We start from the raw sequence: 144,179 nt of genomic DNA, 5'->3' as shown, positions 1-144,179 counted from the left end.
TCAACATTTTGCACATATTGACAGACCTTCTTTCACTGCACAGTTAGCATAATTGGTTTTTAGAATCATAGAATCATAGAAGATTTTCATACCTGGCTCCATCGCTGGTCAAACATGGCTCAAGCGTCCTTAAAAGGGGGAGGAAGCATGCGTGTCTGGAAGCCAGGCGTGCTTCCTCAATTGTCAGGGAATGGTTGCTCTCTCTTAGCATCCCTGAATCATTGCAAGGGGAGTGGATTTCCTATGAATGCAAAATTTGCATTCAAAGGAAATCTGCTCCCCAGGAATGATCCAGGAATGCTAAGGAGGGAGCGACGATTGCCTGATGATTGAGGAAGCGTGTTTGGCTTCCAGACACATGTGCTTCTTTCACCTTTTAAGGACGTTTGAGCCAAGTTTGACCAGCGATGGAGCCAGGTATAGGGCCATCCAGTCCAACCCTGTTCTACCATGTAGGAACTTACCATTAAAGCACCCTCAAGAGATGGCCATCCAGCCTCTGTTTAAAGACCTCCAAAGAAGGAGTGTTCCATTATCATTAGCATTCTCCTAAAACATCACACAATACATGTGATAACTTAAGAAATTTATCTGTGTCTCAAATTTCTTTACTGTTTCCTCTTGGATGCTGCCATTTTTCTGGAAATCTCTTTATCAGGTGTCCAAAAATGAATATCCTTATTGGTTTGCATCCCAGGTGTGCTATTTTAAGAACATTGTTTTTGACATCATGTTATTAACCTGTGAGCATGAGGTTGTGCCATGAGTGGGATTTCTCATTATTGGTTTTATGTCTGATGTTGACAATGACGCACTGTCTGACACAAATGCCCTGGTTTTGTTTTCTGTTGTTAAATGCTTTATTTGGAGTATTTTGCTTATGATTATGAAGTTTTGTCCAAACCACAAACAAAAGAGCATGCAGTCATGTTTCCAAATGAAATATAAGAGAAATTGGTCTGTCTATTAGTTTCATCTTCTTTTTTTGCTATCAAAATATTGAAACATTTTTATACACCTAGGAAATTTATTAACTGGAAATATTTACATCTTGCCTTGCAGTTCAAATGGTTGAGGTGGTTTGCAATGTAAATTAAAAGCAAAATAAAACCACCAACATTAAAATGACAGAGACCAGTTAGATATAAGTTATAAGATACCCAGTGCAATCTTATATAGGCCTACTGAGAAGTAACTCTTGTTTAATTCAGTGGAATTTACCAGTGACATGAAAATATGGAAGGAAATCCAGAACGCATCAGTGAGAAAAAAAACCTGTTATTTCTTTTTTCACAAGTGGGGTGATGCCTAAGAGGGGGAAAAAGATATTCTCCTCCCTCACTTTTCCTTCTGTCACTTATTGTTTTTTAAACCGCCTCTTGGACTTTACCACACTGGGATTACCTTCCATGAAAGCACATGGGCAATTCAGTCTAAATATTCTGGTAATCAGACACCTGATGTCTAAAAATCATTTGTTTCCAGTCATGTTGCTGGTATTGACCTTTTGAAGAAAGAGTTCTTCAACTGAAGCACTACCATTAGAGACAAGATGAGTGTTTACTCTTGGCAAATACTCACCTTGCTTCCAAAGGTGTCTACATTTAGAGAGAGAGAATAATCTTGGCAGGTTTGAGAGGAAGCTGATCATCAGATATGCTAGTTCTTCACACAGGCCAAATATGGATCTATAAGATGTATAGTTCACACATTCTGAGCAAGCTGGGATCCTAATTAGCCTTCTTTAAACAGAAGAACTGTAGAAGCTCCCAAGAAAGGCTTTTGATCTGACACAGTGGTCCCCCAAATTTTTGGGCTGCTGCCCCTTTTCCTCTTGGGTGACATCCTAGCACCTCCCAATGCCAATTTGTTGATACAGTCAGCCCTCCACATTCACAGATTGTTTTATCCACTGATTCAAGCATCCACAGTTTGAAAATATTTTTAAAATATAGAAATTCTCGAAAGCAAACCTTGATTTTGCCATTTTATGCAAGGGAAACAATCTCATTAAATAAATGGTATTGATGGGGGGCCCTGGAACCAAACCCTAGCAGATACCAAGGGCCCACTGTATTAGGTCTACTGCTTAACATTTAAAACAACCAATCTTTGCTGCTGCTCCCTTTGTATCCTATCACCTTAGGAACAGCTGAGCAGTTGGCTGAGCAGCGACCAAGATGCTTCCTGTCCATACCAGCCTTGTGGTAAAGGCCAGTGCAGGCAGGAAGCTTCTCGTTGCTACTTGGTCACTGATCCCTTTGCACCCAATCATCCTCAGAGCAGCAACTGAGCAGCTGGTTGAGCAATGACTGAGAAGCCTGTCATCCATTCTGGCCTTGTGGCAAAGGCCAATGTGAGCAAGAAGCTTCTTGGTCAGTGCTCAGCCAGCTGCTTAGTTGCTGCTCCCAAGGTGATGTGCAAAGGGAGAAGCTTATCCCCAGCAAGGGAGAATTCATAATTCTTCTTTGTTGGGATAGGTAGGAGCATGGCTGGTGTGTGTGTAGTGGGTTTCTCTGGACTGGAAACTGGTGTGGTCAGGGAAAGGGAGATATTTTAACTACAGGAGCTGCTCCAAGGCAATAGACTCCCTCCTTCCCCAGAGACATGCAAACATGTATGTCTTCCCCACATAGAATCATAGAATCGTAGAATTGGAAGAGACCACAAGGGCCATCTAGTCCAACCCCTTGCCATGCAGGAAATCTCAATCAAAGCATACCCGACAGATCCAGCCTCTGCTTAAAGACCTCCAAAGAAGGAGACTCCACTACACTCTGAGGGAGTGTGTTCCACTGTTATTATTATTATTATTAACCTTTATTTATGAAGTGCTGTAAATTTACACAGCGCTGTACATACAATCTTTTTAGTTAGACGGTTCCCTGCCCTTGGGCTTACAATCTAAAAAGACATGACACAGAAGGAGAAGGGAGTGGTGGAGGGAAAGGGTAAGAGGTCCAGCAGTTCCTCTCTACCTCCAAGGCCTGGACCAAGGCAGATGGACTGGAGGGAGGGCTTGGCTTCATAATGGATGGTTAATCATTTTCCAGGGAAAATACATACTCTCAAGTAGGATAATGCATATACAGTACATAGCAATACAGGAAATGGTTTGATAAACAGACAACAAAAGAACACCAAATAGCAAGCGACAATTATGCAATGCCTGGGAAGGCTACTCTGAACAGGATGGTTTTCAACTCAGTTTTGAAGCTGGTTAAAGAAGTGATGGCTCTTGCTTGTGGGGGAAGAAGGTTCCAGGAGTGGGGGGCAGCAAGTGAAAAGGGGCGAATCCAGGATGGGGCAGAGGAAATCCTGGGCTGGGACAGCAGACCTTGACTACCAGAACAGTTGAACAGCCCTTAATGTCAGGAAGTTCCTCCTAATGTTGAGGTGGAATCTCTTTTCCTGGAGCTTGCATCTATTGTTCTGGGTCCTGTTCTTTGGAGCAGCAGAAAACAAGCTTGCTCCCTCCTCAATAACATTACTTCTTTTGCTACCTCTTCTCTCAGCCTTTCTGATAAAAGCCAGCCAGATTCCTAGAGAAATGTTTGCTTGCATAAAAATAAATAAATAGCGGGTCTATATTTTACAGTTTTTCCACTTTGGGGTGGTGATGGTGGTGGCTTCATCTTTAACACCTGCAAATGTGCGGGGCCAACTGTATGAGTTAGTAATAAAAAAAGGGAGGAATTAAATCACATTAATTTGAATTTTATACTGCAAACTCCGTGGAAAAAGAGATCAGAAAAGAACCAGATTGCTTCTTCTGAGTTTTTAAAAAGACATGTGTTAACTTTTATGCAACAGACAGCCTGTATGCAATTTGCCTATGAATGCTCAGTACAAAAAAAATTGCAAGGTTTGGCAGAACAAAACTTGGATTCAAAAGAGCAATTCCTTGGCTGCACCCTGCTGGTAATCTGCAGACTTGTGCATAGATGACACTTTGGTCTGATGAATTTTGTACTGGATTGGAAAATGGGAGGTAATCGTGGTTTGGGTCCCTGCTTATGTAGATGGATGGTCTTAAAGAAGCCATCTTATCTCCTTGCAGCATTGTCCATATTTCACTTTGACAAAATTCTCAGTATGAAGTATTATTATGTGCTACATTATACTGACATGCTGTTAACACCCTTGAAATACTTTTTTTCCAACAAGGTTGGGAATGATGAATCTAACCAGAACTTGAGATGACTAAGTGTGAAAAATATAATATGTGGTTCCTTTTTATCCATGATCCATGTCTTATAATTGACCACATATTTCTTCTATATCATCTAGCAAGTTTACTAAGCCTCTTTTTTTTTAACAGTGAGTCTGACAAACCACATCATAATTTTTCCATGTGTCCACTTTCTCTTTCTTTGTAAAAATAATTTTCTATTAGAAGATAATGCATTTCAAAGCTTCTTATTGTTCTCTTTCTCTGTCTCCTGCTTCTTCCTTCCTTCTCATTTTAGTATCCCTTAAATGTTTTGTTTTCTTGGTTCATATTAGCCAATAGGAAGAGGAATGATGAAACAAGAGACATAGTGGACATGGTAAGATCAAAGAACTTACACAAGCATGCTTGGTGTCCTCTACGTAGAAGGTAACATATCACACACTGAAAAAAGCATAGTAGTATACTTAAATTTATAACAGAGATGGGCAACTTCCAGGTATTGGATCCATCTGACCCTTTCCTGGTGCCACCACTGTAACTACAATAGCCCTCATTATAAGCAATGCCCCTTATATGATGGCCAGGAAACTTGTTCCTTATGATACTGACAGGTGTTTCTTATTATAAGGTATGTCTCCATTTGGGGGTTGGAAAGGTTTTCCTTTTATATAAACTGAACAAGATGCCAATACAAAAATCCCCAATCCCAAACCAAATCAAACATGTGAAATCGAAGTCCAAAAAACCTACGACAAACCAAACATCTTTTTGTTTGTAGACCCTTCATAAAGAGACAAATCTGTGCCTTGTGTAATTTATGAATGTGGACAACTTGCTAATTTTACAGAGAAACACATGACTAAGGTAACTGAAGTCTATACTTTCATTTGATAGTTAGGGCACAAACTTGTTAATAGTTATTTTCTGAGTGTCATAAAGTGTGATTGTCCCTCAGCACCTCCTTCTTGCTTCAGTCCACCAGGAAGGACTAAGGCCACTGGAGAACGATCTCCCCAAGTCTCATCTGAGAAAGGCAGCTCAGAAGGATACTATGGTCAACAGTGTCCAGCGTTACTGAGCAGAACCAGCAGGGACATTGTTACCTAAAAAGGTGGGGGACCTGGGATCCCCACCAATAATGTCAGTGTCTCTTTAATTGTTAAGAGAATTGCTTAGCTTGAGGAAGCATGCAAGACTTTAGATCACCTAACAATAACCATTTTCAGCTATATACACCAGAAGTAACTGGGTGGACCCCAAGTTTAATGAATAAAGATGTTTTTTATTTGGAAATTTGTAAGTTTGCAACCAAACACAAAATAGCAATTCAAGCAGAAACAACATACAAGGATGACTGAAGTAGAGGTTATGAAAATTCGATTGTAGAGCCTTAGGGGTGTAGAGGGGATGGTATTACCAGTGCTAAAGAGTAAAGCAGGGTATGGCTGAGATGGTGCCTGAGGATGACACAAAGAGTGAAAGAGGCTCTCTGTGCACTCACGAGGCTAGAGTTGGGGCTAATATTTATATCTCATATCCTAGTCTCAAGGGGTATTTTACATGCTCACATGAAGTACAAAGAAACTGAGTGCTTTCTTATGGAATTGACAAAAATGATAATTTTGGTTGATGGTGTTAACTCTGGATTAACAGTGATTGGATCAAGAACAACCCCAAAATAGATGGATAGGGAACTTGTCTAGGATCACAGCAGGGGTAGGTAGGAGGCATGGCCTTACATGCCTTCACCTTTGTATCCTGTATGAGAGCATATGCAGAAAGGCTGAGGGGGCAGAGGATGGAATGATTATCAAGCCCATTTCTTCAGGTCAATATGCTGTTCCCATGGAAAAACTTCCTGGTGTTCTAAAGGTCATTGTGACCTCTAAAGAACATGTCTGGCTCCAGATATGAAAATATAAAGACCCCATATACAGCATGGGGAGTGTACTAATAACATAGGACCAATACAGATGGGCAAAAAGTGCCATCTTGGGGCCGATTTAAGGGCTCCATAGGGCTGGGCATCCATATGCACCCAGCCTTAATAGCAGCGCCCGTGCACCATCTTGCTGTGGCCCCGCCCAATGGGACATGCATTGATGACTCACTGGCATCTGCGTGCTCAAACGGCACTTGCCAGAAGTGGCGGCATAGGGGCACGTGAGCACCATTATAGCACTTGTAATAAGTAGCCGCTCTAGGCGGCTTCTTTTTAGGGAGCGCATTGGTGCTGTGCGGTGTGGTTGGCATAGCACTGACGAGGGGTAAAGACGGGCGGCATGGAGCCACCCGTCTATATCCCCCCCATAGTCCTCCTTCCATTTTCCAGTGTAGTTTATCCACCAAGGTAACCAATGCCATTTCCATTCCACAGCCAGGCTGAAATGGATCTAGAAAATCCATTTCATTCACAGAAGCCAAGACACAAGTCATGTCTCTCTCCAAGAAGCCTGTCCATCTCCTCAAGCTCAAACAGTGGAAAGATGTGTGTGTGTGTGCGTGTGCGTGCGTGCGTGTGCGTGCGTGCGTACATACGTATGTACGTACATACATACATGGGGCAAGCAGGATCCACAGTTACATCCCTTGTGCCTGTATCAACTGCAGAATCCAGGTCAGAGAGGATCTGAACAATGTTCCCTGCAAAATGTTGTGCAAATTCTTCACAGCAGGCTGCCAAGTGGTCTGCGTGCTGCTCTTACCAAGTAGAATGTAAACACCCCTCTGCCATTAGTTCCTCCCCTCCAGAATGATGTGTTTCAGATCTGTTTTTCCCACTTGTTGAACATGCTTCAGAATCTATTTTTTTCAAAAAGAACCGCCAAAGAACTAGTGTCAGGAAAGAGTGGTTTTTTTGCATTTGCCTCGCTTCATTGCGATTGAAACTGATCACAGTAGGATCAAAACTGGTTTGAAATGGGAATGACAGTCATATACCCCAATCAGCAATTTGGTTTAAATCATAGTGGGAATGTGGCCATAGAAAACCCTGGCCATTTGAGACAGTTTTGTTGGATATAGTGGTCACAGAGGAATAAGATTCCTTTGTTTCTACCATCACCATGGAGAAGGCTTTCCAATAAGTTCTTAGGCTGCATCTGCACTGCAGAAATAATGTTGTTTGATACCACTTTAACCACCATGGTTCAATGCTATGGAATTCTGTGACCTGTAGTTCTGTGAGATATTTAGCCTTCTCTGTCAGATTGCTCTGGTTCCACAACAAACCACAAATTCCAGGATTCCATGGCATTGAGCCATGGCAGTTAAAGTGGTGTTAAACTGCTTTTTTTTTCCTGCAGTGCAGATGCAGCCTTAGCCATGATCCAGTGAACCCACATCAATTTGCCATCAGTCCTTGTTCTGGTCCTGGGGGGCATGGTGGAGGAACAGGTAGAAGTCCTCTGGGAGAGAGAGAGAGAAGACAGACCTTCTCTCTTACCTGGATGCTGATGGCAGAACTGCCCCTTCTTGCACTCCTCTAGTGTGCCAATTCTTCCTAATCACAGATTTTCTTTCTGTGAGGCTTCATTACAATACCTAGCTTTTGTAGTTTGGCCTTTATCAATTTCAGAGGAAATCTCCCTCTTATGAGCAGCATGTTATAAATTGAATAAATAAATATGTAAATAATAAATTGTTATCTGAGGGTCCCAAAGAGTAACAGATACTTGATGCCATGGGTTCTTTTGGATTTTAGGTATTATCTTCTCTTCTTCTTAATGTGGCCAACATTGTGACAACAGCTTCCTACTCATATTAATAGCAACAACAACAAAAACCTCTTGCATATTAGAGATCTGTTAGGGCATTGAAATCTAAGCAAAACTCAAATATGCTTATCCGGATAACCTGTGTATTATATCCTGACTTCAGGATGTGGCGATTGCATGGTTTTTTTTAAAGTCTTATTTGAACTGAGAGTGTTTTTCAACTAGCACCTAGTGCAAACTGGAAGGAAACTTGATACAATGTATCAGTCCGTTAGGGGAAGCTGGTTCACATAAGGGCTTAGAGAACAGACAGAATGACACTTCAGAGACTTCCTTATCCGGAAGCTGACTGGGATAGTTTGTGGTTCATTTTCATTTCACTTTGTTAGAGAAGAAACTAACTCTTTCACATTCTTTCAGTGGCTAGATCTTTTTATTCATTAATACAGACTTTTTTTTTATGAGGGGAGGAAGTGTCTGAATTCTGCTGATAAAGCTCAGCACAAAATACGATGTTGTAAAATGTAAAAACAGAAATGAAAGGAAACAGAAATGTAGAGGACACAGAGCTTGGCCACAGGCACTGGGAGGCCTTTCCTAGCACTAGCTCCCCTTCAGGTCCTAGAGTGCACCTACACCGTAGAAATAATGCAGTTTGACACCACTTTAAGTAGTGTTGTTCCATCCTATGGAATCTTGGGATCTGTAGCTTTACAAGGCCTTTAGCCTTCTCTGGCAGAGGGCTGGTCCTCACAAAACTACAAATACCAGGATTCTGTAGGATAGAGCCATGGCAAATTTATGTTAAACACCATTATTTCTACAATTTAGATGCATCCCTATGATGACACATCCCTATGAACGGTTAAGGATTCATCCATCACTCTGCTGTGCATCTATCTACATTTGAGGTAGAAGGAAGAAGGCTAAATGTTCCTCCCTCCATCTTCCTGTGTAAGTGGGAAGGAAAAAACCCTTGTTTCACCTTAATGTGGGAACAACCTCTTTAGCTAAGACTTCTATTTCAATTTCCAAAAAGAAAAATAAACCAAAAAGCCTGGGACTGAACTGGGAACAGTAATCTCGTGTGTTTAAAACTTACTTTTTTGTGTTTTAAAAATCCTAATTTTTAAAAATGTGCATGCTGATTTAGTGTAAAAGAGGTAGAAGTCTAAGTGGAACAATGTTTTATTTAAATAGTTTTGTTCTATTGAAAGAACTTCCATTGATAAATCACCCCATGATTAATGTTTAGAACTGTAGGTCACATATTTCAGCCTGAGATCATATTGTGGCAAAAACAATGGTCTCCACCTTTACTTCTGTTCTCTGATGTTCTTTTCAGAATTTAATTTTAGCCCAAAGCAATAATTATCACGGGATAATGGGCTTCTTTTTGTACCGTCTGTTGTTTTCCTGGAAAACATTGTTTGCTTTTTAAAATGTTACAGAATATTCTGTGTGCATGTGCTTAATAACAATGGATGCTCAGTGCCTCATTTATATTTCAAGTTCACTGGGAATTGAATGAACTTTGGTCTCATTCACTGAAGAGTATTGGGCAGGTTGTTTTCATCCTGTTAATTGAAAAATAATTGTTGATTCTGTTTTATAATAACTTGTAATATATCTGGGAATCAATGAAAATCTATCCATAGCTGTTTGCTTGGGCACCTCTTTTCTTACTCTACTAGTGTTGTTCTTTTTCTTCCCCTTACATCCTACAATAGATGCTTATGACTATGACTAGGGTGAAACAACATGTGGATCAAGTTTTGCCGCAGTTAATCGAAATCCCATGATCTCATGTATTTTTACGGAGTTCTATATGAAACTATTCAATTATTTTATTACTTAAGAAGTTAATAAATCACTATTCCCAATGATTCGTGGCAGGGAACAAAAAGAAATGAAAATCATTGTACTGAGCATGCATCATATCGATGTGCTAGTGATCTGCAGCTTCAACTGCCACAGATAGCTATGCCCCATATTATTCTGTGACTGCCTTGCATGTGGCTACTTGCACATTGCTGACTTTTAAATGATATGGAGCTTGAGCATGCATAATTTTTTCCATCTGCAGGCGGTCCCGGAATGAAATGCCTGCTGATTGGAAGGGTCCACTGCAGAAAAGCAAGACAAGATACCATTTAGTTTAAGGAATACCAATGAAGGCTAATCATTAAACATAGCAAACTACTAAATTTGTGGTTGTTTTTAACTGCTGTCAGGTAGCCTTTGACTTATGGTGACTCTATGAATGAGAGACTGCCAAGTCACTCTCTCATCAAAAGCCCTACTCAGATCCTGCAAACTCAGGGCTCTGGTTTCCTTCACTGAGTCTATCCATCTGCAATGTCGTATTCTTAGTTCCTCATTACCAAGCATCATTGGAGTTTATCGCATGCAATTTTAACGCTGACCCGGGCTCGGGACAGGATCGGGATGGAATGGGTTAAAACTGATTTTACCACATGCAAAATTGCTGCTGTGCTGCTGCCTGACCATCACCTGTCCTCCAGCAGTGGTCTGGTGGCCAATTTTGGTACAGCAGCAGTTTTGCATGCGTTAAAATCAGCTTTAACCCATTCCAGCCCGATCCTGTCCTGTGCCCAGGTCGGGGTTGAAATTGCATGTGATAAACTCCATTATCTTTGGCGGGATACAGACCGCCCCTTTGGGGCGGCCTACACCCGCCTCTTTCCCCGATGGATCGGGGCCTCAGCTGCCACAGCAGCAGCCCTGAGGCCCTGAGGCTCCGCTTTTCCAGGCCGCGGGGAAGCGGCAAAAGGCTGCTTCCCCATGGCCTGGAAAGGTGTGTCCTTGGGGCTTCAAGCCCCAAGAACGCCCCGACAGCGGTGGGGAAAGGGATAAAGGGGCCGCTTGGCCCCTTTCTCTTTGTATCCCTGGTGCAGCCGTTTAAAGGCCATGCCAGCAATACGTGCAGCCAAAGGAGCTCCAAAACAAAGCGCCTTCTGGTGCTGCTGAAAGGGCACCACAAGTGCCCTTCAGCAGCGCTAAGACATTACGTCCATGCTGCCCATTTGGAGGCAGCGCGGCCATGACGTCGTAATGGTGGTGCCCATGTAGAAAGGGTGCCGCCATTACAATGCCGCGGCAACGTATTAGGGTTGCAGGGCATCTGGAAAGGACACCCCGAGGCAACCCTAGTATGTGTGCAGGCGGGCGCTTGGCGCCGGTCTGTACAGCAACTTTGTTAGTGAGTCATGTCTTTTCATGGTATGGCCAAAGTATGACAGTTTCAGTTTAGTTAACCTGGCTTGTAGGCCTGATTTGTTAAGGCCTGATTTGTTCTAGGGCACTTTTATTTTTATTTTTAGAAATCCATGGTATGCAGATACCTCTTTCCCAGTACTACATCTCAGATGCGTTGATTTGTATCCTATCAGATTTCTTCACTGTCCAGTTTTTACAATCATTCATAGAAATTGGAAATAAGATGACATGAACAATCCTAACTTTAGTAATTTGTCCTAACAGTGGCCCCTTGCCCCGAGGACAGGTTATGCATTAGGCTAACCAAATGTTGTGGCACACACATTTCTTTAAGAGTGCTCCATAGTTTTTTTGATCTAGACAATCAAAGGCATTGCTATAATCTAGAAAACACAGGCTGATTTTCTTCTGAAATTCTTTGGTGTGCTCCATTATCCAATGTATGTTGGATAATGCTTCTTCCTCTTCTGGCATTTTTTGCGCCATATATGGTAAAATCTTTGTTGTAGAATTCTGAGTGTAATTTTGCTTGTGTATTAGATGAATGTAATGGTCTAGTTGTTACTGTAATTCCCGGTGTTCCCTTTCTTGGGGATTGGAATGTATATTGAGTGTTACCAAACTGTGGGCCATTCTTTTGTTTTCCTTATTTGCGTTTACTAGGAATCTGAGTGGATTCTGTCTCTGTTACTTAAATCAGCTCTATTGGTATACTACCTGTTCCTGGTGATTTATTTCTCCCAAGTGGTTTGAGTGCAGCTTCCACTACATTTTCTAAAATGTTTACTAAAACTTTCTAACTAACCCATTAATTATTGTAGTAAAAGGAAGGAGAGGATGGGATGAATGGGAAAAAGGAATCTCGTGGCACCTGTAAGACTGATTTTTTAAAGTTAAAAATGCATTCTTAGCAGTAAGAAAGTTACACAAACTTTGTGAAGATTGTAGCACTATGGGAAAGTCACCGTTTTGGGTTGCATTTCCTAGAATCCTCTAACCAGTAAAGAATCTCAATCTTTCCGTTGTCTAACTATACAGGAACAGTCTCTGTTCTAAGGAAAGCCCTATGTTGTATCCTGGCAGTCTAACCATTCAGAATCTTTCCTGAGATTGCTTTTATGCTCTTCTAATTGGCTCAAGAAAATTTTATTATATGTGACTATATAGGTTCTTTACATTTGTCCAGGCATGATCTGTAGTATCCTAATTTTCCTTCATAGTAATGGGGATTAGAGCCTAAGCCAAGCATGTTAGAATTTATGGATTTTTCTGGAACACTGAGCCCAGGTAGAATGTACCTTTTCCCCACATTATGTGGGGCCATTATCAGGGATGATGAAGACTGTAATCTAATAAAACCTAAGAGCCACAGGTTGTCTACCCCACTGGACAATTCAGTAAGTAAAAACCCTTCTTAATCAGGCCTTGTTGAGTTTAGAAAAAGAATAATAAATCCTTGTATCTCTGGTGAGTAATGGCAAGCTGGAACATCTCCAGGGAAGAGTGACCAAGATGACAAATGGCCTGTAAACCAAGCCTTATTAGTTGGATATGATTTAGGGAGTTGAGCTTAGTTAGCTTGAAGAGAAGACTGGGAGGTGGCATGATAGTAATATCTGAAGGGACATCATATAGAAAATGAAGCAGCCTTGTTTTTAGCTGTTTCAGAGAACAAAGAACCAGTGTATTCAAATTACAAAGAGAGAGAGAGAGAGTGAGATATTCCACATGGACATTAGGAAGAACCTATTTCCTGTAAGAACTGTTCAACAGTGGAATAGATTGCCTCAGAGGGTAGTAGATTCTCAGCTTTGGAGATCTTTAAACTGATATTAAATTGGTATCTTTTAGGAGAGCTTTGTTGTGTATACCTGAATGCCAGGGGGTTGGACTGGATGGCCCCTGCGGTCTACTATAAGGTTCTATGAGTCTGTGACCTAAAGAATCCCTCAGGCAGCAAAATGGAGCAAGAAAATCTTGAAAATGAACCATATCTTCATAAGGACTATACATAGAAAGAAATAAGCTCATATGAATTTGCTCAGACCATGGTTTTCTTGGCACATGCATTTAGACAAGCTGACTTACAGCATCAATATCACCAATATATTGGGACAAAAAACGCATTTCAAGGATTGAGCAGAATAATTGGACCACCACACTGTAAGTGGCAAATTCTTGGATCATGAAAACATTGTGGAAAAGGTTAATGAGAACTCCACATCTCTCTTGCCTCTTTGCAGAAGGTTCTGGAGAAATACCGTCCTTCCAATGATTTTTTTCCTGCTAATATATCTGAAAAAAGTCACATATTAACATTTCCATTTAATCCCCCCCCCCCCCAAAAAAAAAAAGCTCCTAATAGATCAAACAGCAATAAATCACTAGGACTGCATGGCAATCACCCCAAAGTACTGAAAGAATTTAACTATGAACCTGGTAAACTGCTGACTCTAACTTGTAGCTTCTTTTTGACATAAGCTTCCCTACAAGTTTCACTACAAAACAGGTCTGGAAAATTGTTAATATACAGTTACTCTTTTATTTCTATTTTTAAAAAAAGCATTACAGATATCCATGGAAACTAGGAGGTCAAGCAGACGGGGCAAAAGGCTGCTCCTGCTGCAATTGCTCCTCATTTGGGGCAGGACCATGGTAACCAGATTTTGTGCTCCTGAGGCTGCCCGCTGCCATGGTCCTCAACAGACCTCTGGCAAGGAACTTTTTTTTTTGTGCTCCTTTTGTGACCAGGTTTGGGCCGCCCGAGGTAGCCACAGTGCAGCTTCGGCCTGATGCCACACCCTGGATTGGTCCAAAGGCAGCACTTTTGGCTCCTCTGTTCAGGGCTTAGGTGTCAGGGTTGGGCAAACAGGTAGATATTATCATTTGAAATTCAGACTAGCTAAACACAAATATTATGTTTCTGTAATCAATCAATTAATCAATCAAATGGTTGCTCCTACTCTCTGGAATTTGCTTCCACAAAAGACTAGGCTGACTCAGCCCTGCAATCCTTCTGCTGATAGGCAGACCTTTTTGTTCAAGCAAGCTTTTAATTGCAAAGAGGCTTCTTACAGGAAGGATGTGAGCTTAATTTTTTTTTAACTTTTGTATGTTTTTGGTGATTTTATATATTTTTAAATCTAACATTTTAATGGGATGATTTTAATTGTATTTTAAAATGTATTGTTTTTAGCCGTTTCCTTTCAAGAATCACCTTGCATTCCACTGAGGGAGAAAGCTGGTGTATAAACAAACAAAGGCATTGGTCCACTTCAGATGGGCCAAATTTGACCACGGGTTCACACATGTAGCCCCAAGCCTGTTTCTGTGACCTTTGAACCCTTCAGCTTCCCTGGACTGCTTTTTATTTTATTTTGGACAAAAAGGGTGATGTGCCTCTCCTAAAATCCTCCAGAAAAAGTGATTCAGACATGTGTGTGGGAAGCCATAGGAGAGTCCCAAGGGCAAAAAGTTAATGACCATACCTTCTATAAGTACATGCCGCTCATGTACTCTAAACCACAAATTTTGCAGGAGCAGAATCCAGAGTATTCTGTAATTAACACCCAGAGCCAGATGAGATGGAATTCTTGCTTTGAGTAGCTGTCAAATTTATTTGCTAAAAATTAATCAACACAATCTTAAAATATTACTTCTACTATTTCAAAGTCAAAATGACATTTTAGACTATGGGGCTCTACAGACCGCCCCAAAAGGGTGGGCTGGAGGTGCCCATTTTTGCCCCTGAGGCCAAACTGTGCGGCCTTCCTCCGCACCAAAAAGAACCTGCTAAAAGCAGGTTCTTTTTGGTTCTCACAGTGGACGCCATGAGTGTGCCATTGGCGCACTGTGGTGTGTTGATAACCCAAGCATGGTGCCGCAACGTGTGGATGCTGCACCGTGCTTACATCATCATGGTGACCCCCGTGTGTATGGGGCTAAGCCATGATGGTGCTGCTGCCGCACACTAGAGTTCAGGAATGTGTGGTTGCTTCGTTCTCTCAAACCCTAATTTCGGTTCTAGGCTTCTGCAAGGCAGCAGTCTGTTCCGGACCATAATTAGGAAAAAAAGTGTACATTGTAGGTGGCTGATACCTAGGACCATTGTTCAGGGGATAATAAAAAAAAATTCCTAGGCCTGGATCTTGGTGGATTGTGCAACAAAATGTGAATGGGGAATTTAAATGCCCCGTCTCACTCATTGAGGGTTAAATAGACATTCAATATTCTTATGAATCTCTCACCCTTGATGACAAAAAAGACGATGTACAGTGGGCCCACCGTATCAGCGGGCTTTTGACCACCTGAAAATGGCCTTTCCCCTTATTATTCAATGGCCGTGATGTGAACCAACATACACTGAAGCATGCACATTCATATCACTACCATTGAATATTATGAAGCATGATTGTCCACAGTTTTTCATGTCTGTGGGTCCTCTGTAAATGAACCCCCACCGATATAGAGGGCCCACTGTATTTAAGAAAAATAATTGCATAGAGCTGCAATTAATTTTCATCCATAGACATGTAGGGGCTTGACAGACCGGCCTGAAATGCCAGCCTGGGGGCGGAGTCAGGGCATTGCGTCCAGATGACACATGCCCTGACTCCATCCCCAGGGTGCCATGATGCCGCACATCCCTCCACATAGTGCGGAGCATCATGGCACTTCTCCAGCACTGCATCCATACAATGCAGCGCTGAAGAAGCACCATATAGTTGAGTCACCATGGCTATGGAGCACTTTCAAGGGCACAAAAAGGAGACGCTTTTTGTGCCCTCAAAAGGCTGGATCAGGGTTGCAGCATATGGTTGCCATGGCCCCGATCTGGTTAGGAAAGGGACGGTGTCCCACCGCCCCTTCAGGACAGTCTGTTGAGCCCTGTAATCGCCAATAGGAAAATAATTGTTACGTGAAGACAGCCATCATTTTATGACAAGCTAACTTGCTTGTTCCATCAGATATAAGGTACTACATTGAAAAACATGTTTGTTTGTTTTTTAAATATAACATAGAATTCACAGTTATGCTGTTTGGACACAAATAAAGCAGTGGTTTGTGGTCCTGTAGAAAGCATTGTTTTATTTTACTGGGAAACATGATAGAAAAATGTAAATGTGAAGAATAATTGTTTTATTATGTTCATGTAGATTTCCTAGACAAAGCAAAGTCTGAATGGAAAGGACAACTGCATTACTCTCTGTTACAAATTGCTGAAATAATTAACTATTTAAATTAATATATTGCAAAAAATATATACTGATAATCAGAATTTGGATTATTACTTTTAACAGTCTTCTTGTGCCCCTTGGCAGGAGAAGGTGGGATATAGCATGAATGAATGAATGAATGAATAAATAAATAAATAAATAAAGGTATAGTTCTAACTCCAAGTACGTATTTCTCATCACTCTTTAAAACTCTTTCATGTTAAGAGTGCTATTGGAGCCAGCATAGTGTAGTGGTTTCAGTGTTGGACTACAACTCTGGAGACCAGGATCTGATTTCCTGCTCATTTATGAAACCCAGCAGGTGATTTTGGGAAATCACGTGCTCCCAGTTTAAGGGGAAGGCTATGGCAAACATCCTCTGAACAAATCTTGCCACAAAATCCCATGATAGGTTTGCCTTAGGGTTTGCCTAAGGGTTGCCATAAGTCAGAAATGACTTGAAAGCACACAACAACAATAGTATTATATTCTAGTTCTGTGGCCGAACATTCCAGGCATTGTCCAGACGGTTTGCACCAGAACCGGGGGTTGGGCCACTCATCATCAAAATAGGATGACAACAAAAGGTGTGTGTGTGTGTGGCTGGCTGGGTGGGTGGAATTGGCTTTTTGGCCCATGCAGACAAAGCAAGAGTGGTGGGTTGCTTTTTTGTTGGTGTTTTTGAAAACTGAAGTTGAAAAAAAACACATGTTTTAACTGTCGATTTCTTGAATCATCAGGGAATCCTTCTGTGATTTCATGAAATATGTAAATCCACCCTCCTACAACTCTTTGTTAGTGTGCTTGCTAGAAAGGATAACTAGGACGCTGTGCATACCACCCCTAAGGGGCGGCCTGCAGATGCCTCCAGCTGTGCCGGATCAGGGCTGGGGCAACCAATCTGGCCTTTCCAGGGCACAAAAAGGGTGCAATAGCTGCATCACCACAGCTTTAAGGTACTCCTTTGGTGCTGCATCATCTGGACACAGTGCCAGAGGAGTGCTGTGATGCTGCATGCCGCGTGGAGCAGTGTGTGGCATCACACTGCCCTGGGAACAGAGTCGGGGCATGCGTCATGTGGATGCTATGCTCCAACTCTGCCCCCAGGTTGGTCTTTATGGCTGGTGTGCACAGCCCCTAAGACCCTAACTAAAGGTAACTATGGGGCTCTACAGATTGATAGGAAGGGGTGGTGAGAAACTGCCACTTTCTGCCCTGGATCGGTGTCATGCAACTGCATGCTGCAGCACCAATCCAGAACATGGAGAGAGCAAAAAGAAGCCACAAAAAACAGCTTCTTTTTGCTCCCTCCAAGGGGCATCATAGGCATGTCGGTGCACCATGATGACACCCTTTCGCGTTGCACTGTTTGGCATTGCACCGGAGGTGCATCATCATGGTGCACCCCATGTGAATGAACACATGCTAAAATGGCTTCCTGCCGACACGATTAGGGTTTGGAGTGTGTCCACAGGCCAGCATTTTTCACCACTCTGTACAGGGTCTATGAGAAGGTGTCTATGTCTCTTGCTTCATATGGGTAAACCCATTTAAGCTTAGCTGCTGCCAAGCAATGTTAGGCAGGGTTGGGATAGCATGGTTTGTTCAACCAGGCACTACCACACCCATGACTGACTCATTTGTGTGCTCAGCTTGGCCACATGCAAGAAAGATGTGCTAAAGAATTCCTGCTAATATCTTCTGTTCCCAAGATAGAAAGCTGCAGGGTCAAGAGGACTGTAAGGGCTCTGTTATTCACCCATGGACATTGTTTTGTGTGCTTCATCTTTCAGTGAATTTTTCAGTGCTTTGAATAGGCAAATGCACTGATGGAGACAACCCAATTCATTTTGCTGCCTGCTGTGAGGGAGATGTTTCCTCTCCCCCATTCAGAGTATGACTGAGCTGCCAGACTAATATTTGTGATGGAATAACAGCCTCCATGACAGCAGAGAGCACCAGGCCAGTTAGGTGAACAGGACAGGCCATGTGTCCTACTCAGCTCTGTCCTTAAATACAGACAAATGGGCAGGGAGCTTAAAAGAGAGAGTTTTTTCTGCCTCCCTCTAGCATAAGGTGACTGCCTTATTCACTCTTCCTAATAGTAAGGCTGGCTCTGCAGAACTGGCAAAAAACAACAACCCTATTCTGCTAGCCTTACATAGGATGCAGCCAACACTACCATAGTGGGAGGTATGCTCCCTGTGGTCATCATTATTCGTATGAATAGTAGAGATGGGTTTTATTGCCTAAGTTGGAATAGAATGATGCCTTTATATGGGGTGGTGGTGGTGGGAAATATATGTATTTCCTTTAAGGTTTCATTCTCTACTAAATTATTTTTACTGCTGCTTTTATATGTAGTGATTTTTCCTTTTTTTTATTAAAAAAATTGTCCCTTTGTCAACATGAGATACTGTTGTGTATATTCTGAAACTCTAGCTATAGTAACTTTAATGCATTATGCTTTTAATAGAATTAACATCAATGGATCTGCGTTAGCAGAGCTATCACATACATTTTCCATCATTCAGGCCTCCCTCCCTAAAGCCCTGCATTGGCTTTCCATTGTTCCTGACTGAATCAAGCATAAACCCTCATTTGTTGTTGTTGCTGTTGTTGCTGCTGTGGGTCTCCAAATATTTTTTGACTTATGGTGATCCTGAGGTGAACCTACCATGGAGTTTTCTTGCAGTGTTTATTCAGAGGGGTTGCCATTGCCATCTTCTGAGGCTGAGTGTGTGTGACTTCAGAGTGTGGGGTTTTTTTTTAAAAAATTCTTGAGCAGGGAATCAAACCCTGATTTCCAGAATCATAGTCCAATGCTCAAACCATTACACCATGTTGGCTTTCTTATACGTACGTTCAAAGCCTTCCATGGCTTCAGACTCCCTTACCTTTCCTTCCACATAAAATCCAATGTAGGAATACCAGAGGCATAGCTATGGCAAGAGGGCAAAATGAGGGCACCCCCCATAGCAATTCTGTGTACTTGGGGTGTATCTACACTGTAGTTTGACACCATCTTAGGTGCTGTAGCTCTGTCCTATGGAATATAACATTTTACAGGATCTTCAGCCTTCTCTAAAGAGTGCTGGTGCCTCACAAAACCACAAATCTGAGGATTCTGGAGGACTGAGCCATGGCAGTTAAAATGTTGTCAAACTGCATTATTTCTATAGTGTAGATGCACCCTTAGATTACATTTTACTTTAGTCTTTTAGTCCCCAATTTCTAGCATCATAATAATTTAAAATTTCAGTCAAACATTTAGAAAAACAGTTTAAATATCCTAAGCAAACATACCAAGGGAATGCAAAAACACCAGTGTAAGAGTTCTAGGTATGAATGATTTTCAATGTCCAGAAATTTTGGGATTGAAGGAAAACTTCATTTGGGGAGAGGAAATAATGCTTCCCCGTGAGGCTATAACCCTGCCAGTTACTGGGCCTCACATTATAAGGTGTGTATAGATAAAATGTAAATTGAAATTCTGTGTTACGAGTCTCACATAATGTTGGAGTTCTGTCCCCTAACAGAGAAAAACAAAGTTCATGTGGAACAGGTGAGGGACTGCTACTTGTTGTTGTTGTTGTTGTTCTGGGGCTTAAGTCATTTCTGTCTTATGGCGACCCTAAGGTGAAACTACCATGGGGTTTTCTTGGCTAGATTTCTTCAGAGGAGGTTTGCTTTCATCTTCATCTCAGAATGAGAGACTTGTCCTAGGTTTCTCAGGACATTTCATGTTTGAGCTGGGATTTGAACCCTGGTCTCTAGAGTCATAGTCCAATACTCAAGCCACTACACCATGCTGACTCCTACTGCTGCCCCCTAAATCTGTTACTTGAGGCAATTAATTGCCTTACTCTATCTCATTGTAGTACCATAACTGTTGAAAGTACTGTATTTCTGCTGCCCAGAAGTTTGTAGAACCTACACATTTGAAATAATTTGGATGTTTGATATCCTCTATAAACTCCAGAATCTCTCTCTCGCCATCCATCTATCAGCTATTGAAAAAAATGAAATAATTTCTCAAGGCAAATTTGACAAGCTAATCCTGGGTATTTTTTTTAAAGGCATATTTTTCGTTGTTCCACTCTTGTATCCTCTGAATATCCACCATAATCTCAGTTAGAATTGTTATCCGGTGCTGACAGCTATGAGAAATACCATTCCTTTATTTAATTAAAAAACCTTTACCCTCCCTAGAGTGAGTCTTTTGTTGTGTAAATATAGCAGGCAGGCACACTAGAGACTGATGTTGCTTTTGAGGAACAAATCAAAGGATGTAACATATCTTCTAAAATGTCCAAGAAATGCATGAATTGAACTCAGAAACTGATATTTTTTATGTGTCTCAAACTCCCACTTGTAATACAGGAAAAGAGATGCTCATGTTGACTGACTTCTTGGTTAGTGTAATGGAAAAAGGGCTATATGTTTTTTTTAACAAACAACCAGAGCAAAACTATAAAGAAAGATTTGCAGCATTTTAAAGCCCAAATGCTGCAGAAGATGGTACTGATAGTCATTTCCAGTGGTGACTAGACTGGGGCATAGCCCATTCCTCGGTCTTTTTTATCCTCTTTTTTGGTGATGTCCTCCTCCTCCTCCTCCTCCTCCTCCTCCTCCTCCTCCTCCTCCTCCTCCTCCTCCTCCTCCTCTTCCTCCTCCTCCTTCTTTTATAATACATAAGCAGCCCTACTGAATTATACCTGAACAGTGAGATTTTCTTTTGCATCCTGTGCTCCTGAATCCTAGTATGAGCATCAATGAACTTTATGGCATAATCCACAAACAATACACCCAACTTGCCTTGCCAGTATTGACATGCATTCACTCTCAAGGGTGATTCCCGGTAGAGGCTTGCTGCTTATATCTGTAATCTCTCCAAGAATGGTAAAGGTGACAGAACATTTGATGTTGCTATTGTATTTCACACAGAAGTAGCTGTTTTTCCCTTTAGGTCTACAGGAATGCTGGATATGTTGACAAGCTGGGAGCAAACTTTTTCAGATAATTAGGAATGACTGGGACCTTCCCAGACTATTCTGAGCACACCAGTTTATTTGTTTAATTACTCTTATTTAGTTAAAAATAAATTGTTTTAATAATTTTTATAAATAAATTATTTAAAATTATTTATTTTATTACTCTTTCTTTACTCTTTTTATAATGTCTGCTCATACAGTTTAGCCACTTCTAACAGTCCACACAGTTCAGCATATCCAAATCTTTCTGTCTTTTCTTCAGAACCTCTCAAAGAACCCACACGTATTCCAAGATGTTGGGAATACTGAGACACAAGTGCCATAGGCCGAAATCCTATTTGCTGACACAACTATGCTGGTGCAAAGAGAGACAGCAGCAGAAGTAGAAGTATGGTGATAGCAGAAAAGAGGCTGCAGGCAGTGTGGTTATGTAGGTGGCGGTGAGGAGTTAAAGAAAGAGATTCCCTTCAGGAGACAAGATGCCCTGCCAGCTCCCAAAAATGGATGCTCAAAGTCCCATTAAATACAGTGGGATAGTAAAATGGTGTCCCTTATATAAAATGGCAAAATCAAAGTTTGCTGTGGATGGTTAATCTGTGGATGGTTGAAGCCGTGGATAAAAAAATCAGTGGATATAAAGGGCTGACTGTAAACATTATAAATTACTTTTAAAAAGTAAGGCCCAGTTCAAATTATTAGTTTCTAGAGTAGATTGTAAATTACTAGAGTAGATTGTTGGCAAATTGGTCAGTCAATATGTATATAAATTCAATTGATTTGGTAGATGTTTCTATTTGGGAATAAGAATTGGATTTTCTCCTACCTTTTCAAGCTCAGAACTTTCCCTTATAATGCCATCATCAAAACATTGCACTTTGTTGTTGTGCCAACAGCCCTTGCACACTTGGAGACACGGCTTTCTTGATTTAATCTAGCCATCCGTAATGCAGTTTTCTCCTTTTCCTACTGCCTTCCATCTTACCAAGCATTATTGTTTTTTTTAAAAAATAATGCTAGAAATTGTGCAGTTTGTGAGCTCTTAGGTCCTTTCATGTGTCCCCTGGAACCTCTCTCCACCAGAAAGAAATGTTGAGAATCATGCTTCCACAATCCTTGATTCTCCTATTAAATGCAAGATCCCTCTGCACCTGTCTGGATCTCAAACAGCATTTTGTCTGAAGAGGCAAGTGTCACTCACAGGGGTCAGGGTCAATGGGAAGGGGGTGCAGATCCAGTCCCTTGTTAGCGGCTCCTAGGTAGAATGTTGGATTGGGGCTTGGGAGATCTAGGGTCTAGTTTTACAGAATCATGAAGTTTACTGGGTGACTTTGGTGCAGTCACTCTTCCTTAACCCAACCCATCTCAAAGGGCTATAATGAAGATAACCCTGGTAGAGGTACAGAGCCATATGTTCAGCCTTGATTTCACTGGAAAAAAGGTTAGATAGAGGTGCAACTAAGAAACATGTCTTACTGGTAAGTTGCATGCTATCTAAATAATTCCTGTATATGTACATCATTAAAACAGAGGTGTGAAATTTAGGGCATATGAATTTTAGAGTTGCATTCTGTAACTTACTGTAGGCTTGGACTATATGTTAATAATTCAAATTTTGGAAGATTCTTCTGTTTGCCTCTCTAGTGCTCTGTAAACAGTGTGTGAGACTTCTGTGAAAGCATGTAATTTTGGTTAGGCATATGCTCAATTGTTATGAAACATGTTTGACATATATTTATGGATTTTTTTAAAAAATGTGAAGAAGATAGAAGCTTGAATGAAAAAGTATAATCATGTTTTTAGTTATGAAATATGTATGCATCTCAAATGTGCATGCTTACTGGATTAAATTCTCTACATTTTGCTTTAAAAACCAGTCAGCCAACCACAATGAGTGTTCATTCTTATCCTAGCCACTGTCAAATGGAGGAGAAACAGTTCCCTCAACCACCAAATTATGTGACTGGAGAAAAATGAACACTTTTGCCAAGGAGTTTTGAGCTATCATTTGATGGCATAGAATGCATACCAGAACATGTGTAGCCAAGCAACATCAGAGTGTGGTCAAATTATTGTGGGCCTAGCTGTGACTTTGTCCCAGGACACAGCAAATAATTCACAGACAACTGAGTTGGAAATGAAATGGCCACAAGTTTTATTGACATGACAGCTGTACAGGCTGGCATGGCATGAGGCAGAGATCCAAAATGGAAACCAAGCATCAAATGACCCAAAGCATTTGACCCCACTTGCCTCCTGACACAATGCAGGAGGCAGCCTGGCAGTAGTGACTAGGAAGAAATCTGGGTATACTGCTACAGCGAGGTTCCAATACTGTCCGTGGTGAGGCAGATCACAGACCACAAGCTGGATCTTAGCCATATGCTTTCCACTCCTGAAAGGAATCCCTCCCATAGGGCAGCTGGGTTTCAAGCCCAACTCATACCACAACTTGGATCCTACTACCTCATGCTACAACATCAAAAGTTGTGACAATTCAGGGCACAGAAAGGAACAAGCAGAATTCAAACGGCAGCAATCAATTGATCTCAAATGTCAATCCAATTTGGAATGCATTACTGGGTAGGTTTGTCCTGAATATATACTTCTCAAGCAGAACTGCTTGAACCCGTTAGCTTTGAGATCTGGCAGCTGGGAAACACCTACCAATAAAACCACTGAATGGTTGATTCTTCCCAGGCCTGTGAAATGAGGCAGGGTAACCTGGAAAGAAGATGGTGGCTCCATTGTTCCCTATCTGTTGCTGCAGCCCACAAATCAGTTTCTAAAGTTTCTGGCCTAATAAAGAAGAACACACCATCTAGGACAGGCTTCAGCAGTTTGTGTTTCTCTGAATTTACAGGGAGTTGAGTGCAAACTACTTTTGCCCTCTGAACTCAGTATGCAGCGACTGAGGTAAATTGAAGACAAAAGGAGAAAGTGAGAGGAGAGAGAAACGGGGACATGTTGAAAGGAGCTGAAAAACTGGTATAGCAGAGAATTAATCAGGGCTGTCCCTCCTAGTTGGAATTATGCAGAATATGTGGCCAGGTCTCTGTCTTTAATAGATCTCCATAGATCAATTAGAAATAATGGAAAGTCTTGAATTTTCAGAGTGGCAGTTAAATGAGTCCTAGTGCTACAGCAAAGACAAAAGTGTTCAATATTGCCGTACACATTCTCAGTGTATATCCTGACAATTCAGTCCTATATATATCAATTCATAAGTCAGCCTCATTGAGTTCAGTGGATCTTACTCCCAGGTAAGTCTGTGTAGGATTGCAGCAGCCTCCTGATTTGACCAATTAAATTGGAGCAATTATTGACAGGAAGTTTTGTCTTTAGGGAACTGACTTTATTACATGCAAAAAGATTTATTAATCATGTCACTAGGAGTCTAACAGCTTTATCACACAATGGGGCAAACAGGATTTAAATGAGTTAAACTACAGAAAATTAGGAAATGCCTGATGTTTATCACACGACATTTCCTGGTTTTCTCTAGTTTAACTCTTGTTTAAATCCTGTTTACTCCCTAGTGTGATAAAGCAGTATGACTGCAGTCATATATGTAACTGCATATTCTTAGATTCAGTGCCTTTGATGTGATTATGTGTGCAAAAGAATTTGGGGCTCAATTCTGGTGACCCCAGTTTCTCTGGCTTTTGACCAGGGAGCTAGTTTTATGTGGCTATTTTAAATATACTGCAATGTTCATGTGATTCTATTTCTCATATTATTCATCTATGACATCTGTATGCTGCCCAATAACAAACTTCTTTGTTCAGTTCTTTTTCTTAATTTGAAGCAAACCCACCAGAACAAGTGGAAGCATGTTGTATGAGTGCATTTTAATGAATAAACAAATGAAGAAATCTTGGATTAGACCTGCTGGTTTCATTTGGACTTAACATATGCTGTAAATAAGGGGGAATTCAGAATAGTCTAAATTATTCTCAGAAATAACAACATTAAGGAGTTCATAACACTGAAAAACAATGATACTTTATGTGAAGCTGAAGGCTTTCATGGCCAGAATCCATAGTTTTTTGGAGGCGTTCAGGCTATATGCCTCTGTTCTGGAAGAGTTTATTCCTGATGTTTCACCAGCATCTGTGGCTGGCATCTTCAGAGAATGCCAGCAACAGATGGTGGCAAAATGTCAGAAATAAATTCTTCCAGAACACGGCCACATAGTCTGAAAACCTTACAAAAAACAATGGTACTTTAGTTTGTCTGAAAATGTAATTGTCTTCTTTCACTTTTGGTTTATTTTCTGAAGTGTTCTGGAGTAGATTAATTAGCAAATACAGTGGGCTCTTAGTATCCACTGGAGTTTGGTTCCAGAATTTCCCCTGGATATCAAAATCCATGGATTCACAAGTCCCATTATATACAATTGTGTAGTAAAATGGTGTCCATTATATAAAATGTCAAAATCAGGGTTTACATTTTGGAATTTTGGGGGGTTTAATAATGAATTTATGGATGCAGAATCCATAGATATGGAGGTCGAACTATATTGGAAACTCAGTTGTTGGAGGCTGTTTTGCCATACAGTGCATTTGGATCTATTCAAGATGTGTGTATGGCTGGACCACAAACTGCACACAGTAAAATATGTATCTCTGCATTTGTCAATGTTTCTGACACCATATGCTAAACAGATGATCAGCTTGGATAGAGCCAAACATTTGTTGGAGGTGAAGGGAAAAGGCTGAACTAAAGGCCTCCATCCCTCCAAACAAGAGATCAATATTATCAAAGTTGACACAACCAAACAACTGTTAAGTAGCCGGGTTTTTGCAGAACTGGTTATATGGAGTTAGCCCAACTCTATGATTATATGACTCTATGATTCTGTGAGCAGTATAACTTTCATATTTTAGAATTGTGCCAAAAATAGTATATTTAATGGATTAAAGTATTAATAATGTAAAAATAGTGTGTAAATCCATAGAAACATAATCAGTTGTCCTCCTGGATCACATTGTATGTACTGACTGGCAACAGCTCTCCGGATCTTAGATAGGAATGTTTCCCAGCCATATATAATGAGGTCAGGGATTAAACCTCTGAGCTTCTGTACCAGAGCCTGTGTTCCCTGCAATAGAGCTATGGACCATCTAACCTTGACAATATCTGTTCATGTCATATCCATCTGTCTTGAAGATTGGGCATCTTTAAGGAGTGCTTTAGTTGTGTGGCAAGGGCTGGATTAGGTGGTCTTTGAGGCTCTTCCCAACTCTGAGATTCTATATTCACATACATGAACTAGTAAGTGAAGGCTGGTGTCCTGTTGGATATTTAGACCAGTGTAACTCCTGGTTTCATTGGCTGTTGTACTTTCCTCATGCTAGTATACACACAAGCATTATAGTATCCTATAGCTTTTTCATATTTTTTTTATAATAAATTTGAATCCAAAGATTCCTTTTGGTGAAACATGCAGGCCTAAAAAGTGTTCACACCAGAGTTTTTATTCAAGTCAGCATGACACTACTGGAAATGTATCAAAAATATTCATCATGAACATCCATGGCTGCATTCCAATTTTTTTCAAGAGTACCATTATTTTTTTTTGCAGCACTTCTAGCATGGATTAATAAAATCTCATTAGCGCCTGAACCAAGAGCACCACTAAGAGGAACAGTAAGGTCAATGCTGTTTCTATGGTTAGTTTGGGCTCAGAATGATTGTCATTCTAATATCTCTAATAGGCTCAGGAAAATCAACCTAGCCATTCTTTCCCTGAAAAGGTTTCTGTTTGCAGCTTCACTTATTGATTTTAATTTTAACTGAAATCAAGGAAGTAATCTAGGACAGAGCAGTGCTTAGAGCTATGTATGTGCAGCTTTCCATGTGTTTTAAATAGCAACATGGTAGCTGTGCTTAAGATTCAAATTAGAAATATGAATTATACTTAATATGACAATTTTATATATTTTGTTATTAATAAAAGAAAAGACAAGATGGGTTGTCAATAGGATTTATGCATTTGTGGAATTGGGGGAGATGGTGGCTTCAGTTCTATATGGTCCAGCATCATGTCATAGTTGTGGGGCTACACAACATCTGGCCATTTTCTGACCCCCAGACTGAAGAGTAACTCATTGCAGCCCTTGTTCAGAGTGGAAGGGATTGGAGAAGCATTGGGCTATAGCTACACAGCCAAATGTGAAATGATTACATCTCCTGGAGTTCTCTGGAGATCTCAGTGGATGTAACTGGAGGGCAGGGAAGCAAAATTGAGGACACTGTCCCCAAATAAAGATGTTGGCTTTCACTGAAATATTTATTCAGTCCCCAAATTTCTATAGCTCCTAAGCTGCATCTACACTGCAGAATTAATGCAGTTCGACATCACTTTAACTGCCATGGCTCAATCTAATGGAATTCTGGAATTTGTATTTTTGTAAGCCTTCTCTGTCAGAGAGCTCTGGTGCTCCATCAAACTACAAATACCAGGGTTATATAAAATTGAGCCATGACAGCTAAGGCGGTGTGAAGCTGTATTAATTCTGCAGAGCTCCAGTAGCCCAAGAGAGCAAGACATGGAAAATCATTCACACTTAAAACTCTTGCTGAGTTTACATTCCCATGGTAACTTTGCCTTGCTCCCTTTTCTTTGGATGGGAGGTCTAAGGTCTATTTCTAAATGCTGCTCAGCTAAAGTTTTAAGCTGCCACAATGCTACAATCATGGGGACTGAAGGAAAATTTCATTTTTTGGGGTAGAGAAAGTCCTTTATGAGGCAGCACACACACTTTGGTGTCCTGTCTACCATGAAGACCTGAGAAGTTCTTATAACCAGTTTTGGCTGCAATGTACTTTTAGAGCTTCCATAACTGGAAACTTGGGCCCGTTACAGACGGGCAGGAAAGTACGCACAGAGCGCGTACTAGGGTTAGAAAGGGGCGGTGCTTCTGCACCCCCTAACCCTAGTGCGCGCTCTGTGCACACAAAATGGCAGCGGCCATTCCACACGGCCGCTGCCATGAGGACGTCAAGACCGCGCCGCCTCTATATGGGGCGGTGCGGATGTGACGTCCTCGCTCCGTGCCAGGGCGCTTAGTGCACCCTTAGCGCAGAGCAGGAAGGAGATCCGTTTCGGAGCTCCTTCCTGGTTTGGTCCGCTGGGCGCAGTCTTCACACGGCTGCGCCCAGCGGACCAAAGGAGAAAGGGGCCAAGCGGCCTCTTTCTCCTCCTCCCCGCCGCCGCAGGGTGTCCTTGGGGCTTGAAGCCCCAGGGACACCCCTTTTGCCACTTCCCCGCAGCCTGGAAAGCGGCAGATCGGGGCCTCAGCGGCTGCCAGTCTAGCCACTGAAGCCCCGATACAGCGGGGAAAGGGGCGGGTGCAGCCTGCCCCAAACAGGCGGTCTGTAACCCGCCTTTGAAAAGGTATTTGGACCCCAAATCTAGTTGTATAATGCTTGTTTCAGATCTTTGTGCTGTATGTAAGAAGAGCTAAAGTGTTGTGGGTGAACACTAGTGGTGGTAGTTCTTTTGTGCTTCTCCATAATTTTGACATGCTTGTCTCTGTTCACAAATGCCTGTACAGGAATCTAGCTAGAAGTAGTGAAATAAGTCTGGAATATGAATGCCAAGAAGTGTGGCACAGCTTTATCACAGTGATGGGTAATAGCAATAGCAACAGCAATAGCAAGTACAATTCTATACTGCTTATCAGTATAGAATTGTACTTGCTATATTAAGCAGTTTACAATGTGTAAGCCAATTACTCCAATGGGTACTCATTTTACTAACCAATAAAATGATGGAAGGCTGAGTCAATCTCAGAGCCCTCCAGGATCGAACTTACATCTAACCACTGTGTTATCAGGGCAATTGATATACAAGGAAGGGGTTCATGCCAGATCTTCATGCAGGGATCAAGAGATCAGTTTCAAAAGAAACTGATACCAAACTTTCCAGTAGTGTGGCAAATGCTGTTGTGTATAGAAATAGAACTATGGATAATTTTAATATTTATGTTAGTATAATCCATTGAATAACTGCTGGAATTTTGTGGACCACATTAGGACATTGCAGTCAACCAAAAGGCAGATGTTTTAGAAATGGAAAGTACTGCACAGTTTTCCCCACAGCCAAATTATAGGCTATGAGTAGCTGTGGTTCAATTACCACCCCCCCCCCCCAAACAAACAAACCCTGGATACATCAACCTTGTTTTGGAAACTGAAGAAAACATCCCCTTTTAATACAGATTTCCAATTGCTTCTTAAATATTTCTATCTGTGTCTAACCTGCACTTTAGTCAACATAGAGGAGCCTGCTGGGGGCATGTGATAAGCTCAGAACTTTTTTGGACTATTGATTGTGATTGTTGATTTTGTGATTGCGGGAAAACTGGCTATGGAATTTTTGCAACTGTAGTCCATACATTGTGAAGTTGAAGGCTTTCATGGCCGGCATCCATTGTTTTTTGTGGGTTTTTTGGGCTATGTGGCCATGTTCTAGACTGTAGTCCATACAGTTTTCCAAGCTCTGGACAAATCTTCTTTTATAATTATTAAGGGCATGGAGATAATGAATACCCAGATTCTTTACAACCTTAAAATAATATCATGAAAGTTGTTGGTAGTTGGTTCAGGACAATTTTTAAAAATATTTATTTACATAGTAAGTACTGTTGCTGTCTACTAAATCTAGGTATCTTTAGAGAAGGAGAACTGGTTTCTTTCTGACAAATACTAATGGCCATGAGAAAGGTTACCTCAACAACAAAGACAGTATACTAAATTTGGCAGTAAGGACATATGTGTCTGTGGGTGACAATAGTAGGGCATGACTATTTTCATCCCACTCTGTCTGTGAAATCCCCAGGCCACTTAGCTGTTCCTTGTTGGAGATGTAGCATGACTAGTTGGTTATTTAGCGCATCTAGTAAGTCAGTTATTTTATCACCTTCAGACTTCTTGTGTTGAGCTGATTTATGGCTCATTGGGTGCATCTACCGCACAGAAATAATGCAGTTTGATGCCATTTTAAATGCTGCAGCTTCATCCTATGCAATCCTGGGGTTTGTAGTTTTACAAGGTCTTTAGCTGCTTCTGACAGAAGAGTGTTGGTGCCTCACAAAACTACAAATCTCAGGATTCTCTAGGATAGAGCCATGTCAGTTAAAATGGTGTCAAGCTGCATTATTTCTACAGTGCAGATGCACCTCTTGTCATATTTTAGATTAAAAGCTGTATGGAATTTCAGAAAACATTACTTTATTCTGTGTAGCATTATTTTGTTTCTACACCTTTTATGCAGAAGGCAAATAAAATGTACAGTAGGAAATATGTACTTGTGCAATTGGCAATATAGTCCTTAATCAGGAAAAGAGATATTTTTGAAAATGTTGCCATGGAGGGGGGGCAACTTTCCTTCAGTCTCCAAAATTCTAGCATTGCTGTAAGTTCAAACCAGTGGAGCATTTAGAAATACAGTTTAAACATCCAAAGAAAGGGAGAAAACTATCAAGGGAATATGCACACAGCAAATATGACTTCTAGGTGTGAATGATTTTCAGTGTCTCACTTACTGCAATGCTAGAAATCTGAGGACTACTGGAAAATTAATCGGGGCAAAATTCCTATGTGGGGGGCAATACCCTCATTTTGCCCACCCTAAGCTGTAGCCCTGAAAACAAATAGACGAGGGGCAAAGATGTAGAAATTTAATATTTCAGTTTTCATAATGTTATACTAATAGTGTATTATAGGGTCAGCTGTCTGACTGATTCATTTGTGGCTAAGGGGGACTCGTCTAGCTGCTTTGGATCAAACAGTGGTGCTTCAGGTATTGTCTTGCATCCAGCACTTCTTTTGCTTCATGTCTACAGAGGTTTCTAGCAACTAGAAAGTACAAATTGTCATTTTTTATTTTGTAATGACTTTCAACTTTACATAAGTGGTTTCAGTTCTCTTTTGGTCCACAATGCCATCACACCTTAGGAACATAACTAATGCATGTTCAGTCAGTCCTGGTAAGACTGTCTCTGTCATTTTCTACAACACATGGCAAGATCATCATACAAATAACGTGTGGTCTGAGTGGATCAGGAAGAACTGTCTCCTTTGTAGCAGCCTTTTTGATTTTTGTGCAGTAGGGAGAAAAGCTTAGAATAAGCCTGGAATTGTAATGTGTGCAGAGCTTCTTGTTGTCAGTGGTTCCCTGATCACTTAATGCTTGGAAAAATCTATGAAAAATCATTTAGCATGGTGAATTGGGGCCTAAATACTCTAAAGCCATCAGATCCTGTCTGATCTTGGAAAGGATCAGCCCTGGTTAGAGACTAGCAATGAATACCAGTTGTTGTCGGCCATATTTCAGAGGAAAGAAGTGACAAAATCACCTCTGAGTATTCCTTGTTGGAGAGCCAGCATTGTGCAGTGATTTGAGCATTGGACTATGACTCTGAATAATCCCTGCTCAGCCATGGAAAAACATCAGATGACCATGGGCACATCACACTCTCTCATCCTCAGAGGAAGGCAAAGGCAAAGCCCCTTTGAACAAACTTTGCAAAGAAAAATCCCACGACAGAGTAGCTATAAGTCAGAAATGACTTGGGGACATCTAACAACAATAATAAAAAAACCCAAATGAAATTAATGTAGTTGCCATAGGTCAACAGGTAAATTGAAGGCACATGCACACACATTTCACTTAATTTTGAAGTGAATGAAGAAGATACTGTGTAAAACCCTATGACAGAAATGGACCCTATATGAACCTGAGTCCTCTGATTTTGAATCACAGGTGTTGAATGGGAGCCAGTACGAATTACAATGAACTAACACATAATATATATTTTGCCTCCCCTCCCCTTTTTCTTATTAGCATGCATTTAATCCAGATGGACTCTGTCCAGCGTTGGATGGAAGACTTGAAATTCATGACAGATTGTGAGTGCATGTGTATTCTTCAGTCCAAACCAATCAGCATAGAAGAAGATGCACAGAGTGAATTTTCCCTTTCATCACAACAGAGTGCCTGTGACAACTTGCAGTTGTTGCTGAAAAGAGCGTGGATTATAAGCACCGAGCTGACCAGAATTGTACAGAAATTAGAGAAGAACAGATGGCAAAGGGTTCATAGCATGACAGTAAGGGTCAACTGCCACGTACGTTCAATGATCAGTGAATACAACACATTTACAAGGAATTCGTGGGATGAAATGCACCAGGTAAGAATTTGGTAAAAACAAGATTACTGGGAAACTGCTAGCACTCAGGATGCTTATATAAACTCACTTAAAAGGAACACCTGAACCTTTTAAACAGCTAGGTTGGTCACTGGATCTTCCAGGGCCACCCACATAACACCAGTATTAAAAGATCTACATTGGCTGCCTATTTGCTTCCGAGCGCAATACAAGGTGTTGGTTATTACCAATAAAGCCCTAAATGGCTTGGGCCCAGGGTACTTGGAGAACCGCCTCTCCCCATATAATCCGCCCCGCACACTCAGATCAGCCGGGAAGCATTTGCTGAGAGTTCCAGACTCGAAATATGCCACAACATTGTGTAGGGCCTTTACCATCTCGGCCCCTCAGCTCTGGAACTCGCTTCCTGGTGAGCTCTGCTCGGCCACCTCCCTTGATCGGTTCAGGAAGGAGTTAAAAACCTTCCTGTTCCAACAAGCCTTCCCCTAATTGTTCCCTTGTTAGCCTCCCCTCTTCCCCCCTCGCTGTTACTGTTGTTGTACATTCTAAGCTAGCTGGATATTGTTATATTGTTGATTGCATTGATTGTATTTGGTGATTGCTATTTTAATGTATATTTGCTGTGTTTTTATTTTTATAATGGCACTTTCTGTAACCTGCCTTGATCTGAGGAAAGGCGGGCTATAAATAAATATTTTATTATTATTTTATTAACATTCATGAACCTGAAGAGAAGAAAAACTTCATGCAGCTACACAGAGAAGTGCCTTATATTGAATCAGACCACTGGTCCATCCAGCCCAGTACTATCAACACTGGGTGGCATTACCTCTGCAGGATTACAGGCAGGAGATTTTTCCAGCCTTAATTGGAGATGTCAAGAAATATTTTATATGCATATATTTTATAATTTTATTTTTAAATACAACTTATTTTACACCTAGCAAAACATATAATTAATCCCTTTGGATTTTGAAAGCATGCATTTACATCATGGTGCCCTGACAGAAATTTTGAATATCATGTCATCATAATGGGAAACAGTTTGGCAGAGTATTTGTTGATCTAGCATACTGTCATTCTGACTGGTGGGGTCTTGGGTGAAAATTTCTTTCCATCAACTGCTCCCTCACTTGAACCTTTTAAACAGGAAATATCAAGGGATGGAACTGACACCTCTTGAAAATTAGCAAAACATATGTTCTGCTGCTTAGCTAGGTCGCTTTTTTAATGCTACCAGCAGATATTATTTCTCTGAATAATACTGGTGACAAAAATGATATGTGAATTAGACATCTGACTAAATTGTCTTTAAATTAATATCCTTACTGTGCAGGCTGATGTTACATGCTAATGTTTCTAACCTAACACTTTTATTTTAGAAAAGGGCCTGAGAGGCAGTCACTTAGAGTTGAAAAATTGGAATTGGGACACTTTCTTTGAGTAGTGCTTCCTTGCATAAAGTACCCGTATTAGCCAAGGTTGTTTTCTGTCTGTAGTGAACCTCACAGACAGAAAACAGCCTTGGCTAATAGTGGGAACTTACCCATTTTGATCTAGTTAATTGGGAATGCTTTGATCTTAGGCATATATTTTTGATGTAGTCACAAAATGAAAATGATTTAAACTATCTAAATAAACTCTTAACTCCGATTCTAATTAAATTTTAGCAATCACTGTTTTACATGTTGTAAAAAGAAAATATATTTGATATTTAAAACAAAAGAACACCCCAGTTATTTATTTTCCTTTCTTCTGCAGTATGAAAAAATGCTGGTGGAAAAATGTTCAGAACTTACAACAGTTACTGAAAGGTAAAAACAAGTGTAACTAGTAACTATTTTATCATAGCAGTTCCTTCTTAAATACTGGGGACTTTTTCAATGTTTTGGAGAACTGTGATACTGTAACACATTTGAAATTTACACCAGAATGGGAATTATTCAAACCCCCCCCCCCATATATTGTTGGACTGCAACTCCCAGCAGCCCTAGCCAGTACAGTAGAAAGTGAGTAATCCTGGGAGTTATAGTCCAACAGTATCTGGAGGGCTGGGCGATCCTCTCCATTATTCTTTCAGATACTGCTTGTGATCTGCCAACTCTGATCAACACAGCCATTTCTTTTATTAGTAGAGGGGTGCTAGGTAAACCTAGAGGAGACCTTTCATGTGTCTTATGGAATAATTCCCTTAAAAGAAGAGAATAGGAAGCTTTTGTGCTTGTGGGGATTTGTCTCATCATCTTCAATTTGTGCCTTTTAGAGTGTATAACTATAGATATTGGATACCACTTTATCTGCCATGCTCCATTCTATGAAATCATGGAATGTGTAGTTTGGTGAGGTAGTTGGAGGCAATACCTAGGACTACAGCACTAAATTTATCTAGCAGGGAATTCTAAATATCTTGCAAAACAACAAATCTCAGGATTCCCTAAGATGGAGCCATGACACCTAAACCTGTATTAAAGTGCTATAATTGTGTCATGTAGATATGCCCTTAATTATATTTATGTTTGAGCTTCTATGTTGTTTCACACCTTAGTTAAAGCTTAGTTTGTATGGTTAAAGTGCCATGAGGGTAAATACAACCTTTTAAAAATATTTCTTTTCAGGTGCATACAGATTGAAGATGAACAAATATTAAAGTCAATGAAATCTTGTATTAATGATACACTGACCACAGTTGCACAATATTTTGGCCAATTGATAGAACTAGCTTTAACCCATGAAATAAAGGTAAGTATTTTTCCCCTTTAACAATATGGAAAATATTTTGGAAGCATAACTCTATGTCTAGCTTTTTATCTTTGAAGATTTCCTGAAACAGCTGTAATCTCCTGGGACTCACTATCAAAGTTTTAATGCTGGGGATTGTCAATACAGTTGGATTATCCCTAATCTGCACACTTTAAATCAGTCTTCTTCAACCGAATGTCCCCTAGACATGTTGGATATTTATAGTGACACAATATTCATGGTGGGGCAAAGACAGAAATTGGGAAGCAGATTGGCCATTGCTCACTATGAAAAAGGTTTCTTTGGGTAAAGGTTTTTATAGTTAATTAATGAATTCTAATCAGCATGTTCTGAAGCTTAAAAAAAACAAATCAATTTGAAATATAACATTTTTCACATACAAAATAATTGTTTCAATTAGATAGTAGTAACTAGGAAGTATATGTATATTATGCAGGTCATTCTATAATGATCTGAACTGTTAGTAAAGTCTAGTGTGCCATGATTTCTTTGCAAGCCTGCAGAGAAACTGTCCACTTCGAATTCCTTCAAATATATTACTTACAAAAGCCAAGATCTCTACATTTGCTTTTCTTTGATGAAGCACTGAATGTCACTATCAGTACATGTGTCAAACTTGCTGTGTCCAAGGCTTCCTCTCCAGGTCCCACCATCACCCCCCCCCCAGCTGTCTTTTGAGTCGACCCAGGACTTGGAAGGGAGCCCCCCCATGTGTTCTGAGTCCAGCATGCCACCATAGCCCTCCCTCTAGTTGCCTTCTGAGCCTAGTATGTGTCCCTGGAGAGGAATCCCTGGACAGAGCAGAAATTTGGAGACGGAAGGGAAATTTCCTGGGATGTGTGTGCAGAATTCTTATTTGGGGCAAGACCCTTATTTGTCCTCACCATATCCCTATATACAAAGTTCCCAGCCAGCAAACAGTATGAGATGTCTGCAGCTAATTCTTGAGAATAGCACTCCAGCATTTTCCCCTGTTACTCACTGTCCTGTGAATACAAACCTATATGATATTTTTTGAAAAGATGCAGTATTCTGCATACATTCTACATTCAATGCCAAGTGGCATGGACAATTTATCTTTGCCTTTTCTATTTCTCTGGGACCCCAAATCTATTAGAGCAGCTCTTGGAAATGGACACAGGGGGATGGAGGGTAGAGGACTGGTGAAGAGAAAGGCTGGCATTCTGTCAGAACATTTTTGGATACAATCTATTGTAATCCAAATGTGGGAATGACAGTACTGGCAACTAGGAAGAGACGGTATTTGTATTAAGGCTTCTTCAGGGCAAAGTTTAAAACTGATTTAATCTCCAAGTAGTTTGGACAATACTTCTTTTGCATTATGTGCAGACGTAAATGACATTTATTTTGGTTTGTGTCACACAGAACCTGGTGAGGGAAATAGATTCATCAGATAACCTCTATTCTGCTGAATCAGCTACAAGCAATTTATTCAGTCTGACCCAGGAAGGCTCTCATTTGTGTCGCATCATTGCTCAGGTAAACCACACTTCAACACTTTTATGTTTTTGTAACTGTAAACTCACAAAGAAATTCCATAGAGCTTTGTATCAAGCAGTCTCTGGGCTATTCTGGATTAAGACAGGGAAGTCAGGGTTGGTCTCTCTCTCTCTCTTTCTCTCCCTCCCTCTCACCCTCCATCTACTTATCTACTTGTTATTTCTTTTATAAAAATTGCACATGAGTTATAAAGACTGTTATGGTGTTTGGTTACAAAGATCAGCAAATATGTTTCAATTAAGGTAACAAGCGGTAAAACTGTTACAGAATGAGACCAATGCAGCATGAGCTTTTAAAGCATGAGACTGAAGCAACTGTAACAGCAACTAAATATTAAACAACCATCTTCTGAAAGAGAATGATCAAATGGACCTTTTGAGGAAGATATCTCCATAGACATGGGGCCTCCACAGACTAAACCCTTTGCCTCATAGCCATGCAACTTGCTTCTGTAAATATCAGTACCTAAAGCATTTCAGCATTCCATCTTTCCTCTGGAGTTAAAGTCAAGGGGCAGATAGCACTCATGTTTTTTTTAAAGTTCTGCCATGATTTTTCAAACAGAATAAGCAGTCAGAAAAAACAGATATACAAATGTCTGGATATAACAATACAAAAAGATATTGCACTTAATAATGAGAGAAAACTGAAGAGAGCTCCTGTACGTGTAATGTTTGTGTTCCAGCAAGTGTTCCTTGTTACCTGGTTCTCTCTTCTGTACAACTATTAAAGGTATTGGAGCCCTCTCCAGTTTTCTGATAATGTGCATGTTTAGAATATATCTCTCAGAATCCCTCAGACAGCCTATTGGTCATGTTGGCTTGGAGATTATTGGAGTACTGTTTTAGAAAACTGAGTTTTCTGAATCTGCAAAAGCAGTTCTGTTAGCATGCTGTAATCCATTTTGATATTTTTCCTGTTGAAGGGAAGCAGGACATCTATCTAATACATAAATAAATTCAAATGTACATCATCACTGAAAGATTATTTTTAGAATAAAGCCACATTACAGTTTGTATGTTAAGAGTCTGGCTGGTGGAGTGTCAGTTTCCAAACCTATACATCTTATTCTGTTTACAGAATTAATTTGTCTTTTTTAAAGCTTTAAGAGCACAACAGGACATCAGTAAAGGGAGGTTATAAATCTGAAGGAGGGCTTCTTAGTGGAAAATGTGCTTTATCTGTGATATCTATGAGTTAATTTAGCTTTGCCACAATTAATAACAAAGCAAGTCCATAACCACAATGAATTAAAAACCTAAGTATGTGTATGATTGTAATCAAGAAGACATCTCCAAAGAGAACAGTAGAACAAATGACATGATGTACTGTCTAATCTGTAAAGTAGTGAAGCTGGATTGAAACCTTCTAAAGCCTATGCTATTGGATTGTTTTTTGTTTAAAAACTACATATCTTGGCTGGGATGATGCAGAAGAGGAACTTAAATTACTCAATTTAACTCACAATCTCTCCCAGCTGCTCATATACAAGATTGATTTATCTTTTTATTATTGCAAGTGATACTATGAAAATCAATGTTGTTTTAATAGAGGAAGCAGAATAGATTGCCATTAAACATTTCCTTAGACCAATGCCTTCGATATTTAGAAGCCACCAGCTTTTTCATCCTGTAACACTGAAGGTTGTGCCCAGAAATACCAGTTAATGCTTGATTACAAGAATCATAAAAATCTCCAGCAACCTATTTCCTCTGATATTTTTCCATTTTGGCTAAAGACATCTGGTTTCTTTGAGTCATTGAACCATAGGATTAGCCCCCTTTATGCTTTATTGTCATTCTACGTTTCCTTTGAACTTTTTACAAATTGTCAACTTCCTTCTTGAGCAATTTTCCCAATCCTAAGCACGGTAGTCTAAACAAAGCACCATCTGTGCCAAGGCAAGCCATCCTATTAATTTATACAATATAAAATGATACTAGCTCTTCTTCTCATGATCTTGCTTGTTCCCTTTTGTATTTCACTTACCTCTGTGTGCAACTGTAGATCTATTATCAGACTTTGTATCACAATTTTCCTTAATTTCTGGTACTGGAAGATCTCAAACAATAAAATAAAAACAAGAACATAAATTTAGGGCATGCAACTGGATTATCATGAAACACCTTTTAAAGAAGAAAAGGAAAAACATCAAGCTACAAAGCAAAATGTTCAGTGCAGTTCTATGTACAGTCTGCCCTTTCTTTACACGGGGGATCCATTCCGGACTCCCCCACAGAAAGGGAATTCTGCCTATGCTTGAGCCCCATTTAAATGAATGGGGTTCGTGCACATGGTGGCGTGGTGGTGCGGAGGCGCGCATGCACCACGGGCGCGCCCCCATTATTCCCTATGGGACACACCACCCCTTCTCCCAGTGTGGCTTTCAGCATATGCTGAAAGCTGTGTAAAGCGCGCCCATGTATGACGTGGGCGCACTCTGTATGTTTATTCATAATGAAGTTCCATTGTGTCCCCAATTGGACTTACTACTATTACCGTCAAAGGTTTTTCCTTTCCCATGTCCCCACCAAATGTCCCTGTGAGGATGGTGGGACAGTTTTTGACTTCAGATAATAGGTTATGAAACCTTGATTGTCTCTCAGCTCTGTTGAGTCATTTGGACATGAGTCACTTTCAACTCACCCTCAGCTCAAAGGGTAGTTGTGAGAGGAAAAGGAGCTGTACAGCCGGATTGGGGCCATTGCAACCGCATGCTGTGGCCCTGATCTCTCCTTTCTGTGATGAAAAAAGGAGCCACAAAAAGCGGCTTCTTTTTGTGCCCATAGCCACCCCTGTGTGGTGCCAGAGGATGCTGTGATGCTGCACACCACTTGTAGCAGTGCGCAGGGTCAGGCCAGCCTGGGGACAGAGTTGGGGCATGCATCATGTGGACACTGTGTCCTGACTCCACCCCCAGGCTGGCCTTAATGGCCGGTTTGTTGAGCCCCAAAAAGAGGACATCCTTACGTATTCATTTAGAGTTTGTTGAATAGAGAATCTGATATATGTTTAATGCCTGGCAGCTTTTAAGATAATCAGTCTTCTATTTGTTTTGGTTGCAGACTAAGTCTATGAAAGATGGATTACCATTAAGTATGAACCTGTAGTCTTGTTTCCTAGTAGCTTTGCTAAGGTGTAAATGACATTTTGCATTTAATTCACTGTGCTTCTTGCTGACTATATATTGACAGTTCACTTTTTATCATTGGTAGACGAGTACATGGAGCCTTGTCACACACTTGTTTGCAGCTAATGCACTAATGTCAGCAAAGATCTAGTGGTGTCATCCATTTAAGGCTTCTACTTAATAAAGCTGTAGAAAAGAAAGATAGCCATTCACTAAAGCTTGATGATCTTGGTGTCATTCTGTATGCTGATAAATTGCACAGGTTTTTAAAGCCTCAGTTACTAACTCTGCACAGTAGATACATTTTACCTTTGATTTGGGATACAGGCAGCGCATTTGCTTGTTAGTCATGTGTGCAAATCTTTATTAAAACTATATAGCCATACTTAGATATTTCATTCCCACCATACTCTTAGTTTTTCTGGGTCTGGAAATGCTGCTCTTACCTGTTGTATTTTGTATGTGAATGACCTTTGCTCTAAGCATTAATAAATGAATCATATTTCTGGTCTCGAGACTTACTTTTTAAAAATGCATTAGTCCCATGTTACCATGCCTTTGCTCCAGTGAGCTCAAGATGATTTACAAGATTCTCTACTCTCCACTTTAGCTTCAGAACACAACAGTCTCAGAGGTATTTAAGACTGAGGGAGTGTGATTGGTCCAAGGCCATCCAGTGAATTTCATGGCTCAGAGAGGATTAGAACCTGGGTCTCTCAAGTCACAGACTAATATCTGGACTGCCATGTCTTACTTGAAAGAGGCCTCTTCAGGAGAGGAGGGGAAAGATAAAAGCAAAGAAAACAGGCCCCAGTGGGACACAGAGGAGGCTAATATCTCTGCTAGAGATCTGTTAGAAATGGAGTTCGGACTATCCCATGTGGCTTTTGATGCTTCTCAAGAGATAGGGTTACACGGCGAGCCACTTCATTCCTCTGAGAGTTGGAAACTAGAGTGCCAGCTGCAGGGAAAACTTCAGCCAGCCTTAAAAGGAGCACACTGCGGTAATTAGGCCAGTTGTGTTGATTTAAAATCACCTATAAATTAGAAAAGCAGAAGCCATCCTTTGGGTGAAAACAACAGTGTCAAAACCTCTTTGTCGCTTTGCTTGCTGTTCCTTATTTTAACTCGCCAAAGTTTCTGGACTTTGGCTACCTCATTTAATTACTATAATTGGTTACTCAATGGATGGAAGTGTAGCCTGCTTAGACAACCTTTTGGATTTGCTTCAGCCATATTTCTGCTCTTGATAACTCTCCATGTATGGTGCTGGGTTGGTGATTTCTTCCCCAACTTAGACTAAGTATACTCAGCTAGACACATGTTGGATTTGAACAGGACCACTCACCATACTTCCTCTAATTGTACTTGGAAATATTGATAACATGGCCAGATATCTCATATGGACATTTCATCAAATATAAGACTAGTAGAGAGCCTCTTGGAGGCAATGAGTTTATGCCTCAAGAAAGCTAATATAGGAGAAGTCTGCATCAATTAGGAAGCATTCTTATTTTATCCATTGTGCACAGATAATAGATTCTTCTGGAATTGTGCTTAAAATGGACTGAAGACTGAAGATCCCTTTTCATGGCAGCTTCTCCAGCTCCCTGAGAATGCTACACAAAGTGGTGAACTGTGGTGAGGGGGATTACCACCCCCCCCAACTGGATAGAGTTACTTTCTGTGAGTGGAATCCTTCTGCCTATGGAAGGCAGATTCTGGATCCAACTCATGCTTCTATTGACTACCATAATAGATACAAGTACCTGTCTGGGGCTGAAATATAAACTTTTCTTGAAGGCATACCTAAAGCTTTTACATATATATTACAACTATTTTTTACCTTGATTAAAATCAGCCTAAAAAGAAATCACAGTCCATGGATGACTAAAGCAAGCCTTAATTGCAGTCCTTGTACCACTGTTCCCCATTAGTCCCTAACCAATATCCTTGGACAATTGAAAAAGTGGTTTGAAGATGGCAGACTGCATTTAGTTTTCATTCCAGAAAATCAATAGAATTTCATTCACTTTTCCTTTGGCTACTCTTATGCTAATGAAGGTTTCTAAGTTGCTTTAATGCTGTGCTATACAAATGAAACAAGAGAAAGGAATAATTTCATGAAGCTGGAAAACCTCTAAAGTTGAAGAATTCATGCCCACTTATCTGCAGATGGTTTTCACTAAACACAGTTCTGAAATTACTGTTGACCAGAATTTCTGCAGGGGTAAGCAAAATTAAATTCACACACATACACACATAGAGACATATAGCATGTCCCGTCTGCTGTTCAATAAAAAGGCTCCCTGAGTGATTATTAATAAGATATTTATGCCCCCAAGGCATGGCACAAAAGGAAAAGGAATTTGGAGGGAGAAAGAAAAGGCAACCTTGGTCAAGGAAAGGTGAAGCACCCAGCATCTTTTCCATTTTTGACTAATGTATTTGGCCAGGTTGGTCTACCCTTGCCTGATGTTCTTTCTATGAGTCAGGGTAGACCCAGTGGTCCTTGGTTTATGCTCAATGGATGAGGCCAGAGTCTCCAGTTCCAGTTCAAATGACTTGCACCTCTTGAACTGTCAGTTATTTCTACATGGGCCAGTTATTGTACTGGCAAGATGCTCCATTATATGCTGCTTTGTGAGTGGCATATTCTGGTCCTCATAGTGATGTGTATCAGTAACCTGGGTCAGTCATGTCAAGAAATGCAACATGGGATATGCAGTTATAGAAATAAAATATGTATGTGAGAAGCAAAATGACTAAGCATGTATAGACAGAGAAATCACACAGGTGTAAAAGGTGATCTAATTTGGAAGTCTTGGGAGCCAAGGACAAATTTTGGAATGAATATTGGCAACACCTGAGACTTGTTTCATGGACAAGATAATCAGATCATATTCATGGGTTGGATACAATACAATATACGTCATACGTGGGCACGCTATATATGGCTTTCAGCTTACGCTGAAAGCTGTGCTCTGGAAAAGACAACGGCGTGTACGCGAGCACCATTGTTTTCATTGGGGCTTGAGCATTCAGATGATTTCCCTTATGCGTGTGTGTGTGTCTGGAATGGAGCCCCTGCGTAAGGGAAGGGCGCACTGTACAGTAATGATTGCTATTCAGCTTCTAGGTATAAAGATTCTGTTATGGGGAAAAGGCAGTAAGACAAGGATGTTTTCTGTCAAAGCTACACAGATCATACAGGGTTGAATCAGGGTTGAAATCCAAGCCTAGTGGCAATCCTTAAGGATTTCATTCATTTTACACTGTTGTATTTCTTAGGCCCATATGTGGATCAAAGTGCAGTCATCCTTTGGATTTTACAATTCTCTGAATGTTGTGATGTAGTTCTTGGCTTCCAAATAAATCTAGATGTCTTGCAAATCTATATTTTGGATCAAACACATTTACCAGTGTGTACTTTCAGAGAAAATATGTTTAGAAATGTGCTTTTTGCACAAAAATATGAATTTAAATTGTAAAGTTATGGAAACAGGCCAGAACAAATGTATGAATAAACAGTTAAACACATGTGTAATTGACAAGGACATGGAGATTGATTTGTCCATCTCAGTTCTGTTGGAATCACTGAAAAATTATATTGAATGAAACTTTCTTCTTCAGATATGTTCTAAGCATAGCCATCATAATCATCATTATTTAATTAATTTATTTACATGCCACTAGAGTAGGACCAAGATGGTTCACAAAAGGAAATAAATTAAAATCTACAGTGCAATTTTAAAAACAATTAAAATAGTCACAATTAAAGCAATGTAACTTCATTTAAAAACATACAAAAGTTAAAAATAAATAAAACACACACCTCAGTAAAAAAAAAAGCCTCCTTGGCACAGTTAGATATTAAAAGCCTGCTTAAACAAAAAGTTTTTTCTTGCTAGCAAAAGGAAAGCAGGATGGTGGCCATCCTGATCTCTTATGGAGGGGTATTCCAAAGGGTGGGAGCAGCCACTGAGAAGTCTCTCTTTTGTGTCTTCACAAGCGAGCCTGTAATGGTGGCAGAAGTGAAAGAAAGCCTTTCCCTGAAGTTTTTAAAGATCTTGCAGGTCCATATGGAGAAATAGGGTCTTTCAGATATTCTGGAAGACTATTATGATGTAGCAATAAGGATACTTTTCTTTCAGATAATATTTGTGATAAGAGAAAGGAGTTATTATGGAACATCAATCATAACAACATGTGGGAAATATCACTGCTGTAACAGCTGGTTGAAATGGAACTTAAAATGGAGCAAAGAAAAACAGAACTGTCTCTGTCCCATGTACATGTTGAAAAACATTAAGTTGTCATGTCAGATCAAAATTAGCTACAGGTCTTTCTAGATCTCTTGCTTCCAGAGGTATTGAAATGGTGTTTTAAGAGCTCTAGGAGGTGGTCACTTTCTGATCAGTTCCTAAGTAGTGATGTTCAATTCATAACAGGTTGGTTCATTTCATCTTTTTGCCAGCAGTTGTGCTGACAGTGCCCACAGGTGCATGCTTCTTACCCTTATGGCTTTTTCTGCCCCCCTAGGCCACATCTGCACTGCAGAAACAATCCAGTTTGACACCACTTTAATTGTCACGGCACAGTGCTATGGAATATCGGGATTTTTAGTTTGCTGCAGCATCAGGGCTCTCTGGCAGAGAAGGCTAAATATCTCACCTAACTACAAATCCCCAAATTCCATAACATCAAACCATGGCCGTTAAAGTGGTGTCAAACTGGATTATTTCTGCAGTGCAGATGCAGTCCTAACTACTGAACTGCAAATTGATGACCTTAAACTGTTTATCTTTCATGCTGTCACTATATACAGAGGTAGAATGTACACATGCAGTGTTTTGTGACTTGATTCATATCAGCCTGCTTCTATGTCAGGTGGGCTGCTGAATGTCCTCCAGGATTTAATTTAAAAGATTTATCCATGGTGCTGAACTCTATCCCAAAATAGGTTCAGATCCCTGGATATGATTTTAAATTTCTGACTAAAATCCAGAGTGGATTCACTGTCTCAGTGACAAGGAAACCCCATCTATCACTGGGTATATTGTCTGCAACTGCTATTGGCTAGTGTGAACCAGCTCTTAAGAATGGTGAAAATATGTGTACCGATATGCCATGAGATGCTATTTCCAGTCTACTCAATGGATCGTAATAACTGGATAAAGAAATATTTTGACATGTAAAGGGAAAATATTACAGAAGCACATTGTTTGATTTAGAGTAACATACTCATACACCATATTTTTGGAAGAAATTATAACTCTGAAAGCGAACACTGTGGTCTATAGTGTGTGGATTATTTTATACCGTATGGATTATCCGATCACAACAGTATCAGAAATGCTACATTCGAAGCTTGTAATATTTAGGGACATATGCTAGTGTAAGTACACATGTTTCCAAGCACTAATTCAGGGCACCTAATGTATTTGACACAGACACTCAAGATGTAGATTTTATACCTCTTCCCATACTGTTCTAGCAAAGTGAAATAAGGAGAAATAATGATTAGAGAATTAGAAATTTGGGTGAATATGCAGAATTTGCCAAGGGGATGTCATTACTTTTACCTTATGTGCATTTTGTCTGTAAAACATTTTTTTTCATTTTAAAGAGAATGTTGTGATCTAGAAGTTGGAAATGCTAATGATGATTCACCATATGATCTCTAAATTTAAGATTAGTGTAGTAGTGTAGTAAAAGATTAGTGTAGTAAAAGATTAGTGTAGAAGGCAATAGTAAGTGGCTTCAGCACATCTCTCACTGAACTTAAAATGCCTCTTTGATCCTCACTTTATAAAAACTAATCGGCTTGCCTGACCAGTTAGTTGCCTCAACTTTACAATAATCAGTACTTAGAAGACATTACTACATGAACAATTGTCAGTCATGATATATGACTAGCAAGTAATACTGGACTGCAGAGTAATGGATTTGTTTGCTGAAACTTTCCAACAGGAAGGAGGGATTGTTGCTCTCTTTAAGATCTGCCGACAGGATTGCTTCAGAGGCCTATATCCTCAGACACTCAGGACCCTGGCATCCATATGTTGTGTGGAGGAAGGAATCCAACAACTGGAAAAGGTATTATCTCAGTCCTCTGTGAAAACAATATATTCTCCTTAGTAATTAGTTACTATTTGCTTCCCAGCAATAATCTCAGGAGATTATTTTTTTCTTTTTGTGGAATTTTAATCCCAACAACAGTTTTTCACAATTAATCGATCTTTGTTGAAGAGACCCTTATTGTGCATCTTAGAGGCTGGTACAAATTAAGGTTGAAAATATCATCTTCTGGAAATCAAGAGCAAAAGTCTACAATTATTTTAATGGCTGTGAACTGCACTTTCATTAAACTGCCATTCTGTGTCTATAGATTCTGATCACTGCCCAAATAGTAAGCACTCTGGCTGGGAAGGCTTATTTTACATTATAAATTTGTACTCCCCTTCTCCCTCTCCAAAATTAGAATTGCTCAAAGTATCTATAAAGAAATAAAAACATAAGAAATGCATTTGCAATGACAAAATCAGTGGTAATTGAAGGAACACTAAAGTAAACTTAGCAGAGGCAGATGCATGCTTGTTTAAGCAGGGAAATGATAGTGTCTTGAAGCAAAGAGTTCAAGAGCTTGGTAAAATTACTTTTGGTGGATTCTCACAGTTGTAATCCAAAAATGGTAACATTTCTACCCTCGATGGGATTCCACATGTGATGTGATGCTATTGAGAAAGCCCTCTCATGATTTGGCAGTAGCTGTGCTTTTGTAGGCAATGGCACACGGAACATCTGCTCCAGCACGTTCCCAGGAGAAGAGATGACCCTTCCAGTAGTCTTGGCCCCAATTTGGGCTTCAGAGGTAATAAATAGGATTGTTTTGGCAGAATCCTAAACAACAAAGCAAACCAGGCTGATTCAGACCAATTTGTTGATTGTCATCTCACTTGATCTCACTCTCTCTTTTTATTTCCAGATGTTTTCTTGAATAGCCTAGGCCTGATCTGCTGTTTGCCTTTCTTAATAATGTCTCTGTTAAATGACTCTATGTGTGCTTTCAGTAGCATAACCCAGTGATAATTTTATCGGTCTATATGTTGCTGAGCCCAACAATACAGCCTATAAGCCCTAGCCAGCATAGACAATAGTGAGGATTGCTGTGAACTAAGGTGGTCAACAGACTGCCCTGAAAGGGCGGCCTGTAGCCACCCGTTTTTATGCTGCAAGGAGGCCGCACTAACCAAATGGCACGGCTTCTATCAGGACTAAAAAACCTCCACTGAAAATGGGTTCTTTTTAGTCTGCATGCCAGGTGCCATTGGTGTGCCATTGGCGCACTCGTGAGCACTGATGATGCACGCACAGCACAGCGACGTTTGGATGCTGCACCATGCCTGTGTCATCATGACGGCCCCCATGTGGATGGGGCTGAGTCATGATGGTGGCTTTCCAGCAGTCTGTACTGGGCCTAAATGTAACAACATTTAGATGGTTACACAATACAATTCCCACTCCCAGTTTTTAACACCAGCTTCTTGTCTTCATTAACCAAGTCAGTAATGGACTGAATGAGAGCAAACAAATTGAAACTTAATACAGATAAGACAGAGGTGTCCCAGGTCAGTTGGAAGGCTAATCAGAAAATTCAGTCTTGATTTCATCCCTGAACCTGATGACCATGTCTTGGGGTTAGCCAAAAGTTTGCACAGTTAAAATGAGTGCACCTGCTTTTTGAAAAGCTAGATCTGGCCACAGTAACAAATGCCTATATTACTTCCTGATTGCTGAAACTTTCCAACAGGAAGGAGGGATTGTTGCTGTTAAAATTATAGACAGTTGAATAGGATATCATTCTATTGGGGCAGGTAAATAAATTAAAGTATGCCAGATGGAATTCATTGTCATCACTGAAAACACAATTTAAAAAGTAAATATTATTTAGAACCTTTTGAAAATTTATCAAGGGGGATACGACTATTAATAAGGGGACTTATTTTTATTATTTGTTTTATTTATTCTACTTATTTCATTTATATTTCATTTTTCTCCTGGATGGTGTTCAAGGTGGCTTACAGCATAAATTTAAACTGAACCATTAAAAAAGAATGAAGTATAAATAGTACATTCAATTAAAACACTATTTTAAAAACATTAAAATTTAAAACAAAACACTTAAAATACACAATACGTATTAAAACAGCACACTCAGTTACACATAACTCCACTCTGGTAAGTCAAGGGAGAAGATCTATTTAATCAGGAAGATTACCAGCAAAAAGATAACAGCAGATCAGTCTCCCTCGGGAAACAGTTCCAATGCCTAGGAGCAGCCAACAAGAAGGCTCTCTCCCGTGTCCTCAACAATTGAGCCTTGGGGGGTGGTGGAAGAGAGGGAAAGCCCTCTCTGAAGATCATAAGACTCAAGCAGGTTCATATGGGGTGATATGGGGTGATATGGGCTTTCAAATAGTATGGACTTAAGCCATACAGGGCTTTATAAGTCAAAACCAGCACTTTGAATCATGCTCAGAAATGGACTGGTAGCAAGTGAAGCAGTTTCAGCAAGGTTCCCTGTTGCCTATAAATATATTCCTTATAACCAGCTCCAGTTAGCAGTCTAGCTGCAGCATGAACCTGCTGAAGTTTCCAAAGAGTTTTCAAAGGCAGCCTCATGTAGATACACTTATTACAGTAATCCAAGCCATTAAACAGTGTAAGGAAGGGAAATCACCAGGACTTGATGGCTTTACCATAATCTATTATACAGTGCGCCCGGGTTATACATGGGCGTGCTTTACGCGGTCTTGAGTGTATGCGGTCAAACTGCGGAGCATGTGCAGGGCGCAAGGGGCGGCGTGTCCCATTCAAATGAATGGAAGTGTGCGCCCGTGTCGCCCTGCGTGCTGCCGCGCCACCGCACACAGGGCCCATTGTTTCCAATGGGGCTCGAGCAGAGGCGGAATTCGCCTTACGTGGTGGGGTCCGGAATGGATCCCTCGCGTAAGGCAAGGGTGGACCGTAAAACCTTTGGTGAGGAATTGAGTGAACCAATGCAATTAGTGATGAATTAAGGTATAGAGGGGATATTACCAAAAACACAGAAAGAAGCAGAAATTGTATTAATCCCCAAAGAGTATAAAGACTAATTGGATGTGAGAAATTACTGACCCATCTCTCTCCTGAACACAGACTACAAGATATTTGTGATAGTCTTGGCAAATAGGTTGAAAACGTATTTAGGAAAATTAATAGATGAAGATCAAAGTGGATACTTACCTCAATGACAAATGAGAGAAAATATTAGGTTTATTTTGAATGCATTAGAATATTATGAACAACATAATGGGAAAAAAGCAGGGTTAGAATCATAGAATCATAGAGTTGGAAGAGACTACAAGGGCCATCCAGTTCAACCCCCTGCCATGCAGGAAATCTCAATCAAAGCATCCCCGACAGATGGCCATCCAACCTGTGCTTGAAGACCTTTAAGGAAGGAGATTCCATTACACTCTGAGGGAATGTGTTCCACTGTAGAACAGCCCTTAATGTCAGGAAGTTCCTCCTAATGTTGAGGTGGAATCTCTTTTCCTGTAGCTTACATCCATTGCTCCGGGTCCTAGTCTCTGGAGCAGCAGAAAACAAGTTAGCTCCCTCCTCAATATGACATCCCTTCAAATATTTAAACAGGGCTATCATATCACTTCTTAAAATTTCTCTTCTCCAGGCTAAACATCTCCAGCTCCCTAAGTTGTTCCTCATGGGGCATTCATTGTTTGTGGGGATATCTCCACTTTTCCATTTTCCACTTTTGTATGAATGTCATCCTAGCTGTGGTTAACATATAGAAGATTGTCTTTCCAAATTCATTTTCTACATAATCCTCCATAATTCCTAATAAAAATAATTCTGATTTTAGTAGCAGTTTGATATTCAAAATATTTTCTATAATTTATTTTATATCCCTCCAATATTTTTTAGCTTGTGGGCGCATCCACCAACAGTGATAGAAATTCCCCTTCTCTTTCCGACATTTCCAACATTTGTTTTCTTTTAATTTGTAGATTATGAAGCAATGGAGATGGACAGAGTAGCCTGCTTAGTATGACAGAACTCTCCAAAAAGACATAATAATGATTGGATAGTAGTAAAAAAATTTTTGAGTGCAAATGGGGCAAAGTAATAACAATAAACCTAACATAATGAAGCAACTTCAATTTTGTAGAGAGAGTTAAAATCAACTAATATAATGAGGTTAAAAAGGATGGAAAGGGAGTATTGACAGAGGAAAGACTGGAAATAGGGGAAGTTCTCCATGAAAAAAGGATGAAAGATGAAACCCACGGAAATTAGGATTTAAAAAGTAAAAGGGAAGACAGAAAAATACCAACAGATAGGAAGTGTGTGAATGACAGGGGATAAATGGGAGTATATGGCATAAGATATCGATGAGAGGAGTAAAGAATGATTGGGAAAGGTATAAGGAAAGGAAAGTAAGTGATAGAGGGTTAGTGTAGGTGATAGAAGGTAAGGGTAGCTTGGATAAGAAAGGGATGGAAGGAAGTTGTGGAGGATGATGATGAGATGGAGGAGGAGTAAGATAGGAGAAAGAAGATGAAGGAGAAATAGAAAGGATTGGAGAGAGTAAGAGGGGTAAAAGGAATTGATGATAAAAGATGGAATTTGGAAAGAAATGATTAGTAGAGTGAATAGAAGTAGGAAGAAGAAGTAAGGAAGAAGAAAGAGTGTGGGGAAGGAATAAGAGGTGATGCATGTCTTATGTAAGGGTGTATTCGATTATATTTACTGTTTGTAATGTATGTTATTTTTAATGTACTGTTTGTTTGTAAGGTATGTTGTTTTTGTTTGGTTGTGTGATGGTTTTAAACAATAAAATTAATTAATTTTTTTTTAAAAATTGTATTGGGAAAGTATAATAAGAGTATTAAGACAAGAAGTATTTCATTCAATTGTCTCCAAGTTTGTTCAGTGAGTTTATGTAGAAATGTGTATGCCCCAAACAAATAAAATTCACTGAAATATGGAAAAGCTCAAGTAAAATTAAGTCTTTTGCCTCTCATCTCTGCAAAATGTCATGTTTTGAGGCCATGAGGTGGAACATAAGGGTGCCAGTTTTGAGACAATTGTGCCAGGTTTGAGACAAATATAATCAATGAACATTAAGAAGAGGCTTTCAGCAATGTACTGCACAAGCTAATTTTAACTCTCAGTGATAGATGCTTGACTAACTTTCATGATAAACATGGAAATGTTACCACCTATGAACTAGATTGCTCATAGGTCCCCTTTCTTCTCTCAGAAGTGCATTTTTAAACTTAGGAAAATGAGTACCATTACCAGTCACACAACCTCATCCATTGTATTTTCATAAAACACATTTTGCATATTTGAGTAATATGGCTCTTCAGCTTAATGATAAAATATGTCATTTCTGCTTAAAATGATGTGCCTCATATTTTAATGCCTAGAATGAATGGGAAAAAGAAAAGAAAAGGATAGAACATCGTTCTGTTGCAGAAGTGAGATCTGTTGGCCAATTATGGAGAAAATTTTCCACATTTTGATTGAGTTAGGAGTTGATTTAAAGAGCTCTGCAGTCTTCTTTTCTGCACTACATTTACAGTGAATTTCAGATTGCAACATTTTAAAAAGAAAATAGTGTGCAAAATCTTCTTGGTCAGAATTTCTGTAGAAAAGCCAAATAGTAAAACTTGCATTGCTGCAGCGTTCTGTGGTATGGAGAAATAGGATGCTTGAGGTGCTTAGGTGAGCTCTGCTGAGGGTTGGATATGTCTATCAGTTTTGCTCCGTTCTGGTAGTCAAGGTCTGCTGTCTCAGCCTAGGATTTTCACTGCCCTGTCCCATATTTGTCCCTTTTCACTTGCTGCCCCTCACTCCTGGAATCTCATTCCCCCACGAACATGGGTCATCGCTTCTTTAACCAGTTTCAAAACTGAGTTGAAGACCATCATTTTCAGAGAAGCGTTCCCAAGCATTACATGATTATTATTTGTTATTTGACGTTCTTAATTTGTTGCCTGTTTTACTTTATTGAACCCTTTCCTGTATTGTTATTTATTATTTATATGTATTATGCTATTATTTCTTAGATTGTACACCATGGGCAGATTTATTTTATCTATTTTATTGTTTGTATGTGCAGCACTGTGTAAATCTACAGTGCTATATAAATAAAGCATAATATAATAATAATAATGATTACTAGAAATGTAACTTTTTACCCAACTTGTCTTAATTCAGTGAGTAATCATTGCAGCCAAGTGGGTATAGGGTTGTAGCCAAGTGTCAACTGAATATGGAAGGATTTTAATAAATGCAAATTTAAATACTCACAGTAGCTTAAATGGCTAACTATTCTTCCCTTTTGTTCAAATAACATAAATCAGAGACAAGTTTTTTTCCCCTTCTGGGTGATTTTGTTTTCCACATTTTACCACAGTGATGGGGAAAAAACCCTAGTGTCTTTTGCCAAACTGAAACGTTGTCATTGGCATCACCATCATATTCCTGACCTCATTCAATCTCCAAATAGAAAATGAGAACTTAATCTTTTGTCCTTTTATATTTTTTCTAAACAAGGAAACTCCTTTTTGGAGCAGAAAAATATAGGGAAGCCATCCCTTCTTTTGTTCTTTTTACCTCCCCCTTTCTTTCACATATGTATGCACACAAGCCTGTCATTTGCATCTGTGGTGTGCCAAATGTACTGAATAACTCTCTTCATGTGGCATTTTAAAGACAAAATGGGTTTTTTTTCTTATTGGTCAACCAGAGTGTAATTATCAAACCGTACTCCTGCTGACCTAGTGTCATGATTCCAGTGCAGGCAGACCTAAGAAACACACAACAAAGTGACTGGAGGTGAACATGCAACAACTTTATAGTTACAACTGTGTAGTGCGCAATGAGGCAGTGCACTGATTTTACTGTGAGAGGGTGACAGCCGAGGAACCCATGTGTGTACACCACCACTTTGTGGGTTCCCTATCACTCCAAAGTGATGCTTTACACCCCAAAGATAATCACCTGTCCCCCAAAACTGGAATATTTTCCATGCCATTCCCCCACAATTGTGATAAAATTATGGCCATGAAAAAGAGAAAGTGATTCAGTAGGAAGGCACTTCATGCTTGAATGCTGGGAGGGGACTTGGGGCTGAAAATATATACTTCTCCATTGGACCTGAGATGAGCCTGAGCTTCAACATCAGATGCTTGAGGAGCCCTGCCTCCCTTGGCTTCCAGTTGGCCATCCTTTCCCAGACTGCAAAATGGTGTACAGGTTCCTGAGAACAGGGCCACTGTGCCAGGAGGCTAACATGATAGGTGTCTGCCACCCCACACTATCCTATAAATAGTCTTCAGGAGAGTGTAGTGCTCTGGCTTTTAAGACAGATTAGGGTCAAACTGAAGAAGATACAGAGTGCAGCTCTGTATCCATCTGTTCTGCCCATCTATTGTTTCACTCTAAAGTAAATTCTTTAATGCATGGAACTAGATAAGGATCACTGTGCATGGAGAAAGAAAACTCAATCTTTTGCTTCCCAAATGCTTTATACTCCAGATTCCCCTATTTCGAAGTAAAGGAAGAAATGTGACAATTGATATAGTGGGGAAGGACTTGTTTTAGTGGGGAGAAGCTAGGGACAGAAAATGTTAAAAGTTTCCTCCTTGGGTAAGATGGTTCCAATCTGGATAAGGGCCCTTACTTTACAGTGAAATGTCAATGCAGAAGTATATACTACATATGGTACATGAAGTGTAATTGACCTTTACTATCTGTTTCTAGACCCAATTTAAGTTGAGGCATTAATGTAGAGGTGGTAAATGTGTAGCCCTTCAGATGTTGGTCTTCAACACCCAGCATCCTTAGCCAGCTTAGACAATAGTGAGGGATGCTGAGACATGCAGTCCAAGAACATTTGGAAAGCTGGATCATTCCCACTATTGCCTAAATAACTTGGGATCAGCTTACTCAAATGACTGCCTTCATTGGTTTATATGTACTTGAAAATCTTCTTATTGGGATCCTGTCCAGATGCTCCACCCCCAAGTGAATTGAGGGTGGTAGCTACTAGTGAGATGGCCCTTGCACTTGGCTCTGGAATAGTCTTCACAGAGAGGTTTTCATTGCATCTTTCTTATCCTAATTCTTTCCTCATCCAGACCTTTTAAAAACAACCTGAAATTGTCGTGTTTTTTAAAAAAAACATTTCAAAGACTGAACTGCAAAATGACCTAATTTTTGTCCTGCTTTCAACTACCGCTTAATAAAAAGAATCAACTTTTTATTAAGCTGTAGTTTACTATTTTTGTTAAATAGTTTATCTTAATATTGTATTATGTTGAAGGGTAGCCATAGACATACAATATGAAAATAAGTGGCAAATTTTTAGATTAATAATTTGCACTGTTGGTCCTGATTTATAATTATTGAAGATCATTGCTCCCATTTTTTTTAAAAAAGTGAGAACATTACAAATAATGGTAAAAAGAGACTTTATGGTCATTTTGCTGACTCACAAGAGTGCCTTTCTTTTCTTCTTCCATGCTGCTATTCATCAAGTTTCTGGAGCATCTCAGTCTGATCATCAGACTTTGACAACACAGTTGCTCACAGTTTCCTTTGTTCAGTGTGTTACATAGGTCATACTGCTAATGGAAAGTCAGGCTGATAGTCCCCAAATGACCAAATTATGTGGCGTTTAATGTGGGAGGATGATTCCTAAAATTGCTATCTCTTCTGAACTAAGTCTGTTGAAGAACTGTTTGGGCAAAATTAGAAAGGAGTGCAATTGTTATGTTGGAATCATGCAGTTCTCAATTTGTTACAGGGCTGAAAGTCCAGGCATTCCTCACTGTTTTTTATGATGGTTTGGCTGATGAGGATTGCAGTTTAACAGCATCTGGACAGCCACATGATCCCGATCCCTGATTTATCGAATGCCACCTCCCAAAGGCTTCTTAAATTAATTAGCAGTGAAAAATGTGCTGTATATGGCAGATAGCGATGTGATTTAATTTAGTTTATGGCCAGGGTGTTCATATATGCGTTTACACTCCTGCAAGCATTTTGTCATAGTGTGTGTAGCTTTCAAAATCTTACTTGGAAAGGAGCCAAAGTTAATGATAACAATTTTCAGTAGGGAATACAAAAAATGATCTTATGGGACTGAATAAATTTACATAGAATCAGAGAATTTGAAAGAGCTTCAAGGACCATAGAGTCCAGCTGTGCCATGCAGGAATACAGAGCTAAAGCAGACCTGAGAGATAATTTAATAATTTAATATTTTTTTAATTTATATACCGCTATTCCAAAGATCATAGCGGTGAACAGCAAATAAGCTAATTAGCAAGTAAGCTAATTTGCTCCCAACAGTCTGGGTACTCATTTTAGCAACCTTGGAAGGATGCAAGCCTGAGTCGAGCTTGGGCCCTGTAACAGTTACTTTGTCTAGCCCAACTTTTTACAAGCTTGTTTGCAAGAATGTCATGGGAAATTTTGTCAAAGGCCTTACTGAAATCAAGATATACTATATCCTTCATCTACCAAGTTGGTAATTTTATCATAAAGAGAGATTAGATTTGTCTGGCATGACTTGTTTCTCTGAAACCCATGTTGACTTTTTGTGATTATGGCATTACTTTCTAGATATTCACAGAATCTCTGTTCAATGTTCTGCTCTAGAATCTTTCCTGGTATTGATGTCAGACTAACTAGATGATAATTGTTGGGATCCTCTTTTTTCCCCTTTTTGAAGATGGGGACAAGGTTTGCCCTCCTCCAGTCTACTGGGACTTCCCCTGTTCTCCAGAAATTCTCAAATATTATTGCCAATGGCTCCGATATTACATTTGCCAGTTCTTTTAATACCCTTGGATGTAGTTCATCTGATCCTGGAGACTTATATTCATTTAGATTAACCAGGTATGCCTGTACTATCTCCTTACTTATTCTGTACTGAAATTCCCCTAATCTGTCCTCTGCTCCTTTATCCTCAGGTTGAGCACCCTTTGCCTTTTCTGAGAAGACTGAGGCAAAGAAGGTGTTGAGTAATTCTGCCTTTTTTCTGTCCCCTGTTAGCATTTTGCCATTTTCTCCACATAGTGGCCCTACCACTTCCTTCTTCCTTTCATTGGTACTTTATGGTAATTCTTTGTATTTTATAGCATAGATTAATTTTTGTCCTATGCTAAATATTTTGCTTTCTATAATTGTGATGAGCATTAGATTTATGTCTAGAAATCCATTTTGTAGGCATGTTAATAGTTCGTTGTGAATGAGAAATAGCTTACAGTCACCTGATGATGCTTTGTATTTTATTTAGGGATTTATAGGATGGATAAAGTAGATGCAACAATCAGGTTTGACAAATGGTCCACAATCAGCATCTGAGAAATCAGCTCCAATGTGACTAATGATAACTTTGTTTTATTATAGCTCAGGGAAACCCACCTGGCAAGCAGACTGACTTTTCTGAGGTGAAAGGAAAAGCTTGCTCAGCTTTTAAACTCAGGACAGTGTTTAATGAAAATCAATAATGGATTTACAGCAGCAGCAAGATTCACTCCCCACTTCTGCAGACTGTGATGGGAACTGAAAGAGATCTATATAAGGACAATAAAGAAAATAAATCAATATTTAGAAATTCTTGTATTTTTTTAATCTACAGGCTGAAGACACAACAACACAATATTTCTCAGTTTCCATCACTTCTTTATATTAATTAATTGAAATATTTATAACCTTGAGGACATCTAAGGAGGCTAACAATAATCAAAAGAAAGGAATAACTGAGAGGGGAGGAGGAGGCCAGCATCCATGGTGGATGAGGTTATATAAATAAACATAGGAGAACAATTTAAGAAACATATCAATAAATATCAGTATAACAATATCACAACCTTCCTCAAATAAATATGCATTCAGTCTCAAAAATCTTGTTAATTTTTGGGAATAGGAATAACCTCATGATGGATGAGGTTATATAAATAAACATAGGCCTGTTACAGACGGGCATAAAGTATGGCCTGGGTCTGTATTAGGGTTAGAAAGGGGCATCCCTTCCGGATGCCCTTAACCCTAATACGGACCCAGTCCATACAAAATGGCGGGGCCCATTCCACATGGGGGCCGCCATCTTTACGTAGCGGATGTGCTGCATCTGCACGTCGCGTGGCGCATATGACGCTGCGAGTGTGCCATTGGCGCCTTGCGGCGTCATATCCACGTCATGGAAAGAAGTGCCATTTTGGGGCTTCTTTTTGCTCTGCGAGGGAGCCTCGCGGTTTGGCTGCTGCGGCTCCCTCACAGAGCAACCGGCAGCGGCGCGAGACTGCCCGTTTTGGGTGGTCTGTAATGTGCCATAGGAGAACAATAAAAAACCCATATCAATAAATATCAGTATAAAAATATTACAACCTTCCTCAAATAAATATTCATTCAGTCTCAAAAATCTTGTTAATATTTGGGAATAGGAATAGCTACTCCCATATTTTGGGACAGCAACCCCCATATTTTGGACTACAATTCACAGAATCTCCCAGGGATTGCAGAACTTGTGGTCCAAAAAGTAACACTTTCAGCTTCTGCCCCCACATATCTATGATGAGTTAAAATTAACATGTCTCCCTATAAATCATACCCATAACCTAAAAAATACTGTCATCATCAGTGCTGAAAGACACCTACTTTTCATGTCTGGGTTCTCCACTGCATGTGAGGTGGTGGACAGGGCTACATCTTCACAATTTCTGCCTGTTGCTGTTTGTTTGTTTTTTTTTAACTGCAAAAAATCAGTGTTAAATTATGGAGACCTATGAATGAAAGACCTCCAAGACACCCTCTCATGATCAACCTGTTTGGGCCCTGCAAATTTAGGGCTGTGACTTCCTTGATTGAGTCTATCCATTGGCAATGCAGTCTTCTTTTCCTCCTCCTTCTCACTTTACCAAGTATTAATAATCTTTTCTAAAGAGTCATGACATATATTCAAATTACAATAGTTTGAGTTTGACACATTCTGTTGCTGACCTGCATTGTACCTATTTGCATTGTCCACATCTTGCCATTAAAATGAGGACTCCAAATGCAGGGTTCTGAATATTTTGAAGAGTGGCCTATGCATGTAGAAAGGTACACATCTTGTAGACATGTGACAGATCGCATATATTGTGGAATAGGGTCTGGCATGCATAAAATGACTGCAGTAGGTGTATATGCAAAGCTGCCCTGTTGGGTTAAATACTAGAATGGGTTAAATGGCTACTAGATGTGTACATACTAGTTTAACATAAATAAACTGATGGACAGGTCTTATTTACACTTATGAATCTGTGCCTTGCACATTAGAAGCATCCACCAATACCAGTCAGTGTCTTTCAAGGGCTGATTAAAATAGTTTATAAAAAAGCTAGATCAGTTAGCATAAAATCTACTTGCTGAAGTTGGAGCCAAACACACTACTATAATAAAGCAGACTTGCTGACATGGTAGCTTTGTCTCTCACAACAAACCATATTGCTGACTTTATGATCATCAGAAAAATCTTGGGACACAGTGGTAACAGTCTAAATCTGAATGTTCAGTTCAACATATTGCTTCTCTTCCTTTGATTATATGGCAAAGTGTCTTCTTATGTTATGGTTCAGTGTAAATTATACTTGTCTTCCTGTAGATATCTAGTCATTGGTGCTTTCCCAGAGGCTTCTAGTGGCTAGAGCATCTCTGGCTGCTTTTTCATTACCCATAGATTGCTCTGAAAAACTTATTCTAACTAGACGTATTCTTAAAGGGCACCTGAGGGAAAAACAGAGGCTTTTTTTAGTGCCTGCCATTGCCAAATTAGGAAGGCTCCAAAATATTTGGGGAGCATTAGTCCCTTTCTAATTTATTTTCTAATGATTTGCCTGCACTTTCAAAGCAGCTAATTCCTTAAAAATGATTGGGGGGGGGGGGTTCTTCTAAACAATGGCCACATGAACTAGACAACACCCCTTTTTTTCAGGACTGATAGACAAGTTTGTTTGGACCACAGCTCACAATGAACCACATCTTATACAGCCAGAAGCATTTGCCTCAGTACACAGGTCAAGTGTTGCTTTTAGACCACAGTTTAGTCAGCTTCTTGTTTCTACCGTTGTGGTACAATAATTGAAAGTAGTGAAAGGAGACTTCAATCCCTGTATCCATACACCTATGATATCCAGTTGGATATGGTATTGCACAGCACACACTATACATCACTCTCTTGGAAGATAGTTTGGAAGTGCCATCTGGTGCAGTACACAGGTGCTTACATGAAGGGGAGTGGTGGTGGTTAGGTGCCTGGTTTGCATAGCTCCTATTTTGCTAGTTAGCAGTGCATTTCCAAGCCCAATTTAAAATGATGTTGGCCTTAAAAGACTTAAATCAGCGGTTCTTAACTTGGGATCCATGCACCACCACTGAATCCATGAAAAGATTTCAGGAAGTCCATGAATGAGAAACAAATTACATCTTTATTTTCACTAAGCACTTTAAGTGAAATTTAGTATTTCCTTCAATTATGAATGTAGGCAATAAACCACAATGGTACCATTAGTGGTACCTGTGACTTTGTCACCTATAAAAAAATCACAAATCTGTTAATATCATATTACAATTGTTGCAGATATCTCAAAATCTTCTTTAAAGTGATAAGGGGTTCATAGGCTTCACCAGACTGCTATTGCACAATAAAAGTTACGGATTCCTGCCTAAAATGTTCTGAAGGACTTCTGCCACCCATATTGGTCAGCCTTTTACTTTATGCTCAATCAGGATAGCTCTTTTGATTTGCCTACAGTTATGGAAGACCTTTTTCATTGGTATCTGTGGTGGCTGGAGGTTTCCAAGCCAGGTCAGTGTGCCATTAATATACTCTCGGGTTTATTCCAAGTTTTGAAGGAGCCATTCTTGGTGCAAACTGTATTATGCAAATCATTTTAACATCTTAGGCCCAAAACACATGGCACAAAGGAAGCGGCTTCCAGCTAATTTTAGGTCTGGTGTTTAGATGATTCATGCCCCCAAAGCAGCTGGAAGCTTCCTGATGCCACCAAAAGGAGTCTGAGTCCACAGCAAAAAGGACTTGGTTTAAACCAAATCCTGGCCAGCACAGCTTGGGACCTGCAGCAGTGGTTTGCTTTGGGAACAGACCATGTGGTCACCGCTGTCCTGGCTTGATTGCAGCCAGAGCGGCCAAAGGCCGCTCCTTCTTGGCCATCTGCTTTACCCCTATGATAGCTTTTTAAAAGTCTGCCTGTATTTATTTACAGTGTTTAATTATGGCTTCTCAGCCTGCCAGGGATTCTTAGCCATGTATAACAGAGAAAAACACTATTTAAAATGTTAAATATAAACAGATAAAACAGACAAGAATATTATTTTTTAAAAACACAAAAATAAATTCTGTGTGTGTGTGTGTGCGCATGTGCGTGTGTATTATACATGCATACATACATACATGATATGATAGACCTGTTTAAGTATTTGAAGGTGTCGTAATGAGGATGGAGCAAGTGTGCTTTCTGCTGCTCCATAGAATAGGACCCAGAACAATGGATGCAAGTTACAGGAAAAGAGATTTCACCTAAATATTAGAAGAAACTTCCTGACATTGAGAGCTGTTCAACAGCTGAACAAACTTCCTTGGAGTGTAGTGGAGTCTCCTTCTTTGGAGATTTTTAAACAGAGGCTGGGTGGCCATCTGTTGGGGATGCTTTGATGTTGAGTTCCTGCATGGCAGGGGGTTGGACGTGGTGGCCCTTGTGGTCTCCTCTGTGATTCTATCATAATTCTGAAGACTTTAAGGATCTAAAGAACATTTACAACTTCTCTCTTACTTTACAAGAAAGCATGTCTTGATACATAAAAAGCAGCTCAGATTAAAAAATGGCCAACTGTTACAAGCTTTTTTTTTTACCATTTTGCAAGATTAGAATGAACAAGCTCTTCTTTCATTAGCATCAGCAGCAATACCAAAAACAAAATTTTAGCAAATTTTGTGCAAGAATGTATTTGCAGAAAACCATCAGCAGTTGTTGTTTTTCAGCTATCGTTGTTATTGCTGTACGACTTCAAGTCATTTCTAACTTATGGTGAGCCTAAGGCAAACATATCATAAAATCATAGAATCATAGAATCGTAGAGTTGGAAGAGACCACAAGGGCCGTCCAGTCCAACCCCATTCTGCCATGCAGGAAATCCAAATCAAAGCATCCCTGACAGATGGCCATCCAGCCTCTGCTAAAATACCTCCAAAGAAGGAGACTCCACTACACTCTGAGGGAGTTTGTTCCAATGATGAACAGCCCTTACTGTCAGGAAGTTCTTCCTAATGTTGAGATGGAATCTCTTTTCCTGCAGCTTGGATCCATTGTTCCTGGTCCTGTTGTCTGGAGCAGCAGAAAACAAGCTTGTTCCCTCCTCAATGTGACACTCCTTCAAATATTTAAACAGGGCTATCATATCACCTCTTAATCTTCTTTTCTCCAGGCTAAACATTCGTAGCTCCCTGAGTCATTCCTCATAGGGCATGGTTTCCACACCTTTCACCATTTTAGTCGCCCTCCTCTGGACACGCTCCAGTTTTTCAATGTCCTTTTTGAATTGTGGTGCCCAGAACTGGACACAATATTCCAGGTGGGGCCTGACCAGAGCAGAATACAGTGGCACTATTACTTCTCTTGATTTAGACACTATACTTTTATTGATGCAGCCTAAAATCGCATTGGCCTTTTTAGCTGCCGCATCGCACTGTTCATTCATGTTCAACTTGTGGTCTACTTGGACTCCTAGATCCCTTTCACATGTAGTCTCATTCAGCCAGGTGTCCCCCATCCTATATCTGTCCTTTTTATTTTTCTGCCCTAAATGCAGTACCTTGCATTTCTTCCTGTTGTATTTCATTTTGTTAGCTTTGGCCCAGCTTTCAAGTCTATTCAGGTCATTTTGAATTTTGATCCTGTCCTCTGGAGTATTAGCTATTCCTCCTAATTTGGTGTCATCTGCAAATTTGATAAGTATGCTCCCAATTCTGTCATCCAGGTCATTGATAAAGATGTTGAACAACACTGGGCCCAGGATAGACCCCTGTGGGACCCCACTGGTCATTTCTCTCCAGGATGAAAAGGTGCCATGGTTGAGCACCCTTTGCATTCAGCTGGTCAACCAGTTACAAATCCATGTAACAGTTACTTTGTCTAGCCCACATTTTACAAGATTGTTTGCAAGAATGTCATGGGAAACCTTGTCAAAGGCCTTACTGAAATCAAGATATCTATATCCACAGCATTCCCTTCATCTACCAAGCTAGTAATTTTATCAAAGAAAGAGATCAGATTTGTCTGGCATGACTTGTTTCTCTGAAGCCCATGTTGAGTTTTTGTGATTATGGAATTGCCTTCCAAATGTTCACAGACTCTCTGCTTAATGATCTGCTCCAGAATCTTTCCTGATATTGATGTCAGACTAACTGGACAATAATTGTTGGAATCCCCTTTTTTCTCCTTTTTGAAGATGGGGGCAACGTTTGCCCTCCTCCAGTCTGCTGGGACTTCTCCTGTTCTCCAGGAGTTTTCAAACATTATTGCCAATGGCTCCGATATTACATTTGCCAGTTCTTTTAATACCCTTGGATTTAGTTCATCTGGTCCTGGAGACTTAAATTCATTTAAATTAACAAGGTATTCTTCTACTATCTCTTTACTTATTCTGTACTGAAATTCCCCTGATCAGTCTTCTGCTCCATTATCCTCAGGTTGAGCACCCTTTTCCTTTTCTGAGAAGACTGAGGCAAAGAAGGTGTTGAGTAATTCTGCCTTTTCTCTGTCTTCTGTTAGCATTTTGCCATCTTCTCCACGCATGGGGGTTTATTGCCAAGATTTGTTCGGGGTGGTGAGGTTGGCAATTCCTTCCTGTAGGTTGAGAAAGTGTGATTTGGTCAAGGTCACCCAGTGGGTTTCCATGGCCAAGCAGAGATTTGAAGCCTGGTCACCTGACGTCTTAGTCCAACTCTCAAACCACTACCGCACACTGACAGTATTTACAGTGCAGTATTTACACCAATGTAAGTAATACTTACAATCTCATAACTTTTGGGATTCACCTTTATGTTCATTATTGACTAAATGTTACCCCAAAGATCTACCTTTTAAGGCAAGCTGCACCCCTGCTGAATTCTGAGGCACTGCAGATTAGAGTATTAGGAAATGAGGTCTGGACCACTTTCTCAGTTGTGGGATTTGTTGAGAGAAATAGTTGTGGCCTGTCTCAAGTAGTTGTAGCTTGTCTCAGTGTACCCTGCAATTTGGAGAGTGCTGTAGTTGTCAATTCCCAATATCCCAATCTACAGCACAAAGGAAACTCTTTGGTTGGGGCACCATCTTGCTTATGAGGTAAGGTGTGTGTGTTTTGGTACAGGCTAGCTTTGGCAGATGTGCCTACAATGACAGAGCTTTGTTGTCATAGCTATGACAGCTGTGGCTGTCAATGCAGAATCTTTTTGTCTATATGTGCTTTCTTACAGTTTCCAGTATATATATATATATATATATATATATATATATATATATATATATTTGCCTTTGCCATCATCTCAGGCTAGGATAGTTTAACTTACCCAAGATCACCTAGTGGGATTTCATGGCTGAGAGCAGATTTGAACACAGGTCACCAGAGTTATAGTCCCATGCACAAACCAATACACAATGCTGGCTCCACCCAGGATCTTGGCCATTGTATTTTGAGCAAAAACACTGTATTTTGCACTACACAGATTTGGTGCAGAAAACACCCCTTTCAACAGTTTTCATAAGAAAGATCTCCCAAAATGTGAAAAACCATTAACAAATCTGCAAAAAACCCGCTTGTAATATCATTAAGCTAGGAGAGACATCTTTGAAATGTGTCATTTTTATGCATTAAAGGTGTGTCCCTATAATGAAGAACCATTTATTCTGTTCTTTTTTCTGTAATTATATTTTATTTAAACTTTTAAAGATTTTTTGCTTTTATTATTAGTAGATTTTAGTATTATTTGGAATGAAAGTTGTTTTTATGAGTATTTTTTATTAATGCTGGTTATTTGGATGTGTATTGTTGGATTGGATTTTATCATGATACCTTTCTTGAGTTAGTTTTGTTCTAAAAGGTTGTCTAATAGGGATGTAGCTACAGGGGGCTGGTGCCAAAATGGGAGGATTGTCCCTGAAATAAGTACTTTGAGCTCTAAAATGAAATTTTCGTTTGCTCCCCAAATTTATAACATTGCAAAGAGTAATGGTTCATTCCAAGAACCTTTCTATATCCTGTGCTTTCATTCATTTCATAATTTTGTCACGCCTTTTGTTTGGATGGCTAAACTTTTTTTCTAAACACTCAGCTGAAGTTTTGAGTTACTGCGGTGCTAGGAATTTGGGGGCTGAAAGAAAATTTCACTTTGAAGGGAGATGAATTCTCCCTTGGGGTTATATGCCTTCATCCTCCTCATAGCTACATAGTCTCTTATCTAGCTTGGCTAGATGAGAATAAGTATGCATGTTTCACATTCAGTCAAGGGGATATTTTTAAAGTCATCCAAAATGGCTCCAGAGATTGTGTGCCAGGATTTGGAGCAACTGCTAACAGGATTAAAGCTCTTGGTGAAGCTCCATATGCATTTTCCTCTTGCCTGCTGATTCTTCCAAATGGAGGTAAAAATGAAAGCTAAATTCTGAAAAGGAAATCTCCACAATAAATTTGAGGATGCCATTATGATTTTTTATAGGAACAGTTTCTATTCTAAAAATTATTTTTTGATAGCTGGACATGTGAACAATAGGCCTTAGAATGGTGACTGAGGCTGTAGTAGAAAAAAACCACCTACTTAGCATACTGGCTGTTGTCTCTATCAATTATTTTGTGTAGCATCCAAAAGTACAGTATATGGTTGTGTAACAGTGACATCCAGTGGATATGAGGGCTATAACAGTTGTTTGCAATATTTAGAATGACACTCTGCCATGTAGAGCACACTGCAGTTTCCCTGCCACCTATTTTGTGAGGCTGTGCTAACAATAGAAGACTGGATTTCTGGTGGTAGCAGGGGATTATGTGTTTAACACTTCCTATGCCACTAAAGCTGAACATCCACTATGACTGCTGAGGCGCCAAAGGACGGGAACACAGCAGCATAATTTAGACTATGTCAGACTATTTATCCATCTAAACCACTATTGTCTGGGGTTTTCTTGGCAAAATTTCTTTGTGTTTGTGCGCGTGTGTGTGTCTATGTGCCTTTACCTTCCTCTCAGGCTGAGAGAGTGTGCCTTGGCTGAGGCCACCAAGTGGGTTTCGATGGCTGAATGGGGATTTGAACCTTGTTCTCCAGAGAGATAGTCCAACCCTTAAACTACTACACCATGCTGGATCACTCATTCTTAATACCTGATTATTATTTTTAAAATTTAAGATGTAAGGTATTAAATCTGAAGCCTTCTGCATATACTACAGCATTGAGCCAAGGCTTCCTTTGCCGTTCTTTCTGGAAAAATTTGGAAGAACTGGAATGACAATTGTTCCTTTTTGCTCCCTGTCATGCCTTAAAAGTTGTTAAGGTGGAGTGTTGCAAATGTAGACTGAGGTAAGGAAAGAATTCACATTCTACCTGAGCCAAATTTTTCATCAGTTTTCATTGGGGATTTTCATGGGTTTCACTGATCTGAGAGTAGAAAGTCTCAGTGATAGCTGTGGTGTATTAGGAGTGCCATCATACAAATTGTTATGGGTCAAAGATGATTCAGCCCTAAAGCCTTCCGTAGAACCAGTTACATCAGTGCAGCTCTATGGTCATGACATGAAAGAACAGCAGCAACAGATCTCCAATAGTTGGGGTAGATTAATTTTTCTTGCTAATGATTTTATTATTAGGAAGCACAAAAAGTTTATTGCTTATAAAATTTAAAAGATGTGTCCTATCGGTTTCAGATATGGCATGGGGAATTTCCCTGGGGAAGTAAACAAATTTTCCAAATTTCAAAATACAAAATGGCTGAGTTACAGTTTAAAATAAGGCTAAGTGAAATGCAGTTCCCCAGATTGCTACTACCATATTTTCCGGCGTATAAGATGACTTTTTAACCCATAAAAATCTTCTTCAGAGTTGGGGGTCGTCTAATATGCTGGGAAGGGCACCGAGGTCGGTGCAAGGGCCCCTGGCCTTCCCCTCCTTCTAGGCCTCCGTGGAGGCCGGGAAGGAGAGCCGAGGCTGGCACGAGGAGGGGTCTTTGGAGGAGGGGTCTTATACAGCGAATATAGCTCAAAGTCTAAATTTTAATAAGAAAAGTTGGGGGTCGTCTTATATGCCCCATGGTCTTATAAGCTGGAAAATACAATATATCTGAAGGTGGCATTTGAAGAGGTCTTTTTTGAAGGGTGAGTTTTTAAAGAGGATTTGTAGGGATGTATTTATTATTGACTGTGGGATAACAGTAAATTTTCCGCACACAATAGCAATAATGGAAATTGAGGATTCCAACCAAGCACCTCGTTTTACTCTACCCCAGAATACCCTTGATGGAACTTTCCAGGGTGTTCTGGGGGAAAATGTCTGCTAGTTGACCATCAAAAAAGGTATCTTCTGGTGGTGGCCCTTAGAATGCCTCACAGTGACACTCTGTCAAATCTGATGGCAAATGAAATAATGACTCCACATCGGTAATCTATTACCATTATCAAAGCCTTAAACCAGTTCTCCCACCTTTGCTTTCCTAGCTCTTGTATGTGTGTGTAAGTGTATATGTGCTTGTGTGTGTTGATTATTCCCTCTAATAAAAATACAAAATCTATGTATAGTTGGGTTGCCATCCTGAGGCAGCTGTTATCTTAGCTGTATTATATCTCTCATTCAAGCTAATACTGTCGTTCCCCTAAAACATATCAATTTGTGGCATCCTCGCATGCATGCATCACCATTGGGGACAATGGAATGTGAGAATCCACAGATTTTGGTATTCACAGGGTGAGGTGGGGGTCTGGAACAGATCCCCCATGGATACCGAGGGTCAACTGTAGATTGAACTCAGCAGTTTATGTAACAACGTAGTGCTTGTTGGATGCTGATTTGGTGCCACACTGAACAAACAATAAAACAACTTTATATTACAAATCTTGAACTGTGAAGATGATTGCAAGTCCAGAATTTTTCTTACCAGGGTTTTCTGATACTCATTCCCCCACCCACATTTCTAACATATTTCAATTTTTTAAAAATATTCTTTCCATCCCTAGGTAGCACTGTAGGTCATCCATCTTACTATGTGATCTCTGTTAGGTATCAAAGCAGGAGCTTTGCTGCAGCACACCAAAGATTCCCTTACTTCAATATCTTGCTTTTAATAATTCCAGGCTGTGGTCCTTCAGATACTATATGACTGCAACTCATTTCAGCCCAGACAATACAGCCTGTTAGCGTGGTTTGTGCAGCCTGCGTAGGTTCACACTGAAGCTTCACACCAGGGTGGCAACCAGTAGACTGTCATGGAGCTGTGTGGCTGCTCAGGAATCTTCTCCATCCTTGCTTAAAGCTGATAAAGCAGACTGAAACAGATGTCTCTACAAAGAGGCTCTTTAATCTTCAATTGCTCTATTTACAAAATACAACTACAAAGCTACTTGCACTACACGTCCGCCACCAACAAAAATCCACACTACCTACTGAGGCTTGTCCCTTATATACACTTGTGCAATGTGGCCAGTAAGTCCAGCCTCTTCCTGCTGTGTCACCTTATTTCTTGTCGCCCAGGCAGGATGACTACGCATATTTACAGTACTTTTGCAGAACTTTGTATTGCTTTCCAGCACATGATGACCTTGTAGTGACAACACATCCTTTGACTCAGCTGAGCCCAGTTACTTAGTTATCATGCTGCAGGTGACCCATAGTTACCTTCGTCACCCTTCCCCACATCTGGACATTTTTACTTCTGGATAATTCTCCAACATAGCCAGTGGTGAGGGATAATTATAGTTTTGTTCCAGCACCATGGAGAGCCATCTCTTGCTTAGCACCATGAGTGGGCAACTCTGGGAAGCCTACAAATGGGATGAATATGGCAGAACTAATCCAGTTTTGCTTCCCCAATTATTCTCTTTTTTGCATATTGCCTCTGGATGTGGAGGTTCAATAGACCCATTGATAGATCTATGTTCCACAAGTTTGCTTAATTTCTTTCTAAAGTCATCAAGACAGGGATGGGAATTGTGCACTGCATAGACCACACTGGGTTGCCCTAGAGTTTTTGAGGTCAGTCATTGGTCTATCTATAAGAAAATGCTAGACTAATTAAGAGGAAAATGGCAAGGAAATCCATCCATTAACTGGAAAGCAGTATGAGTGAATGCCACAGAGCAATGGGCATGGGCTGAGCAGCAGTCCTCCAGCACCATCTTCTGAAAATATTGAGAGAGAAAAAAGACTGGAATTGCTGTAAAGCAGTGTCCCCAAGTTCAATATCAGTTAAATGTCCAGGAATTATTGATGTATGGAATGCCACTGAGTCATCCATAAAGGTCAGTCAGTAAGTAAATCTTTATTGAATCAGTCTGCCAACTATATCAAACAATTAAAAAGAAGAGACAAAACCCAGAATATGGTGTCCGGGAAAGCAGCCAAAGGGCTGATAAGGCAGCTAGTTCCCAAACAAACAAACCCCCTCCCAGCACAGCAAAGTCAGTGTAAGATACACAGTCCTGGAGATTCACAGTAGTTCTACCAAAAGGGATTACCAAGAGAATTGTCAGACGGTCCGAGGTTCAGGGCAACAGATAGGCAGGTCGATAAAGCAGTCCAAGGTCAAGGTTTCCGGGTAGTCAAGACAAGAAGCCAAAGGAGCCAGAGACAGAGTCTTTCCTCTAAAAGAGTCAGATATCCACTGGCAAAGAACCACACATGCTCTAGGTGCTTAAGAAGGCAAGGAGCCGGCCTTCAGCTGTGTCTGATTACGAAGACGCTTCTGATAAAGCCTCCGAGATCTTCGAAGGCCCTCTCTTTTTGCTCGACGCTCATTGAAGGTAGGCACACTGCCCAGATCCTCCTCCGTGTCCACAGCCTCGGCACCAGGCAAACTTGACTGCTGAATCTCTGGAGGGGCCATAGACTCTGCTCCAGCAGAACTAGGGCCAGCATCTGGCTCCTCCGTTACAGGTTCAAGCCCCAGGGGCTCTGGCTCCTCCATTACAGGTTCAGGTCCCAGGGGCTCTAGCTCATCCTCTGAGTCCTCCAAGCCATCCTCCAGGCTGGGCATGACATTTGGGGAAAAAACACAAAAACAACTTTGTTAATCATTGTTGCCCCTTGCACGTGATGAGGGCTTCAAAATGGTGGTGCCCTGTACAGACGGATGCTGCCATTATGATATGACGGATGCATAGCATCCACACATCACGGTGCCATTACGACATCGTGAATGCGCCATTGGTGCACTGCAAGGTCTTAATGGCATTGCAAGAAGAACCCGCTTTTTGGTCCGCAGGGAAGTCCCGCGGTCTGGAGGCTGTGGCTTCTCCGTAGACCAAAACTAGGCACCGGGACACCGTCCTTTTTGGACGGTCTGTCCCACGCCAAAGAGTCTTTCAAGAAAAGAGGAAAAAGAACTAAGAAAGAAAAGTGAAATTCAGATAGTAAACAAGGTAAAATATTTAGAAATTATAATCACAAAAAACCTCTGATCTCTATGAGAGTAATTACATCAAAACATGGAAAAAGATTTAAAAAGATCTCAGAAGATGGGATAAATAGCAACTGTCATTATTAGAAGGAATTGCAACCATCCAAATGAATGTACTGCTTCGAATGTTATATCTGTTCCACGTGATACCAGTTATAGCAAATGGACTTCCTTTTAAAATGTGGAATAAAGATCTGTCTGATTTTATGCATGGAAGGAAGGGAGCCAAGAATTAAAATGGTAGTGATGCAAGACCATAAAGAAAAAGGAGGACTGTGCCTACCAAATTTAGAAATATATTATAATGCAAGTATGCTTAAATGGCTTAAAGAATGGATACTATTTGAAAATAAGAGGTTACTTGAATTAAAAAGTAATAATTTATATTCTGCATGGCATGCCTTCCTATGTTAGGACAAAAGGCCCCATTCTCACTGGCACTTTTCCACTGGAAGGAACTGGGAAGCTTCAGTTTCTCCCTCCCTGAATCCCTCCAGAAGCAAGTGCTGACTACCAATCAGGGGTATTTTAACCCTGAATGCCCTCTTGGAGAATTCGGGTTTAAAATGAAGGCGCCTGGCTGTCAATCAAATTTAGTTCCGCGATCATCATAAGTGATGTTTCCAGCACTCATTGGGCAATTGGAAGTGTGCTCCCCCCTTTTTTTAAAGAGCCAGGCGCCAGAATGCACACATTTTGTCAAATTTAAAAACCTCCTGTGTGTGTGTGTTGTGGGTATTTGGGTCACTGCAGGTTATGATCTGCCCTTGGCCCCGTTTTCAACCCCAAAATGCAAGCTAATGCCATCTCTGCATCCTGTATCTTCCCTCCTTGCAACCCCAGAATGCCTCATACACATGTAGTAGTAGTAGTAGTAGTAATAATAATAATAATAATAATAATAATTCCTCACCTCGGAATGCCAGAAAAGGATGCGATGCCATGCATTCTTTGCTTTCCCTAGGCTACCCCTGAATTCCTTAGAGATAGTAGCAAAAGCATTCTGTGTATCAATTTGCCAATTTGCCAAATTGGAAAGAGAAACGTTGTAACATTCGCATTGTAGCATTCATTCACAAAGGAAAAAATGTCTTGCAAAGTGCCCTTTGCAGCATTTCCGCTTTGCTGGAAGCACGGAAATGAAAGGGAAAGTGTACAAGCAGCTAGCCACGTTCTATCTAATACACACACACACACACACACACACACCTGAAGCAAAACCATGCAATTTTTTTGCCAATAATAATAATAATAATAATAATAAAAAGGAAAAGTCCCTGCTGGAGAGCAAAGGCTTGGCTTGCTCTGTCCCTCTGACCTGCCCTGAACTGACCCTTCCTCCTGCCTCTTCCTCCTCCTCCTCCTGCTCTGTTATAGAATGCCCTCCATGGCCCCCTTCTTCCCCTTCATCCTCCTCCTCTGTCACTTTCTCCAGTTCCCCCCTGCCCTCCCTCTGACTGCCCTTTGCAGCCCCCGTCAGTCACCCCGATTCCTCCTTTTGGCCTCCTGTCACCCTTTGCCTCCTGTCAGATTCTCCTTTTTTCCATCCTTCCTCCAACTCTTTCCTCCTCCTCCTCCTCCTCCTCCTCTTCTTCCTTCGCCTGATGAGGGGAGGGAATGCTCACCCACTGCCTTCCCTCTGACCTAAATCTCTCCCATGAACTTGACCCAATCATGAGCGAGGGCATGTTCATATTTGTGAAACCTGGGTTTTTTCAAAAGAGACATCTTTTGCCCCAATTGCAAATGACCTGTGCTAAGGGGCATTTGACACGAAACACTTGTGCATGCCTCTGATTCGCTTGTGGGAGATTCGGGGCCAATATGAACTTCACGTGAAAGAATCAATTTCTGATCCGGGGTAAAGTGTAGTCTGAATGGCCCCTTAGAAGAGCATTAGATTGGATTTGGACTAAATATAAGATATATTTTTATACTAAAATCCTGAGATGGATTTCCACACATGAAGGCTTTCATAAAAAAGAAAATCTTTATAACATTAATTGGATTAAATATGAGGATATCCTAATAAAAACAAAGGATGGATATAAAATGAAAACAAGAGGAGAAATACAGGAGGAACAGAAATACATTGGTTTTTATATCGTCAAATCACAGAACATTTTTTTAAAAAGACATACTCTGTTATTACCCAATGACACGTCCATTTCAGTTTATGCATGGAACACGAACAGGAGAAGTTCACGGGGGTGTGATAATCTTCCCCCCGATTGTGCTATTAGCACAATTTAATCATGATTTGAAGACTCTTGCCTCCTCTGTGTGAAACAGCCCTTGGTGTCAAATAAACTGCTCCCCCTTTGTCCCTGTACCTCAGGGTTTCTCTCTTTTTCTTTTTCAAACCCAGTATTGCAATTTTTAAAGAGAGGCTGCTAGTGTTTGCATTTGTGTGTGTGTGTGCATGATTTTAGAAGAAATGCATTGAAAAGTACTTGATACATCACTCAAAATGTTGAAAGTAAAACCTCATGAAATAATTAGTTGTTGAAATAATCTTTCCTCTCCTAAATATTAAATTCCAGGTGCTGGATAATATATCCATAAGCCATTGAATGTTAATAACATTATTTGTTTCAGTCCAGAACAGGATATGTTTTTCAGTGAGCATATCTACTCCTACGGGTGTCATGCTATGCATACACTTAAATCTATCTGTATCTATAACTATCTATGACTGTGTTTGTTTCTGACCGTCATCCCTCAGGGTAAATAAAAATGAGGACTATGTGGAAGTCCTAATGTTTGCCCTTTGTTCAGCCTCCAGTTTCAGGTCAATCATTATTATGGGTAACCTGACAGTTTCTCTCATTCTGCCTTTCTCTGTCAATTTATGTGTATACTTGTGAATTCAGGCATCGGATATAAACTAAAGCCTTATTTATTATTGAAAAAGAATCACTTGCTTATAACTCATGTAATCCTCAACATGGTACTTACAGATTAATGTACTTCACTCTTTTGCAAACAAGTTGCTATATTAAGTCATATGATTCCAAACACACAGTATGCATCAAAAATTGTGAGAGATTTAAGATTGAGTGAAGCATGTCTTTCTATGGTTTCTTTAGTGTAGCTGTTAGTCAAACAAGTTTTGTTGAACCTCATACAAACTATTTCCCCCCAAAAATCTATTAATGTATGTATCTATATGTATGTGTGCATGCATGTACACACACACACACACACACACACACACCCGAGCCCTTCTCAACCTTTTTCTTTGGAGCAATCTTAAAAAAAAATCATGTTTCAGGGTATCTCTGCATAAAAATAATTATATCTTCATCTCAGACAATGCATTTTTTTTCAAATCACAATCTCTCATGGAACCTACAGACCTCTCACAGAACACATGGTGCTGGGAAACCCATAGAAAGTCAGGTTATAGTTTGTTGAATTCTGATATGTTGTTGAAGATATAGCATGTTCTTGGCCTCTTTAAAGCTTGGTTTGTTTTTAGGCCTGAAAGCAACAATATGGCTTGTCCTTATGATGTTTCCCCAGCTGTCTGACCTGAAGTAGAAGCTGACAAAAGTGGTAGGAGAGAAATTGAAATAAGACTAACTGTGCTTTTTAGTCATCTGTGAGAAATTCATAAAGCAACAAATGATGACTACTCTAAACTGTGGTTTCATGGCCTAAATGCACATCTTTTTGTCTAACTTCATTCAACTCTGTGAAAAACATGTAAAACGATGACATGAGAAGATCAAAAGTCCAAAATCTTGGGTTCAGAGTTATAAATAATACTTGTTCATTTCCTCATCTTTAACAAGAAAACACACCCCATTGGAAGAAATGAGACTCCCTACTGGAAAAATTGACAACTGGTGCAAGATTTACATCCTTCAGATGTTTTTGTGTCAAAAATATATAAAAAAATAAAATTTCATACAATTCTTTTTAGTTTTTGACATAAAAATGTAGATTTCAACCAAAACCATTTTTTCCACAGAAGAAGTATGTAATGTGGAAAGTGCACTGTTTCCTATGTCAAATGTTGATTTATGAGCTGCAAGATGGGTTGCAGAAACATTTTTTTTTTGTAACGAAGTCTCAAAGTGCAAAAAATAATTTTAAAAATGTATGTATCCATGTTATCCTGGTCTACTCTTTGAATGCTATGTCTGCCTCATGTACTGCTCCAGGTTTTAGGAGGGAAGCCGGAGGCCACTTCAGCTGTGATAGGGCCACAACTGCACTGAGACCATGGCAACTGCACAAAGTGGGCTGCCACTGCAATCCCAAACCACCTGTCACCAGGAGCTGGATTTTTCCCACTACTTTTTGATCTTGTCAAAAGGACCAGATTGCAGCCTTGCAGCAGCTTCTTGACACTTTGGGAGTGTGCATTTATTTGACCTGTGTTTTGGGCCTTAGTCTAGACTCTAAAGAAGTTAGCTAAGATGCTAAACCTATTTGGAGATACCGTTCACCTGTATCTCTAAAGACTGGAGTAAATCATAGGGTGATTTGCTGTTCCACCCACATGGAAGCCATCTCTCATCTCTGCATGTGGGCCATAACGTATGTATTAAATTAAAAATGCTGGGTCACTCAAACTTTCTGAGTGCACTTCAAGACTGGGAAGATGAGTGTTGAAAAGAAGTGATGAAAAAGTAGTCATACTAAAAAGAAAAAGAGAAAAAAAATCAATCATGGTGATGGAGACAGGGAAGAAGAGGACAGTTGTTCTCACCCTTTAATAAGACCAGACAGAAGTGATGGATCATTTTCCAAACCCCAGAGCTGTCATACCAGTTAAGTTTCACAAGGAGGCTCTTTAATCAGAACACCATCATGCTTTTTAATCATCATCCTAACAATCAGGCTTCCCCCCTCCCATAATATTCCTCAAATGCAAAGTCTCTGAGGCATCCTGTTGCATTCATAGAATTCTTTTGTTTGTATTATACAGCTGACCCTCCTTTTGTATTGCCAAGGCACTGAACACATTTGACATTTTAGCTGATTACTTCCCCAGAATTAAACAGACAGCAGGGCAGCATTCCAGCGTTCCTTTCAGTGTGAAAGCTAATTATATAAATGCTTTGGACAGCAATTTCTTTTTGGATGTTAAAGTGCTTTTATTAGATTGTTCTCCTGTCCTCTTTAAATTTATTATTGGATACTTATAAATGGTGGAGCTGGTGAAATTTTAATTTTTTCCCCTTCCACTTCTGGATTAGACCAAAATAGAATAAAATACACATGAGAGTGTTGGATTATGATATAAAGGAGATAGGAAATATCATAATTGTAGTTGTTATAAACCCCAAACTCTATTTTGTTGTGGTTGGCCACTCTAGGCCCTTGCTCACAGAATCATTCTGTGGATCAAATCCTAATTTCTAAAGGTGGTAGGTCTACAAATCTGTCCCTAAACAACAGCAGGCCAGTAAAATGCCCTTGAAAACCCGAAAGAGACCATTTTATTCTTTTAACAATGTCATCAACAGCAGGTTAACAAGAGATCTAATCTTATAATAAATTGAGGGTTCATCCCAACTGACTAAACCTTCAGGATTTGGTGGGAATTGTACCTGTACTTATTGGGATTTTGAAAAATATTCTTATAACATGCCTCCTATCCCAATCTACTGGGATTTTTGAGACTAGCCATGGCCTTTTAAATCTAGGGCAGTGGGTATTTCACCCTCTCCTGCAAGTTTCTAATATAGACAGAGGTAAAATCCCATACATATCTCCTTTGTCTCAGTTCTTCTGATACTTATGGGCAGTCCTACTGAAGATGTGTTGAATGGGGACATGAGCTTTGCTACAGGGGTTTTCCTCTGACCTTCCTTCCCTAATTACATTTCTGACCAAACATTTCTCTTTTCTTTTAGTCTTTTTTTTTTTTGGTGTAGCACTTTAGCACTATTACATTTAAAAAATTAAACATGTCTTGAGGAGGAGATGTTAAGTTCATGGAGGGGATGACGGAGAGGGAAGGAAACCCCACACATGGCATAGTTAACCACACTTCAAGCAGGAACAAAAGCGTGGATGAAATCCCAGTATATTTAAGGCATGACTGGGTGCAAGAACAGGAGCAGGAACCATCATTACAAGGTGTAAAATCCAGAAATAGAATAGCTCAACATTTGAATAAAATTCTGATATAACCTGCTATAAAGATATGTTTTCTCTCCTAAGAAGCTTCTTTTTTATGGAAAAATACACAACTATTCATAATAAAGGAGTTCATGGCATTTTCATGTTGAATCACAAAATATGCTAAGATCTATACAATTAGATTCTTGGATATCAGGGACCAATAGATCCTATATCTCCCTCCTAGAAAAAATGCCAACATTGTTCTACTCCATTGTGCCAAATCTTCTCTTGTGTCCAGTTTCCAATTTGGAACCAAGCTGCTGGTGCTGCTGCTGCTGCTTCTACTATCTTTCTCTTCATTATTTTTTTCTAGTCCAACAGTTCAGCTGCCACCATTTCTTCTTCTAGGCTGCATCTACACTGTAGAATTATGCAGTTTTACACTGCTTTAACTGCCATGGCTCAATTCTATGGAATTTGTAGTTTTGTGAGATAATTAGACTTCTGTCAGAGAATTCTGGTGCCACAGCAAGCTACAAATCCCAGGATTCCATAGTACAGAGCCATGACAGTTAAAGTGGTGTCAAACTTCATTAATTCTGCAATATGATAGCAGTCCTAATCTAGACCAGTATACTCTGCAAATTTCATCCAATATTCACCAGAAGAAAACATTACAGTAGAAATCTTTTAATTCCTCACTGGAAATTACTCCAGTTTTCTCCAAAGGGGAAAAACATAGTGCTCCTGATCTGCCTTCTTTTTACCATATCTTTTCTCAGCTCTGGCACTGTTGCCTTATCACTTGGCACTACCCGTTTTTAGTTGTTGACTGAATTATTTTAAGGGTATTTTATAGTCATTCTGACAGGACCTTTTCAAGTTTTATAATGTTTTATTATCAATCTTAGCTTGTTTAAAAACAACAATAACCACAAAGAAAGTGACAAAAAAGATTAAGAACCGAAACAGTTCAGGGCTCTAAGAGCACTGAACAATTTAATCATGCTATAAAAACACAACAGAAACAAAATATTAATGATTTTAAATGTCAAGGACTGAACAAAATAACAATTTTGATTATCTTTTAGAAACTCAGTAAAGATGAAGGTAGCCAGATCTTGGCTGGGAGGCAGTTCCATAAATGTGGTTCATCTACAGAAGAAATCCTGCTTTCTGTATTACGCAATGGGGTGATGGGAATGCATCATAACAGTAGCAACATCAGATATACTATTCTAGTATTCTGGTAGATTGTGGAAGAGAGATAGGCCAAAGGGTAGATAGGTGGACCTGAAAATTTGCTGTCTAAACATTCCTTTGGTAACTTTGCCTGTTACCTTTTCTTTGGATGTCTAAACAGTATTTCTAAAGACTCGATCTTTATGTTGCTGCAGTTTTAGAAGTTTGTGGATACAAGGAAAATGTGCTGGGGAGCAGAATTTTTATTTTAGGGGGCAATACCTTTATTGTGTCCCCTATATCTACACTGCTAGTGGCTAGAACATATTAGTACAGGAGCCATGTCAGTTAGGAGTTTATCACACAGAGGAAATCCCGTGCAGAAATGGGGGTTTAAATCAGAAACCCCCTGCAAAAGTGGGTTGATTTTCACACAGCGTTAAAGTGGTATTAACCTGAACAGAAAGTAGACGGAAAGTTAATGAAAGCCACTCCTTTTTACTTTTGGAAAATCTCGAAAGTAAAAAGGAGTGGCTTTTGTCTACTTTTAGTTTGGGTTAACACCAGTTTAACGATGACGTGTGTGAAAATTAACCTGCTTTTGCAGGTTTTTCCCCAGCTTTTAAATTCCATTTTTGCATGGGATTTCCCCCGTGTGATAAACCCCTATGTTGGGTTTGTCTGACAATCTGTTGCATCTCATCCTGTGGCCATGAACAAGAATCCATTAATGGATTCCACTATATGTTTCTGCAAAGGTAATGTACAAACATTCTTGCCTCTCACAGTAAGACACATTGAAATCAGCAATATGAGAATTGCCATTGATTTGTTGGCAAGATGTTCAAGCTGTGCATTTCAAAGTTAGGTACCCAAATTCTTTACCAGCTCTCCTGGTCTCTTTCCCCTTCTCAGTGCTGAGGTTTCAAATATTAAGGACTTTTACTTCTGATAGCAAGTCCTGAAACTTTAGCAATGAAATGTTAGTTTCTTGGCTTGCGTTGTTCTCCCATCTTCACTCAATGACATGGAATCGCAAAGCCATTTCTCTTAAATTATGATTTCCCCCAGTGCCTCTACCTGCAAGCTAGAGCACTTTGCAGTATCCCTTGGGTATCTAGGATAATCCCATTTGTGCTGAAACTAATTTCCTTCTTGGCAGCCTTTGCTTTCTTTTACCTATTCATCTGTGATATTTTTTTTTGTTGTAAAAGTTACTGATCCATTTGGTTCCAATGCCCTCTTTTCATGTTCTCCTCCTTTCCTTTCTTCTCTTTGCTAGTGCCAACCCCACTATACAGCAAGATGATAACACTTTGATTCAGGCAACACCAATAGTGGTGGAGGTAGACTGGGAAGATATATTAGGGCAGCTGTCTGAAAGGTGTTGCAAGGTATTTCAATATCTGTCTCTAGCCAAAGCTTGGAAGGTACTTGTTACACATAGTAACTTACACATATGTCTGTCAGTATAGCACTATGATTGTTGTGGTTCTATCCCATGTAATCTGGGGATTTGGAGTTGAAGTAGAGCTATTTTGATGGTTCAGTCAGAGACCCCTGGTGCTTCATCAAACTACAATACCCAGGATTCCATAGGATTCTGTCATGGAAGTTAAAGTGGAGTGAGAGTGGACTAATTATACAAAAGTGATAAGGCCTGTAGTTAGTTTCTCCTCCCCCTAATATCTGAAGCATAGCTACGTTACATTATAATTGTACATTATAATTGTAAGAAAGGAAAACTTCAGTCCTTTTGTGGTTTAAATGTAATGCAAGGTTGGAAATATGTAGTCCTCCAGGTGTTTTGGACAGTAGTTCTCAGCATCCTCACAATTGGCTGTGTTGCCTAGAACTGCTGGCAGTTGCAACCCAATAACAGTAGAAAGGCCATATAATTTCCACTCTACTAAAATGGTTTCAGTTATTATTGTAGTCACAAAGGGTCACTAGCTACTTAAATGCTCGACCATAAATTGACCTTATGTATAAATTGAGAGTATGTTTGGGGGTCCAAAATTATGCATTTTGATATGTTCCATGGATAGGTTGAAGGTAAAACCTAGAGGCATGTAACAAAGGATCTAACGATGAAGCAAAGTAAAACAATGTCAAAGAACTTACAAAATTCCAGCAGGTGCAACATTTGTACTCACACTAAAAGTTGGATGGATGAGAGAGTTGTGTGTGTGTGTGGTGGCTCAGTTCTTCCAGAACAGAATACACTCTTGCCTTCCACCAGGGGATGGTTTCTTTTTTATATAAGACTTAAAGTACAGTACTTACAGCAACCCATGGATAAGGTTCCTCAGTTTTTTTTGGGGGGTCAATCTTTTGACTTAAATTTCTAGACCTATAACTGAATATATAGAGTAGATGAGATTTCTACCATGGTGGTTTGCAGCATTCATTGTAACAAGGAAACAAAATAACTTCTTAAGCTACTATATATATTTTTAAAAAGAAAAGACCCTTAAACCTTTAACTATAACAATAAACAGCAATTTGTTTTGGGGCTGACGTTGGTGTGGAACTGTAGTTAACTACTGTATTTTGAAAAAACCCAGCTTTACAACCTCTGCCCTAAGCAGAGAGGGACAGGTTTAGAATGTTTAGAAATGTCGGGTGTGTTTGTTAGAAATCACATAGTTATATTCCCTGGATATATAACTATGTATTTAAATTTTGATTTTTTAAATGCAGATAATACTGAAATGGGACCGAATGCATGTGTGAGTGAACATATGGAAAAGTGTCAAAGATCAGAAATATTTATTATGTTTATTTTAATTTATTGATTCAATTTATATCCTGCTTTTCTTCCAGCACAGCACTGAAGGCAATTTACAACATTAAAAAAAAAAGTACAGGAAAAACCCCACAAATTCTATTTGTTCAAAAGTTTTTTGTTTTTTTAAAAAACCCAAACAAACCATAATTCTGTTAAAAACTCAACATTAATATAGTTTAAAACGTATTGAAAACAAAACAAAACAAAACAAAAAAAGATAAAAGCTTGGCACAATCTGTTCTACAAAAAGGAAAAAGGCTTGCCTAAATAAAAAAGGACTTTGCCTGAAGGCAGAAGCTGAGCAAACAGAAAGTCAGTGAAGTTTCTATAGGAGGAAGTTCCATAGCCTGGGAGCAGCCATTCAGAAGGCTCTCCCTATGTCTTCACCAAACATGCGTATAATAGTGGTTGGTATGAGAGAAAATCCACCTAAAAACATGGGCAATCTCATATAGAGAGTTACAGGGGCGAAACAGATGGGCAGGAAAAAGTGGCTTGAAGCTGCCTTTTCTGAAGCCACATTAAAACACCACCAACCGCACCACCAGCTCCCAAGACAGCTGGAGTGCTCATGTCATGACCACATGATATGGCTTCAAGGCAGGAAGAAGCGGAAAAAAAGCTGCTTCTTTTTGAAACGGGCTTTCTCTGCACAAGGTGCCTAGAGGGCACTTTCCTGCTGGCTTCAAACATGTGTCATCTAAATGCCACACCTTCAAGTCAGACTGAAAGCACCTCTTTTTGCCTGTCTGTTTAGCTCCACAGAGACCAAATAAAACATCCTCCACTGTCCTCTGTGTGGGGAGTCTAGACAATGCAAACTGACTCTGGTATGAATTGTCTGGATGATGTCTGGACAGTTCAGCACTGAATCTGTTGTATACCTCCCTTAAACAGTTTCTTCAAAAAGTTCCCCATTGCTCCAGTTCTTCTGGATACCACCATTGTGATACTGGGTTGTTGTTTACAGTAGGTCCCACTGTGCCTCCCAGTGCCATTGCTGATAGTATAAGTCTCTTGCTTTGAAGTCAGAATGAGGTGCCCAGCCATGTGATCAGCACTGGGTGTCTCGTTCTGATCTCAGAGCAACCACTTCGCACCAGCAGTGGTGGCGCTGGGTGGCACAGCAGGATGCACTTGCAAACAGTGCCTGGTGTCGTAATGGCATGCCTAGAGGTAATGGAGAAATTCTGGGGCAGTTTTAGGGCCAGAATACTCTGGACTGTTCCTGGAATATTCTAGCAGGGGGTTGGACTGGATGGCCCTTGCAGTCTCTTCCAACTCTATTATTCTATGATTCTATGATTCTATGACTCAAACATGGTCTTCCACATTGTCTGCACATGTATAGTGCTTTAAATGTCATAGCCAGTATTTTGAATTCTGCCTAGAAACAAACCAATAGTCTGCACTAGGGATTAATAGGCCTCCTGTTTTTGACAATTTTTGCTAAAACAAGGAGGTTATCTAGCTTCTGACAGAGCTGTAATAAACAACTGTGGAGACTGTATTCTGTTAGATTAGAAGCTGTGCAAGCCTGATCTACCATTCTACCATATTCAATCCACGCAAGATTGTTGCCTGCTATCTTTCTTTTTTTTTTTTTTTTAAAAAAATTAAGATGTTTCTTTTATAGTACCATATAAGATTGTATAGTATACCAGACTATCAAAATGAGTCATAATTAATATTAAAAGAGAACAACTGTTTTAAGAAGCTCATCCCATAATCTAAGACAAAGGTGGGCAAAATGTGGTCTTGGAGCTATGTGTGGCCCTCAAGTCTATTTGTGTGGCCCTCAACCGCTCCAGCAGACCATTCATACTATTATTACACTACGATGCCACTTTAACTGCCACAGCTCCTTCCTATGGAGTCTTGAGGTTTGTAGTTTGATGAGGAACTGCAGAATGCGTCTCCCTAAAATGCAAATCTCAAAACTCCATAGGATGTTGCCATGGCAGTTAGAGTGGATTCTTAGCATTATAATTGCAAAGTATGACTAGGCCCCAGATATCTCAGACTATCCTTTTTTAAAAAATGGTAAATTGCATTATTATTATTATTATTATTATTATTATTATTACTATCATCATCATCATTATTATTACAGACACAATTGTTTTCCAAAATCAGAAGTATACTTCCAGCCACTTCCAAGAATTTTGAGGGGTTATTTTGAAGTCCCCCATGAAGCCCTCAGAGGTCTTTGTGTGCATATGTGCCTTCAAGTCACCTGCCAACTTATGAAGAGCCCTGGTGGCACAGTGGTTAAATGCCTGTACTGCAGTCATTCACTCACAAACCATAAGTTTGCGAGTTCAATACCAGCCCAGGGGCTCAAGCTCAACTCAGCCTTCCGAGGATGCTAAAATGAGTACCCAGATTGTTGGGGGCAACTAGCTTACACTTTTTAAACCACTTAGGGAGTACTTAAGTGCACTGATAAGCAGTATAGAAATGTACTTGCTATTGCTATTGCTTTTGCTATTGCATCCTTGCTATTGGTCTCACAAATTTCATTGGATTTTCTGAGGCAATGAATCCTCAAAAATGTTTTTTCCCGTTCCTTCTTCTCAGATATACCCTACACTACCTGGTATTTGTTGGCAGTCTCCCACCCAAGTACTTACAAGGACTTAGCTTCCAAGATCAGAAGGGATTTGGTGCCTTTTGGAGCGCAAAATTGGCCTCCACAGCCATAATTACCTGTCTCAACTGTAGGTTATATTCTTTTCAGATGCCATAATGGAGCTTTTCAGACCAGCGCTTATGCACTGGTAAAATGCAGCTAAATCATCACTAAAACATTTAGGAAGCACACGCGTGTGAAAGCCTGGTGCACTTGAAACTTTGCATTCAGAGGAAATTGCTTCTCCCCGAATGATTCAATGACACTGGAGAGGAGCTGACAATTCCCTGACATTTAGGAAGTGCACCAGGCTTTCAGACATGCATGCTTCCTAAATGTTTTAATGGTGATTTACCAGCACTTACCCCACGGTATTTCTCAGTATAGGCAAGTTTGGGCAAGAACAGACCAGCAGGAGGGGGGCTTGAAGCCACCCCTGCCAAAGACACCTTGGGACCATAGCAAACACATGCCGCAGTTCCGAAGGCACCCTCTGCCGCCAGCCCAAATAGGAGTGGAAAAGATCTGCTTCTACTTGGGCTGTGTTTAGGCCACCTTAGGCAGCCCCAGCAGAACTTCTGAGTGCTCCAGCAGCATGTGGCATCAAAACGCCATGCCCCTGGAGGGTCTTGAAGCCACTCCCATGTGGTTGGCTGGATGGCTTCAGGGTGTCTTCAGGGCAGGTGGTGTCAAAACGCTGGCTTTTGTGTCTGGTCTTTTCTGGCCCTTAATCAGAGAGTGGGCCCTTTGTATTTACTAGGAGTTGGTTCCAGGAACCCCCTGTGGTTACCAAAATCTGTGGATGCTCAAGTCCCATTATTTACAATGGTATAGTAAAATGGTGTGTCCTATATAAAATGGCAAATTAAGTTTTGTTTTTTGGAATGTATATATTTTTTGAATATTTTCAAACAGTGGATGGTGGAATCCATGTCTAAAGAATCTGTGGATATGGAGGGTGAGTGTAATTTATGTAATCCATAAAAGGAAACTAAATGTCTATCTTGATCAGTGTAAATCTAGTGGTTTTATTTGGTTCATCTTTAAAATAATAACACATCACACAATGTAAAAAAAAAAGAGAAAGAAAGAAATAACCATAGGAACTGAACAGGCACAAAGGTTAGTCAAGAGGCTCCCATACTATACACATATCTATCATGTTGTACACAGTAAAGTGACTTGTAAAGTTTCAGTATTAGTGGTGATTTACAAAGATTCTGTTGTTATAGAACAGCAATAATCTATGTGCATTCATCTGCTGTCAGTTGGGTACTTATGACTGAGAATGGTGTCTTCAGTTGAATGATAGCTTTAGCAAAGTGCAACTCATGGGCAGCATGTTGTTTCTGAGCCCACTTTTGTGGCCCCTGAATCCCCCTGGAGACTCTCAAAGCTCCCAGCTGTTGTCCTTTCTTTCTTTCTTTTTTAAAATCCTACCATTTTCAGAGATTTTTTCACCACAAAACTGGCCAAATCAACTAAAAACAGAGCATCAGAGTAATGTACAATAAAATACAAAATCCACAAAACAGCTATTCCTATAGTAATAATAATAATAATAATAATAATAATAATAATTTGTATTCCACTTTTTCGCAAAGGAATCAAACCAGATTCCAACAGTATAAGCATCAAATAATTAAAAATTACAATTTAACCCCCCCAAACCCCAACCCTCCCCCCAATCATAAAAACAGTGATCAACCCATAAAAAGACATTAAACACCCAAATTTAAAACTGTCCAATAGGAATACACTAAAATTTCAGCAGATTAGCACAAGAAATGGGGGGGGGGGGATGGGAGGATGATATCAATCAATTTTTTGGCCAATCAAAATGTACAACCTACATTTTGCTACACAGCCAACGTGGCTACCCCTGGATATGTTTCATGAACACAATGGTTTATTTTCTCCCGGAGCCTGTGGAAGTCAGCAGAAAATCAACCAGAATGGTGCCTCAGTTTGATACATTGTCACTTCCAGTGCATTGAAACTTGATGGCGTGACCTGCCACATGGGGCATGAGGATGAAAATGGCCCCTGCCCTCTCCACAGCTTCCTATCCCTGAGGTCCATAGATTCTCTATGTGCCTGTTCAAGTGAAATGACAAATCTGGGTACTCTGTCACTGACAGCCATGCAACTCCATGGAGTGGGGATATTGGCACTAGCCACATCACAGGATACCATAACATCCCCATTTCTTAAATAATGTGGCTGTTAATGGCTACAGTTCCCATAATTATGGAGCCTGAGCAAACATGGAAAGCTCTAAGCACATATTAAACTAAAAGGTTTAGTTTGTTGATTGACTTGTTACTGACTTGATGTTGAACATATGTTTTATGTCCACACTTCTGACACTACTTTATTCCCAAGGTGACCAACCTCGGTCCTTTCATTGTAATAATCTCTGCTACACACATATGCTGACAAATCAGCCTGTAAGGACACAGTATTTTGTAACATGCAAATAGCTGGCTTTGACCTCCATGTCATGACTAGAGAAATGTATTGTGCTGTAAATAGATGAATGCTGAAATCTTGGCCAAAAACCTTGAGTACTGGAAACATTATTGTTCCCCCATTTCTCACTGAACTTCATATGCTGAACATTATTTGTACTCTGTAATTTTTTTCACTGTTATATGTAATAATAATAATAATAATAATAATAATAATAAACGTTTATTTGTATACCGCTTTTCCTCCAGATCAAAGCAGTTCACACATGTCACAATACAGTACATCAACAATTACAAATATTACAATAAAATTTTTTAAAACAGCATATTAAAACAGTCGAGGTCATCAGATACTCTCTTTTATTTATTTTTGCTGTGATCATAAAGATCTCTAAGCACTTCATTTTTTGCTAGCCTGATAACATTTCTCATAAAACCATCTTATTGGCAGCATAAGCATATGCTTTATGTTCAGCTAAGGAATTTAATTAAGATCACTTGGCACTCTCCACTAATAAATAACTGAAATGAGAACAACAAAAGCTTTAAACAAACAATTTAAAGAATGAATGGCAGAACATTAAATATTGACATGAAGACAATTTTTAACATAGGTGCTGAACAGTGTGTGAAGAACAGCTTACCACATATTGAAACTTCATGATAAAAGAAGGCAGGGAGCAGACATGCATATCTTTGAATATTTAATTCTTCCACACAAAAATGAATAATTTCAAAAGCTGTCTTTCTTCTGGGTGTGATTATGAGAATTTGGGGACATTTTCTTTTTTTTTTCACACTTAGAAACCTTTTGTGAAAAAATTATTTGTGCAAAACACCTTGTTTTTGTGTAACTCCTTCTCAACATTTTACACAGAAAATCTACACTAACACCCCCCCCCCCAGATGTACAAAATTTTGTACAAAAAAGGTATGTTATACAAAATGCACTGTTCTCTATAGAATTTTTTTTTGGTGCAGAAAAGGAGGGGGGAGTGAAGACAGGAGGAAAGTTCATCAACAATCTAAAATATGTGAATGGCACAATATTAGTAGTGAAAATCATCATGGACTTGGAACAATTACTGAGGAAGGTCAAGGAAGAATGTATAAACTCAGGATTGCTGCGGAACATAAAAAAAACTTCAAACATAATAACCATGGAGAACATAAATAAATTCAACCTAGACAATAAGAAAATTGAAGTAAAGAATTCTAGTACCTTGGAGACTACAGTCAAGAGATAAGACAAAGACTTGGGTCCAGTACAGACCTGCATGAAAAGCTGACTTGTGGCTGTGGTGTGCGAACGATGCGCACCCCCATGGTAACCAGAAGCTGGCTTCATGCTGCCAGGCTGCCTACATGGCAATCGGCTTTCAGGTGCTCCAGTGGCACTGCGTTTACTCCACAAACTGGAGCACTGTAAAGTCATGGCAGGGTGGGAAAAGCCACCCTTTTGCCGGTGCAAAAAGGAGTGGTATTTTGCTGCTTCTTTTGGGACTGGCAAAAAGGCAGACTGGAGCCACAGTGTGTGGTTGCCACAGCCCCAATCAGGCTTTCCCAGGGACGGCTTCAAGGTTCCCCTTCGTGGTGGTTTGTTCTGCCCCTAGGAAAGGGAAAGGCAGCCATGAAAAAGCTGGAAAAGATGCTAAAGAATAAAGATATACAACTAAGCACTAAACTTATAATCATCCATGCAGTGGTATTCCCCATCATTATGTATGGTTGTGAGAGCTGGACAGTGGAAAAAAAAGGGATAAAAAGAAGATAAATTCATTTGAGCTGTGGTACTGGAGAAAAGTGCTGAGGATACTGTAGATACCAAAAAGACCAACAAAACAGATCAAGCTTGAAATATCCCTAGAAGCCAAGATGATCAATTTGAGGCTTTTGTATTTTGGCCACATCCGGCATGACTCATTAGAAGGCATGACTCATTAGAAAAGACAATAATGCTAGGAAAGGTGAAGAGTAGTTGAAAGAGAGGAAGCCTGCAAGCCAGATGGATGGACTAAATGAGGAAGGTCATGGGCATGAGTCTGCAAAACTTAATTAAGCCAAGCAGTGGAAGACAGCTGGTCTTGGTGATGTCTCATTAACAGGGTTGCCATGAGTCAAGGTTGACTTGAGGGCAGTTAACTACAACAGCAACCAACATACCAGTGAAAGTCATGCTTAGAAAGACACTTGAAGGACTACCTACCTCAAAAGAAAGCCATCTTTAAACCCACAATTATTTAATGTTGGGAAGGAATGCCAATCCCGTGAGAATTAGAAAACCTGACTGGTTAATAGCTCAGTGGATGCTTTCCTTAATATTAATATTAACATGTTTGGCAGGAAGTTGGGGCAGTTCTCAGTTTGGTTGTCACTGAGAATAATTTACTTTGCTGGAAACATGCCAGGCAGTGGTCTGCTTTGCCATATCTGGCTCTTTTTATCCTCTCCTTACACCCACTTATTTTGCCAGCTGTCCAATCAAAATAATGATCTTTATCTATATGTCAAATACACTAGATGTCTTTTTACTTAATGTTTATCAAGCACTTAGAAGTCTGCTCACTGTCTGTCATGTAGTGTCCTACTAGCAGGGTTCATTCTTAGTCAGCTTCTCCTCTGTTATCTTTGTTTACATTCTTCGAGCATTTGGTGTTTTTCAAGACTGAAACTGAAACCATTCCCCGCCCCAGAAAAGAAGGCTTACAAAGCCAAATGTATGAATGGCTTTTTTTGGTGTTATATAGATTCTCTAGAGCATATTATAGTAATTCTGTCCTTTATAAATACATGACCAGGTTGAAAATTTGACAAATGAATAAACCAGCTGTTACCCTTGCTCTAATCTTTGGAACTCTCTTAGCAATAACAATAGCAATAGCAGCTACATTTCTATACCACTTAATACATTTCTATACCGCTTAATCCCTTCCCAGGGATGTGTAGTTTAAGCCCATCAGTTTTGGCCATCAAAATGTTTGGTCTTCATTTTAAAGAGTCTGCTCCATTGTAGGTATGTTGAACAGTTTCGCACTGAAGGGTTTGTAACTTTGTTGCATTCTTTTTTACATTTCTGGAGAACTGTGATTTTATGTTGTTCTGTGTTCTACAAGCTTCTTTGAGAGGATTTCTGAAAATATATAAAATAAATAAAAATAAAATTTGAAAATATATTGTTAATATTTCTCGTGTTCATGGGATTAAAGTTTGGTTCTTCCTGGTCAAAATATGCTCTTCATATTGCCTTATCTGTGATTTGTGATTTGTGAATGAAAATGAATTCTTGTGTGTGTGTGTGTATAGACTTTAAAATGAATAAAAAAGAATTAAAAATATGCTCTTAATAGTTTTCTTTCCTTTTCCTCCTAGGTTGATGGAATATTGTGCTTAACTGACATCCTTACAGACAGTACCCACTCCCAAGCTACCCATGCTGAAGCAGCAGCGGTAATAGCTCAGATCACATCTCCTCACCTCACCTTCACTCAACATCTTGGCAGTTTCCTTGAGAACATGGAGGAGATTGTCTCAGCACTTTTGAGTATGTATATTGGAATTTTTCATGTTATTCTATGCAAAATGGCAGGGCATGCCACTTTACAACAAAGAAAAGGGAACCTTCTTCTGTCAGTCCATTTATTTTATCATTTATTGCAGTAATTTCAATATTAACATGAATGTCATGAGTCAAATGTAATTTGTTCATCTAATGGGCTAGTGTTGAACTCTGCATTCTTGTTAATTATGTACTCATTTGATTGAACTGAATATGTTCTATAATTCTGGTTAGAATGTGAAGTGATATATCTCATGCCACATTACCACGATGTATCTGTGGGCTTCTTCAGCAAGCTGTTGAACAAATATATGTTTCCCTATTAGGGCAGGGATGTGTGCAAATTGTGCCCCTGGTAGTCCATTTCTGCCCTCCATAATTTTGTCAGCTTCAGTCACTTCATATTCCCCCACCATTCTTTTTCTGACTCAAAATAGGGGAGGTGTGCCTTTCCTGGAAACAGGGATTTACCTTTAAATGAAATGAGTGCTGCAATTTTTGGATATTTAGTTTTATCTTTAGTTAACACCAACATGGTGTTGTATTCATTTATAACATCTAATATATGACACATTGTTGTAGTATGGATATTTGTGATCTTTATTTCCGCTTTGTATTCATTTGAGCATCTAAATAAATTGCTGTATTGTGCTTAAAAAAACACTTTTCAGCCAGCCCCCTTTGCACACTTCCCTGCTTTTTCAAAACACATCCTGTGTTGCTTTTGTTTTGCTTTTTTATTAAATTCTTTTACTAACATAAAAGAAATGCTTATCAACATAATAAAGACAATGTTATATTCTGCATTATATAATAACAACTAAGGCCCTGTGCAGACTGGCTATTAAGGTTGGCTTGGGGGTGGAATCAGGGCATGGCGTTCACATGACGCACCCCCTGACTCCAACCCCATGGCAACGTGATGCTGTGCACCACACTACATGGCACACTGTGTCATGGCACTTCTCTGGCACTGCATTTAGATGACACTGTGCCAAAGGAACGCTTTAAAGCCATGGTACAGTGGCTATGGTGCCCTTTCCAGGGCACAAAAAGGAGCCACTTTTTGCGGCTTCTTTTTGCACCATGGAAAGGCCAGATCGGGGCTGCGGCATGTAGTTGCTGTGGCCCCAATCTGGCTCTAAAAGGGGTGGCTGCAGGCCAGCCCTTAGGGGCAGTCTGCACAGCCCCTTAGAATAAGAAATAAAAGGAGCATCCTATATTAAATATAGGAGCCAGTGTGGTGTTGCATTAGGGTTGTCATAAGTTGGAAATGATTTGAAGGCACATAACTGTCAGGAAATGACATTGGTGTGGCCACTAGGGGGAGCTGTTGTGCAGATAATTTACAGCTCCAGTGGCAGCTAATGTGTCAGCATTCAAACAGGGCATCATTGGAATGTTGATGCAACTGTCAACTGTCAGTTCTCAACTGTCACTGAGAGACAGTTGGTGCCCATGAGTGGGCTGTGTCTGTAACAGTGAGACAGTTGGTGCCTGAGAGAGTGGGCTGTGTCTGTTACTGAGAGGCAGTGAGATGGTTGTGTGTTAATGTGACTGCCTCATAGGTTGTGTTATTGTTGGTTGGTGTAAATAGTGTGTATTAGAGATGGATGTCCAATACACTGTGTATATCTATGCTGTAAATACTGCAAAGGAAGATTAAAGCCCTTGTTTAGAGTGAAGACTTGTAAGAGTCGTTATTAGTTGAAGACATCTTCACAGATTCCTTCTTCTTGGCGTCCTGTCGACGTGGTTGAACTCTGCAGGTGGTCGTGGTGGACACTGCGCGTCATTTCCATAGGTCCCAACAAGGGTTATGGGTGCAGCACACGAGCCACAACAACAACAACAACAACAACAACAAATCTTAAATATATTTCTCATCACAACTTTTTTGTAATAATAGTGTGGCTTCCTATCCTCCTCAGAACTAGTTGTAAAAGGTACTTTTAATTACATTCTTTATCCCCTAACTTGTTACATCTATCTCTTTAATCTGTTATTTTCTTTTTTACAATGATTCAACAAGTTAACAGTTTTAAAATAATAATCTTTGCTTAATAATTAATTCTCCTAATTAAACTTAACATATTTATTTATCCTCTGCAACCAATATATTACTAATTTACTAAAATATAATAAAATAAATAAAATGCTAAACCAAAATTCATACTGCAAGGATACTTTGTGATACTTTGGGTGGTCCACCATGCATCCCTGGCTGGTTTCAGGAGCAGAAAACTGACTCTCAGACTGACTTAGTTGCTCACCCTTGCTCTAGAGCCATTGCAGAGTAAAGACTGGGATCTGGGAAAATGATGACTCAAGCTGCTTAAGATGGCAGCTCCTAATTTATTGGGTTACTTTAGAGGCGGTGTCATCCCAATGATAAAGTTCTGCCAATTCAAACTCATTTAAACCCTATCAAAATAGCTTACATAATATCTCACTGGAATTTAGAGAAGGGGGTAAGTACTCTCTGAAGAATTCAGTGTATGTTGAAGATATTTAGTTTTAAGGTGGTTTGAAGTAGAGTCACACTGATGGGATTGATTTGGCTTGTTAGAGCTTTCAGGTAAGGACTCATTTTCTTTTTTTAATCATATTTTTATTAATTTCAAAATTAAAAGTAACATGCAAGTTGCAAATTCAGTAAATGAATAGTGAGTTTACATAAATACTTCCCACCTTCAGGGAATTGGTTCTTCATAATTCTTTGTGGCCTTCATTTATCTCAATTCATTTTTGACCTCTATCTATAATTTAACTTCCCTTTCTATCCATTTAAACCTCTACTGCAGTAAATCTTAAGTCAAGTAACACAGGTTAATGGGGCTCGTTTTCTTTTGTATTGTTAGATTCCTTTGTAAAGTGCCATACTCATTGCTCGAAATATATCCATGTATTCTTTTATTTGAGTGTCCTCAATTCAGAGTGAAAAAACTCAGGGGGAATCAGGAGAATTCTGAGAGGTCTACCCAAGCTTTGGTTCTATTATGTATTTACTATATGCTGCTATTTGTGTCTGCTTCTACTTTCTTGGAGATATGCACAGTAATCTAATACAGTTAATTGAACTTAGGCTGCAGTCTTACATCACCATATCTGGGAGTAAGTGCCACTGAACTCAGTAGTACTTACCTGGAAGTGAAGAAGGATAGGATTCCACTCTCACTGATCTCAATGGCATTTGAAAGTATTAAAAACTGTATTCTGGTCATGGTGAATCTTGAAAAAAAAATGAAAATCAGTGTAAATCGTTAATACCTGTTCAATGTATACACATAGTTTACACTCTTAACCATGCAGTCTTCTTCCTGCCTACTGAGAAGGATCTTTCACTAACACTGATGGGATTTGCATATGCAAAACTGCAGCCTGAAAGTACAAGCTAATATGTGTTTGCTCAAAAACAAATCTCAATGAAATTCAGTTTCTATTCTGTTTGCAGTCTAAATTACTTAATTTAGTTTTTTCTGGATGATATGAACTGGTTTATTGTGACATAAGTTAAAACAAAAAATTCTAGGGCTTTATATATTCCTCATACTGCCACTGTAACACTGAACTGGACAGTCTAGGAAAAAAAAATACAAAAGATAAAATCTTAAACATCCTTGAAATCATTTAGTGTGTGTCCAAGGATTTTTCAGCATGTATTCAGATGGTGTAATGGGAATACTGTCTGCTTGTGGAACCGCTTTTGATCCATTGAATGCTTCTCTGAATGGAAAAGGAAGAAGGCAGTTTTCACTTACCCCCTTCCAGTTGCACCCCCCCCCCAAATATATTCCAGGGCTGTGGAGGACCCTCCAGAACAGCATGAGAGGTAATCTAGAAAGCTGTCAAAGGTGGGGAAACTGGCAAAAATCCCTATCTCTTGTATTAGTAGATGTGTTTGTTGGATCAAAAGCTGCTCTATGCCATTGGACCCTACCCCCTGTTTCCATTTGCCTTTGTATTTCAAAACAAATGCAGCTGGTTAGCAATCAGTCATGGTTAAAACACATCAGTTATGGCCATGCTGATTTTAAAATTTCCGTACTGTTACAACCAATCCCCTCCTCCCAACTAGCTCACAAAGACCTAGCTGTGCCTAAGCATATTTTGAAGAGAAGATTGCATCTTTGAGCACACTAATGACACTTCTCAGTCATCAGTTTCCTTATAATATTTATATATGAATAATTGAATTACTTTTTTCATATATGTGTAATCTTTAAACCACAGTTGAATCAATTGCTGAGTGAGCCAGAGCTTAGTTAAAATAAATGTGTACAGGATTCAAAAGGCACTTAGAAGTAATAATAGCTGCATCTGCAGCATTTTTAAGAGGGGTTCAATAGTGTGTGTGTGTGTGTGTGATATTCTTAGATTCCACGTACATAGTAGAAGCACGATAAACTGAGGAATTATACTCTCAGATACTGCTTACTTCTACCCAAGTGTCCATGCTATCTTATTTTATTCGTAATACAGCAACACTGTGAACAATATCCAGTGTTTTGCACTGGTAAGTATACTTCACCGCTAATGAAGTCAGTAATCACAGAGAATTTTGTTCTTGATTTTTCTTCGTACAATCGGTGACAATTCTGCAATAAACATTAATAAGAAATTTGGAAAGTGAAACTATAATACAGTCTGTGTGAAGTAAGCTTTCTGGGTTGATGCTGCACATGTGAGTGAATATTAACAAAAGGAAATCTGCTGGGGACATTAAATGCTCGATGACTGAGTGATTTCTTTTCACCAGGGCTGTGAAAATGCTTGGAACAAATTGCAAATTCTGAAGTGAATCAATTTGGACTTATTCAAATCAGGCTTAGATCAGTCCAATTTGCACTGGAATTAAATTAGACTAGTCTAAGGTGATGCAGACCAATCTGAAATGGGTGGGTGGGTGGGAGGTATACTGTGTCTCCAACCAGGTCATAAAAGAAAAAAAAAGACATGATGGAGAAATCAATAGGTGCAGGAGGGAAGGTGGATTCTGCACAGTGACAATTATTAGATTCTGGTCTAGAGCAAGAATTTCACCAACCCTGTTCACTTTCACTACAGTGCCTCTCAGTGCAGCATTTTACTTTTGACCAATACTTCTTTTTATCTGTATAATTCAGAGTAATTGTACTTGAACTCTGAACTTAGAGGCTCTAGCACAGTGCTTCCAGTATTCAGGGGGGATGTGCCCACTTTGTAAGGACACTTTCCTTTCCCCCTGTACCCTTTCTCTTGCATTTGTTGTACTTTGTTTGAAAGTACACAGAAACAAACAATTTCTTACTGTAGAAGCAGTAGACATGCATCTTAGATGCTCATAATGTGCCAATAGCAGCATAACTAGGCAGAACTGTGCAATGAACCGACTACATATGTTTAAAACATATTTCAGTTTTTGGAAAAAAGGAAATTTAAAGATAGCTAGCCTCCATTGCCCAGATTATTTTTAATGAAGGTGCTACCGTGCCTCCTGTTTAGTGCATTTGTGTCCAAACCTGCAAAAGTATAGCTGTTTTGTTTTTGGAAGACAATGAGAGGCCAAATGATTTGGACATCTGAATCTCAATTCATAGTCAGGGTACACAGTGGGTTGCACTGCTTCTGATGTGGTATGAATCAAACTGAATACAATTGACTTCTGATCTGAACTGGAGGACCCATGCATAGGCTCAATTTTAAGCAAAATCAAGATAAACAGCCATGTTGATTTTAAGAGGGGGTTAAAGGAAGATATACTGTGGCACCTAAGAGATGGAATATAACTTGATTGGGACTTCTATTTACAATAGCAAGCCTAGACTTCTTGTATACTCTGGCTACCTATTTGTTTAAACTGGAAGACTCCATCAGCTTCCATATTTTATGAGAATGGAGCTAAGTTCTTGTATATACAGTGGAACCTCGCCATACGCGGGGGATCCGTTCCGGATCCCGCCGCGTATGGCGATTTCCGCCTATGCTCGAGCCCCATTGTAAACAATGGGGCTCGTGCACGGCGGCGCGGAGGTGCGTGGGGTGCAGCGGGCGCGCGCGTGGTGCAACAGACGCACGCGCCCATTCAACTGAATGGGACGCGCTGCCTCTTTTGCCCCGCGCGCGCCCAGCGGCTTGAGCGCGTATGCTCAAAGCCGCTTAAAAAAAGTCCGCGTATGCGGATGCCCCACTGTATTAATTCTGCGTCTGCCATTAAAAGCAATGATTGGATTGGTGTTGAGGACTGTATTCTGCTGTATAGGAAAATCCAATGGAAATCCATGCCTTAATGCATATTTAAGCAACTAATCTTTGGTCTGGAAGATTGTTGCACAAACATTCACCAGTAACACCCCATTTCATTATCAAATACAGAAACAAATTGAGGAGGGAACGCCTATACATTTATATATGATTAAGTTAACAGTCTGAAACATTTATGGAGTAACTTTTTTGTATATAAGAACTGGTACCTCCTTTCACCTTTCCCCTCCTTCCTCCTCATCCCTTTTTCCTTTTTGTGCCACATTTTATTTCACTGTAAACCTATGGGCAGGAGCTATTATTTTAAAGAAATGATCTCTTGGGGGCTGTGCAGCCTGGCTGTTTGGGCCGGCTTGGGGGGGGAGGAGTTGGGGTGTAGCATCTATGCGATGCACACCCTGGCTCTGCCCCCAGGGTGGCATGACATGGCATGTGGTGTCACAGAACGTCTCCAGTGTTGCATACATATGACGCAGTGTCGAAGGAGTACCACCAAGCCTCGGCAATGCGGCAATCGAGCCCTTTGCAGAATGCAAAAAGGAGCCACTTTTTGCAGCACCTTTTTGTGCCCTGCAAAGGCCAGATTGGGGCTGCGGTGTGCATTTGCCACGGCCCTGATCTGGCTGTAACAGGGGTTGCTCCATGCCGCTCCTTCAGGGTTGTGTGTACAGCCCCTCATTTGCTCTGGAAGCACTTGCATTAAAATACTTTAAATAAATAAAATAAATAACTCCATCTTGTGTTTTGATAATTTAGTAGCTTTAAGATTGTAATGAATTTATTTTCTGCCTATTTAGAACTGTGCCAAGAGGCCACATCTGGAGAGGTTTTCCTGCTGGCTTCAGCTGCACTTGCTAATATTACATTTTTTGATGCGATGGCCTGTGAGATGTTGCTTCAGCTGGATGCAGTGAAAATTCTAATAGCAGCTTGCTGTGACAAACAGAAAGTAGATAGCCCCTATTCCCGGGACCAGGTAAATGAATACACATTTATATCCTGTTCTATAGAAACTGATGTGATAGTTCATGGTCTTGGGGCATGTTCCTATACACCTATAACATGCTTAAGGCATGTTTAAACATGTAATATTTGATCTGGAACATTGTTGCACAAACTTTCACCAGTAACACCCCATTTCATTATCAAATATAGAAATAGGCCCAAGTCAAAGTGCCAGTTATGACATATAAAACCCTATATGGCTCAGGTCCAGGCTATTTGGCAGTCTGTATATACCTATATGAGCTACTCCAGGCTCTGCGATCCTCAGGACAGGCCCTTCCCTCAGTCCCACCACTTTTACAAGCATGAATTGTGGGGACACGGGAGAGGGCCTTTCCCATGGCTGCTCGTAGAGTGTGGAACTCCCTTCCCAGGGAGACCAGAATGGCCTGCTTCTTGTTGGCCTTCTGCCGGCAGGCTATGACCTACCTGTTCAGAACAGGTTTTTAAAACAGAAAGTTTTTAAAGCAAGGGCATTTTTATCTTTTTAACTTTATTTTATTCGTTTAGCATGTAATTTGTTTTAATATGGTAATAACTTGATTTAATATTGTAATAATAATAATAATAACAATAACAATAATAATTTAATTCTATTCTAATGTATAATTGGGTATGATTTTAACTGTACTGTTTTTGTTAATGTTGTGAGCCATCCTGAGTCCCAGTTATGGAAAAAGCATGGGGTGATGATGATGATGATGATGATGATAATGTCATCAACTGTTGACTTGTTCTGGTGGATGAACAATAGCAGATTTGTACCTAAATGATGGAAAATCCATATCTCAGGTCCACTTTGTTTTTCAGAGATTAATAAACACAGGTCTGTAAAATTAAGGGGCATAAAACCTTTTTTTAATATATATGTGTGTGTGTGTGTGTGGTGTGTGTTGGTTTTATAGGAATTTGGCATTCTAAATCCAAAAAATGACCTCAGATTTTCTCCATCAAATACAGTTTTTTTCCACAACTTGCTTTGACATTTCTGTGTTTTAATATGTGACTGAATGAAATGATCCTGCAAAGAATTATCCTGCAAAGAGTAAGAAAAGGGTTAAAATCTTTTAATATTTTCAGAACACAATTCGCTGATATAAAACACAAAATCTGATCAAAAGCAGTAAAAGAAATTGTAATGGAATATGTCTGTGCTGGTCTGCACTGTTCTGCACATGTTGTATGCACTTAATCAACACTGGGTAACAATTGAATTGATAAAAATATCAAATTTTTGAAAGAACTTTGTGTGACATGGCATTTTTATAGCAATACCAAAAGCAAGCCCATTTCTACACTGCTTATCAGTGAACTAGCACTCCCTAAGCAGTTATAATGTGTAAGCCAATTGCCCCTTACAAGCTGGGTACTCATTTTACCAATTTACAGAGGGATGGAAGGCTGAATGGACCCTGGAACCCTGCCTGGGATTGAACTCACAATGAACGTGGGATGTAACTTTAAGAAGGTGGGTCTTATCAAATTTCCCCATCACTGGGAAGTACGCAATTTGCAATCCGGGTTTCTGCCGCATCTTTTCAAGAACGGGAAAATCCCATTCTTGAAAAGATGCTGGAGGAGCCTGGAGAAATCTGGGTTGTAAATGAGCTGCATATTCTCCAGCAATGGAGAAATGCTATAAGATCTGCTTTCTTAAAGTTACATCCCACGTCTATTGCAGGAGCACAGCCAATGTGATAAACTCTTAAGAGTAGTCTGAAAGAAATTGCCATTATTTCTAGTTTCCCCTTAACACAGTGGATTTCATAACTATGGAGATACAACCAAAGTATTTTAGGTTGATTGGCTGTTGCTCTGTGGGAATAACACACATTTGAATGGCTGTAAATAATTCTCTACCATTTGTAAGCATGGATAGGTGGTTTGAACTTGCAGGAATAGCTGTGGGAGGCTGATAAATGAGTGTAGAACAAAAGATATGAGTTCAAAGACATAAGGAACAAACCAGCCATTTATCCTGCTGGATCACGGTAACTAAGCAAAACATGATGTTATTATATTTGCTGTATCTATTTTGCAGTGGAACAATACAACGATCTAGAGCAAGAGTTGGCAACTGTGCATGGAATCAGCAAATTTCACAGTCTATATACCTCCAGAGAAAGCCCAAATAACTCAATTTTTCTCTTGTGTCTATTTCAAGTGCCTTTCAAAATACTCAGTGGAGGTATTGGGGGATAGTAGGGAGTTCTGTATTGGGACTGGGGTATTTTTGCATGTTATGAGAGAGGAAGTCGAAATCATCTGGAGGATTAAAGGTTGAGAAGCACTGATCTTTACTGTTTGCTCATCACCAAAGTTGGTATCTGCCATTTATTTAGAGAACACAGGCTGTGAAGTGAACTGAGGAAAATGAATTTTGTGGCAAAACTTTGCAGACTACCTCATCCTTGCATCTTATATATGTATGCTTGTATGTACTGTACGTTGGAAATAGTTTCTTCAGTATTTTCTAAAAGTTAGCCATAGAATTTCTTGCATGATTTTGGGTGGATAGATTTAAAGGAAGAAATCTAAAAGCAAATTTTGTCTTTGGCAGATGTAAAGGTGTGGTCTGCAAGAAATAGACACGGGGATAACAAAGACAAATTTCTTTTAAAATAAAGTATTACTTGGTTTTCTGCTGAATGTTCATCACTATCAGAGACAGTATAGAGCAAATATGGATGGGAGGAGAAGTCGTTAGTAGACAAAAGCAGGACTTTCACTTGCAGCATTCCAGATGAGTTTAGTAATATTGGAGTCCTGGCATAAATGGAAGGTAGAAAGAGAAATGCACCATTGTCCTATTAACGAACTGGATAGTCTGTCATCAGCAGGCATGGTTGTACTGTCAGAGAGCTGGGTAAGCATTTCAAGAGATGCACAAAGATAGGCAGAGCCAGGAGCAATGTAGCCCTTAGTCACTGTGAAGTCACTGTGCTGGTGAACATTGGAGCTTGGGAAGTTACTTTTTGTGGACAGTGCAAATGTGGAATTCATTGGGCTGGTCTCACCATGAGGAATCCCATAGTTCACCTTGTGGAACAAATCCAGCCAAGGAGAAAGACATTACATGTCTGAAGGATCCTAGTGCAAATAGTTCTCTAAGGCCTGATCCAGACTGGCACTTTGCACTGGCCTGGACATGTTGTAGGCTTGCTGGTGGTGGGGGGGGGGCAGAACATCCACTCGCCCCACAACCCTACTATGTGGCGGCGGCGTAATCATGGTGGCCTCCCGTGCACAGGGGGCCACCATGATGACGTCACACGCCGCATCCAAATGGCACAGCGTGTGTGGGATGTCTTTGCGTCGCCCCAGGCTGCTTACAGCAGCCTGGCTGCAGCACAAGAAGGAGCTCTGAAATGGAGCTCCTTCTGGGCATGCGCCTCGTTTCTGCAGCCACCAAATGGCTGCAGGAACGATGCCAGGGAGAAAGGGCCTGAGTGGTCCCTTTTCCCCATGGCTCTGGCTCCCGGGGTGTTGCTTCTCTGTGGTCCAGAAAAACTCCGGATTGGGGCCGCAGGGCTGCCGGTGAGGCTGCCCTGCCCCCAACCCGGAGTGAAAAGGGGTGGATGCAATCTGCCCCAAAGGGGCGGTCTGTACTGGGCCAACGTTTCTCGGTTGTATATTTCATCTAACATCTTTCACAAATATGATCCTATTTTTTCTCTTCTTAAAGCTTCCAACAAGATTTCCTTCTTTATTTCTAAATTGTTTAACATTATTTACAGGGTGTTACACTAACAGTTTTATGTATATTTCAGTATAGATTGTTCTGGTGACATCTGCCTGTCTGTGCTGGGATATATAGATTGGGGCTTGCAGTGAAGTTAAAATATGAGTTCCAAGAAAGCTCCACTAGTCTCAACAAAACCTGATTCAAAACCTCAGTGAAGCGCAATGAATGACCTACCATTGACGTCAATGGGCTCTGGTTCAAGATGCCAGCAGTTTACAATCTCTGCTGGCAACCATCAAGCAACTAATACTTAATTTATGCACTTCCTGATAGTCCTCTGCATTTTTGAAAATGAAACACTGCAAATGAAATGAAAAAATCTTAATACATCATTGTGGTTGAAAAAGGTCTCTCTCTCTCGTTCTCTCTCTTTCTTCTCTTTCTCTGTGTGTATGCTTCCATATTTTGAGCAGTAAGTCTACAGTGGGGTAATTTCTATAAAGCACCATAAAGCTGTGGGAAAATCACACTCCAATAATATCACACTCCAGGAAAAATCACACTCCAGAAATAGTGCCTAGAGATACTATGGCGAGGTACAGACCGCCCAGAAGAGGCACCTCCTTGGTGCCTCTCTCTGCTGCACAGCTGTGCTGCAGCATACAAATTGCGTGGCACAGCCGTGCAGCAGAAAAGGAACTCAAAAAAGTGGCTCCTTTTTGCTGCACCGCAAAGCATCAAAGATGGTGCATATACGTCGCAGCTGCACAGCTCCGTATGGAAGCTGTGCAGCTGCAACGTAATGGTTACGTGTGCTGTGTGTAAGGTGCTGCATAACGGTGGTGTGCATGAAGTGTTAGGGTTGCGGGGCGTGTGCACGCGCCACCCCGAGGCAACCCTAGCATGCCGTGGATGCGCCGCAAAGGGCCCGTCTGGAGAGGGCCTTTGTAAGGATATGCAGTTCATCATATGCTGTTTTGCAACTACATTCAAAGACCACTGAAATAGGCATGGTTTCCCACCCCCTCTCTTAGATTGAGATATTGAGGGTCCTTGTCATTTTCCAGCTAATTCTGGGTTCTGGGTTCTCCTTCATCAACTTCTGGTCACCAGAGCTCACAGCTCATGATAGTGGTTAAACCAGACAGGGCAGGTTAACATCGACACCCCACATAAGCAATTTTAAGTGTGGAAATTCCAAGGTATTTATATGAAAATTGAGCAGGCTCTTTTCATAGGACTTTTTCACATGGAGCAACTTGCTGTTGCTAACATGCCATCAAAAGGTTCCAGGAGCATTCTTGAAGCATGAAGGTGGGATACCCGGTCGTGCTTCTTAATTGTCATTGAGGCATCCCACTTCTCTCCCATTGTGAAAGCGTTTGTGGAGCAGCCATTTCTTGAATAACGGAAATTCCTATTATTTAAAAAATGGCTGCTCTGTGAATGCTTTGACAATGAGAGAGAAGCAGGATGCTTCAATGATGATTAAAATACCATTTGAGAGGAACCAGTAGTAAGCATCAGGGCTAGTCCCAACACTTGGCAGAATAAAGTGGTAACCTCAGGCAGCAGATGTGACAAATACAAGATGATGGAGGGCAGGACTCTATGTGCCAGGCATCTGTGCTGCCCCATTAAGGTACCCTCCTCCCTCTGGTGTTGTGGTGACAGTTTTTCTATAGCTAGTGTTGAAGTAAGATCCAGCTGCCACAAGCAACAAAGCTTTTGTACCTGGAATGGAAGAGGGTACCATTTTTTTTTAAAGGAAGAGGGTACCATTTTGTCTGTCACTTTGGTCAGCAAAATGCCTTGGGCTCATCCCTTCAAAAGAGACAATGGAGCTATGTCTCCTCTTTCAGCTATAAGCAAGTTCTTCCTTCAACAGTGAGTTCATTGAGGATGGCCTGTGTTAATGTTTGACTGTCTGCAGTGTACCAGACTGGGAAGGTAATACTGAAAGAATTTTGAGGACAGTAATATTAGACAGTTATTGCACAAGCAGCCCAAAGTCTTGAAATGCACTCAACTGTAGTAAATGTATTCATTTAATGCATGCGGTATTGGCTAGAATTCACGTGGGTAGTTATGAACGTATAAACAACAAAGGTACATAGCTTTGTAATGATTCCCATCCCACTCCCTTTAATCCCTAATTACCAGACAGCAGCCAGTGCAGTCAATGGGGGTCTGTTCTTCTGCTGATTGGGAAACTGCTGACTTATGGTTTCACTCCTTGCCATGAGCAATCTCTGGTGCAAAAGGCAAAAGTAGGGTCCCTGGCACAATTCCTTCTCATGCCATCAGCCAGCTGCTTCCCAATCGACAGGGAAACAGGCCTCCACTGACGGCAGTGACTGCTGCATGATATGTGAGGACTGGGAGATTTTCCCAGTCCCTGTGTATCTCCATGATTGTTTCATGTTTACAGTCCCTACGTTTCCCCTAGACCTAGGAGATCATAAATTATGACTTGGGCCTGAGACAGACGGGCCAAAAGTGCCATGCTGCCGCTGATACTAGGGTTCTGGAGTGCGTAGCATCCACATACTCCAGAACCTTAGGACGTGTGGGCAGTGGCCTAATGGCGGCCTCCCATCCACACAGGGCTGCCATCTTGACGTCAGTGACACTCAGCGTATAGACGTTGCTGCACGTTGCTTACATCATGAGTGTGCCAATGGTGCAGTCATATCATGTATGCGGCGACCCAAAAAGAACCCGTTTTTTCCAAATTCTTTTTTGGGGCAGAGGGACACTCTGCAGTTTGGCTGCTGTGGCATCCCTCCACGGGAAAACAGGCCGCTGCCACCCCAGACTTTTGGGCAGTCTGTTTCAGGCCATAGAGATCATAAATATGAAACAGTAATGAATGCATAACTCTAGGTTATACCTTTGACTTAGGGCCAAAACAGACAGCTGTATAGGGGTGGCTTGACTCCGCCCCTTTGAGCGCCATATCGGGGCTGCGACAACGGCACGCTGTGGCCCTGATCCAGCTTTTCTCCAGTGCAAAAAGAAGCAGCAAATTGCCTTTGCCAGTCTGTTTCTCCCCATTGTGAATTCAATCCAGTATTTTCAGTTGGCATATGTGTCAGTGTGAAGGAAAAATGTCTGGAAACAAAGGGGGAAAATAGCCATGAAATGGGGTAGCACAAAGGCACTTTCACTCTACTGAGGAGAGTAATTGAAATCATGAGTCCTGGATGACTAAGTAACTTTCAAGTGAACTTTCAAGTGAGCTAAGTTTTAAACTGAACATGTATAAGAAATGGAAAAGGGGGAAATCATGAAAAAGGAATTCAAAGAAATAGCAGGCATGTGTAGGAGTAAAGTCAGAAAAGCTAAAGCACAGAATGAACTCAGGCTTGCTAGAGAGGGTAAAAAGAATAAAAAGGGCTTTTTTTGGATATGTCCGCAGCAAAAGGAAGAAGAAGGAAATGGTAGGGCCACTACGTGGAGAAGATGGCAAAATGCTAACAGAAGACAAAGAAAAAGCAGAATTACTCAGCACCTTCTTTGCCTCAGTGTTCTCAGAAAAGGCAAAGGGTGCTCAACCTGAGGCTAATGGAGCAGAGGACAGAACAGAGGAATTTCAGCACAGAATAAGTAAAGAGATTGTACAGGAATATCTCATAGAATCATAGAATCGTAGAGTTGGAAGAGACCACAAGGGCCATCCAGTCCAAGCCCCTGCCATGCAGGAACTTTCAATCAAAGCATCTCTGGCAGATGGCCATCGAGCCTCTGTTTGAAGACCTCTAAAGAAGGATATTCCACTACTCTCCAAGGGAGTGTGTTCCACTGTCAAACAGCCCTTACTGTCAGGAAGTTCCTCCTCTAATGTTGGGGTGGAATCTCTTTTCCTGTAGCTTGCATCCATTGCTCTGGGTCCTAGTCTCTGGAGCAGCAGAAAACAAGCTAGCTCCCTCCTCAATATGACATCCCTTCAGTTAGCACTCCTTTGTTGCTGTATGTCATTCATTTTTTAAAAATCCACTCAGCTGCTAATTGCATGAATGGAATTTTGCTTGATTTTGAGACAACCAAATTAGTCTGTGGTGGATGCACCTGTCCTGAAGGAAGTTGGTCATATATTTGTGCATTCTGTAGGGTTATCCAGTATGGTGGAGAGAACTCTTTCACTTCAATATTTCCTCAAGATTCCTGATTAAATCTTGTTTTCCTCAAGATTCCTGGTTAAAAAAATTGGTGACAAATATATCAAGTGGTTACATGTTAGCTGGGTAGGTTGCTGTTTGATATACAGTAATCTTCTGAACTGCTCCATATTTGACTCAAATACAATTAATTTACTGCTGCCAGTATTTTTAAAATGGGTAAGTGTTCTCTTCTTGATAGACCAAATTGCTCCATTCAGTAAAATGGATGGATTAAACATGCCAGGCTCCAAATATATTGTAAGTTAGAAATGATTAAAAGAGCAAGTGAATAGAAATGACGTTTTTATCCAATGAGTCATCTTGCCAAAAATGGAAGAAAGATAATTTAATTGAGATCAAATGTTATCCAGTATTTCCTCAAGCACAGCAATGATGGCTTCTACAAAGATGATAAATTTAAATAAAGCAATTTTCCTAATAGAAAATGTACCACAATTTGTGTTTTGAGCTTTTTTTTTTTTTTTTTGGTGTCATCATTGCTAGCTTTTTAAAAACAATTGTCTCTCAGAAAATCAAATAGTTTAAGGACTACACAAATTTTGGTTTTTCAGATGTTTTGGATTTCATCTCCCAGTATTCCCAGCTGTTGGTCAAACTGGCTGGGGCTTCTGGGAGTTGAAGACAAAACATCTGAAGGACCAACATTTGGGAATCACTGGTTTAGTACAGTGGTTCTCGGTCTTTGGGCTTGCAGATGTTTTGGACATCAACTTGCAAAATTCTTGACCAATAGGCATCCAAGCTGGGCCTTCTCGGAGATGAAATCCAAGAACATCTGAAAAGCCAAAGTCTGCACACCAATGGTCTAGTACAGTGCTCCCCAAACTTTTTTCTGGCTACTACACCCTTTCATCTTGGGTAACAACCCTAGTACCTTCCTCCCCTCACATGCATATTTCTTGATAATAGGTCTGCTGTTCTACTGCAAATTCAAAATAACCAATCTTGGTCACTTTGCACATGGGGGTTGTTCTCACTAGGTGAAACCCCGCGTTCTGAATCCAATCCAAGGAGTGGCGTTCCTATTAGGATCCGATTTAAACCTAGAACAGTTCTAGAGCAACCCGCAATCGTCCCCACTACAAATCGAATTGTAGAGCGGAATAAAATTTTGAATCGAGTTTTCCTCATTTAACGCGTGTTAAAAAAACACTAGGGTCCGACCTACGTTTTTCCATTGATTCGATTTAGGAACCGGAGCATTTAAATAGGAACGACAGCCTTTGAAATTGCGTTAGATGAATGGGAGGAGCGGAGTGCGATGGGGCTGTCCTTGGGGGAGTTGCCCTTTCTGTCCCCATCCGTCTGGCTGTCGCCATTTTTGCTTCCCTCACCCCTTTGTCCGCTGTGGTCTTTCAATAAGAGATAAGGATTATTTTTATTTTTTATTTTAATGGTTTACAGGCGCTTAATCTCTTCAGCGCTTTAAACACCTGAAGTCCCGGCTGGTCAAGGCTTCCCCCGATGGATTGCAACCTCCCCTCTGTGTGGGGAGAGCCCATTTCTAACGGAGGAGAGGCAGGGAAGGGATGGCTCCTCGCGAGGAGACATCTGATCTCGCCCAGGCAGGGAAGGGCTCTAATCAATGGGGGGGGGGGGATAGAGCCTTTCTCTCTCCCTTTCTCAAATGGAATCTGCCTTCTCCTCCAACCCTGGAAAGAGAATCTTTGGGAAGAGTGCTCCCTCCCTGCTTTTCCAGCAGCCTCCTTCATTGATCTCTGGGCTCTCTGAAGGGATTCTCCCATAGTTCCTCTGGAAAGAGCTTCGCTTTGCCAGAAGCCTCTCCCATTGATCTCTGTGCTCTCTGAAGGGATTCTCCCTGGCTGTCTTGGGAGACAGGATGCTGCCCTCCAAAACCTATGCCATAGTTCCTCTGGAAAGAGCTTCGCTTTGCCAGAGGCCTCTCCCATTGATCTCTGTGCTCTCTGAAGGGATTCTCCCTGGCTGTCTTGGGAGACAGGATGCTGCCCTCCAAAACCTATGCCATAGTTCCTCTGGAAAGAGCTTCGCTTTGCCAGAAGCCTCTCCCATTGATCTCTATGCTCTCTGAAGGGATTCTCCCTGGCTGTCTTGGGAGACAGGATGCTGCCCTCCAAAACCTATGCCATAGTTCCTCTGGAAAGAGCTTCGCTTTGCCAGAAGCCTCTCCCATTGATCTCTATGCTCTCTGAAGGGATTCTCCCTGGCTGTCTTGGGAGACAGGATGCTGCCCTCCAAAACCTATGCCATAGTTCCTCTGGAAAGAGCTTCGCTTTGCCAGAAGCCTCTCCCATTGATCTCTATGCTCTCTGAAGGGATTCTCCCTGGCTGTCTTGGGAGACAGGATGCTGCCCTCCAAAACCTATCCCATAGTTCCTCTGGAAAGAGCTTCGCTTTGCCAGAAGCCTCTCCCATTGATCTCTGTGCTCTCTGAAGGGATTCTCCCTGGATGTCTTGGGAGACAGGATGCTGCCCTCCAAAACCTATCCCATAGTTCCTCTGGAAAGAGCTTCGCTTTGCCAGAAGCCTCTCCCATTGATATCTGTGCTCTCTGAAGGGATTCTCCCTGGCTGTCTTTTGGGAGACATGAAGAGGGGATGCTGTCATGGAAAACCTATCCCATAGTTCCTCTGGAAAGAGCTTGGGTTTCTTAAATTCGCTTTCCTAAATTCGCTAAATTTACAAACAGTCAATGAAATGGAAACGATGCCAAAAGATAAATCGCTTCCAAATATTCCGGATTAACGTTACGTCATTCTGACATACTATTGATTGACAGCTCCAAATAAGGTATGGAGGAGAAGAATCGCTTTATTTAAACACCGATTTCATGCCAAGTAGGAACGCTTGCAGGTAAAAACTTCGATTTGAATAACCAGATGGGAACGAAGAACAAAGCGATTCGGATAGCGGGATAAGAACAGTGTTATTTTGAATCGATTTTATTAAAAACGTTGTATTTTAAATCGTTTCAAATCTTAAGTGGGAACAACCCCATGGTCACCTGAGAAGAGAAACCAAGCAGCTGGCTGAACAGCACCTGAGAAGCTTCTCACCCATACCACCTTCACAGTAAAGGCCAGTGCAGACAAGAAGTCTCTCAAGCACTGCTCAGCCAGTTGCTGAGTTGTTACTCCCAAGGTGACCGGGTGTAAAGGGAGAAGCTTCTCCCTGGCAAGGAAGGAACGTCAATCCTTTTTTGTTGGGGCAGAGATGGGCGCAGCCAGTGTGAGTGTTAAAGGGACATACAAATATAACACTTTCCCTCACACGGCTGGCCTCCTCTTCCTGCAGCCTCTAAGGGAACAGCTGGTGGGAGATGGGAGAGAGAGAGAGAGAGAGAGAGAGAGGATGTTTTGGAATTCCTCCTGTACTGGAGGGGAAATGGAGGATATGTCCTGGAAAAGGAGGGCATCTGGGAGTTTCAGCTCTTGCTGAAATCAGGCAGGTTTATGGACCAGCCACCTCCTCTTTCTCTTGTGTGTGTGTGTGGTTTTATGGGAGTTTGCAAAGGAAGTTTGAAACAGCTTCTGGGGCAAAGAAAATTTCCTCCCCAGCTTCCCTTCCCTCTCTGGAGCATGTGTGTGTATGCACTTGTGGAAATGACAGTTTGGAGCATACACAAAAAAGTTCTTTCCAAGCTATCAATGGGATTGTGAGATCTTGCTTTGCCTCCAAGCATCTGGTAAAGAGCCAAGGCTAGACTTTTCCACATTATGAAGTCCCAGGTCTCCCCTCTTCACCAGTTTTCTAGTTTTATCCTGTTTTAACTTTTGTATCAAATATTGTTTCAGCTGTTTAGTTTAACTTATGTTGTAAGCCATTTTGAGTCAAATGTTTTGGAGAAAAGAATAAATAATAATAATAATAATAATAAGTAGTAGTAGTAGTAGTAGTAGTGGTAGGTTGGCAACTCTATTTCTGAAATATACAGCAAAAGGTGATTTGTAACCTGTTGTCACATACAGATTTGGAAATTCAAGTTAATATTTCTCACAGAGACGAATCCTTATCTCCAACATTCAGTCACTTCAAACCAGTTCACACTTACTGCTTGAACTCAAATAAGAATATATTCTTTCACTGCTGGATTACACCCATTGTAGATCTTCTGACTGTGAGAGCTGGCCATATGGAGAGTATTGCACAGACAGATAACATTTCTGTGGAAGTCTGCATTTGTGTGAACAAGCTCAGTCAATTAATGACTTTCTGGAACAATACGTCAGCAGCTTGAAGGGTGTTCAGAAACAATACTTTTCTTTTGTTGCTGCAAATATCACAGCTTGACTGTTGGCTAATGTTTACTTTGTTTCTCTTGAATATCTTGGCATGTGTGACACAGTCATTTACAAAGTAGCTGGGCTCATATTTAGGAAATAACTTCAAAAGTATCACTTTCATAGTAAGGACGTGTGAGGTAATCGTTTTGTTTCTGTGAACCAAACTGAAGATGATAAATTACATAATTATATTTCACAAAATACTTAGGAAATTAAAAAAAAGTGGCACAATTGCTAGTAATGGAGATAAAAATAAGAGGAGGGCAGAGCTGGGTAGTCTCACTTTTGTGAACTCTAGCAATGTGGTTATAATATTGTTCTCTCAATTAGTTTTGGAAAGCACAACTTCTCTGTATCTTTAAAAGTGTTCATCTGAGCTGTTTATATGCCTGATTTGTTTACAGAATAGAAGGTTTCACAGGACATCAGAGCTGGATCAAGTCAATAATAGGAGACTTCTTTAGAGATTTTCTACATGCTTTCCAAGAACATTTGGGGTGGAGGTGGGTGGGACTGGAAGTAATGGCCACTCCTAAAGTTCTGGTTAGTTCCATCCCTCCTGCATCTTCATGTATTCAATGGAAGATTTAAAGGGAGAAACTACTTTCACCCCATATAGGCTGTTTTACCTTGTATAATAAGGATATGCAGTCACGTGGAGAAGTCCATATCAGTTCAACCAAACACATGTGGATATAGCTATGGAAGAAGTGTTTTGGGCTCACATTTCCCTATTAAAATATCCAGTTTGTGCCCCCTGGGACTGCCCTGGGACTGGCAGTGGCACATTGGGTATTTTGCCCCAGAAAATGCAAACATTTGCAAGGCTTGCAAGATGTTTGGAAGAAGAAGAAAAGATACACACAAAATTCATTAGAAAATTGTGCATGGATAAAAATGCACCAAGTGAACAAGTCTAATCTTTAACCAGCCAGAAAAGTAACATCAGCTCCAATTTCCAGTAGGAAAAGGCATGTAAAGATATTTCATTCAATGTGTGAAATGTGCACACTAGGGAAAACACACAGTTTAGGTGAAACGTGTAACAAAAATGTACACAAAATATTGCTGGGAAAGGGAAGAGGGATCTTGTCCCATTGTTTGGAATGAGAAAGGAATGCTGATGGAATTGTGAAAAAAGAAGTGGTGCTGAAAGATCATCACTCTTCCCAATATGTTCCCCTTTCAGACCATTTGCAGGTGGTTTGCCAGAAAATACCTTTATTTTGCTCCCGAGGAGCTCTCCTTAAATGCTTCTAAAAACACCACTCTGTAGAAGAGGGATAGGCAATGTCCCAAGGGCCAGACACCATACATGCTCTCCTATTTTTATAACTGAAAAAAGCCCTTGTCTACTTTTGTGAGTGTGAGAAGAAATATCAGCAGGTTTGGCAGATTATGAGCTCTTTTAGACTCAGGATACATCTTTTTTCCACACTGGAAGTGACCAGAAGTCACTTCTGGTTCTGAAAGTTGTCTTATGCCTAAAATAACCAGGGAATCAAAAACTGGACACCATTGTGATGATAAGCATTGTGCACTGTATTTTGCCTACCCTTAGTGTAGAGAACTGCTACTCAACATGATAATCTACATACTGGTGCCACCTCCTGAAATACAGTATTGACTGCTTGGGCCTGCTGAGAAAGAAGCAATTGTAGCCAATGGGCACAAATATGGTATTGGTCCTTAGCATACTGAGAGGAAAAACTCTCCTGCTTGTCTACCATACCTGTCAAGGCAGTTCAGTCATTGCTTTTCTAAACCAGTTTATAATAAGAGGGCCAGAGTCTTGCATCTTCTCTTCAACAGGTCTTTGTGCAATTAACTGAATTGAAAGAAAGTATAGCAGAAAGTAATTTTGCTTAGCAGCGTCTGTAAGATGGCAATTTACTAATATTAGCACTTTCAGACTTTGCACCTAATGAAATGACACAGTAACTTTTGTTTTAATATTGAATTTTTCTATTCATACTAGTGATGGTAATAAAAGCTTATGAAAAGCTGTTTTCTTATGACTAAGAAAGATTTAATTAGCACAATGACTCCTGGCTCTGAAGTGAGAGATGCTGACCACCAGAAAGGGAGAAGGTGAGATCATTGAATAGGGGGGTGGATGGGTCCATGAGCATTCATTATTTTTCATTCCCAAATGCCTTCCTCTGTTTTATTTCTCACTAGCTTAATGAAGACAGTCCACTATCTTATAGAAGCATATTTACATTTTCATTTTTAAAAAAGTCAGGTTCCTAGCATGTAAACTTTATGTACTTGCAGGAGAGCACTCAAGTGAGCCACAGCTGTAACTGCTGGCCACATGGCGACTAACAGCCAGGGTGGAATAGAGAAGGGTAAGAAGTGATATTATAACCCCTTTTAAATATTTGAAATTCTGTCATACTGAAGATGGAGTAAGTTTATTTTCTTCAGAGAATAGGACCTGGAACAATGGATGCAAATGACAGGAAAATTACCATACATTAAAGAAGTCATGGGGAGAATAGGGAAACTGATGAAGAAATGCAACTTCTTAATGATCTACAGATTGACCAGAAAATCCAGTTCATTCTGCACTCAGCAAAGGACAGGAGATACCCCCTTACAGCCACAGGGCTTTACCACATACCGTTCAGCTGTGGATAAGTTTACGTAAGAACAGTAGCATCACTAGGGGGATGCGGGGTGTGTGGACTGCACTGACTGACACCACTGAAGGGGGGTGACACCCCTGAAGAAAGGGTAACACCCAGTGAACACCCCCACCTCCCTGCCCTGCACCATAGTGCTCAACAGGGAGGGAGAGGGCCCAGCTCCCCCGTTTCTGCCCTGTGCGGCTTTACTTCAGAAACCCCTGCACTGGGTGACACCCTGGTGCAGGACACCACTGTACACCAAATTCAATGTTCAAACACGAATCAACCAACACAAGAGACAATGCAGACTGGGTCAATCAGAAAAATCAGCAGTAGCAGAACACATTATAAGCCAACCAGGGTACAGAATGCTATTTGAAAACACCGACATTCTGGATCATACCAACAACTATTTGGTCAAAATGCATAAGGAGGCCATTAAAATCCACAAACACCTCCCCCACAGAACATGTCCTCTCCCTTTCATAGGGTTTTCTTAGTCAAGGAATACTAAGAGGTGGTTTTGCCAGCTCCTTCTTCCTAAATATAGCCTGCAGCACTTGGCATTAATTGGCAGTCTCCCATCTAAGTACTAACTAGGGCTTTCCCTGCTTAATTTAATTTAAGATGTCACAGGTTCATGTGCCTTCAGAGTGAGCCTACTGATGTACAAATTGGTTCTTATAAAGGCACATGACCAAGGTTTTTGGAGGGCATGAGCCCAAGCTCACATGTACTTTACTGTATGTAGCACATTCATCATGCTGGGATTATGTACAAAGTGGACACCAGACCATATTATACAGTAATTTCATTTTTAACATGATACTTTAGTATAGTGTTGAGTTTGTACATGGGACACTCAAGTTCAAACTCTTGCTTAGCCATGACACTCAGGAAGGGGAACTTGAGCAAGACAATTAGACTTCTTTGTTGATAAATAAGAGATGTAAAATGATTTAATCTGTCAACACACTCTTATTGCACAATCTATTTTCTCTCTCTTTTTGAAACTTTACTATTCAGTGATCAATACTGGGATTATATTATTTACTGTGTATTTATGCAACAGATTGTCTCCCTTCTTTTGTGTAAAAAATTGTTTTAGTTAATAAAACCATCATAAAGGGATTTAATATACTGTTAAAAACTGTTACCATTTCCATTTTTCATCACCATCAAGGTAGTGTGGAAATATAAGGAATACAGTTGTTGGACATTAAACCTTTCAGTGAACACATGGGGTCTTTCTGTTTGTAGATAGGCATTTCTGTTCACAAAAGTATTGGATAATACTATTATTCCACTTTAACAGCCATAGTTCCATGCTGTGGAATCTTGGAACTGGTAGTTTAGGACAGGGCATTTAAACTTCTCAGCTAGAGAGCTCTATTGCCTCACCAAACTACACATCCCAGAATCCCCAAAAAATGCAACCATGGCAGTTAAAGTGGAGTAACAACATTATAATTGTTAAGTATCAATATATGGAACCATCTCTATTAAGGTGGAATAATAGCACTATAATTGTGTGAATTGACCCCAAGTTACTTGAATTGTGTATCATAATGTACAATAGTTATTACATAACTATTGTCTTGTCCAGTTATTATTTACTCCTGAAAAGATCCCCATCCAAAACTAAGCAAAACATTTCAGAGTCCACAATCAAAGTTTTCAAGTAGGTACTATGCTCCCACAGAGAAATGCACTCATGGTTGCCAGGCATGATAAATGCAGTTGAAATGCTCTGACTAGATAAGTAATTCTGAGGAACTAGTAGAGTGTAAAGTTGGATCCTAGATGAAGGTGAGTGATTTCCTGACATTTGAATATTAGGCAAGTCCAGGATTGCCTGAGCCCAATAATACTTTACTGAAATGTTTGAACACAGGTTTCTGGGTGTTATGGACCATTGGTCTGATCAAGTATGCTGGTTTTAATGTTTATAGTTTTAATTAAATGAATATTTGAGCTGAAGAACTCTTGCATATGTAGGAGACATTCATCTCATTCTGTTAGGGGCCTTGGCAACCTGACAGGTGGGAGATCAATGCTTTAAAATATGTAAATAAATAGTTGTCTTTTAAAGTTTTATATAAATTGTGACATTTGCTTATTAGTTACATTGCATTTCCCTGCCTCCATGGTGAGCAAGCTTGAAGGAAGGGAGCAGTTTGATATCCTCTGTAAACAGAGGCCAGAATCCCCGGTGGCATTTGATGCCAAGCAGTAGTCACATGAAGGAGGTGGAGGCAGAGGCAGAGGCAATTTAATGCTCTACCTCCCCTTTGATTGTCCTCATTGCTCTTCTTGCCATGACACCCACATCCACACTCAATGCAGAGTGACCTAAGCTGGTTGCTTCAGGGCCGGGTAGGATTCCTCCCCCCTTTACCTGGGTTTTTCCCTACCCCACAACTGGGATTTGAAGAATTGGCTATGGGTGGTGTCTAAAATAGGTTTCCACTTGGCAGGTTTTGGAGGGGGATTAGTTCATCAGATTGATGTACACCTTGGCATCCTTTTGGAGAAAGGTTGGACTTTCGAACCACTCTATGGGTGATGGGACCTGGGAGATGGAGAAGGAGTCTGTCCTTGGGGCTGACCTGGAGTTTTACTCTCTTTTATAGAGTCTTGTAACTTGATGGTGTCGCCCCTAGGTTTGCCTCCCAGTAAACAACTATCTGGGCAGCAACCAATGATTTTTAGATTGCCCCTACAGTCTGGTGTTTTACCTTAGGGAAGGGAGGCTTGTTACAGGTTGATGTCTGGGTCTCAGCTGAACCTACATCAGATTGCTTCCCCTCTCTGTTTTGCTTATCCTCAGGTCCAAATTCAGTTAAACTGGGATAGATCAATAAAGTGATCCCTTTCCAACCCATTTACTTGTTTCTGGTCTTATTATTTCAGGGTTGGTCATTAAATATTCCACCTCTCTTTCAATGAGTTCAGGGTCACCTATATGGCTTTTGTGTGTCTCCATTTCATTCTCACATTCTTTTGAGGGAGGTCAGGCAGAGAGGAAGTGACTGCCCTAAGGTCACACAACAAGCTTCACGGCACAGCAGCAATTTCAGTCTTGGTTTCTCAAGTCTAACCACTCATCACACTGGGTTACAGTGCAAACTAACACTACATATTATCTCAGTATGAATTTCCTTCAAACACATAGTTTTGGTTAATTATGGAAAGAGGAACAGAGCTGATTGAACCAATATAAACCCATCATTCAAATAATTTGTAACACAATATTAATTCTAATAATATTTATTAGATAAAATAACTTGAAGGAGTTGAATAATTGGCATGTTTTCAAATTGTCCTTAATTGAATTCTTCATCTTTCACTTAGAAAGCCACGTGGGGTGCAGGCTCTGCATGGAGTAAGTAATTTTCGTTAACAGGATATAATTGAGAAAGAAGGAATACATATGTACAATGTGCCTGGAACTCTGTTAATAATTAACATTGAATAAATAGATGTGTGTGGAGTTCCCATTTTTCTACCTGTCACTGTTGGCAGTTCATCATGTCATTTGCATCCTAAGTGGATCTGTTTATTCAGAGAGATGACACCACACCATTGCTGGGGGATGCAGAAACCCTTTTGTGTAACATAACTAAATGCAAACCTGCTTTGTTGCTATAATGACCTAGTGAGAGCTAAATTGATGTGAGGTTTGTTTGTTTGTTTGAATACACAGGTCAGAGCCTAAAGCTATGTTAGTCAAATGCTTGATTCTGTTACTGCTTTGGCTCTATAATAGCAAGTTATAGGTTCCAAGCAACATTTGAATATTAAGCAAGTCCAGGATTGCCTGAGCCCAATAATACTATACTGAAATGTTTGAACACAGGTTTCTGGGTGTTATGGACCATTGGTCTGATCAAGTATGCTGGTTTTAATGTTTATAGTTTTAATTAAATGAATATTTGAGCTGTATTGTCTCTGTATTATTTTAAAAATTTTCAGAGTAGCTGTGTAGGCCATATAGCACATTACATTAGCATCCAAAATCCACAAAACAGGGATTCCTTAATTTTGGCCAACCAAAATGCACAACCTACATGATGCAAGCTTTTGAAGCTCCACAGGTTTCTTCATCAGGCAAAGGTATTAATTTTTTTTTTTTTTTAATGATGATGTTAGTGAGAGGCCTGCATTTTGTCATGCTGTTGTTATTGTGTTATTCTGTGTTGAGATGGTGTGGAGGGATGTCCATGCAGGTAGATCCCTCTTCCTTCTGGCCACGTGGCACTGGAAACAAAGCATTTCAGAATCCAGGACATAAAATTTGAATTCTATTAGCAATACAAAAAGGTACCACAAAGTACAAAAAGGCACAAAAAGTGATCTCACGACTGGATTACTGTAATGTCCTCCTGGCTGGGCTTCCTCTTTCTCACCTCCGTCCTTTAATCTCTGTCCAGCATTCAGCTGCACACATTATCACTTCCTCCCACCGCTCTGACCACATCTCTCCTGTGTTGGCATCCCTTCACTGGCTCCCTCTCCCTTTCCGCATTCAGTATAAGCTCCTGCTGTCGACATTCAAAGCCCTCCATGGACTGGCCCCTCCTTACTTATCAGACCTTCTTTCTCCTCACCTTCCCACCAGGGCCCTCCATTCTGGTAGTCAAGGGTTCCTGTCTCAGCCCAGGATTTCCTCTGCCCCATCCCGGATTCGCCCCTTTTCACTTGCTGCCCCTCACTCCTGGAACCTTCTTCCCCCACAAGCAAGAGCCATCACTTCTTTAACTAGCTTCAAAACGGAGTTGAAAACCATCCTGTTCAGAGAAGCTTTCCCAGGCATTGCATAATTGTCGCTTACTATCTGATGTTCTTTTGTTGCCTGTTTATCAAACCATTTCCTGTATTGCTATGTATTGTATATGTATTATCCTACTTGAGAGTATGTATTTTCCCTGGATGAAGATTAACCTTCCATTTTGAAGCCAAGCCCTCCCTCCAGTCCATCTGCCTTGGTCCAGGCCTCGGAGGTAGAGAGGAACTGCTGGACCTCTTACCCTTTCCCGCCACCACTCCCTTCTCCTTCTGTGTCATGTCTTTTTAGATTGTAAGCCTGAGGGCAGGGAACCGTCTAACTAAAAAGACTGCATGTACAGCGCTGTGTAAATTTACAGCACTTCATAAATAAAGGTTAATAATAATAATAATAACATGGCCAGAAGTAAGAGGGGCCTGCCTGCATAAACAAAACTAATTCAGTTTTACATGTGGAGACTCTTCCAGGCCAGTCACCCTGGCAGCTGTAGGTTTTGGGTGTTCTTCACACACACACACACACACATAGTTAATATGCCATGGCATTAGTTTCAAGTATAAGGGAACTTTCAGAGAAATAGCCCTGCTGTTGGGAACTCAGGGTTGTGTCTTCTTTTACTGAGTCAATCCAGCCATAAAGTAATGTTCTTCTTTTCCTGCTGCTCATATGTGTCACTTTCATTGGTTAATGAAGTTTTGGATTAGGTTCATTTTACATTGCAATTGTTTTGTAACTGGGTCATTCTTAAACCGAATTGAACTTCAGTTATGATTTTATGAATTTGCTATTATATCAATATTTAGCTGTATTTTTATTGTAACCCCCCCTTGGGAAGACTGATGTCTTGAAAGGTGTCAAATAGATAAGTAAATAAATAAATAGTTCAACACAGTTAGCATTAACTATTTACTTAGCAACTTAGTAATGAAATTAACGGCTAGTGTGAGGAGGAAGGTAAGGCTTATCTCTTTCTTGTCCTCCTCATACTAGCTACTATTTCCATTACTAGTATGCTAAGTAAAAAGTTAATGCTGATTGTGTTGAACCATTTATTTATTTATTTAAATGGCAGTAGCTGATATTTTATTAGCATTGTGGAAATATGGACTTACACAATCTGTTGTAATGACACTTACAAAATGTAATATGTCAAACTGTTGCTTTCTTTTCACTCAGGTTGTGACAATATTAGCAAACATGTCTGTCCTGGATCAGTGTGCTTCGGAAATAATCCAAGGGAACGGTATGTGTTTCAACAATTATATGGTAGGTTTATAGGTTGGGTGGACAGAAACAGCAAGTTCACGTGTTATTTTGTTTTAACTGCAAGACAGTTTTAATCAAATACTGTAAAAAACTACAACGCCTCAGATTTAACCTTATTCAGTCCTCAGTCCCCCTTTTTGCAGGTTACGTTGGGAATTGTAGTCCAGGCTGGTACAATACAACTCTGTGGTAGACAGGTACTGATACTTTACCAAACTACAAATCCCAGGATTCATTCAGCTTGAGCCATGAACATCAAAGTGGTATGAAACAGATCATGTTTAATAGCCATTATTCTTGGATAGGTTTTCTTAAGTTGACCATGTAGAGCATCTTTTCTTATACTCTCACTTCCAGTAAGTTTTTTTTCAGGGAAACATTTTGTGGATTTCTTGAACTAATGACATCATTAGTACAAACAGAATATTCATTTTGAATGAGTAATGTGAGAGACTGTAGATGCTTTCAAAGTCCTAGTACAGAAATTACTATATACAGTATATAACTATGGAAAGACAAGTGAGGGAATGTTACAATTCTTCATTAGAATTGGCTTATGTGTAGATAACTATATGGAGATTTTGCTCAAATTCAGAATTTGAAGTTGCAATGCCAAATTTGGTTACAATACTGTGGCTGTTTTTAAAGTTAAACCCATGTTTGTCACTAAAAAATTACTGCTTCCTGAGGATTCTTGCTATAGTCTTCACAGTATGTCATTTCTTCATAGGTGTTCAGGTTTTATTGGAAATGCTCTTTGAGAAATCATCATCTGGGAATCCAGCAGAAGCAGCTGCCTGTGAACGAGTTCAGCAAAAAGCTGCAGTTACGCTTGCCAGGCTGAGCCGTGATCCTGAAGTGGCACATATAGCCACAAGTCTCAGTTGTAAGAATTTTAATGCTTAACACATGGACACAGTGCAAATATACAATGTGCTGTATCCTAGTAAGCAAGGAAAGAGATTTGAATGAATTTTATTTAGCTTGTACAGCTAAGAGGGTCAGTCTGTCTACTAGCATTTAGGGCTTGTTTTATCTGATTCACTGAGTATTTTTGTCTCCCTGTGTGGATGGAATATGTACATCTTGACTCGGTACTGTGAATCAGTTAAGATATACACTAATCACCAGTTTGTGTATCCTATGAACAACAACAGCATTACCTCGGCAGCACGTAGTCCAAAAAAGGAACTTGTCCATATCAGACAGTTCTATACTATATATATATATATTCATGTTGCTCATAACATTGCAGTTGAATAATTAATTCACCTGAACAGCTCACCAGAACATAAACCAATGAATTAATTTTTTTAAAAAATTAATCTAAACATTAAACAAAAATCTAAACATTCAGAAGAACTATTTTTACTATAGGAACTGTTCCCGTGGAATACATTGCTTCAGCACCCTTGGAGTTTTTTAAACAGAGATTGGATTGGCATCTTTCAGAAGTGCTATACTTGTATATTTTTGCATGGCAGGCTGTTGGACTAGATTGCCCTTGTGGTTCCTTCCAGCTCTAAGATTCTATGATTCTGTGCTAAAAACATGGGAGTAACATTTAACAAGATTAAAGTAAGGATGCAGTTCTTTGCTCATTTCATTTCTGAAAGAAGCAACCAGTTATTTTAGGAGTGTTCTTCCTGTTCTGAGAAGGCCTTAAGAGAACTATTCACAGGACTTATTTTGTGCAAAATTCACGTGTGTGTGTGTGTGTGTGTGTGTACCGAAAACAAAATTTTCTTGACAAAAAATAGTGGCCAGTATTCACTAAGGCAGTTACAAATGCAAACCACCTTAGTTCCATAGCTTCATAATGTTTTCTGGCCTGACCCTCCCCCTCCCCCACTTACCAGGCAGCAGCCATAGCAGTCAATGGGGGTAGATCCCCCTATCAGTCTGGAAACAACTTGAACAATCTCTGATGCAACAGTCCCTGTCACAATTCCCTCTCACACTGGAGATGTGACTCTCATCAACTGCTATAGCTGGTGTCTGGCTAGGGAGAATTTCACAGTTTCTATAAACTAGGGAAAACATAGGGATCATGGATGTGAACTAGTCAATAATGTGTAATTCTATGTTATGATTTGTAACTGTCTTATTGAAATCTGTCCAACATTTTCTCCACAGAAGGTGATATTACTGAGCAGAATTATTATTTTCTGCACAGAAAATACTGCTTATGGTGTTACCCTCCCCTTCCAGTGCAAAATGTGTGAGACATGGCAAACATAACTAGGAGATTCAGTGGGCTTGAAATTGAAATATGAGTTCTCTTTGAGTGACACTGATGTAGTGTGCTGTCAAAAATGCATCACATTTCCATGTTTCTTTCTTTTTATTGCAATAATCAGCATTTTCACTGAAATTGAAAAATCTACAAAACAGACCACGATCAATGTGCCTAATAATAATGGCTTGAAAATATTCTTTTCTTCTCAATTTTTGTTTTTACATGTATAGGTATCCCACGTCTCATAGAACTTTGCAGGTCTCCTTCTGAAAGAAATAACAGTGATTCTGTTCTTGTCGCATGTCTGGTATGTCTGCACTCTGTTTTTTTGTACATTTTCTTTTTGCTTTTGAAAACACTGAGTTAGATTTAGAATGTTATTCCACTGACAGGAGCATTTCTGAATGGCAGTCCACCCAGAATGCCCCTGTTGGAAGAACAGGGAGAAGTGATTTTCACTGATTTGCCCTCTGTCTACAGCCCAGTGTACCCCAGTGCTACCTTCTCCAGTGTTCAGAAGATACCCCAACCTCCCTGACCAGATTTGGGGGGGGGGGCATAGAGTGTAGGAAGTGGAGGGAAATTTGATCCCCCCAACACACACACACACACACACACACACACACACACCAGAAAATCTCCTTTTGATCAATCCTCATTTACTAATAGAAGGGATTCTTCCATGCATAGGAAGCTATTAGTGGATCCAATTTCATGGAATTATATTCCGCACATTATATCCTCATCCCCACCCCCGTATTCCAAATATTAGATCTTATTTTCATTATTTATTACAGGTTTCTAAGGAAAGACTGCTTGGGAAAAATCAGTGCAAACATCTCATGTCAAGCCAAAAGCCTCATATAACAATGGAGTAGTGTTTCAGATCTGGTGAAGACACCAAACATTTATTGTGGATGCATTCCTGAATGTTCAGAACCATTAAATTCAGTGAGGGTTAGTTTCAGATAATTATGCATAGGTTTGTCCTACACAGATACTATTTTGGCTTTGGAAATTATGAATTTAAACAGCTGGAACAAATAAAGCTACTTTTTAAGTTGTTGTGTATACATTGTGGCCGCAACATACGCGGGTGCCCTATACCCGGCTTTCAGTTTACACTGAAAGTCGTGTGACAAGCAAGAAATGGCATGTGTGCCCGTGCCTTGGGCGTGCCTCCATGCCTCTGTGCCTGAGCTCCATTAGTTTCAGTGGGGCTCAAGCATACGCGGGATATGCCTTATGCGGAGAGGGGGGTCCAAAAAGGATCCTCGCATAAGACTGTACTTTCAGAATTAGTGGCAATACAATGCAAGCAGTTTAAGAATATCAGACACATCCTTACATTAACTTTTAAATATACTACCAAAATTTTCCTGTCTAAGAGCTTTTATTTTAGTATTTTAACCACACAGTCTTTGTATATGTCTACTCTCTGATAAGTTTAGAGGACTGAAGCATAAATGCATTTCCCGTTTTCTTAATTCTGATCTTTCTGATATTTCAAAGCAAAATAAATAAATAAATAAAAAAAATGGGGGGGGGGAGTTTAAAATATAGTAAGGAGCCTTGGCAGCTCTATTTGGGGGCAATACCAACTCGTAAATTTATACAATCTATCAGTCCATCACCTAATTAATCAATAACTTATCCTTAATATTTGCATCTTTTATATTTAAAAATGAGTCTTCAATATTTCATCAAATGTTTGTATTCTATGAGAAAATGAAGACTCATATAGGGAAATGATGAACCTCTCAATGGAGAAGATGGCAAAATGCTAACAGGGGACAGAGAAAAGGCAGAATTACTCAACACCTTCTTTGCCTCAATCTTCTCAGAAAAGGAAAAGGGCGCTCAACCTGAGGATAATGGAGCAGAGAACAGATTAGGGAAATTTCAGTACAGAATAAATAAAGAGATAGTAGAGGAATACCTTGCTAATTTAAATGAATTTAAGTCTCCAGGACCAGATGAACTACATCCAAGGGTATTAAAAGAACTGGCAAATGTAATATCGGAGCCATTGGCAATAATCTTTGAGGACTCCTTGAGAACAGGAGAAATCCCAGCAGACTGGAGGAGGGCAAACATTGTCTCTATGTTCAAAAAGGGGAAAAAAAGAGGATTCCAACAATTATTGTCCAATTAGTCTGACATCAATACCAGGAAAGATTCTAGAGCAGATCATTAAAAAGAGAGTCTGTGAACATCTAGAAAGCAATGCCATAATCACAAAAAGTCAACATGGGTTTCAGAGAAACAAGTCATGCCAGACAAATCTAATCTCTTTCTTCAATAAAATTACTAGCTTGGTAGATGAAGGGAATGCTGTGGATATAGTATATCTTGATTTCAGTAAGGCCTTTGACAGAGTTTCCCATGACAATCTTGCAAACAAGCTTGTAAAATGTGGGCTAGACAAGGTAACTGTTACATGGATTCATAACTGGTTGACCGGCCGAACCCAAAGGGTGCTGAACCTTTTCATCCTGGAGAGAAGTGACCAGTGGGGTCCCATAGGGCTCTGTCCTGGGGCCAGTGTTATTCAACATCTTTATCAATGACTTGGATGACAGAATTGGGAGCATACTTATCAGATTTGCAGATGACACCAAATTAGAAGGAATAGCTAATACTCCAGAGGACAGGATCAAAATTCAAAATGACCTGAATAGACTTGAAAGCTGGGCCAAAGCTAACAAAATGAAATTCAACAGGAAGAAATGCAAGGTACTGCATTTAGGGCAGAAAAATAAAATGCACAGATATAGGATGGGGGACACCTGGCTGAATGAAACTACATGTGAAAGGGATCTGGGAGTCCAAGTAGACCACAAATTGAACATGAGTCAACAGTGCAATGCGGCATCTAAAAAGACCAATGCAATTTTAGGCTGCATCAGTAGAAGTATAGTGTCTAGATCAAGAGAAGTAATAGTGCCATTGTATTCTGCTCTGGTCAGGCCCCACCTGGAATATTGTGTCCAGTTCTGAGCACCACGACTTAAAAAGGATGTTGAAAAACTGGAGCGTATCCAAAGGAGGGTGACTAAAATGGTGAAGGGTCTGGAAAGCATGCCCTATGAGGACCGACTTAGGGAGCTGGGATGTTTAGCCTGGAGAAAAGAAGATTAAGAGGTGATATGTTAGCCCTTTTTAAATATTTGTAGGGATATCATATTGAGGAGGGAGCAAGCTTGTTTTCTGCTGCTCCAGAGAACAGGACCCGGAACAATGGATGCAAGCTACAGGAAAAGACATTCCACCTCAACATTAGGAGGAATTTCCTGACAGTAAGGGCTGTTCGACAGTGGAACAAACTCCCTCAGAGTGTAGTGGAGTCTCCTTCCTTGGAGGTCTTTAAGCAGAGGCTGGATGGCCATCTGTTAGGGATGCTTTGATTTGGATTTCCTGCATGGCAGGGGGTTGGACTGGATGGCCCTTGTGGTCTCTTCCATCACTATGATTCTATGATTCTTTGTGAAGGCAGAAGCTAGCTAAGTTTTTAGTGCCTGCCCCAGAGTAGTTTGGGACAGAGATGTAACCCAGAACAAAGTGAGAGAAAGCAGTGCTTGATGCTCAGCAAAGACAACAGGTAACATAACAGCCTTATACCTGGGGCCATTCTTGCTACACAGCACAGCATATACTTTATTAGTGAGTTAAAATATCTCGGTACTCTCCACCTTGGAAGAGAGCTACATTTAGAATGCTTTGCACTAGTGGCATTTCCCAATGGACCACTTTGCTGTTCTGAATGACTACAATAGCCAGACTCTGTCTCCACATAATATCCCACCTGTCACAAGACCATAGGCATATATATTGTTAGTTTGTCTGTAACAGACATATTTGACACCTTGTTTGTCTATAAGCTTTCTTATGACCTAGTTCTCTTCTCTTCCAAAAAACACTGCATTGCCTATATGTTAGCAGAAGTTAAATCATACTGAAACATGCTGGTCTGGAATCATTCAGTTTTCTTTGAATAGTCAGCTAGGCTTTTTATTTTTTAAAAATGTAAATTTATTGTCAGATTGCCCCAAGCAGTTCCCAATCTTTTGTGACTTCCTTATCATGACACAAGAAAACAACTTCCATAACAATGACATTGTATTTCATGAAAATAAGTGGACAATATTTCTTTTTGCAGTAGAGTTTTATGTTCAGATTATTGTCTCTGAATGTTTGGAGATAATGTGATTTATTATTTGTAACACAGTAATCATTACAGACACCAATCAAAATGGAAGCAGCTGTACTCTAAGTATGGTGGAAAGATAATTCTTATGTCAATTTGAGGTCTTAACAGATTTAAGCAGAGCTGAAGCGGCTTGCCTGAGGTCAAACTATAAATCTCTTGCAAGTCTTGAGAGCAGAATGAAGACTAGCTTCCAGAGAGCATGACTGGTGCAAGCCTCATAGACACAAATGTGCCTTATGCTAGTAAGGAGATTTGAGGGTCTGGGAAGATAGCAGTTCTTCATTCTGAGGACTTTTCAAGTTCTTTTCAAGACGTCTTTGTTGTCATTGCCCGAATTTAGTGTGGTTTGTTCAACTGGAACAACAACTTCCCATTATAGAATTAAGCCAAGAGAGCTGAAGCATAAAATTGTTTGAAACAATGCTGGCAAGTAATAAATGAGATAGTAATCTCTTCAAACCAGTTGGGAAGTAGTCCAAAGGAAGGCTGGAAGGAAATGAATTTAACTTGCTCCTGTACTAGGACAGGGAAAGGATGGATGACTTTACTTCAGAAGGAAAATGGAGGTAGAGGGGGGAAAAATTCAAATTTTTAAAAAATATACATAGAAGTAGGATCCTGCCTTTCTTTCCAAAATGGGAAACAAGGCTACTAACAATAAAACTGATTAAAATAAATATAATCCAAAAATAAAGTAATAGAAATTAAAGCACAAAAAGGCAAAATAAAAAATTAAGGCATTTCATGCTATACAATTATACTCTTATCATTCTACTATAAGTGCCTTAGCAACATTCTATGGAATTCCAGGATCTGCAGTTATCTATGGCATGTAAAGTAGCTCTCTGAATGAGAATTCTTAATCCCCCTCCCTAAACTATAAATCCCAAGATTTCACAGTATACTGAAAATGTGTAGTACAAATTGTGCAGTGCAGTTTAAAACACACATCTAAAACTAAATGCTTTACTTGCCTGACAAAAATCTGGCTAGCAACCAAAGTCAGCAATAAGAAGAATGTCTATCTGGGCCACTAGTTATGTACATATAATCAGATATAGAGGACTTCAATTGAAATTCAGCATAGGATTAATACCACACAAGATATAGTTACAGTCGGCCCTCTGTATCTATGCATTCTGCACCTATGGATTCAATCAACCATGGTTAGAAAACGTATTTTTTTTAAATTCCCAAAACCTTGATTTGGCCATTTTAAAAAAGTGACACCATTTTATTATGCCATTGTATATAATGGGATGTGAGTATCTATTGATTTGGATATCCATGCGAGTCCTGGAACCAACTCCCAGTGGCCACTGAGGGCCCACTGTAATGTCATAAAGCATGGCTTTTATACTCTTTGTCACATTCTCCTTGCAGGCAGCGTTGCGTCGACTAGCTGTGATGAGCCCTGATGGCCTTCAAGAATCAGACTTCCAGCAGCTGGTAAAGCCCAGGCTTGTGGATTCCTTTCTGCTTTGTACCAACATGGAAGAGAGTTTTGTATAAAGTTATCACAATTATTCCAAACAAAGCCATTCATTGTGAAGTTGATGGCTTTCACGGCTGGCATCCATAGTTTTGTGTGGGTTTTTTGGACTGTGTGGCCATATTCTGGAAGAATTTATTCCTGATGTTTCACCTGTATCTGTGGCTGGCATCTTCAAAGAATTCTGAAGATCCAATCAAAAAAAATGCAGAAAAAACTAAAGCTATTCATGTTATGCAGGATTTGGTAGTTAAAAATTATTTATAGTTAATTTATTTTAGAAGCATAAACATTAGCATGGAAAAGATGATATCATTAATTTCTGATCCTTCTTCTCATCCTCCCTGGATTTGCACAGAAAGAGCACAAGAGGCTTCCCTCCTGCCCTTTGCACTCTGCTGCCTGAGACATCCTTCTCCTGCAAAGTAGACAGGTCAGCCCTACTGACTTGCAGAAACTGTTCATAAGTGAACAGTGGTAGGGGGATGCTCTGGGATCAAGAGCATCATCCTACCAGTGCTCAGTTAATGGTGGCTTCTACATTTCACTATATTCATTTTTCTTATAGGTAACTTTCCAGGTAAATCTTTATCTAGTTCTCCATCCTCTTTCACACTGTGGCCAAATTTTATGGAGTTATAAAGATGGAAGTGATTACTTTTTCCACCATTATCTTCCATCCCCCACCCCCCTTCTCAGGGTTCAGGATGCATGTTTACTCTTGTAAGTGTGCATCTGGAAACCTGTACAGAGAAAAAAATGGTTTGTATGTATTTATGTGTACATACACATAGAAAACATCAAGAAAAAAATCTTAATTAGCTCTGCCCTCAGCTTCTTTGCTCAAAACTGACTCCTTTTCAAACTACCTTTCTCTTTTAAAAATAAGGCAATTAGGGTTTTCCTTATGTAGCTTAACACAGACATTTTAGTTTCACACAGCTGTATAACATAGCAAGAAGGGTGGTATTCATCGTGATTTTTAAATATTCAGGTGGAAACAAATTATTCTCAGATTAATATGCCTGGGAGGGAAATAATGTCTTCAGAGTAAAATGTTTACCTTTTTTTAAAAAAATCACAAATAACAGTTTTATGTAAACATAGTGTTTGTAGATTTACTGAAATACATTAATGTTAATTAATAAAATATTTAGAAATAAAGAAAAATATAAAGTAAACTGTATTCATACTCTAACTCTTGAGTGGCACAATTATTGGAAAAACACTTTACCAATAATATAGCAGATGTACATAGCAGCTTTATATCTGGAGTTGGATTTTATGGAAGCAAAAGATACACACACACACTGTATACTCCACACACACAAACACACACACACTCACTTTATACTCCACAAACACACACACAATGCATTGCTATCCTTTTAGTGCAGTAATGACTAAGTGCTGATGAAAATGATCAGCATTAGTGAGAACAAGTTTGTCTTTGGTAGAACTGTGGATCTACTCCAATTAAGGATCTGAGAAACTAAGATGATGCTTGCCAATCTAGAGACTTGAGATCAGTAGGATTTATGCATATGTAAATGCTTAAATTTCTTAAAAGTGCTAGATCCTGTTTGATCTTGGAAGCTAAGCAGGGTCAGCCCTGGTTAGTACTTGGGAGACCACCAATAAAAACCAGGTGCTATAGGCTATATTTTAAAAGAAGGAACTGGCAAAACCACCTCTGAGGATTCTTTGCCTAAGAAAACCTTATGAAATTCATGCAGTTGCCATACATTGGCAAGCAACATGAATGCACAAACGCACACACACACACACACAAATGCATCTGTATCCTTGTGCCTTACTGCAGGTTAAGTGTGCAGAAGGATTTGTGGCAATGTGCCAGGTCTCTAGTTACATTCTTGTTTTCTAAGTGGCATCCTTGCCAGAAACATTCTTATATCAGTGATTTCCTGTCAGGTTATTGGAAACATTTAAAATATATATTTAATCATAAGACAAGTCTGGCCTTAACTGCAAGAATAAGTCTTCTTTTGCACACGCTATATATGCTCAGATTGTGAATTGTAAAATCACACTTCGTTTGAACTGTTTAAAACTATTTTTTGTCTTAGCGCTTATTTGCATCACTAATATTATTATTATTTATATTTTAAGTTTTTTTTAAAAAACTCCAATATTATTAAATATTATTTGTATTTAAAATCTCTGGCATCTGATATTCATTTGAAATAAATACTTTAACTTACAAAATTGAAACAAGGCCTTTGTCTGTCTATGCACTAATTCTAATTATCTACCGCATTGAGGAATTCTAGGAAACCACATCAGTTGGGTCACAGTGCCAAAATACATCAGTTGAGGTGCATGTTCACAGTGTTTTTGTGGCAGAAGAGGGCATGATGTGTGAACTCCCCCTTATATGACTTTGTCATATTAATGTGTGTGCATGTATGTGTGAATATACACAGGGTCCTATAAAACATCTTTCAGTGTGTCTCTGGTAGACCTGTGTAAAGTGGGCCTGGGCCATGGGACTTGAAAATAAAATCACAAAGGACAGAAGTCCTTCTAACTTGAGTAAAACTATAGCCAACATCCTGTTAGTGTTGTGGGTGTGTATACTGTATGTTCAGCTTAGATAGTGTATCTTTCTTTTTGTATGAGTCTCAGTGGGCTATTCTCTTGTTCTTGTACTCTGTCCCCAAACCTTCCCCGCTTTGGCAGTTGTCAAGTCCAGGAGAAGCAAATGTTGGTGGTTTGTACCAGTTGAAAGGAGGTGGCAATTCAGACCATGAAAATACAGCTGCTCTGGGTTCCTGGGGGAAAGAAAAGAAGAATGCATTTTTGGTTTACTCTCCCCTGCCCAGCTGAGCCCACCTGCTACTTCAGCATGTGAGTTGCCTCCTTCTCGTTCTCCTCCTCATCAGTAAGTAGTGGCAGTGGCCACTCTGAGAGCTTGACAACTGCACGGGAGAAGATGCAGAACTGCGTAGGAAGAGTTGCACCTTGAGGTAAGATCTCAGCTTTTATGTGTGATATAAATGTGTGTGCATATATGTACACATGACTGATATTTCTGAAAATCAATGGAATACAAGACTTGCAGAGATAATTTGATTGGGTCCGCGACACAGTCTGAAGGGCAATCGCAGCAGATGGCGTCTATGTCTATAGGACAGTGAATCTACTCTGGGTGTATGGGAGATTATCACATATTCCCAAAATAGATTTAGCACCTTGGATAGCTATCAAAAACAGGTCTTATCACATTCTCCCGGGGCCAGGTCTATGCAGCCTATATGCAACCTGTATGCAACCTGGGCTTATCTCTTGGCTTTTCAAGAATGAGAAAACCCCGTCTTTGAAAAGCCACAGAATAAGCCCAGGTTGCATACAGGCTGCATACGGGCTGCATATACTTGGTCCTGGGAGAATGTGATAAGGCCTGTCTTTGACAGTTATACATGCATCTATCCCATCAGGAAAAAGATGGGATAAGGCACATGCAATAATCTCCCTAGTCCGAACTTTAAAGGAGCTATCCAAGGTGCTGAATCTAGTTTGGTAATATGGTTCCATATCTGGATAGCAACTTTAAACTTTGGACTAAAAGCCATAGCAGACTCACTACCACACTGAGATGGAATTGCTACTGCTGAGAGTACCACTTATGCTGATAGACCTTTGTTGCAAATTCTGAAAATTATGGAGAATTTTTGACTGGGAATAAAACCAGCATTAGGATCAATATTGATCTGCAGTGTTAACAGTGATTTGCTCAAGCAAATGCTTAGTAGTATCACAATCCTTATACCAGTGGTTTCCAACCTGGGGGTTGGGACCCCTTTGGGGGTCGAATTACAGTTTCACAGGGGTTGCCAGGGACCCCCTCAGAGCACCACTTCCCAAACAAAGGACCTCCAAGCTAAGCTCTTTAGTGCAGCAGACACCTAAAAGCCCCTCGGTTGCTTAGCAACTGTCCACAGTGTCCCTTTCCTTCCTCTTTCAGGAACATAGAGCTGTGCAAAAAGGAAGAAAGACAGCACAGCCAATGAGTTCCAGTTTCACTTTGAAACACTACCCCTCTACCCCTCTATACTGGGGCTTTCTGGACAGGTTTCTTCAGAGGGGGCTGGCCATTGCCATCCTCTGAGGCTAAGAGAGTGTGGCTTCATGGCCAAGGCTCAAGGCAAACCTATCCTGTGGCTTTCTGAACAGGTTTCTTCAGAGGGGGCTGGCCATTGCCATCCTCTGAGGCTGAGAGAGTGTGGCTTCATGCCCAAGGCTCAAGGCAAACTTATCCTGGGGCTTTCTGGACAGGTTTCTTCAGAGGGGGCTGGCCATTGCCATCCTCTGAGGTTGAGAGAGTGTGGCTTCATGGCCAAGACTCAAGGCAAACCTATCCTGGGGCTTTCTGAACAGGTTTCTTCAGAGGGGGCTGGCCATTGCCATCCTCTGAGGCTGAGAGAGTGTGGCTTCATGCCCAAGGCTCAAGGCAAACCTATCCTGGGGCTTTCTGGACAGGTTTCTTCAGAGGGAGTTGGCCATTGCCATCCTCTGAGGCTGTTTTTGTGATTAATCACTATGCTTTACTTGTGTTCAATTCGTAACAATGAAAATATGATTCATAACAGTAGCAAAATTAAAGTTATGAAGTAGCAACAAAAATAATTTTGTGGTTGGGGTCACCACAACATGGGGAACTGTATTAAAGGGTTGCGGCATTAGAAAGTTTGGGAACCACTGCCTTATACAGTTCTATTCCGGGTTTTATATTCATTAAAGACGACAGTTAAATTTATAAACAAACTTCATGAAAAACACACCTATTGTTTAATTTCACTTGAAGATCTAAGTTGCTTAACAATACACTCTACTCTTTCTGGAATATATGTTTTAATAAATGTCTTATACACAGCATTCTTGTTCATCACAGAGAAAGCTATGCATTGCAGCTATTGTATAGGCCCTGCTATAGATTCACAGTTCATGTTCAATGAGAGTCTTCCAACTCAAGATTTTTTTTTTTTTTTTTTGCAGTTCAGGAATCATTTATATCTCAATTTTTTTCTGCACAAAATAGTTTCATTACAGAATTTCCAAAATGCAAAAACAAAACAAAACAAAACAAACAACAAAAGCATTGTAACACAGTCTTAGTCTCACCCAGTGGGGAGGAACCATTTGAAATTCTTCATTTTATAAGCAAAAATAAAGCATAACAATCTCTAGTTGGTGATTTCCTGCTACTCTCTTCATTTATAATATGTGGGGAGATTGACATGATCACCTTATATGCCATAAAATCAATTCCTAAAGTTATGTTCATATTAAAAACCCATCCACTGCAATCACTGATATTAGGACCCACAAAATAGTAATATCTGACAGGAAAGTAAATAGTTCTCACTATTTGTTGCAGTGAATCAAAATTTGTTTTAAAATATTTATAAGAAATGGAATTCTGCAGTAAAAGAAAAGAAAAAAATATTTATGCTCAGTCACACAAAAATGTGTAAATGATAGAGGTGGCAGAAGAAATTCCAACCATCGCTGTCAGTGATGGGTGGATGGGTGGGGGAAAGAAACCCCAAACCCCCAAAACAACCATGGTTCCACTGGGCTCAGCAGCCTGGCAAAAACATCCCCTACTATTTACCCAGGGCAGTGATGTGCTGGAAAGGCTGGGGCTAAAGGGGTATATCCAACTCATTGTTCTCCATGGACCCATTCAGGATTTCTGCTCTTCAATTCCCGACTGAGCTAGACTGCTCATATATAGCTTCATAATATGCCCTCTACTACATGAATCACATCTGGATACATCAGCTCAGACATCAGTGCTGTTGAGCTCAATGGGCTTTCCTCTGTAGCATGTGACTAAAGAATTACAGCTAGCAAAATCCAGAGAGACCTCTGTCATTCTGCAGTCTGCTTTGTCTCCATTGTCCTCATTTGTATTCCCATCTCTGCTAATGTTTCTGCTGAATTTTCATAGCTGCACCCTTGCAATGTCTTTGTTATTGGTACCAGCCATTTCGCTTGGATGAGCAAAATGAGTCTCTTGAGGAAAAAGAATGAAGAAGAATCACAATGCTGATTTTAGTTGTTTTACATGCTTTCATTTGGAATAGAGTTTGGAATCTGGATTGAATGAAGTCCCCAAAGCTTTTAGAGAGCTATGTAGGAAGCTGAGATAATCCATCAACTCTGCAGAGACGACACATTTCAGAGCAATCTTTAAAATGAAGTTATTAGCCTTTTCCAGGATGCCCATGTCCCACAGTTACTCAAATTAAATTACTCAGATTGAGATTAATTTCCGAGACAAACTCACCATTACAATGAGATGATATATGGAAGTCCAAGTCTTTAAAGAAATAGAGTCCCATTTTTCTACACACCACATATCTGGTTTAAATTCTTCCATGTATGTGAGAAGTTGTGTGATTCTTATCAATTCCAATTGAAGCAATGTTAGTCTGTGGAAATTAAGCCATTTTGACAAAGTTATCGTTATTATTTCTTTGCATGTGCTGCTGAATAGATGCTTAGGAGGGTAGTATCTTTACTTAGGTGTCCTGAAGACCTCTGAATTTTCTCCAGAAATCTGAGGAGTGCAGCTTTTTCTTGGTCTACCTCATGGATGTTGAAAGACACAGCTTTTTGGAGAGTTTTGACCTTTTCGGCACACCTCTTCTCCTCCCCACGATTCACTGTCCTTGCCCATTTCAGAGCCACCGTGTCTTCAACCTTTGTGAGAGGCATCTGTTTTACTTTCTGCTTATTCATTGTAGAGTTAGAATCAGAGTACAACAGTCAAGCTGCTCCCTACCTGAAAAGGTAGGTTTGTCTCTTCTATACTAAAGAGCCTATTACCTTCTTAGTTGTTTCTTACTTTTATTTTAATAAAAGCCTTCACATACCCTGTACTACATACCTGTTTCGGGAAGCCTTAAGGTTAACAATTAACCAATTTTCTCAGGGCTGGCTGCTCACATTGTTTCCCTTCTGTGCCATCCTTTTAACTGATTTAATAAATGAAGAGTTCAAGGGGGAAGCAACCTTTAATTTTGCATCTGCCTTTGAAAATAATTTTTAATTTAAAGGCACTGAGGCAGGAGCTCACTTATGGAACAGTTTTTTCTGTTAAATTTAGGAATTTCGATTTTTGTCTAAAACATATTCTAACACATTTCTCTTTTACATATTTGTTTGCATCACAATATTATCAACTTCATTCCCCCGCTTGAACTTCTTCAAATTATAGACTTATGCATCCTTGTAAAATATGTGTGTGTGTGTGTGTATGTATGTTCAGATTCTTCATCCATAATTTATATCATTACAACATGGCAAATTATATATATATATATATATATATATATATATATATTATCCATTTATCTTAAGAGTACACTCTTAATTATTTTCTATCTTTGTTATAAAAGATATAAAACCTTCTGTTATTTTTTTTAAAAAAAATCATGTCCATCATCCAAACAGCATGGCATTATGCTCACCTGCATATTATCCTCATGGCAAAACAGTAAAATAGGTTACCCTAGGACAAATCCCCAAAGTTGTGTTGATTCAAAACCATTGTTAGGCCAACTAAAATATAGACACACATCTATACTGGACCTCCAGTTCCCTTTTTCAAGTATGATATCACAAAAAGCAGGCTGGGTGGGGCATGCTTTTTGTATACATTAAAAATGTACCATACCTTTCTTGATTTATACTGGAAAGTACAAACCATAGGGCTGTACATGAACACCTGCCCCAGATGATGCCACTGTCCTCCTGACCTTGCCCTACCAACTACCTCTCAGCAGAAGAAGCTGGAGTAGGCAAGTGTGACAATGCCATTGTATTGTTCTGCCTTAAAAAATGGCGCTCAAGGGGGGCTTATAATTTTAATCACTACACTAAAACAATTTTAAACAATACTTTTTTTTAAAAAAAGTACAAAGCAATTAAAATAGTTCACATTAAACCAATGCAGCATCCTCTTAATTCTTTAAGAACCTTCTGTTATAAAAGACTATTAAATAATAATAATAATAATAATAATAATAATAATAATAACAACAACAACGACAATGACCTCTCCTTAGGTTGGGGGGGGGGGGGGAAGGAGGAACAGTCTGTCAGATAGCCTGGACCGAATCCATGTCAAGCTTTATAACTCACTACCAGCACTTTGAATTGTGACCAGAAAGAGACCAGCAGCTATTGGAGCTTTTGTAATTCTTTCCCTGGGTGTCTAAACCCTGAATAAATATGTGGGGCTGCCTTTGGAAACTGTTCAGAAACTTCAGTGTGTCCATAATGCTGTGTCTGGAATGTTGGCCTGGGGCCAGTTAGAGGGAACATATAACTCCCTTGTTGAAAAATCTTCATTGGCTACTGGTTTGTTTCTGGGCATGATTCAAAGGCCTGGTTATAACGTCTAAAGCCCTATATGGCTAAAGTCCAGACTCTCCCAAATATCATATCTTCCCCTATAAAACCTTCTGCCATCTGTTGGGGGTGCTTTGATTGTGAGTTCCTGCAAGGCAGGGGGGGTTGGACTGGATGGCCCTTGTGTTCTTTTCTAATTCTATGATTCTATGAAAACTGCCAGTGTGTAAGTTTTACAGAGGAAGGCTTTCTCTTGCTTCTGCCACCACCACCGATTGTCTTGGTGAAGATATGAGAGAGGGCCTTCTCAGGGGTTTTTCCCAGCCTTTGGAATGTCATTCCATAGAAGGCTAGGCTGGCTTCCTCCCTGCTCTCCTTTCACCATCAGGTAAAAACTCTCCCTTTCAAGCAGGTTTTTAATATGTATCATATATACTCATGTGTAAGTTGACCTCATGTATAAGTCAAGGGCAGGTTTTGGGAGAAAGTTAGTTCAATCAATCAATCAATAGGGTTCCAGGACCAAAGGAGCGTTCTGTGGGAACAGTTATAATGGAAGCAGCCTGCTGTCAGGGTTAGGACTAGAAGATAACAAATTTCATCAACAGTAAGTAGGCATTGGGGGAACAGTTGGCCTAGGAATTTGTTAACATTTTACATTTTAAAGTGAACCTACCTAATTCACCCATCCCAGACCCAAACTAAAACAGAGACCCTATCTGTAGCACTTTCACAGAAATGAAACATTTAAAGTTATGATATTCCTGGAGAAAAGACATAAAGCATTAAGGAGAAATTTATGTAGCCTGCAACCTCAGTTCTGATCTGAAACTTATTTTACCTCTGGAAATTCTCAAACCGGTCTTCAGGTTCAGGAATCAGGCTGTATCTTGATCTGATTCTCATGTCCACTTACAATCTTGCTGCATAATCCAGGCAAATGGCACAATTTTATTAAAAGAATAAAGCTTTATTTCACAGTATTTTAATCTTTGAAAAAGCTCTACAGCTTTAATTCTCTCAACAGAATTGGAAAAAGTTCTCTCTCTCTCTCTCTCTCTCTCACACACACACACACACACACACAGAATTGCTTTGAAACAGTCTTGAATTTTGAAGTTTCTCACTGAGAGAGATGTGCTGACACCTACTGGAAATGTAGAAGTTTTCATTTTGCATTTGCAAGTCAAATCCCTAGATGTCTTTTGGACAGCATCTAGAGTTTGATGAAGATTTTTATTAAACAGGCTAGATGCACACTTACAATAGACAGACAGACAGACAGACAGACAGACAGACAGACAGACAGACAGACAAACATTTTGAAATAATTACTATAATTAAATTTATGAATATGCAACTCTAACACTTCTTCCCCCTACCCCATTTGAATTTTTTGGTAAATGTAATTTGTTGGCAAACTAAAGTAAAATTCTCTAATTTAGTAGAAATACCATAACTCTCACCACTAACCTGGTAACCTATGTGCTTGTTTAGTCTTCAGTCCAGTGTTAATGGTTGACAGGCAATTTCAAATCTCCTGCTATCCTTTCTTGTTAATTTTTTTTTAATTTTAAAAAAGTCTAACTGAGATTTAGATTAGACAACCCTACAGAGGTATTAGTTCACTATTGGTTTCTAGTGATTTCACCTAAATTTCCAGATTCTCCAATTAACACTGAAGTGAATTAGGATATGACAATTGATTAGAATTGCTTCAGTTGGGCATTGTCTCCTCTGACACATTTAGTAAAACAGGAAAGTCTCACAAGAAAAAAAATACTAGAACAAGAAGAAGTGTATCACTTGGCTGGACTGTTAGGAATATTAATCTGTGTGATTTGTTTCAGATGACAGCGGGGTGGGGGTGGGCGGGACAACAGTCTGGAGCCAAAGTCAGATAGCTGGGTTACAGAGGAAAAGATGTTTGGGAAAGAAAAAAAAATAAGAATAGAAATAGAGAAAACAAGTGAATAGGGGTGGGAGGGAGGGGCATGTTTGCTTTGACGAAGGTCCCAACACCTAGGGCCTTTTCAGAATGTCCCCTCCCCAAACCTATATTGGGGAGAGTGTTTGAAGTATTACTGGGGTGGGGTGGCAGTGAGTTTTGTTTCTGTTCATTTACTTCTCTTCCTCTGTTGATTACATTCTGGACTAGTTTCTATTGTATATTGTAGTATAAAATGCAATTATTATGCAATATATTTTAGTCTCAAGGCCTTTTAAGCTGAAAGACAGGTGCTCACCATTGGTCTGTATGAAAAGAAATGCTTGGAGTTTTTCTGGATGGAGTTTCTTTCTTCAGTAACTCGCCTGATTGAATATATTCTAGATTGATTTCAAGTGTATACTACTGTATAATGTTATATAACTCACACCAAATTATATTATAGTACATATTATACAAGATAATAATATTGTATTATCAGACAACTAGACAATGTTCTACTCAGGGAGAGAAAAGACATGAAGAAACAGGGTGGCTTTCATACTAAGAAAAGATGTGGCAAACACAGTCAGAGGATACAATGCAAACTCAGACCGAATCATTTCAATAAGGCTTCATGGATAACCTATGAATATCAGCATCATTCAAGTATACACAACCAACCACAGAGGCAGAACAGGAAGAAATTGAAAGATTCTATGAACGACTCTAGTGCTAACCAACATATATCAACCAATATGGAAAACAAAATGATGGCCAACAGATTGGAAGTGATCAATATATATCCCCATCTTCCCAGAGAATCTGAGTGCTTGGGGTGGATTATACAGAAGTAGGTGATCCTTTAGATAGGTTAGACCCAGGCCATGCAGGGCTTTAAAGGTAATAACCAACACCTTGTACTATGCCCAGAAACCAATAGACAACCAGGGAAGAAATTTCAAGATAGGTGTTACATGGCCAAACCTAGTTTTACAGGTGACCAGCCTGGCTACCATATTCTGTACTAACTGAAGTTTCCGGACTAAGCACAAGGGTAGCCCCATGTAGAGCTCATTGCAGAAGTCAAGTTGTGAGGTTACCAGTGCGTGTACCACAGTTTCCAGGTCCTCCGGTTCCAGGAAAGGGCACAGCTGGCATATCAGCCGAAGCTGATAACAAGCACTCCTGACCACCGTATTTACCTTATTTGTCATCTGGAGCAACAAATTTAGGAGCACCCCCATACTGCGAACACAGTCCTTTGAGGAGAGCGTGACCCCGTCTAGGACTGGAGGTTGTAACCCAGTACCTGATTTAGGGGCCTCTACTGTCTAGATTCAGTTTAATCCGTTTTTCCTCTTCCAGTCCATTATGCTGATAGGAGAGATGCCATCTGTAGTTGAAGCTGCTGACCAGGAAATGGAAAAATATATTTGGGTGTCATCAGTGTACTGATAACACCCAGCCCCATGTCTCCAAATGATTTCTCCCAGCGGCTTCATGTATATATTGAATAGCATCAGGGACAAGATGGCACCCTGAGAGACACCACAATTAAGCTCCTTCTTTGAAAAGCAACTGTCCTTGAGCATCACCCTCTGGAAGCTGCCCAAAAGGAAGGAACAGAACCATTGCAATGCAGTGCTTTCAATTCCTAACTCTCTCACGCATTCCAAGAGGATGTCATGATCTATCATTTCAAAGGCCGCTGAGAGGTCTAGAAGCACCAACAGGGTCATGTTTCCCCTGTCGATGCCCAGACGAAGGTCATCACCTAAGGCAACCATGGCAGTCTCAACTCCATATCCTGTCCTAAAGCCAGTCTGAAATGGATCTAGATAATCGGTTTCATCCAAGACTACTTTGAGTTGAAGGGCAACAGCCCTGTCGATCACCTTGCTAAAAAAAATGGGACACTGGCCTGTAGTTATTCATATCCAGGGGGTCTAGGGAAGGTTTCTTCAGAAGTGGCCTAACGACCGCATCCATCAAACAAACTGGAATATATCCTTCCCATTTTGATTTTTACTGACCTTCTTTTAATCACGCAGTTAAGTTAAGGTGGCTCTAGAGAAGAATGGACTGCTTAGCTATCTGACCATTAACACTATGCATACCATAGATTGTATTTGGGGTTATTGGCTCTGTCCAGTGACCACTAACCTTTGCAAACCATACTTCTTGATTGGAAATGGGGATGCAGGAAGGATTCAGTGATCCAACTGTACAGAAGAATATTCTGCATATGGTCACAAACTCACACTAGATTAAGAATTCTCCCTTCTTGATTCACTGATTAATCTTCGCAGCTGTCTACATATTGTCATGAAGAATGAGTAAAGTGTATCTGTTGGTGGGTGTGGAAAGAAACGAGAGGTTCAGATGAATAATAATCTGAATTGAAGAGCTTGCAACATGAGATCCCATGCTTCAAGACAGCATTCCCATCCTAACAGTTCCCAGATATGCTGAATTCCCATCATTCCCAGGCAACAGCCCTATCATGTGATTTGTAGTCAGTGTGGGGAGAAAATTCAGACTGGATGAAAGCAATGTTGTGGAAGGAGAAAAACAGACCTTTTGAAACAGCCAGTAACAAAATATGCTCCCATGACATCAATAGTGGCAACTTCCATGGCCTATATTTATGTCTTAATCATACAATCATAGAATCATAGAGGTGGAAGGTGCACCAGAGGCCAATGAGTCCAACCCTGCTCCATTCAGAAACTCTGGCTAGAGCATTCCCAGTCAGTAGCTATCCCATCTCTTTTTGAAGATATCCAGAGAAAAAGACCCCACTGTTTCTCTAGGGCTGTATCCACGCTACAGAAATAATCCGGTTTGATACCGCATGGACTGTGCTAGCTCAATGCTCTGGAATTCTGGGAATTGTAGTTTGTTGTGGGCCCAGAGTGGGGTTCTGCTCTAGGCCCACAACAAACTACAATTTCCAGAATCCAAGAGCATTGAGTCAGAGGGGAGCTCTGCTCTGGGCCCACAACAAATTACAATTCCCAGAATTCCAGAGCATTAAGCCAGGTCAGTACAAATGGTGTCAACCCAGTTTATTTCTGCAGTGTGGATACATCCCAGATAATTGGATCCACTCTTACTGTCAAGAAGTTCAACAGATCAACTATTGCTAACCTGAATTTCCAATCTCTGACGAAGCATCCAAAGACATAAGAATGGGTGAATAAGAAATATTTGGATGAGATGAGATTTAAAAGGGGCTTGCATAAGAAACAGAAAAAAGGGCAAATCACCATGGAAGAACGTAAGCATTTCGCCAATATTTCTGGTGAGAAGGTCAGGATGCCTAAAATTCAGTATGAGTTCAGGTTGCAACAGGAATTAAATGTAATAATTAAAGAGTGGGATGGTGGTTTTGTTATATTTAAAGTAAGAGGAAGAACAAGGAAGTGGTAAGTCTTCTGTGTGGAGAGGACAGCAAAATGCTAATGGGTGACAGACAGAAAGTGGAATTGCTTAATACCTACTTTGTCTCCATGTTCCCCCCAAAAGAAGAACAATGCTCAAATGGATGAAAATAGAATAAATGATTATTTGTGGTAACTTCAGCCTCAGAACCATATAGCAACACATGGCTACTTCAGATGAACTCTAATCACTAGGGCCAGATGAACTTTATCCAAAGGTACCAAAGAAACTTGCAGATGTATCTCAGAGGCCATGTATAGCTTCAAGGAGCTGGCCTTCATAGTGTATTAAAACGATATCTCCCTAGCCATTAAATATACTTCTGAAATTTCATGAAATGCTTATGAATATTCTATTAAAGCCCAGAAGCTTAAAAACTTTACAACACTGAATAGGCTTAAAATCAGATGATGGAGGCCTGTGATTTTAGAGGGAAGAGAAGGAAGCAGAAAGGGCCATTGGCAGGAATCCTATTGGAAAGTTTTGAATGTGTAACCTAGAGTTACACATTGGTAACTTCTTGGTATTCACGATCCTGTGTGTTTTCTAATTTAGGGGACATGTATGGACATGTATGAAAACCCCTCAGCTCTACTTACTGGGCATCAGCCACCATGATTGATAAAGGCCCATTATGTTGTCACTTGGAAAGCAGCTGACTGATGTTCTTCTCCTGTGGGCATTGGGTGATTGTTTATCCGATTGTTATCTGAGATCATATATTTGATTTGATCTTTGATCTTTGATCTTTTTAATTTGTTGTTTGCTTTTTTATCTAAATCTATCTTGTATTATTATCTATTATTTTATATTTAGATTGTAAGTCCGAGGGCAGGGAACCGTCTAACTAAAAGATTGCATGTACAGCACTGTGTAAATTTACAGCGCTTCATAAATAAAGGTTAATAATAATAATAATGATGTATTTTGTAGAATGTATGCCATTGGCAGGTTTTATTTTTATCAATTTTATTGTTTGTTTATATACAGCACTGTGTAAATCTACAGTGCTATATAAATAAATTATATTTTAAATAATGGGCAATCTCCAGTGTTGGGAAGAATTGGAATGGGGACCTCAGTGGAGATCACTCACAGGAGGGGCTGGAAACATCAGTTAACTTCTCTCTGAGTTGTTATGGAAGAATGGGTCTCCCTCAACTGCAGTGGCTGCTGCCTGGTAAGTGGAGATGGGGGGAGATCAGTCTGGGATTCTTGTATGCATTATTGCTGTGGTTATGCAGTCATAACTCTCCAACAGAATTCTGTTCCTCACTTATATTCCTCCTCCTCTGCATTGGTACCTTATCCCCCATCCTTGCATCTTATTATCCACTTTAATACCCATGTAAATCATTGAGCATAGGCTACTGATTGGATTATCCTAAAAATATCTGTGATATGCATTTAAAAACATATTATGCTAGCCTCTTTTCCCATACCCCACAGTTTTATGAAGATAGAAAGCTAAAAATAACCACATTCAAGACTAGTGAATCTTTGAAAGGGAAGACTCTGGCATGGTATGATGTGAAACAGATTGCAAGCACGATGTGCTACATTATGTTCAGAACTGGAACTTTTTGGCTGCCATTCAGCATTAGAGTGAGAAGCTCTGACATGACAGTTTTCTGAGTTGTATTAATATGTTTTAATCTTGCAGACCAATTTTCCTTCAGCCAGCCATTCCAGCATTGTGTTTTAAATTTGCAGGGATAACCAGTTTCTATCAGCCCATCAATCTCATTTAGTTTCTTTTCGGCTGTCACAGATTGTTCACATCCCAGAAAAAGTTCACTGAGATCCTCACGTCTTACACAAATCGACATTCATAGCGTTCCTACTGGCCATGCTCTTATCAACCCAGAACATGCCTTGAGCTAAATAGTATCTTCAAATGGGTATTCAGGGAAATTCATTTGTCTGTTTCATCCTATAAATTTACAATTACCTTCCTCTTAGGCTGAGAGAGTGTAATTTGCCCAAGGTTGCCCAGTGGGTTTCCATAGCTGAATGGGAATCCACACCCTGTTCTCCTGGAGTCCTAGTCCCACAAGGAAACTATTACACCACACTGGCTGCTAGTGTTACTAAGTCGCTGTTGGTATACAATTTATTAGTAAGATATGTTCCAAATGGTGAGACTGGGCATAGAAAATTTTATTATTTTGTTGATTTTAATGTTTGAAATTTTAATCTTAGAACGGCTTAATCCTTTTTAAGTGGTCGGTATATATTTGTATTATTATTATTATTATTATTATTATTATTAATTATTTGTATTATATTTGTATTATTTTTAACTGTTGTAAACCACTTTGATTGTTTTTACAAAAAGCGGGATAGAAATAAAAGTTTTATTATTATATTATATTATTTTATTATTATTTATTAGAAGGAACATTATCAGATCCCAGCATCTTTTGGCTCAACTTGGCCTTTAAGGTTATAATACTTCCCCTAAAGGACTGTGATCGCAGCTTGGGGGTACTCCTGGATTCGTCGCTTCATCTGTCATCTCAGATTGATGCGACGGCCAGGAGTGTCTGTTATCAGCTTCGGCTGATACGCCAGCTGTGACACTTCCTGGAGTAGCAGGACCTAGAAATGGTTGTACATGCACTGGTAACCTCTCGTCTCAACTTCTGTAATGCGCTCTACATGGGGCAACCCTTGTGCCATGTCTGGAAGCTTCAATTGTTACAAAACATGGCAGCCAGACTGGTCACTGGAAAATCTAAATTTGACCATATTACACCAATTCTAAAATCATTAAATTGGCTGCCCATTAGTTTCCGGGCACAGTACAAGGTGTTGGTTATTACCTCTAAAGCCCAACATAGCTTGGGTCCAGCTTACTTGAAGGAACGCCTCCTCCTATACAATCCTTCCCGCACACTCCGCTCTTCGGGGAAGAATCTCTTACAGCCGAGCAGAACTAGATTAGTGGCAACGTCCCAAAAAACCTTCTCTGATGCCGCTCCAAAAATCTGGAATAACATCCTTGAAGAAATCCGCCAAATATCCTCAATTGAGGCTTCTAAGAAGGCAGTAAAAACAACTCTCTTCAGGCTCGCCTATCCAGACTGACTAGGTTATGAATGAAGAAATCTGTCCATATGTGCGCCTATGTTTTCTTGTCACCGTTTAATGAACAATATTCTTTGCTATTTTTTGATGTTATATCATTTGATCTCATTTTACAAATTGATATTTTAAGGAGGGTGGGATAGGGGGAGGGGAGACCTTGTTGTTATTTACTTGTATTTTAAACTTTGTTGTTACCCCCCTCGCTCCCCAAAAAGTAAGAGGCGGGATAAAAATAAATAAATATATTATTACTATTATTATTATTATTATTATTATCATCTTGAGGCTAATCAAAATGTGTTGATTAGATAGCAATGCTGTCTGTGTTACTACCAATGGCATATCAGCAGGGTAGTGAATCTGCTCTGAGTTTTAGACTAGACTTGAAGGTGCTGAATGTTTTTTCTAAAATAGGTTCAGCACCTTGGACAGAACCTTCAAAATTCAGACCAAAACTTAATTTAAGAGCTGATTCATTATCCTGCTAACATGGCACTGAATATCACCCAACAGCTACTTGGTGAATGGTTGCTAGTTAAATGATTGTCACTGTCCTTTCAGCATCCTATGCCCCCACTGTCTTCACTGCTTTAAATCCCATTCATTCAAGCCATTTGAATATATATGTGTACAAGTATCGGGTAACACTTCAGACATCTAAAAGAGTGTGTGTGTGTGGGGGATAATTCACAAAATTTTGCCATACTAAACTTGTTAATTCTTATAACATTCTTTGTAGCTTCTGTGGCAACATGCTAACATGGTGGCCCCACTGCAAATAATACCAGCTTCCTGTCTTTCTCTCTTAGAGCTGACACTTCTGAGTGTCTTCTTCTGTTACTCCTCTTGCCATCAGCACCCTATTCCAAGGTCGATGGATCCTGGCCTCCACCTATCCTTGTATTTTATTGTATTTATTTTTAAAAAGAATTGTAGGGCCCTGAACAGCACTCTGAAGAAAAGTGCTGCTTGATGTGGTTTTAGCCACTCTCATTTTAATTTCCAAGCAATCCCTTTGAGTCCAGGCTTAGACATTCTGGCAATGAATTTAAGTGAAATTAAGATGGGATTCCTTGGCACTGTGCTTTGCATGCCCAGACTATGGGCACAGGCTTTCTGCAGATCTCCATTTATCCACTTGCTTCTAGCTCCTCTTCCTTTAGTAGCCACTTGATTGGCCCTGTCCCAGAATTTCCTTTCCTTGGTTGAGTTACTTTCTCTGGATAAACGCACTCTGACAGTTTGAATTATATGAAATATTTGAATGAATGAGCGAGTGTGGCCAACTCTATGATCCTATGATTCCTGCCAAACTTCAGTCAACTAGTTTCAGAGGGTTTAGTTCCAGACACCTGTAAAATTTGCTTTCTTGACAAAAAAAAAAAAAGTTTTTAAAAGCTGTTGGCTGATCATGGTTGCCAATTAATGCTGGAACACCTAAATAGATATCTCACCATAGTCAGAATACCACCATCAACATCTTGACAAAATACAGGCCTTTGACTAATATCATCATTTTTTCCTTCTTTATTATTATTATTATTATTATTATTAACACCTTTACCTGATGAAGAAGTCAGTGGAGCTTTGAAAGCTTGTGACACATATTTTATGCATTTTGGTTGATCCAATAAAGGTATCATTGGCCTGTTCTGCACGGGCATATAGTACGCGCTCCGCGCGTACTAGGGTTAGAAAGGGGTGTTACTTCTGGACGCCCCTAACCCTAATACGGACCAAGTCTGTACAAAATGGCGGCACCCATTCCACATGGGTGCCGCCATCTTGACGTAGTGGATGCATTGCGTCAGCATGGCGCACGCCGCATATGACGCCGCAAGTGCGCCATTGGTGCCTCGCGGCGTCATAATTGCGCCGCAAAGAGAAGCGCCATTTTGGGGCTTTTTTTTGCTCCATGAGGGAGTTGCACGGTTTGGCTGCTGTGGTTCCCTTGTGGAGCAACCGGCAGCACCAGAAGGCCGCTCCATTGTTTTGTGGATTTTGGATGTTATTGTACTGTGCTATATGGGCAACATGGCTAGCCTTGGATATGTTTCCTGAATTTCTATAGTTAAAGAACTGTATCACAGAAAAACAAGGGATGCAAACAAGCTAGTAAAAACTCGGGTAGACAATGCAACTGTTAGGTGGATTTGTAATTGGCTGATTGCTCAGCAATGGCTCCTCTTTATCTTGGAGAGAGGTTACCAGTGGGATGCCATAGGATTCTGTCCTGGTCTCAGTGTTATTCAACCTCTTTATCAGTGACTTAGATGAAGGAATAGAGGGTATGCTTATCAAACCTGCAGATGACATCAAATTAGGAGGAGCAGCTCAGAGGAGTGGATCAAAATTCAAAATAATCTTAATAGATTAGAAAGCTAGGCCAAAACTGACAAAATGAATTTCAACAGAAAGAAATGCAAGGTACTCCACTTAGAGTGAAAAAATAAAATGCACAGATATATGATGGGGAACACCTGGCTTGACAGCAGTACATGTCAAAGGGATCTAGGCATCCTAACAGACCACAAGATGAACATGAGTCAACAGAGTGATGTGGCAGCTGAAAAGGCCAATGGGATTTTAGGCTGCATCCTTTGTCTAGATCAAGGGAAGTAATAGGGCCACTCTATTCTCCTCTGGTCAAGACTCACTTGGAATATTGTGTCCAGTTCTGGACACCACAATTCAAAGAGGATGTGGAGAAACAGGAGTGTATCCAGAGGAGGGTGACCAAAATGGTGAAAGGTCAGGAAACCATGCCTTAGGAGGAGCAATTTGTGGAGCTGGATATGTTTATACTGGAGAAGAGAAGGTTAAGAGGTGATATGACAGCCCTGTTCAAATATTTGAAGGAATGTCATGTTGAGGACAAAGCAAGCTTGTTTTCTACTGCTCCAG

General features: G+C 40.1%; 1 protein-coding gene across 1 annotated transcript; it reads left to right on the top strand.

Moving 5' to 3' along the window:
• The first annotated feature begins 32,193 nt into the window (after positions 1-32,193).
• Positions 32,194-126,606, top strand: INSC (INSC spindle orientation adaptor protein). Its single transcript, XM_089521099.1, has 11 exons — positions 32,194-32,538; positions 34,279-34,331; positions 35,133-35,256; positions 36,664-36,777; positions 45,902-46,027; positions 88,235-88,406; positions 95,462-95,640; positions 116,399-116,465; positions 117,219-117,374; positions 118,958-119,034; positions 124,321-126,606. Exons 1-11 carry the CDS (start codon positions 32,194-32,196, stop codon positions 124,447-124,449), a joined length of 1,542 nt encoding a protein of 513 aa, XP_089377225.1. The 3' UTR covers positions 124,450-126,606.
• The last annotated feature ends 17,573 nt before the right edge of the window (positions 126,607-144,179 follow it).

Source organism: Sceloporus occidentalis, unplaced genomic scaffold, assembly GCF_023333645.1.
Source record: "Sceloporus occidentalis isolate IW3139 unplaced genomic scaffold, rSceOcc1.0.p SCAF_4, whole genome shotgun sequence".
Classification (NCBI taxonomy): domain Eukaryota; kingdom Metazoa; phylum Chordata; class Lepidosauria; order Squamata; family Phrynosomatidae; genus Sceloporus; species Sceloporus occidentalis.
This window is presented reverse-complemented; position numbering and strand designations above follow the sequence as displayed.

Excerpts from the sequence above, each read along its gene's own strand:
- INSC (XM_089521099.1), top strand. The coding sequence starts at position 32,194 with ATGCATTTAATCCAGATGGACTCTGTCCAGCGTTGGATGGAAGACTTG. Across the intron at positions 34,332-35,132 it reads CTTACAACAGTTACTGAAAG|GTGCATACAGATTGAAGATG; the intron begins GTAAAAACAAGT and ends ATTTCTTTTCAG. Across the intron at positions 35,257-36,663 it reads CTTTAACCCATGAAATAAAG|AACCTGGTGAGGGAAATAGA; the intron begins GTAAGTATTTTT and ends TGTGTCACACAG.